The sequence below is a fragment of the Phodopus roborovskii genome, unplaced genomic scaffold (assembly GCF_943737965.1).
Source record: "Phodopus roborovskii unplaced genomic scaffold, PHOROB, whole genome shotgun sequence".
Taxonomy (NCBI): Eukaryota; Metazoa; Chordata; class Mammalia; order Rodentia; family Cricetidae; genus Phodopus; species Phodopus roborovskii.
In genome coordinates, this window is record NW_026126517.1 from 25,441,644 (window position 1) to 25,585,822 (window position 144,179).

General features: G+C 43.1%; 1 long non-coding RNA gene across 1 annotated transcript; it reads left to right on the forward strand.

The window, feature by feature from the left end:
• Nucleotides 1-12,429: 12,429 nt before the first annotated feature.
• LOC127231663 (uncharacterized) lies at nt 12,430-91,449 on the forward strand. The gene is made up of 2 exons (XR_007835294.1): nt 12,430-12,686; nt 90,937-91,449. It is a non-coding gene; the product is annotated as an uncharacterized LOC127231663 (long non-coding RNA).
• Nucleotides 91,450-144,179: the final 52,730 nt, after the last annotated feature.

The window sequence follows — 144,179 nt, forward strand, 5'->3', positions numbered from 1 at the left end:
GTTGAGCGGTGGTGTTTTGAATGTGAAATGTGCCCCCATAGGCTCATGTATTTGAACATACAAACCTTGCTGGTGGAGCTGTTTGGAAACAATGTGGAAACTCTAAGGGGCAGGGCCTCTCCAGAGGAAGTGAGTCACTGGGGGAGGGCCTTGAGACTTTACAACCCAGCCCTACTTCCTGTTCTCTCCTTTTCAGTGCGGATGCTTACTGCTCCTGCTGCTTTGTTCCCTGACATAATGGAGTGTATCCCTCTGGGTAATAAGTAAACCCTTTCTCCCTCAAGTTACTTTTGTCGGGTATTTTATCTCAGCCATGAGAAAGTAACGAAGATGGTTGTCTGCTCTCACATTCTCCAGCTTCCTCCATTCCCTGCATATCCCACTCCAGTTTGGCTCTTCTCCCAACACTGTCCCAAGCTTCTTATAGGATTACTCCGACCTTAACAGACATTTCTCATGACTCACACTGTTTGACCTTGTTATTGATACAAGAAATCCCTGTTGATGCAAGTTTCTGTCCTGCCCCATCCCGCCCCAAATAAACACACAGAGGCTTATATCAATTATAAACTGTTTACCGATGGCTCAGGCTCTTATTGCCTAGCTCTTTCTTAATTATTAACCCATTCCTATTAACTTGTGAATCTCCACATGGTCTTGGCTTACCGGTAATGCCTGGACCTCTTGCTTTCTTGGTAGCTACATGGCGGCATCCCTCTGGCGACTTACTCTCCGAGTTCCTCTCTACCAATTCTCCTAGTCTAGTAGCCCCACCTGCCTGTCCATTGGCAGAAATAGCTTTATTCATCATAAAAGAAACATATGTTCACAGCCTACAGAAGGACATACCCCATCAGATCCCTACCCTTGAAATCCTCTCTCCACCTGGCCTCTAGATGACCATAGTCACTAGTTTTCCATTAAGCTTTCTATTTTTTTGTCTAATGTTGTTTTTGCTGACTCTTTTTCTTTTCTTTTTTCTCTCTTTCTTTCTTCCTTTTTCTTTTCTTTTTCTTTTTCTTTTCTTTCTTTCTTTCTTTTTTTTTTTAAGACAGGGTTTTTCTATATAACAGCTCTGGCTGTTCTGGAAATTGCTTTTTAGACCAAGTTGGCCTCCAACTCACAGAGATCCACCTGCCTCCCAAGTGCTGGGACTAAAGGTATGTGCCACCACTGCCCAGCCAACTCCTCTTCCTATACCCAACCTCTGAACACCGGCACACACCAGGAGCCCAGCTTTGGAGTTCTTTCTTCTCCCACCTATGCACTCCTTGCCTTGAGGGACAAGCTTACCCATGTCTGCAGCTTTAAATGCCATCCCTCAAGTAGTCTTCCCACTCCGCTCCACATCTGTATATTCGTAGGTGCCTAAGTGACATCCCACATCTGTGACAGGCATCAGGAAGATGGTCTAAGCACAGGTCCTGACCATTCCTGCCAAAACAGCCTTTCCTAGACCCCCACCCCTCAGTTTATGGTAACTGCACTCTGCCAGTTGTTCTGACTCAAAATCTCAGTGCTGCCCGTGACTCTGCCTTTCTGTTATTCATCATAGCTACCTGGCCTGTCAGAAATGTCCTCAAAATACACTTCCAAAATGCATTCAGAATCCAGCCCCTTCTTGCAGACTCCACTGCCGTATTGTGCTCCCAGCCACATCTCTGGCCTTAATTCTACAAGATTCCTGATCTTTCCCCCTAACTCTCTGCTCTTGGCCATTATGTTCTTCTGTCTTCAGCACATCAGTCTAGCAGATCCGGTTCAAGATCTTGGTCCCTCAGGCAAGGGCCCAACTTGTCAGTGTCCCAGAAGCTATGACTGACCCGGCTCCCCATTTCCATTGTGGCCTGATTTTCTGCTGTCTACTTATTAATTTTGCTCCAGCCACACTGTTCTCATAAATATTTCAAGAGCATTGCTGCTCCAGGGCCTTTGCACATGCTTTCCTTTCTTTGTTATACTTCTTCCCCAAGGAGTCCATATGTCACTTTAGTCAGTAAGCCGCCTTTTTCAGACCAGTGTCTCTAATTTAGCCCCAATCCCTATACTTTTCAAACTATTCCATTTATACCTTTTTTTTTTTTTAAGAAATACCTTACCAGCACCCCATACTGTATATTTAACTTGGTCTTTACTATATATTTATTTATCTTGTTTATGGGCACCTCTGGACAGACAGTAAACAACAGGAAGGTAGGGGCCTCTGTGGTTCTATTTAATCTTAGAGCTTCGGCACTTGGAAGAATAGCTTATATATCACATATGCTCAGAAAGCATCAGATGAGTCTATTGAATGTTGAGATGGAGGAGAAACCTAAAGAGAGAAATTTCCTACCTAACAGCATTACAAAAGATGCTCGAGGAATACCAAAGAAAATAAAAAGCTCAAACCCTAACACTGCAAAGCAACTAAATGCTGGCTTCTATACCTCTGAATCTTGTCCTTAAAGTGCTTAATAAAGTAAAATATTTGCTATTCTCTTCTGGGGACCAGAAGAGGAAAATTGCACATACTGCAGAAGTATCAGGTGAAACCAATGATAAATCAACTAGGACATTGCTTATCGTGCTTTAATATCAGCAATAATAAGACACAGTGTGAGCCATGACTCAAGCATCATTATGGGCTTTCATCAAGCTGAGATTTTTTCCTCAGATATTTTGGGTCTGCTTCCCGGTCCATGAACATGTGCTTGGTGTGCAGGTGCTAAATGCTTCTTAGCAACTCACACAGAAAGTCTGCTGAGGAAGTGCATGCTGGACAGGGGAGGTGAGCAACCATGAGGTTGCACCCAGTGTGGGATGTGATCTCTCTGGAGAGCAAGATTCACACCAAACATTGTGTCCACTTGTGAGCAGAGCTGAGACATGGGTGTTAATTGTAGGGGCTTACTGGGTCAGCAGCAGCAAGAGGGATCTCCCAGTGGGAGGTAGGAGTATAGATGGAGAGAGAAATAAACCTGAAAAAAATAGGTAAATACTTCAAGGAACAAAGGGGCCCTAACCAAAAACAGCTGGATTTTTTTCTTTAAGCCATCCCTACTCATGTGCATACTTTGTAACTGACAGTCACAAAAAGCATGTTGATTCTTGTGGGTCCCTTGGCAGCCATTGCTGTACCTCTTATGTCTTGGTACCAGCAGTTCCTAGTTCTTACCTCCTGCCTTCAATCTTGACTTGTATTTGCTGATTACCCTTGGTTTCCCTATTCCTACCTCCATGCTGCTTGAGGATGCAGCATTAGCCTCTCTAACTTGATCTCCCCACTTTTTGTTCCTTGAATACAGGGTACCCTACCCTTTATATCTTCAGTTCCAGAGCCAGAATCCCCATAAAGTGAGAGGAGAAGTATCCTCTCACTTTACAGTGAGTATCCATCAGGGTTCCAGATATGCACCTGGCATATGGAAATAGGGCAGACAGAGTCACAGCATCTTATCAGAATCTCCTTGTTCTTTGTTTAATTCAACAAACTCCATGGCAACACAAGGCCTGCTCAGCTCCTCTGACCCCTCTCTGATCTCTCTATTAGCAACTCTGTCACTTAGCTGAGCATATGTGAGTCTCTTCCCCTCTCTATAGCCTCCTTTGATGTCAACATCATAGCACAGAAGTGGGGTAGCCTCTCCCCACACATGGAGCAATTTGGAGGGGGGACAAAAGAGGGAGATGTTCAAGGCTGTGGGGTGGGGAACAGGGAGCTCTGCAAGGTCACACAGTTCCTTGAAGACAGCGCCTGGCTGCTAACACTTGCGTTCAATTAGATGCCATGCATGTTCTAAGGACCATTTTAGGGAAGCTAACACAAGGGATCATCATTTATGTCACTCAGGATCCCTAACAGCTTGGTATGAGTATTCTTTGTCCTCCTGATCAAGAACCCAGAAGGGCTTTTAACACGTGGGTTTGCATACTTCTCTGTCCATCAAAGTAGGCTTTCCTGTGCATGACATGTACTAAGAATGCATTGGAAAGTGACTATCAATCATTTTACTGGTCCACTGATGTATCTTGATCTTTTTATAATGATCCTTTTGCTATGATGAGGATTCTTTTTGTTGTTTTGCTTTTCGTTTTATGCGTGTAGAGTGGTAGACAGTTTGTGAAGCATGGTCCTATACCAAGCCATTTGACTCACAGCATCTTATAAGGAAGACAGGAAAAGTGTTTTCCATGGAGTGCCCTTCTGGAGAAAGTCACACCCAAGGCCCAAGGGTCATGAGAACCGTGTGTGTGCTAGGAAGTGATCCAAAGTTCTCTGGTCCCAAGTCCAAGGCTTTCACTGCAGACCATTCTGTCTCTTTATGATCACACCTAGGAAGGTGCAACCTGCAGAACATGTGAGCACGTGCAGGAAGGGGACTTGATAACAGGGTGCCATGTTGCTGCTGTCTAAGATATGTAATTGTTGTCAAGGACTATTGGTGTCACCTCATCCCAACAGTTTTCTCTCAGGCCATCTTCCTTAAACAGAATCAATCTCTCCGCCTCTGTTCCCCTGCACCATGATATTCAAAGGTGCTAGGAAATCACTTATAAGATTGTACTACAGATGGGGGGAAAGGTGGCCTGGCTGAAACTAGAATATGACAACTGTGAGGTTAAGCAGCGCCCCTCTGGAGGCCTTCTCTGTGCTCTGGGCAGAGAAAAATCACTCTGACTGTCAGGAAATGTTCAGGGACTCTGTTACAGGTGTCAAGCACATCCCATGATTTCCCCAGAGCCCAGAAGTTCCATGGAAAACAATCGGAAGCTTTACTCTGTTTTGAGTGCAGAGCTTTGTGGACATACCTGATGGACTAAAGACAGAAGCGCCCATAGAAAAGAGGCGATAATGGAAAACCTATAAAAAGAAGTGTCCACATGAAGAACAACCATGGCAGGGTAAGCTGGGCTCAGCCACATGGTCTGAGGGGATCAGGACAGGGGACCCTCACTCTGGGTGGTATCTGAAAGCCCACTGCACCACATCAACCCTCCACTCTCTAGAGAATCTGTGCGCCTGTGGTTGAGAAAGGAGGAGACAGGCGCCTGGTATGGTATTATGCCCCAGCCCCTCTTCTATTGGCCCCTGGGCAGGGACTAGGCCCTAAAAGAGTATTGTTTCCCCACCAGCTGCACCATAATCAGTAGTTTGGCAGCTAGAAACATTCAGGAAATTCTTAACTACACTGCTGGAGAGAATGCATACGCATACACACAAGATGGATGCTGGCGAATCACACTTCAGAGGCATCCAAGTTCCAGAGACCTATGGAGACATAAAGGAAATTCTGCAGGAACCAATAATCATTAACATGGCTGTGTGTGATATGCTCTAGCTCTTTAGGGGCCCAGAGGAAGGAAGGCTGAGACTGTAGTAGACACAAAGAAAATTCATGGAATAATTGAACTGAGGATTTCCAAAACAAAGTGATATTTTTATGGGGTTGCCTCTTCTAATCTCTCAGGCTCCTCATAGTGGGGCAATCTTAGTGATGATAATAGATGTTGTGTCCATGGACTTCCTGGTCCATGTGTGTAAAATTTGCCTTCTGCCTTGGTATTAAATGTATGTTATAGAAAACCTAATATTTTTTGCTATCCTGAGAGTCTATTTCAAAGGCACAAAGCACACTCTCATCCCTGTGTAACCATCCCCACCCCATCTACCTGCAGATAGTTTTCGTCTTCTCAAATTGAGACACTAACTGCCTATGCTCCCCTCTCCAACCCCTGGAAACTACCGTCCTGCTTTCTGTCTCTAAGAATATACCTTCTCTGGGTTCTGCATCTAAGTGGAGCTAGGGAGAATCTGTTCTTTGGTGCCTGGCTTATTTGCACCAAACACAATGTCTTCAAGGTCATTGCCTGGTGTAGTATGTACCAGAGTTCCCATCCATTCCACTGGGTGACATGCCATGATGTGTGTACATAGACTTTTGTTGGACTAATCATCTGTCAGTAGGACTGTGATTTGTCTTGAAGAAAATATTTTCTGTTATTGTGAATAGTACTGTAATATGGATACATGAATACCTTCCCCTGTATTGTTTCTCATGTTACTTCTCCCTACCCCATCCCATAATCCTCTCCTCTCTCTTTAACTGCTGTCCATGTCTCCGATTTCATCTTTAAATTTCTTCTTCCAGGAAGCCTTCCTTGACCCTACAGACCAATGTAGCTTCCTCTACTATGTACATCCCTCACTCCTGCTCTTTGTAACAAAGATCACTCTCATTGCTTACTTGTGTTTCCAAATCACCCGTGAACTTCTTATCAAGGGAGCCTTATCTGTCTAGCTCATTTTTTGATACCGAAGACCTATTAAAGTATCCATAGAAAGCCTAAAACAGTTCATGGGTGTAAGATCGTACTTGCTAATCCACGTAATAATGGAGTGGCGAGTACAAAGGCAGGAGTGAAGGCTTTTGTGATACTGTTTCTCATTTAACCATGGCCCCTTCTTTTTAATCTTTTAAAATGTTTGCATGTGTTGGCGAGGATGTGTGTTTGTGTGTGCATGTGAAAGCCAGAGGTCAATGCTGGTTGTCTTCTTCCATTAATCTCAGTCTCTTTTGAGACAAGGTCTCTCACTGAGCCCAGAGCTCACTTACTGGCTAATGTCCCTGGCCAGCAAGTGCCAGGGATTCTCCTGTCTCCATCCCAGGCCACTGCAAGTGCTAGGTTTGCAGACACTTGCGATTGTGCCAGACTCTAGTCCTTTCTTCTCTACAAATTGTCCTGTGCTATGCTAAACCTCCAGGATGTGCAAACGCTCTATGTCCTGTGTTCCTGGAGCATCCAAATCAGTGAGAAGGCAAGCTCTCTAGCCATGGCACACTGGGGGGCAGAACGTGAGGCAGTAGTAAAGGGGGTGAGTGCATATTCAGTGACAGGAGCATGCAAAGCTGTGCTGGCTAAACTGAAAGCCAACATAGACCTACTAACTTAAAACAATTCAGATTTCTCCTCTCCCGCGTTGTTTAGGTATCAGAAATCCAAAAACCCAAGGTATTGGTAAGTCTGCATTTCTTCTGGAGGCTTCCTGGGAAAATCATGTTCTTATCTTTATATAGCATCTGGAAACTTCTGCATTTGTTAGCTCAAGGTCTTTCCCTTCTAAAGCACATTTAAGCACTGATTGTCTTGTCATATCTCTTGTGTGCATGTGCCTCCATGAATGTGTGTGTGTGTGTGTGTGTGTGTGTTGTGCACTTGAGTAAGTTGATGTGTGTATGTGCATATGTATATGCAGGTACCCATGCCATGTGTGTGGAGCTCAGCCTCCAGCCTCTTCCTCTATCACTCTCTACCTTTTGATGTAGGCTACCTTACTGAACTGAGAGTTGATCTAATCAGCTAGACGGATTAGCCAGTGGTCCTCCTGGGACCCTCCTGTCTCCTCCTCCCCAGAACTCAGATGATAGGTATATATCATCATCCCCAGAGTTTATGTGGCTACTGAGAATAGAACTTGGATATTTTTTTGATTCTTTATCATATCCATTTTTTAATTTTACATAATGATCCCAGTTCCCTCTCCCTCCCATGCCCCCACCACCACTCTCCCCATCCCACCCCCCCTTCTCCACAGGGAGGGTGAGGCCTTCCAGGAAGGATCAACAAAATCTGTCAAGTCATTTGCAGTAGGGACTGGGCCCCTCCCTCCTGTCTCTAGGCTAAGGGAGTGTCCCTCCATGGGGAATGTGCTCCCAAAGTCCTTTTGTGCACCAGGGATACTTCCTGGCTCCACTGTCACAGGTCCCATAGACTGCCCAGGCCTTCTAACTGAGACCCATGATCAGGGGGTCTGAGTCAGTTAGAACATGGATTTTTGTGATTGCACAGGAAACCCATACTGACTGAGCTATCTCCCCTGCCTTCTCGTCACTTCTCGTTTTCCTGACTCCTGCCATCTTATAAGGGTACTTATGATAAACTGGACCTAGCCAGGTGGCCCAGATAATCTTCCACTCCACTTTATTTCAGCTGTGGTTCTCTTTTGTCAGGAAAGATGCCATAGGACGTGGACCTGTTGGGGGGGGGCTGTTATTCTGACTACTGCGGAGATCTGAGGCCAACTGGTGAGAGCAGACTCAGAGGGACAGCCTTGAGCGTCCACCTCAAGAGTCAGGAAGTTGAGTAGAAAGATGCTTCAGATGCAGAGGGCTCTGATGTAAGTCTTGGGGGGCATGGGGCATTGTGACCTGGTGGGCTGAGAGAAGAGGTTTTGGCAAAAGAAATGTGAGCTGAATTGGGAGGTACTGGGTATGCTGGTCTAGATTTCTGTGGGTTCTGATGCCAAGTAGGGCTAGCTAGCCACTCTCAGGGTCGTAAATATGTCTGAGCCATTTCTTTGGAGGAGGTTTGTGCCCTCCTCGAGGTCTGCCTTGGATCACCTCCCAGAATCCCCCTTTTACATGCTTTTTAACGAGCACTAAGATAGAAAGGGAATAAATCACACCGATCCTCGTGTGAGCAATTTCATTGTCATCCCCTGCAGCTGTCAGTAACAGGGAGTGCGTAAAAGTGACACCTAGGAGCTGGAGGGCCTTGATTCATAGGGATGCTCAGCCCTGGAGTTTGGTGGCCAACACGGGCCCTACTTCTGCAAGTAAACTGCACAGCCAGCTGTTTCTAGAGAACCCAAGAGACGACAGAAGGTGTGCTAAGTCCCCAAGGGTATACCTTTTGGTTCCTGTCCCCATCAGCATGTTGGAGAACAGGGCCTAGCTGGGGCAGGGTGGGGGAGCAGGATCTTCTTTCCTATGGTTTCCCTCCTCCTTGTCTTACACTGGCAGATAGGGCCGATGGGGATACAGCAGCTGTTAGCTCTGTTACGAAGGTCTCAGCGCTTTTTGTTGCCAGAAGCCCAGGCCCTGTACCACCTGGTTTGGGGCTTTGGGGAGTGTGTGAAGTGGGGGCAATCTAGGCCTTGACTAAGCAGTCATGGTGCCCTCTAGTGCCCCCCTTCCCCCTCCTCACCTCTCTCTATGCAGCAGCTCAGCTTCCCTGAGCACCCTCAAGTCTTTCATCGACCCGTACCCTGAAAATAGGCAGTTAGTTAACTAATCCTAGGCCTGAGCATCCCCACCAAAGTCAATGCAGCTATTTGGTCTAGGAGTCTTCTCTTAATCACTCTCACTTCTTCTATCCCTGCTCCTTTCCAGTTGGTTCTCCCATGGCACAATTAAAACCTGTATCAGAGCATATCCTGTTTGTGCAGACACCTAGCAGTTCTGCTTTTCCTGTAGAACGGGATCCACCTTTCTCACGGTAGTCAGCTAGGCTCTGCCCCATCCACTCCTTAAGTCTCACCTCCTCCTACCCTTTCATACCCCTTCCAAGTGTCCGTTGGCATTCATTCTTGTTCCCTCTTCTGCTGGCAATAGCCTTCCCATAAATCTCAAATGGGTCCACTCCCTCATTCACTCAGGTCTCCGGTCAAATATGTTGCCCCACACACATTGAAGTTGCCCTTCATTTATCTTCAGACACCTATAGTGTTATATCTGTGCTGCTCCCTGCAACTCCCTCCCCCAAGAAGGTCAAGTCCATGGAGGCTGATATTCTGTTTCATCTACCTTTATGCCCATAGTTCCTGGTCCAGGATAGCTAGTTCATAAAATTTGCTGAATGACTAGATGAAGGAATAGTTTACATCTCAGACAATGATTAAGGCTATTGTTACATGACAGGAACTGATATGTAGATAATTCTTATTCCTTGCCCCTAGGAACTCACAGCCTCCTGAACAAAGATAAGGAAATACATATAACTTTAGCAGACTGTGATAAATGCTATAAATGAGGTATGCATAAAGCAGCATGGGAATGCAAGTGGTAAGACAGTTAATTTTTCCTCAAGGTCTAAGGAACTATAAACAAACAGAGATGAATTTGAACTTGAGTTGAGTTGCCTGTTCATCAGTTGAATGTCTCTAAATTGCCCTTAGTGCTAATTGCTTGCTGATACATGCTCAATATTGACTGTTACCACCATGAATAAATCTGCCTGGATTTTCAAGGATGCCCACAATTCAAAAGGCTCGTGGAAAGGTGTCAGAGTCTAATATTAGGTTCCAGAAACCATCAACTTCCCCATTCCTAAACAGGACCCAGGATAGGCAGCTATTGTTCCAAGGGCCTTATCAGAGAAGACCTCTCAAAGAGCATTCATTTGTAGTTCCTCTAAGTATTTATGTGGTAGCTGATGTGGTAGCTCAGGATTCTGGCCTCTGGATACAAAGACTTGTCCAGCTCTACCAGCATGAATGCAGAGGCTGGAATGAAGGGTGCCAGAGAAGACTCTCTTGGCTGCAACTGGCTCTATTAGACTTCTCTAGGTCATGCCATGTCTCTTTTGAGTTGGTTCAGTTCAAACATGTTGGAACAAGAACGTAGGTGGTATTAGTTCTCCAGCATCAAAGACATCCCTAACAGGAAGCACTTTGACAGCTCCCTTGGAAGCATTGATGCTGCAGGGAGATGCCTATGCTGAGGTCCATAAACAAAAGGCATTAGGTAAAGCACCCTAGCTGTGCCTGTCTAGGAGCAAGGCTGTGTCTGTGTGGTCCTGCCTACCAAGGATGGACTCTGAAAACAGCACCAGCTCCAAACATAGACAGATGCACTCACATTTATGCCTTCCATTTCCCAGGGGTTTTCACACACGTTATTTAATTTGGTTCTCACAGCGGTCCTATGAGGTGGAACAGTCTTGTATTTTATTGTTTTTATTAGTATTTTTCCCATTACAGTTTATTATAGAAATTCTGGAACGCATCAGAAGGCACAATGAACACAATAAAGATCACGTGTAATCATATCCTGTGAAATATCTATGGTGATGTATCTTTCTGCCCATCCCCCCAAGGCAAAAACACATAAACAATCTATATAGCATTCTGTTCTGTGGGTGGAAGCTAAAATTGGCTCCAATTTCTATACTATTGCCCATGCAAGTATATCTGAAAATTTCTAGATGAGCCCATAGACTCCTTTCTATTCCATAAAGTTCCTGAGTTGCAGACCAAAGAGACTCAGGCTAAAACTGAAGCTGTTGGGAAACATGGGCTATATCACATTGAACTGAGCAAAATGAGAACATACAACCTCTCAAAAGACAGATGCCTAAGTATCACAAACCGCCATCAGTGGAGAGCCTACTGTCACTTCTATAAACCAATGCTTCAGGCTTCTTCAGTCCATTCAAGATCCAAACCCCAGGGAGAACACCTCATCGCTCTAGAGTATCTTACCTGTTTACAGCTTGGCCATGGATGGCAGAGCACCCAGATTGACAATGCAAGTACCATATTCATGGCAGACAATGCCCTTCTGGAAGTCAAATTGGATTTCAGTGCACTTCCCATAACAAGGAGAACAGAAATTTAACTTCAGGTTCACATATTTATCTTTGTAACCACTAATCTGTGGTGGGGCATGTTTTAGTACATGCCTTTCTTTCCATGGATTATACTAATTCCTAAGTTCACCTGACTTGGAAAACTCCCACAACTCCCACTGACTGTTTTGCTATCAGATCTTAGCTTGTATTTTTTTTTATACTGTAAGGCATGTTCTGTGACTACCAATCACAACAGTGCTTGTTCCCTTTATTTTGTTCGAAAGACAGAAAGATGTCCTGTCATCTCACATAAGCAGAAAATCCCCCGAGATCCTGACTATCCTTGAAGTGTTTGTCCCAGCATAGGAGAGAATTTGCCCGAAGAAGAGCTAAAGGAGGACCAGAACTGGCACCTGAAGTCAGGTGTTGGAAATGAGGTGAGAATGGAGGTACAGAAATGGGCATGTGCCACACACACCTACAAGCCCCTGCCTCAGAGCCATCAGATGAAACACCTGCAAACAGTGTGCCTTGGCCAATATCTATACAATGACTTCACGAAACTGTCTAAACTGCAAGCCTATGCATTCAAGGAAGCTAGGCTATCCTGCAACCCTTAGCAAGCATGTTCGGCATCCTGTCAGAAGGCAGGAAGTGGATCGTTGCCTTCATTTTTCAGTCACCTGAAAAAAAACAAAATCCAGGAATGTGGAACACAAAGATGCATGCATGGACTCTGCCAATAAATACCCTGTACCAAAAATAACAGAGCTCCACCCAATGAGGTTGTTGAATTGAACTGGATACTTTATGCCCATGGCACTCCTGAAACTGTGTAACAATCACCAGCAGAGCTTACATGACAGGTCTTCTAGGTAAAATGACAAGGGATAACATTTCTACATGCCTCCTATGTAATAGGCACTGTGTAAGGCACTTTACATAATCAGTCTCAGTTAACGACTAAGCAGCATACTGTGGCCTGTCGTGGTCAATGGCGATTGCACCCCCTCCAGGATTACTTCCTATCCTGCAGTGGCTGGTTTAAAAACTACACTTCCCAGAATGCCTTGCAGCTTATAGTCCTCGTGTGATTTTGATTCATCCATTTGGAAGTCAGAACCGGAACTCCTCACTGAGCTAAGTAGGGTGATAAGGAGTTTGAAGTGTGCTATTCGGTTTTCTGATGCATACCCAGATGGTCTAACAGTTTGACTCTGGAGTCAGCGGTGGTAATGACAGATTCCAAATCTCTTCGTTTCCGGTGTTCTTGGACTACTTCTGTGATGATGTGATCCTGCGTTCAGAAGTTTGGACAGTGGCCTCCTGTTTCCCCCGCTTTCTGACTGGCAGATGTAAGTGTCCTCTTAGCTGGCTGTAAAGTGATGGCATTTTGAAACTTCTTAATATTGGCTGAGGCTACAGTCTGCTCCTTCGTGTCTTTCAACAATTTTATAAGTACCTGGCCCCCTATATTCTATCCTTTTCTGCTTAAGGAACCCTAAGTGTTCATGTTTATCTCCAGTGAAGACCGATGCAGTCATTTTATAGGTGAGAAAACTAAGGCAAAGAATAATTACGTGCATCATCTAAGATCGTGGAAGCAGTGGGTATGGAAATTTGCGCCCTGAAAGTTTGCTGGCTTTGCTGGTATTTGACGCCACACCCTCCATACTTTCATCCTAACTTCGAATTGAAACTTTCTATGTGTTATAAAATATGTTAAATTACACAGATATGGAAGTTATAAACAAAGCAGAGAACTTTCTTCTAGCTCTCCTGATAGTTGTAAGTGCCTTTAAATTGCAGTGTACCCTGTTACTGGTTTGCATTGGAAAGGGGCATGTAGCGTTTGAAAGCACACAGTGTATGCACATCGAAAGCAGGTTGTGAAAGAGCTGGCAGCTAAAGGGATTCATTTCAAAGTTGATTGGCATATAATTCAGTGGAGATATTGGTAAGAACAAATGGAGAAAGCTAGGAAGAATGGAAGGAAAGAGTGAGTATATAGGCCGACACCCTTCCCTTCCATGGAACTCTTTGATGGGTCTCCAGGCTACCCCCCACAGTCCCCGGACCAGCAGCTTTAATGACTTTGTCACATCTGTTCCCATTTGGGACTCTAAAGAAAAAGGTAAGCCATGAGTAGGGAACTTGAAAGGAGTGAGCTGCCCCACTGGAAATCCCTTTCTAGTGCTGAGCAGGGAGGACTTGGTGGCTGGGTCATATGACACATCTGATCACTGCTGACTGAGGAAGAAAGCTCTGGAGAAATGACTGATATTCCCAATAGTGGTGTAATCTGCTGTTGGCACAGGAAATACTCCAGGGATGTGAGCTTCTGATAAAGCTACAGAAGGAGTGGGGCCAGGACTATGCCCCAGGAAGGAATTTCAACTGCAAGTTTCAAACCTGAGAGTGACTTGAAAGAAATACCCTCAAAGTTAGGGATAAAACCGGGGCTTGACAGTCAATAATAATGAATAATTATAGAGACATACCCAAAGTTCCCTGAGGGATAAAGTTTTATTTTCTTTAGAGATTTACACTTCCATGCTACAGATATTTCTCTTTGCCATATATTTATTTAAAGAATCACCTTCAACAAACTAGATCTACTTGGTGCCCAGATTCACAGGCTACATACATGTTTTCCCCTGAGGTAATGCAAAAGCATCATGTCCTAATTGCTGTCAAGAGGAAATTAATCATTTGGGCCTTGGATTTGTGGATCTATAGATAAAACTGGTATCAACACCACAAATTCTACAGAAAACCAACAAGAAAAATGAATAGGAAATCATTTTTAAAATTTGATTACATTGTATTTTGTTTATTTTGCTTGCATGGGTGTATGCATCTCAGAAGGTTGCACACATGCCTCAATACATGTGTGGAAGTTAGAAGACACAACTTTTGAGAGTTGGTTTTCTTCTTCTGTCATGGGAGTCCTGGGGATCAAAACTAGGGTAGTTAGGATTGGCGATGGGCATATTTACCCACTGAGCCATCCTGCTGAGCCATCATGCCAAACTATCTAATAGGAAATCTTGAGGCAAAGGTAATTTATTAGTTAGGGTTCTCTAGAGGAACAGAACAAATAGAATGAATCTCTTTATAAATATAAAAAAAGGCAATTTGTTAGTGTGTCTTGTAGGCTGTGGTCCAGCTAGTCCAACAGTGGTTGTCTATCAACAGAGAGTCCTAAGAATCCAGTAGTTGGATGTCTCAGCTGGTCTTCAGTATATGCTGTAGTCTCAAAGAAGTAGGCTAATGCCAGTGAAGGAATGCACTGGCCAGTGAGAGGAAAAGCAAGCAGGCAAAGAGAGAGCAAGCTTCCTTGTCCTTTATATAGCCTGCCAGCACAAGGCATGGCCCAGATTAAAGATGGGTCTTTCCACCTCAGAAGATTCAGATCAAAGGTGTGTACTCCCACTTAAAATTATTTAATTAAGAAAACAAAACAAAACAAAAACCCCAAACCCCTCACAGTTGTACCCAGTTGATGGGAGATGTCATTCTGTATATGTTTTTCATACTGGTTAATAAATAAAGCACTGTTGGCCAATAGGAAAGGAAGATAGGAGGGACTAGGAGACAAGGAGGAAGAGAAAGGAGTAAGGAGGAGCCAACATGGAGAGTCTGGAGAGAATAGAACCGCCAGCCGCCTCTCACTGGTAAGACCATGTGGAAATACATAGAAATGGGTTAATACTTAAGACAGAGCTAGCCTATAAGAAACAAGTAACTGGGCCAACAGAATTATATCTAATACAGAGTCTCAGTGTGTTAATTGGGGCTGGCGCGGCGGTGGGACCTTACGCGTTACAGATGGCAACCAAGAAGAGCCATAACAGATGGACTTCAAAGATGCTCAGGTGAAACACATGTCACGGGTGGATGGCTTTATTTGTTTTAAGAAGCAGGGATCTGTGGTCCTTTGCTGTCAGTTTATCAGTTGACATTTCCAGACAATTGCCATGTATCAATGAACAGTTTCTCCTTCAATCACTCAACTCTATTCAAAATATAGAGACATGATTAACACCCACTATCCATCCATATAATATGCATACACTTTCAACTATATACTGGGTTCTCAGGGCCTCTAAGACATGCCAATCCTATAACTGCAACAGTAAACCAAACATAAATGAAGCACTTACAACTGTTTCTTCCCCTCCCCATTCGAGAGTAGAATTGCTTCTTCTTTGTTCCAGTGTAGTTAGACTCTACAGTGTGGCTGTGTGACTGGCCAATGAAGTGTGAGGGGAAGTGACAGGTGTCATTCCCTGCAGAAGCTCTGAGGGCCAATTCTTGCTTTAGAACGGTCTCACTTCCCTTTTATAGTGTGACTGGCAATGTTACAGTACCAGCTCCTTTGTTAGCCTGGTTCCTGGAGCCAAGCAATATAGAATCAATTCCCTGAGACTTTTAGCAAGAGTGAGAAATACCCCTATGCTTCTGTCAAGACTATAGCTGAGGTTGCTTCTTATTGTAGCATAACTTAGCCTAATCTGACTTATACAAGGCAGTCCTATAAAACTAACATTTATTGAATGCTTACTATATTCTGAGCATTGTGCTTAGGGCTTTATATGCATTATCTCATTGAAGTCTTGTAAAAGCACCATAAGATGTATGTATATGATATTACTTCTGTTTTATAGATGTTGAACTGAGTCCCAGAGCTAAGTTCAACCCGTGCTGTCATTTAAAGCTAAAATGGAATTTTAGAATCTAGTTTGCCTGGATATAGAATCTATGGACTTAACTACTGACTAGGTCTATTATGTGTTTCTGTAACCAGCTATCTGACACTGGGTCATGTCTAAAATTCTAGTGGCTGAAAAATGTGAACAATGGGGTGCTATGAGACCAAATCCAGCCTGGAGATTAGCATTAATCCCATCAGTGGGGTGGTCATGTCTATGTTACCACAAGTCCTACTTAGCTTTGATTGTCAACTTGGCACAGCCTAGGGTCACCTGAGGTGGAGGATCTCAATTGAGGGATTGCCCAGATGATATTGTCCTATGGACATGTCTATGTGAGATTGTCTTTCTTTATTATTGTCAGAGGAGGGCCTAGCCCACTGTGGGCAGCACCATCCCCACACTGTATAGGAAAGCAAGCCAGGCAGCAGCATTCCTCCATGGTTTTTGCTTCAGTCCCTACCCTGGCTTCTCTCAATGATGGACTGTGACCTGGAAGTATAAGCTGAATTAACCCTCTCCTCCACTAAGCTGTTTTTGCCAGAATATTTTTTTTTTTTTATCACAGCAACAGGAGGAAAACTAGATTGCCTCACTGTAGGTCCTGCCTTTTTAAAAAAAGGTGCCCAACCTCAATATTACTGCACTGGGAACCCAGCCTCTCCACATATGAATCCTCGTGAAAAACAAAAACAAACAAAGAAACAAACAAAACACATAGAAGCCATTGGGCCATATAATTTTTAGTCAAAAAAATTTGAAATAGGCTGTAAGTGCTCTGAGTGTTTTAAAAGAGGAGTGTTCAGTACACATTAGAACTTCTTGGGAAGAGATTAATGGAAAAAGTGAGAATTGCAACATGGATAACTGTTAGAGAGGAAAAATAGAAGCTGTAATGTTCTCTGGCCTTTTTAAAATGGGAAGGGGGAGGGAATAGGCCTCATCTGTCTGGGTGAAATAAGGCAATACAATGGCTGTGCCAAATCTGGAAATTGGTTTAGTCTACCCGTAAGAGCAGCGCAGTCAGAAAGGGGTGATAAGGTATTTACCCAAATTACTATCATAAGTCAGGCAAGCTGGAATCCTCTGTAATGGTGTTAAGATGTACCAAAGCAAGATAAAGCAGAAACCTCCTCACCATGGCAGGTGTGGAACAAGAAGCCGGTAGCAGGAGAGGCAGCACAATGACCCAGATGCTGAGCACACAGCTGTCTCTGTCCTACTCCAGAAGGTGTTGGTAGAGAAATAACCCAACTGGATTAGTGCAAGTCGGCAAGAGAAATACGTCTTCTGTTGCCAATGCCAATGACCAGAAGAGCTAGTGGGGTAACAAAGCCACCCGCTACATTTTATCTCTGTGACATAGGATCCATCATAGAATGACACTACAGCTTCTTAGTGTCCTCAGAGGGGTCCACACATGGGACAGAGTCTCAGAGTCTCCCTCATCAGTTTCCCAGATTCTGCGCTTGGTGGTCTGGAGTGTACCAAGAGTCTTGTTCTATTGCCCAGGTCCCATGTGCTTTCAACACTAATAATCTTTGAAAATTAATTAGAAACCCATTCCACAATAACATCAAAGAAAATGTATCTCTGGAAGTTAAGGAAAGCTTACAATAAAAATAACAGAAATGTAGGAAATAATGTAATGGTTTTTCTAAAATATATTCATATTCCTTTAAGAATTTAATGATGAAAAAGTAACTCCAAGATGGGCAAAAGAAAATTGAAATGAGATAGTCCATGGACCTCTAAAATTATACCTGAACGTGTTGGTTCATTTGTATCTTTGTTGGAGAAATCCAAATTTTCATTAGGTTTCTCAAAGAAGCTGTGATTCAAAATATTTAGTATCTTGAAGCGCCACTGATGTTGGGCTTTTAAGGGCAGTGTGAGTGACACAGGAAGAGGGAACACATCAGAAAAGCTTGTGGTACTGTGAGTTTCAGTGGAGTGTGCAATACCTACAGAGCAATGGTAGAAAACAGTGTCAGTAAAGGTCAAGATCACACAAGGCCTTGAATGCCAGTTATTTGTAATATAATAAGAAGCCATTGGAGGTTTGGAGGAAGAAAAATAATGTGTGGAGTCTGCTTCTGGAAGATAAAACTGTGTGCAGGAGTGATGGGAGAGGAGACAGAACACTAGAGACAGCCAGCAGCAGGTCCTAACAGGAAGGTGAATAAGTAGAAAGCTGTAAACAGAAGCAAGGCATACTACACTTGACCCCTCCACGTCTTCCACACTCACAGGATCAATCAAACATGGACCTGAATAAAATCGTACTAGTATTGAACAGGGGCTGGACTTACATTTTTCTTGTGATTATTAGGCAATCCCATAAAGCAACCACTTACATAACATTTATATTGTCGTGGGTATTTAATAAGTCATCTAGAGATTACTCATGCAAATTTCCTATCATTTAATGTAAGTGGACTAGGCATCCTTGAATTCTTACATCTACAGGGGTCTAGACCTAATGCCCCATGTAGTGGAGGCCTGACTTTAGTTGACAGCAAGATGGAGTCAGGATGAAAACCTGAGATTGATTGACAGAGAAAAGGATTTGTCATTTTCAGGAAAAGTTGTTAGGTGTAATAGCAACTAATATTTATTGAACAAAACTATGACCCAGGCAGTGACAATGTGACTTCAGTGCATTACTCCTAAAACCTGCTCAAAACCTCTACAAAGCAGCTAATTTTATTTTCCTCTGCTGTAGATGAGGAGATATGGACACAAAGATGCATGTCCAAAGACCAAACAGCCAAGTCAGAGAGGAGTGGAACCTGGAACTAGAGCCTATAAAAGCATGAAAAGCCATTTTTAACCATCATTATTTTTTTTTCAATAGAAGTCAGCATGAGTTCAAATTTAGGCTTATTTCAGTACACCATTTGAATGTCCATGGGGTGATGTCTACAGCGCATTTGGAAAAGTAGAACTGGAGTTTGAAACAGCGATCAGAAAGGGGATAGATAGTACAGCATCAGGGGTGGTTTAAAGGGCAGTAAAGTCCAAAGGTGGGACCCAGTGACCTCTGTTGGGGGAGAGAAGGGAGGAAAGGTCACTAACATGCAAGCTGGAGAGAGCAATGGCAGTGAGTGGTGGATGGTAGAAGCAGAGAGGTCACCAAAGAGGAGGAACTGAGAAGGAGCCTTTGAAGTTGTCAATTAAGAACACTCAGCAGAGAGTAATTTGAGTTGATTATTTAACAGGAGTCCGAAGGAAAATGTTCCAGGGTGACCGGGTAGAGATGAGAGACAGAGACTGCATTTGCAGTGGTTGGGAAGCAACATGAAGGTAGGTAGTTCAAGGATGTAGCAGAGTTACAAAAGATTTTCATTTGCTTTGACATGTGATACTTGAGCAGGTGGAGGCTGTGGGGTAGAGGCAGGGCAGGGGAGTTGTTAACTGCGCAAGGGAAAGTAGGAAGAGAGGATGGCATGACCCGATGAAGTACTGGGGAATGACTCGCCATGGGCGGGTAGCAAAATGTTCTGTTTTCTAATAGAAGAGAAACTGTAGATAGATGAATCTGAGGAATTAGAGGTAGAGAGAAAGAAGGGTGTGGCAGTCATGACTGATGGCTGTTTTTCTGAGGAAAAGGGACAGAAAAGAGTGGCCACGTTTGGCAGGAACATCGATAAGAAGACAGCCCAGCAGAGCCTGCAAAGTTAATGTAATACACTTGTCCCTGGGTGCTAAGACTTCTCTGGTACTGGGAAGATAAATTATATTAGTTTTGTAAAGCTGTCACCATGCTGGACATGGTGACACACACCTGTAACCCCAATACTTGGGAGGTGGAGACAGGAAGGTCAAGGGTTCAAAATCATCCTCTGGTTACCTAGTAAATTGCAGGATAGCCTGGGATATACTACACCTTGTCTCAAAAATGAATGAATGACTGAATATAAAACTGCTATTAATATTACCATCACTGTTGATAGGGCTGTAATAATAGTCTGGATGTACAAATAGAATTTCCATGATTAATCTAGGCATATAACCAATACCCTCCACCCCACTCCCAGAAACACTCTTAACCCATTCTTCTGAGAATACATGCTTTTTGTTGGGCCCTGTACCCGCTAGCATCTTTGGCTAGAGAAGTCACTGAGGAGTGATTGAGGACTCAAGATGTCCCAAATACCTCAGAAATCTGAATGACAGAGTTGCCACTTGGGTTTTTCAAGGGGTAGCTTTGTTACACGCTTGTAGTACAAGTCTTATTAAGTCTTATTAAGTTCAGGTGAACAGAGAGGCTAATTATCTCTCACTGGGGCCAATTAAATGGGGCTGGACAGATTTCTTGTAATCTTTGCCGTCGATGAACTCTAATGTCAAAGAGGTTAAGAGGGTCATCCAAAGTCACATAGCAGGTTGCTGAGTTGGACTGTAGACCCAGATCTCTACAACCAATGCTTCTTTGTCTAGGCCTTAAAGAGTGGCTTGTGTACAGAATGTCACTAGGAAGTTTCTTCCTACAAAGACCTTCCATAGTCTTTTCAAATACCCTTGGGTTTCCTCCTGAGTGGAGTGTAAATGCTCTCAGTGGTTTGGCGTCCAGGTCCAGGTGCTGTGATGGTCCCCGTTCCTGTCAGCAAGATTGAGGAGTGCCTGGGTAGATGGTAAAATATACCACCAAGTGTGTTTCAAGGGTACATTTGGAAAGAATGAAGCAAGGCAAGAAGACTCATCTTGAGTACTGCCATCCATGGGGAGTCAGGATGGAATCAAAGGAGGGAAAGGAGAAAGCCTGGAATGTGCCCCAGGGTATGATTTATTTAGTTCTGCCACACCCTCCCCACTGTGATGGGCTATGACTTCTGAGTGTGTCAGAACTTGTCCCTTCACTTGTTTCCTTTGTAGTCTTAAAAACTCTACATTTTATGTGGTGTGTACATGTATACAGCCGTGTGAGGACAGCTTGAGAGAACTGCTTCTCTCTGCATCGTGGATTCTAGGGATTGATGGCAGTTGGCAGACCAGTACCAAGCATCTTTACCCACTGAACCCTGTCTCCAGCCTTAATTTGCTTTGCTTAGGTATGTGTTCATGGAGTTAGAAAAGCCTGGCAAACTCTGACACACAAATGTTTCTTGATGTTTTTATCATGTAGCAGGCATTAGTTTCCTATTGTTTCTCCAGTGTGGTACCACAAATGCAATGGCTGAAAGCATCACACATGTATTATTCCCATAGGGTCCCAGGCACTGGAACTCTGAAATGACATTTGTTGGGCTTCCACCAAGAAGTTAGTAGGTATGGTTCTTAGACAAGCTCAAAGAAAGAATTTGTGTTCCGTTTCTATTGGTGACCTTGCTAGCTACACCTCTCTTCCATTTTCAAAGCCAGTAGCTGAGACTCTTTAAAACTCTTTTTGTCTCTGTGTCTATCTTCTGTGTCACCCTGGCTTCTCAGTCTTCACTCCTGTAAGGACACCCTGGGATTTCAGGGTGGCCACCCTAAGTAACCCAGGATCATCTCATCTCTAGATCTGTTACTTAACCACATTGGCAGTGTCTCTATTGGATATGAGGAAATTCTTCTTTTCAATAGCAAATAACCCCCTTCCCCCAAGATGTCTGTACTTCCATCTTGTGGAAAGGCCATTAGTCAGCCTATCACAAGATAAGGAACCAACAGACATTGCTGTGGCTATTTTTCAATTAATCGATGAGCAAGTATTTGTTGGGCATACTATGTAGTCCAGCCCTGACATAAGAAGGGTGGGAAATATACACCACATGAGACATGCTCTCTTCCCTCAAGAATCTCCTGCTCAAAAACAATTAGACTTTAAACTCTGTGGTACTTGCTGTAAGTGCCGCAGGGCTACACAAAACACTCTCTGGTGTTGTACAGATTGGAGCAATCTATGAAATTTTCATGGGGAAAATCCAAAGGCTTAAAATAAATGTGTAGCATATAGATGGAGTGGGAAGGGGAGAAGCAATTGAAATGGGTTGGGTTATGGAAGTCAAAATGAGGCCACAGGAACGGAACAAGGCTAAGAAACAGATTGCCTGGGATCAGGGGTCACGAGCCAAATCCAGCCTTCCGTCTCTTTTTATAAATAAAAGTTTTTATTAGAACAGCCATGCTTACTTGAAATATGACTTCTTTTATGCTTTAATGACAGAGATGGACAATTCTAACTGAAATCAAATAGCCTGGAAAGCTTAAATATTTTACTTCTGGCCCTTTATGGAAAAAATTGGCAACCCCTACCCTACATGAAGAATGCTCACCAAGGCCCTTTGCAAGAAAGGCACAAGAGAAGACTTAGAGCCAAGTACACCAATAAGGGGTCTGGTCCACCTCACTCCCCTTTTGTTTGGGTTAGCACAGTTTCTTATTCTTAGTACTTCCACTGAACACTGGAGTTTCAGACTCTTCAAAGCTTGCAATAGTTGTCTCATTTTGGGGTTACTAGTGTTGACAAAACAGCTCTCACATCAAAGGAATAAAAGACATGACTTATTCTGGAGCCAAATATGAGTGACCATTGACTAGGGACACTGACAGATCTCCCCAAATACCATGTTCTGATGAGGTAGCACTGAACTTTTTATAGTGACAGAACAAAGAACCATACATCAAGACCCTTTTCAGATACATTGGTAGTGACATCAGGTAGGCCATATGGGGAGAGCTCTGCTATAGGCCTTGGATGCAGTCCGACAACACTCTTAGATCTTTGATTGGTGGGAAATTGGCATTTTGTTATGTTAAAACACTCCAAAAGTCTTTATCTCTTTGGCAGGATGGTAGTTCCGACACGGATGGAGGCAAGGAATGGCTATTCAGTAAACTAAAGATTGCCACAAATCAATTATAATTTGGCCCAGAAACTGCAGTGTTTCAACCCCTCTGCATAACCAGTCAGTTTTTACAGTTAGCTTCTGTGCAGGACTACTCATCCACACTTGCTACTGAAGGTGTGCTCAGGCAAGAGCTATGGGGTGGCAGTGATAGCAAAACAGAGGTTTGGGTGGTTCATTCCTTGAGCTCATGAGCTAATCCTTACCGGTTCCAAACTTTTCTGTCTCCTTACAGAATATACAAGGGGCCATCATAGCTCTTATCTGCAAGCTGGGGCACCTAAAACATCAGTCTAAGGAAGGACAGATGTTTTGGGTGCTCCTTAAAGGAAGCAGCCTGTCACTGCTCTCACACACTTGCATGACGATTTCAAGGGAACACATGGACCGTTGTCAGTGCCTGCCTCCTGAAGGCTCAGATTCAGACTTGCAGCTAGTTCACGCCATTCCATGCTTCTGAATGAAACTTCAGAGAGCCCCACCTTCCCTAAGTCTCTTCCACATCAAAAGGGGAGCGGACAAGAGGAAAGGCAGCTCCTAGGAGTCAAGTTTGTTTTGTGCATACACTACAGAGGAAACAAGGAAAACTTGTCTCTGCTATCCCAGGAGCTCAGAGCCAAGTAGAAGGCTCAGCATAGACATACTGTGTTAAATAAAGAGATGGCAGACCCTGATGAAGGGGTGGGGGAGAGAAATGGGAAGTGTGACAGGAGTTTCTGGAAAGGAGGAGATGGGCATGAGGTGCATACTCTGGGAGAAGTCTGGAGAGTGCCTTGGGAAACATGGTATTGAGTTTAGTCTTGAGCAGTCAGTCTCATTTATATCGGGAGAGTGGACAGGAAATATATACTAGGTGTAAGGGAGACGGCGGTAGAAGTTTGGCATTGCACTTATGAATGACAGTCCAGAAAAATAAGTAACTAAATATCTAGGAAGTTAGGACCCTGAGATGTACATCTGAATGAAGTATGCAAAACTTCACAGAGCCCATCATACCTGCTGTAGAGTCTCCCTATGCATGAGAGGCTAATTCATCAGTCTTCAAATACATATGAGATTAAGAGAAAAAGGTATGAGACGACAATGTATGATAATTGCCAAATGGGTATTATAGACAATAACTGTTGTGACTGGGTCCTTCCCAGTGGGGATGGCTCTCCTATGGAATGTTATTTTTTTTTAAGCCAGTTGTATTTTGACAGGGCATTACCAGATTTTGCGGATGATCACTTCTGCTTGCTCCCATTGAAGGATGAAAGAGATGAATACACTATGAGGGTGATATATTCTTGCTTTTTACAGCCCTGGGACCTTTCTTCCCACAAGTCTCTTCAGGGTTCTTTCTTGTCCCAACCACAGCCTCTGCTGGTATCTTCTATTCATCTGAAGGGTTTTACACTGACTAGCAGCTAAGTCATGCAAATGGCGAAAACAAGCAGAGTGATAAGTGCACAAGGCCATCCACTGTCACTCTTGACTAAGCAACACATACCCAGTGTAAAGTTGGCTTGGCAGTGCTCCAGGTTGTAGAAACATGTGATGGTAGACTCGCTGTCTACTGGATCCCTGGCTATAGTTCTCTTGTGTCAGGATTTTGCCAATGACCATGTTTCCTAGGCCTAATAACTAGGCTCTGAGACTTAATGCTTTTCTTAATAGAACCCTCTAGCTTCTCCGTGTACATCTGCATGGAAGAGCTTAAGACTCATTCTGTTTGCTTCAGGCTTTCTATGGAGATTTGTAGACTTGGCCTGTTGATGCAAGCTACCTGCAATACCACATCCATCCTGATATTCAGAGAGTAAGTCATGGAGGTGTGAAAATTCTCTATGGAGAAGTCACAGAGAGACCAGGGTGAGACACCTCGCCGATGCAGTGTTGAGACTGTCCTAGTCGGAAGCCATCCTTCTCAGGAGTTTCCTCAGCTCTGGGTTGTCTTTGCAGTCTCATGGGAGGCTATTTGCTTTAGCCTTTCTACATTCTGTTTTCCAAAGATGAGTACAATGAGGCTTTCTTAGCTGCTCTTCAATACAAGCTGATGGGACATTGTGGCACTGCCATCAAGAAGTGACCAGGAAAAAGCAATGACATCGAGGTCAGGAAAGGTCAGCAGCATCTACATGCTTCTCTTGAAAAGCTTATCTGGGGGACAGTAGCTCTTGAATCCCAGTTGCCACTCTATGAGAAACCCAAACCACATAGAAAGGCTAGGGGCAGTGCTTAGATTAACAGTGTCAGCTGATACTGCCCAGCAGATGTGCTATTATGCAACCTGTTGATTCCAGGCTGCAGGCAGGGCTTTCAAACACTTTTCTCCAACAGCAGAGTGAAGACCAAGGCATGTTGAATCATACACATGCCCAATGGCCCTGCTCAAACTCCAGCATCATGGAACCTGTTAAAATAAAATGTTACACTCTCTAACACTAAGTCCAGGGTGGTTTGTCATGCAATTAATAGTAACTGGAATGCTGACCCAGCCTTAGCTTTCAGATAAAAGTACAATCCCCGTGCTGCTTCACTGTTCACATCTGTCTGAAGTCTAGTTTACTGTGTTTCCAGCATTCTCCTGGAATAGTTTCTAGAATCATTTTTCCTCTTTACCAGTTTTCCCTCTTCTCTCTCTCTCTGTGTGTGTGTGTGTGTGTGTGTGTGTGTGTGTGTGTGTGTGTGTGTGTGTGATTTTACTTAGTGTTAAAATTCTTACACTCTGATGAAGACACTAGTAGGTGTGTGTGTGTGTGTGTTAGCACATGCACGCGTGTGTGCTGATACTTAGTGTCCAAGAGGCCAGATGAGGGCACCAGATCCCCTGAAACTGGAGTTAATGGCCTTAAACCACTGCGTGGGTGCTGGGAGCCACACTCAAGTGCTCTGCAAGAGCACCACATGCTCATAACTAATGAGCCATCTCTCCAGCCCCATCTTAGTCTTTTTTAAACATTCTATTCTCTTTTCATTAACAACAGCAGCTAATATTTATTGGATACTTCATTTGTGCCCCACTCTGTACTAATGTCTTCTCATTTACTTAAGAATTCTCTTGCATTAGCTTCCATCACTATCCACATTTTCTAGAAGGGGGAATGGAGGCTGTGAGACCATGGTTGGTTGGCTTACAGCCATCTCAATAGTAATTGGGATACAGCCTCAAGTCAAGACCTGTTGACTGAAAGTCTGATAGAGATATGTGATTGCTGATTAATATATATTTATATTGTTATCTTTCCAAAGTTGTGTTTATATTAACGTCATAATTGGGTGGGATATATGCATTAATCAAGAGATTCACAGTTGTCGCTTCTTGAGAAGGGATGTTTTCTCTTCAACATTTGCAATGCATAGAGCTCATGGTAACTGTGGACTGGAAGCACACTGCCTTAGAGGGGTGACTGAGAAAGAGTCTCAAATTTGCAGAATGAGTTTGTTTTCAAAATATTTTTGTTTCCACTCAACACATACAAGTTGCCCTTGTATTCAGCTGAAAAGAAAAGTCGCAGATGATCAGAGGGTAACTCCTTATATATGGTTAGTAAACTGTCAGTGAATTTTTATTGTTATTGTTTAAACATTAATTCTTAAGTTAGTTTTGCATCCCAGAGGACACATAGCAATGTCTGAAGACATTTGGACTGGGGAGGTGCTTGCATATATGGAAGAGAGGCCCGGGGCAGCATGTTGTGCATTCTGCCATGCTAAAGACATTCCAATATAACCACAAAAGATGGCCTGACCCCAGATGTCAATAATGCTGAGGTTGGAAGTCTTAACAGTGGGGAAAGGTGTTCCTTAGAGATCCCATTGCTGAATGCAGGTTCTCACTGTTGCTCTCCAAGCTAACCTCAGGCCACTTGATCATCACGATAATTATTTGGGGTAATGGATAATATAAATCAAGCACTTGCTATGTACCAAGCACTGTTCTAAGTACCTTGCAGTGACTCTGGTGACTCTTAGTAAAGTGTCATTACCATCCTCACTGTATAAGTGAGAAACCTGTCTAAGACTTCAAAAGCCAGAGGGGACTCCATCAAAGGGCAATCACCCTTGCCTCCATTCTCCAGCAGTAGGCCTGAGAATCCACCTTGAGTATTTCCTGAGTGTTCACCTTGAGGAAGAATGCAGTGAGTGGGAATACGGCTCCATTTAACAGATGGGGAGTTAAAGACGTTAGTGGCAGAAGGAAGCTGGCACACTGCCATGGTCATTAAGCAAAACCACTGTCGTGAAATATTCAGTCTGTGGTCTTTTGTGGTTTATAATGCTGAGTGTGGATTTCTTTCCCGTTTTTAGTTGATTAACTAGTTATTTCAAACAAAGACTGCTAGGTGAATAGACGGATAAGTAAAATGGCTGATCAAATACCAAGATGCCTCCAGGAATGGCACATGAGGGAACATATGCTTCCTTTCTATGACTCAAATGTGACAGCAAAACTAAGAGACAACTGATTTGGAAGACCCAGAGTTGAGGCATGTGATTAGTCTCAGCCCAAGTACATGCAGAACCTGTAACTGAATGTTGAAAGGGACTCTCCCATTAATGTATTTTAATGTATTTATATTTTGGTTTTCCTCCTGGGCCAAGTTTTTCTTTTAGGGCTTCTCAACTAACCTCACTATGAACATATGAACATATAGTTCTGTTTGGGAGCATTTTTCTTAATGTATTGTAAAATATTTAACAGTCTCCTTGGCCTATGCCCAAAAATTCTGGTGGCATGCCACCCAATCCAAGACAATCAGCAATGCCTCCAGACACTGTCAGATGTTCCTGGAAAATCAAAACTATCCCTAATTGATAAAAATATTCTCTGTTTTGTTTTGTTGTGTATCTCAGGTTAGCCTTGGACTCTCTGTGTCATTTAGGCAGGCCTCAAACTCATAGCAATCCTCCTGCTTCCGCTTCCTAAGCACAGAATTCATAAGGGTGAGCCACTACACCCAGCAGTCATTCTAGGCTGAGTCCCTGGGGTCAGAAATTGAGTGTCCTCAGCTCATTGTTCAAGGCAGAACTTGCATGGGAAGGAAAGTACTTGAATGTCTATGGATTAAAGATTCACTCATCTCTTTTGGTAATAGAAAATAGAATTTCAGGGACGATTCAGGAGAGACAAAATAGAGAAGGGAAGGGGGAATGGAGAGAAAGGAGAGCAAGAAGAGGAGGAGGTTGCTCCTAGATCCCAGTGACACCCTCTGTGGCCACCCTGGGCTGGAGACTCAGCAGCAGGTGTGAGGACTTTCAAGCCCAGCAAGGAGCTTCAGATGACTTTACCTCTCTTTGAACCAGAAAACCCACACTGTTTTTGCATTTGTGCTCTTTAGAGGGGACCAGGGTTATCTTTGTGTGCATGAATGTGTGTGCGCGCATGTGTGTGAGCATAATTACCCATCACTGATTAATCTTCAGACTGAGTCAAGCATTCATTGCAAATCCTTGAAACAAACAAGTCTATTTATATTTTAATTTTTTGGGGGGATTTCAGGTTGATTTGTCTTTCTTTTGCATATTTATGAAGTTGTTGATCCCATGGTAACCTTTTTCTTACCTCTTGTGGATCTGAAGGAAGAGAGAGGGAGATAGAAACTGGCTCTGTCCCTTCCCTTCCCCAGATGCCACAGCACTCCCTGTAGTTCTAGAGGACAGTGAGGACAATACAAGAACAGAGGCAGCTTTTTTCAATTAAGGTGTAATTAATTAATTGGACCCCCTGCCCATGGCTGTCATTCTTATTTAAGGTGACCTCAGCTCTTGTTGAAATCTGACTTTGGTCCTGGATTCCTTTTGCCTCCTTGTTATCACCACCTTCAATCTTACTTTGTCGTTATTAGACCTGTATTTCTCCCAAAGGCCCTAATTTCTTCTTAAGTAGTCGAGACCTTTCTATAAAATTGATCAATGCATTTGAGTTATTGGAGAAACGCTGCGGTTTTCTTTGCTTGAGTATGTAGTTCACAGATGGGGAAAACAGCAAATATGAGGTCAAGGGTAACTTGCCAGGTTGGCAAGAAGATCTATAGCCCCGCCCCCATGTCTGTCCATTATTAGCATGCATCAAAATGCAGACATATTTAAGCAACTGGATCTTGTAGCTTGGGTCTGTACCAGACACTGCTCAGCTAATGCTTTGATCAATAACAGAATTTTTTTTTCAACAAATACTGTCATCAACTGACCTTCATGCAGGAATATGTAGGGTTGAATTTGGCTATGTGACTGTTTGATTTGCCTTGGTCTTGAGGTAAAAGAATGCTTTTTTGTTTCTTGCTGTGGCAAATGGACTACATACAGTTGTGATGCATGTCTATGCTAGGCATGCCTGGCTCTCACCATGAAAAGCACATGCTTTGGGAAACTGCTCATCTAAGAAACATGACTTCCTCTAAGAGCCAGACCTACAACTTGCAGCCCAACTCAAACCAGTCTATCCTAGATCAACAGAGTCCTAGCTGACCGTCAGACCTGTAAGCAAAAGAATGAATGTTTGTGTCTTTATGAAAGAATATTAGGCTTATAGATTCCAGACTTGGTGGCCTTAATGCACCCAACTTCACCAAAAAATGGCTTTAAGACATGTATCTTGCTATTGGGGGCACTAACTTTCGTATTTCCACAGCAACCACATGCCAGCTTCCTGAGGTCCATTGCATTAGTATATAATGACTATTGTTATGACTGTGGACTGTTTGATTAAGTCCCTATGGCAGTCAAAGAAATTTGATATGTTTGCTTGCCTTATACATTAAGACTATCAAGTGATATGTCCAATACATTTTACAGTGAGAAGACTGGGCCTGAGTGCAATGATGGGTAAGATGACAGGAGTGGAAGGAAATTCTTGGATCTAATTCAAATCTTGTGTCACACTGTGGTGATACCTTGTTTGTATGAATAAAGTGGGAAGATCAGAGGGTGGAGCTTGCCACTAGCTGACAGACAGACGGGAAGTGAGATGGCTGGGCGGAGAAAGGATTATAGGTGGGAGGAAACAGGAATTCAATCTCCTTTCAGCTGGGAACTTGGAGAGGTAAGGTGTGGCTGTGGCTTGCTCCTTCATCTCTCTGATCTTCAGACACACTTTATTTGTACAAACAAGATATCACCACATCACACTGAATTGTCAGAAAAGACAACTAGGCCCCAACCTTGCTCCTGTGTCCTACCCCCCATTATCCCTGTGGCATGAGGCAGATACACACATTTCCTCTATCCTCTCAATACTTAATCCCAAGTTAAGTAGATAGAAGTGCAACATCTGTCCTCCTGACATGACAGCTGTCCCCCAACATGTGCTTTTCTTGACTAAGGGTCTTGGAACATTGTGCAGACGGGGAGCTCTGTTCTAGAACACTAGTTCTACTCAAGGATCTTTCTCTTTTATTCTTTGAAAATTTCATACCCATTTAAAGTGGATCTCGATCCTCGATCATATCTACCCTCACCTCCTCTCTAACTCCCCACTACATCTCCTTCTAAACTTTCTCCTCCTCCCTGCACCCAGTGTGTGTGTGTGTGTGTGTGTGTGTGTGTGTGTGTGTGTGTAAAACCCAGGGAGTCCAGCTAATGCTGCCTTTATGAACTCTGTATGTATGGGAATAGGAATGTGGGAAAATCACGAGTAGCCACCTCCCCCCTAAAATGCCATCCTTCCTTCCCAGTAGCCATCAACAACCACCAATAGCTTCCTCAGTTAGGGGCGAGACCTTATATAGTGCTTTCAGAGAAAATGGCCCCCAAAGGTCGAAGAGACTGGAACACAAATTATAACACAATGCCTGTACCTGCTTTGAGGTTACATCCTGTGGTGAGGCCATGAGAAAGCTTTTCCTGTCTTCCTGCCTTCTTCCCCACTGTTAGGAGGCATGGCTTTGTTGGAGTAGGTGTGTCCTTGCAGGAGGAAGTATGTCATTATGTGGGTGGGCTTTGCGGTCTCCTCTGCTCAAGCTTCGCTCAGGGGGGAAGACAGTTCAGTTCTCACTGCCTGTGGATCAAGATGTAGAACTCTCAGCTCCTTCTCCAGCACCATGCCTGCCTGCATGCCACCATGATGATTAATGGACTAAACCTCTGAAACTGTAAGCCAATCAAATGAAATGTTTTTCCTTTACAAAAGTTACTGCGGTCATGGTGTCTCTACACAGCAACTGAAACCTTAACTAGGACATCTTGTGAACACCTGGATGAATACTGAGTGGTGTGGTCTTGTGCAGGCAGCCAGAGCTGTTGGAATTTCTGGAGGCAACATCCCTGCCAGGTGCAGAAGACCCTGCTTTTCAGCAACCCCCCCTTCCCCTCTGCCCTGTCATTCTTAGGATGCTTCTACCCCTTCTTCTGAGATGTTCTGAGTCTACTCATCTTAGGAGATGGCAGCAGAAGTTAGCAAGCTTTCTCTGTGGCAGGCCACCTGCTACATTTTTAGGCTTGGAATGCCACAGCTACTCAAACACAGGGTGGTGGAGAAGCAGTTACAGACACCACGAGCGTTTCAGCCAACAAAACTTTCTTCATGAAAACAGATGGTGGGTAGGGTTTAGCTGCTGGCTACAGTATGCCCACCCCTGGTTTATAGACTGACGGCGGCGAAGAGACTGGAACACAAATTACAACACAATGCCTGTACCTGCTTTGAGGTTACATCCTTTGGTGAGGCCATGAGAAAGCTTTTCCTTTCTCCTGCCTTCTTCCTCACCCCACCTCCCAATCGAGTCTTTCCTCTTTTTTTTTTTTTTTGGAGACAGGGCTTCTCTGTAGTTTTGGAGGCTGTCTTGAAACTCCCTCAGTCCACCAGGCTGGCCTCGAGCTCACAGAGATCTGCCTATCTCTGCCTCCTGAGTACTGGGATTAAAGGTGAGCACCACCACCACCCAGCAAGTCTTGCTTCCTTTATTAAGGAAAGAAATTTATTATTTTTATTTATGTATATGTATATACATAAATGTATATACACATATGTATATGTGTGCGTGTGGGCATCCAGAGAAGCCAGGAGAGGGCATTGGCACCCTTGCACCTGAGTTATAGGCAATAAGCTTTCCAGTATGGGTGCTGGGACCTGAGCTAGGGTCCTCTGGAAGAGCAGCAAGTGCTTCTTAACATGGAGTCATCTCTCCAGCACCTTGCCTCCTTAAAACGAAACAAAACAAACAAAACCAAAAAACCCAACTATTTCTTTCTTGCTCTCTCTGCAGTCTAACCAGCAAAACCCAATGCTTACTGAGCATCTACTTTGTGCCAGGGAGCAGGCATATGAAGGCTCTGCCTTCTTTTCCACTGATCCCTCTTTGCAAGCTCCAGGTGCCCTGGGAAAGGGTGGGGCGGTATGATATGCTGACAAAGGGTGTCGTTGTGCATGCTGAGCCCCTCCACAGGAGGCAGAAAGGTACAGGACTCCAGTGCCAGGCTCCATTTCAGCACCTCTTTCATCTGGAGCAAGACTCTTTAATTTGTAAACATTAATAACCATTATTATTATTAAAAAGGAAAGAAAGTGAGTAGCCCTGTAACTAATTACTTTAAGTGTTCTCAACAAGGCACAGTTCAGCTCCTTTATAAAGCCTCCTGCTGTGCGGACCAGATTGTCATTATGATCGGCTCCTTCCTTAGACCTATTAATTTTACCCAGAATAACAGCAGAGCAGATGCAAGAAGAAGGCTAGTCTGATTAACATAATTCTTTTCAAAGACCATTTCCTCCCTCAGGGCCACCGTAGCGAGTCTTCTATCTTGTCTCAGATCTAATTACATTCAGGAGAATTCAGACACTGACGGGCGATCTCGGCAGATGTCACTTCTCAGATTTGAAGCACACTTCAGGATATGAAACCTTATCAGAAAATCAATTGAAATTAACAATCCCCCCCATTCCCATCACTTCCCTAGCTAACTCTCTCTCTCCTTTCCTCCCTCCCTCCCTTTCCCTCTCTCTCTCTCTTTCTTCTTTGGTCAGATAAAAGTTGTTTCCAAACACTAACCTTTCTTAGGAGGAGAGACAGCATTTCTTGGAATTCAATAAACCTGTAACTTCAAGTCTGTGCCTAGCTTTTGAAGTGGTTGACTGCTTCCCCCTGCCTCAGCATAATGAGGGTGTGTATGTGTGTGTGTGTGTACCAGGAGCAGTTCCTGAAGGGTTCTATAAGGTATAAAAATAAGATAGAACTAGGAGAAACCAGAGTGGGGCTTCCTGCCACTTATAGAAAGGACACACACTGAAAAGCCCCTCTCAAGTGTCTGGTCTCTGATTGAAACCAGAGCTGATTTGGATCCCTGCGTCTGATCTTTGATGGGCAAGAGCCGTGGGCTTACAATGGAGTCTCTTGCTGCTTTTAATGAAGTATTTGACATTTCTCCTGCTGCTTTCAGTCGAGCTGTGGGGTCATTGGCTAGCTGCTCCTGGGAGAGCAGCGAATAACTGCAGATGGGGTTTTGGTACCCACTCCTAGGTCAAGACAGGGCTCCTGCTACACCAGCATCCCTGCTCCTTCTTCAGCCTCATCCTGGGCTCCAGTGCCATTTGTTAAGGAGGTCTCAGAATGTAAAGAATTGGGCTTGAAGACCAATTACCTGAAAACCAAGAGACATGCCTGTTCTGCCATGCACAGACTCCTCTATGGCATTCAAGGTGTCAACTCTACCAGGAAATAGCCATGGGCAGGAGGATTTGAGGATGTGATTGTAGGCGGAAAGCATGCACCAGCTATCTATTTTACATACCTTGGGAGGACAACGAAGGAGTTAGAAAGCCATGGCACACATGTCTGCATTATGCATTGGGCTTTTTTTTTTTTTTTCTTTTCTTTCTTTCTTTCTTTTTTTTTTTTTTTTTTTTTTTTTTTTTTTTTTTGTGGGTTGCAGATGCTGTTTGGTGCCTTGCTGACACGAAGCTCAAAGCGGCCTCTGCTCCCTGAAGCGCCATTGCAACAGCTGGCCTCGGCTTGACTAGGCCTGGCTTTGTGTCTCTGTGGTGGCGTTCCTCAGGATGGCCAGCTGGGTGTTCTCCCCAGATAGCCTGTGGTGTTGGCAAGGTCCTCTGAGAAGCTGCCAAGGGGAGGAACATTGGAGCAGAATTGGTACCAGGCACCTCTCTGCAGGAACTCTGAGAAGTCTCTTGCTGTACACCGCTGAGGTTGCAGCTGGCAGAAGAAACTCCAGAAGGGGAGAAGAAGTAGAGAGAGTTATGGACCCTGGGACGTGTTTGTCATTTTCTGATTTGTGTTGTATATCTTGCTTACTACCCCATTGAGAGCCTGGGTGAATTTGACTTTTAAATAGTTGTCTATGCTATATGGCCTTCCCATGTTCTGGTCTTGAGAATCACACCAGTGTGTACATAATTAACAAGAGAGGGGCCCAGTAACTCCAGAGAAGTGGCTCTATCTCAGGCTTTACACTCAGGAATTTCTAAGAAGGTTTAGACTTATGTCGTAGTTAAGACAATAAAACAAGAGGAAAGCAACCTCTGCTCTCTTCCAGAATCTTCTGAGTGAAATATCATCATTATGGTTCGTTCCTGGGGGAGAAAGAGGAGGCTCATTATGGGGGAAGGCAGGCCCATGCTGTGTCTGGGTGTCATGAGCAGGGGGAGTTCTCCAGACCATCTGGGCTGTCACAAAGCCTGGAGGCAAACAAATACATTATGGCTGATACCGCTGCAGCCTGACTGAGACATTAGGTTTCCCCACTATGCTCGGCTTTCCATCCAGCTTCTCTGAGTGCTGTGGCTTGCTTCAGGGTGCCCTCTTGGCCCACATATAAAAGCTTACATACCTTGGGGTGGCACTGTTGCAAAGTGGGATCCCATAAAGGTCATCAAGTGACCCCGTGAGCTCTCCTGAGTGTTGCAGAAGGAGCAAACAGCCCGTGCATCCCCCCCACCCTGACCTCCCCTACCCCCACCCCCACCCCTGTTCTGGGTCACAATACAACTGTTTGTGTCTATACATGCTTCCAACCCTGACAGGTTGCTGCACCAGGTGTATAGTACATCCCCAACCCAAACACCTCACATGGAGGACTTTTTTTAGCTCGAGGTTTCAGCCCGTAGTCTCTCGACTCCGGACTGAGGTAGAGCATTGTGGTGAGGAATGGGTAGAAGGACAACGATCTGGTGGGGAGGACACGGGAGGAGGAGCAGTCAAAGAAAGGGAGCTGAGGGAAGAAGAGGAAAAAGAGGGAGAAGGTAAAGAAAGAGGAGAAAGGAGATAGAGGTGGAGGGAGACTGGCTAAAGTCTCCATGTACCTTTAAAAGACATACTCTTGGATAACCTACTTCCACCAACTAGACTCAGCCTCCAAAGTTTCCCAGCAAACCTATGCCCCCGCACTGCTTCTAGCTGGGGATGAAGAATTTGGCACATTAGCTTTTAAGGAATGTTCTCAATCGAAGCTATAACAGTTATACCTATAGCTCACAGAGGCCAAACAATGGGGATGCTTGCTTGATCTTAGACTTCGACCATCTGAAAACAGGAACTAACTAGGACTCTTTTGCTTCATAAATACTGACCTGGCATTTCCCTACAGTGACAGGCAGCTGACTAACACAATGTGGTACTTTGAATGTAGCTGATCCCCATAAGCTCATAGAGAATGGCACTCTTAGGAGGTGTGGCCTTGTTGGAGGAAGTGTGTCACTGTGGGGGTGGGCTTTAAGGTCTCCTATGCTCAGGATATCACCCGATTTCTCAATTAACTTCCTGTTGCCTGCAAGACATAGGACTGTCAGCTACCTCACCAGCACCAAATCACCATGCTCCCTGCCATGACAACAATGAACTGAACCTCTGAGCTGTAAGCCATGCCAATTAAATGCTTTCCTATTTAAGAGTGGTCTAGATTGTGGCATCTCACAGTAATGGAAACCCTAACTAAGACACACACACAGTTTACTAAGGAAAGGTAAGGTTTGTTCACCATTGCTTTGGATAGTCTGAGTGGGGAAAGATGGTGGTTTGTGATTATACCATAGTTGGATCTTCTGATCCAAGATTCAGAAAGAATATAATTATTGTGCATCCTCATCACATAGAGACTTTCATTTGCTCAGCATTTCTCCAGCAGTGACTGTGTGCAGAGCAATGTGACAGACAGGAGGGAGAAGTCACAACAAATACACCAGAAAGGGCTTACAGTGTAGGAGACACAGACACACACAAATAATATACACAAAACAAAAACAGAAAGCTTTCTATTTCCGAAAATACATATTTTTAGCAGTGCTAGGGATCAAAGCCAGAGCCTCACATAAGCTAGGAAAGTACTCTACCACAGAGTGATGGCCCCAATGTAAAAGAACGTCTAAGTTACATAGTGTGCAGAGGCTTCATTTATTATTATTTCTAGTTTATTATTGTTGTGATTGGTGTGTGTGTGTGTGTGTGTGTGTTGTGCCTGTGTGTGATGTGTCTATATGAACACTTGTGCCCCAGTGTCCGTGTGAAGGTCAGAGAATAATTTCCTGGAGCTGGTTCTCCCCTTCTATCTTAACTTGGGTTCTGGGGATTTGATTTATATGGTAAGCTCCTTTGCCCAGTGAGCCATCTGGCCAGCCTTACTTTATTTTTAAATAACTTTTTTTTTTCTATAAAACGAAAGTATATTGGAGCTGGAGAGATGGTTCAGTGGTTAAGAGCACTGACTGCTTTTCCAGAGGACCTGGGTCCAATTCCCAGCACCCACATGATAGCTCACAACTATTTATAACTCTAGTCCCAAGGAATCTGACACCCTCTTCTGGTCTCTGTGAGTACCAGGCACACAGGTGATGCACAGACATATATGCAGGAGACACACACATACTTGCATACATCAATACACATAAAATAAAATTTTAAAATGTAAAGACAAAAACACATGCTTAGTAGTGAAAATGTAAGACAGAAGTTTATCTTAATCGCACCATCTAACCATTATTAATTGTTATACTTGGGTATCATAGATAATTCTCAAGCATTAAAAAAATTATGTCTGGGCTCTAAACTTTACACACAGAGAGATATACAGATATATATACAAACACATATATATGAAACACACACACCATCCTGGACCAAACCAGTGTTATCTACCATATATCTGGTACTTCTACCCATGGCAACATCGACCATATAAATATTTAAGACAGAAAGTAGGGGTCACTCTAGATTACGCCCCCCCCTTTTCCTCCAGCATATAATTATCTCAGTTCCTTTTATCTAATCTTGAAAACACAGCTTATGTCTTTCCTTGTTCTCTGTCACACTGTAGCCCAGCTACCTTCTCACCCAGATTACCTGACAGCCATTCATCACAATCCTGACTTCATTCTTGCCTCATCCACCCCATTATTCCTATTATATACTAACCTTTAAGAAAAATTGAAAAGCCACTAGTTGTGGTGGCCCATGCCTGTAATCCCTGCACTCAGAAAGCAGAGGACAGAGGGCCATCACACGTTCAGGGTTAGCCTGGTCTACTTAGTAAGATGCAGGGCAGCCAGAACTAAGTAGCAAAGAGAGAAAGACACACACACATGCACAATACACACACACACACACACAGAGAGAGAGAGAGAGAGAGGTACAAATTGGATCATGTTACTCTTTTGCCCAATACCCTTAGTGGCTCCCAACTGCCTTTAGAATTGACTTCTCATACTAAGATCAGCTCAGTTCTTTGAAAAACCTTGTGCTGACAACAACTAGAAGTGAATAGTATTTTTAAAATTTTTCATTTAAAAACACTGAATTACCAATTATAGGATAAAGAACCTCCAAATCAAAAGGTAAGGGAAGTTAAGAATCCAGGAAGTTAAATAGTGAGTTTGAGCCCTTCAGCATATCTTGAAATGGGTAGACTAACCACTGACTCATGAGACAATGGAGACATGAACCAAATCCCCAAGATGCCCTGAGGTGGGGTATGTAATAAGATAGCCCATCTCCCATAGAAAGCTGGGGGGGGGGGAGAGAAACCAAAGGGAAGGTGTTAGATGGCCATCTCAGGTGTTTAAAAGTGTCCTTAGCCCTATGAAGATCAGGGCATCAGAAAATCATCTCTCCCCTAGAAACTGTTAGCTCAAACAGTCATCTAATGTATGAGATAAAATCTTTTGATCTGAAATGCCATCAATTGCTGTGAAATTTGGTTTGTTGTGGCCGAACTCTGCAAGTACACATGAGAGACTCTAAACCCAACTTGTCTTTTTAGAAAATGCTTCTAGGTTTCAGAGATGTCTCAGAAGAATGTTCAAGGGCAGTGGAAAATACCCAGGTACTAAGTGAGAATCAGCAGTGGGAATTCATTCTCAACAACAGACACCAAAAGTAGACCCATCCAACTCCATACTGTTAACAGAATCGTTGCAGAATGCATGTGTTTACTCAAAGATAAAAAACCATGTTAAAATATCTTTACAGGAGCTTACAAAGGAACAACCTGGAATATTTGAGAGAGAACTAAATGAGATTTCTAGAAATGAAAACTAGAGTTATGGTGGCTGAGCTGAAGGGTTTAACAGCAGGCAGAGTTAATAGAGCTTACTCAGCATCTGGAACATGCAACAAGAGACGGAAGTATCACAGGGATTGAAAGTTCAGAAATGAGATCTGGCCTTTCCTTAAGTTCTACATGTAGTTCAAGATCTACACGGATAGGAGAATGAGCCCGAAACAATACATAAAGTGACAGTGGCTAGGAATTTTCCAGAAATGTTTTAAGAGAGATACAAGAGTCCTTTCAATCCAAACAAAGTAAGAAGAAAAGAAATCCACTCATGGATGTGGCATAGTGAACTTTCAGACACCACAGATGGCGGAAGTAGAAGTAGAGAGAAGATAAACATGTTAGTTTCGAGGAGACATGGATACAGTGATGGCTGAACTCTCAAAAACTCTGCATGAGAATAAAATCTGAGGTCCTCTCAGTGGCCTGAAGTCCTGTGTGCTCCGTGTCTGGCCTCCCTTCCCCATCACTTGCTCTGTGTTCAGTGGCTTCCCTTCCTTTCCATGGCAGATCTCATCCACGGTTCCATCTGCAGGTCCTCATCCATCACCCATCTCTGGGTAGCCTGCTCACTGGTCCATCTGCAGGTACTCATCTACCTCTGTGTGACCCATTCCTTGGCATCTTTCAGGTCTTAGTATTTTCTTCAGGAATGCTTGCTCCAACCAACTCTTGCCATTCTTTCTCATTTATTGTATCCCCTTTCTTCATTTGGGATCTCTTCTGCTGGACTTTACTCAATGTAAGTAAGAGGACCATAATATTTTGTACACGCCACTGCACCTAGCATCCTGAAGAACTCAACTACAAGAACTCAGGATATATTTGTGACAAAAATATTTTTTGTTCAGATACTTCTTGTCCCTTCCTAAGTATATTACCTTATTTAGCTACATATCATTTTATGTTTTTCTGTACACAAATATAAAAACATTCCATTTTCTAGGTTATGTTTTAAATTATCCATATAGCATAAACTACTTACTGTGTGTATAAGCACCCTTCCATAACTTCATTTCTGATGGCTTCATGATAGTCTATTATGAAAGATCATAATTTATTTACCCAAACCACTGAAGCTAGCTGTTTAGTTTGGTCCTCTAAATCTTGATGGGAATGAATCATCTTTCCTTGTGCCTTAGCAACTGTACCTAAGTAAAAATGCAAAGGAGGAGACATGTATGTATTTGCTGAAAACGTCCTTCTGATATTCCTGTGTCCCAGCCATTTAGCTTCCCTACCTAAGTATGGTATTATCTTGTTTAATTGCTGTGACTGTTTGATGTACAAAAATTGCCATTTTACATATAAAAATTCCTCCCCCACAAATTTTACTCTAATAAAACTGATATCTCCATACTAGAATGCTTAGTGAGAGTATGTGTATAAGTACCTGTGCATTAGTGTGTAGGGGGATATATGTGAGTGGGTGTACATGTGTGTGTGGAATTCAGAGGTCAATGTCTACTTTCCATCTTATTTTGGGAAGGACCGAGCATCTCACTGATTGAGCAGAGTGGCTGGCCAGTAAGCACTTCCTGCCTCTCCAGCATGGCTGTACCCAGCTTTTCATGTGGGTGCTGAAGAGCTGGACTCATGGTCATTGTTTGTTCCTTTAGTTGGTTTTTGTTTTGTTAACTGACTTTTAGTATTGCTTTATATCAGTTAATAAAGAGAACTCACATTCTTTTAGGTGCTGTACAATATTTCAAGTTATGTTTACATTATGACACATTTAACTACTGCCCTATCATTAGGAAGGTCTAAAATAAGCTCCTAAATATGGAACTGAATTTTCAAAGATAGGGTCTCGTATGTTCAGGCTGGCTTCTAACTTACTGTGCAGCCAAAAAGAACATATACTACTGCACCTGGTTTTATATGTGGCTAGAAATTGAACCCAAGACTTTGTATATTCCCAACAAGCATACTGTTAATTGAGTTACATGCCCAGGCCTGCTGGAACTTGTATACTTTTTATAGACCTTCATGCTTTAGTTACTTTTCTGGCATTGTGATAAGACACCATGCCCAAGGCAACTTATGGAAGAAAGAATTTAGTTGGGCTTGCCATTCCAGGCAGGGACAGTGTGGCAGCAGGTGGCAGGCATGGTAGTTGGATCAGCAAGCTGTTAGCTCACATCTTGACTCAGAAGCAGAGAGAAGAGATGGGACTAAGAGCTGGCTCAAGTCTTTAAACTCTGAAATCCTGACCCCAGTGACCACTTCCTTCAGCAAGGCCACAACCTTAGACCTCCCCAAATAGTGCCATCAACTGGAGAGCGAGTGTTCAAATGGCCAATGCTCTGGCGGACATTCTCGTTCAAACCTCCACACTTGGTAAACAGCTCACCTCAGGAGTTGTAGATGTTCTAACCAACAACACCTGAAAGCATGGCTTTCCCTAACCCTTCAACATCAGCGTCTTGTTCATAAATTCAATAGTAAACTCATGGAGTCTAGAACTTGACATGAACTAATATGAGTTTTCAGTCCATCTCACTTGGTGCAGCTACTGACCCATTTGCTGCTGCAGTTGCAAAGGTTTCAGTTCTAGAATACCGCCCCAGATGTTACTGGAAGAGTTTTGCAATATACAATACATTCACAGTATGCTATTTCCAAAAACAAAATTAAAAACCCAGTGATCTCCGATTCTTTAAAAATTGGGAAACATTGAGAAAAATTATTTTGCTTTTTTCCCCCATATTACTACTTTCCACATATTCAGAGGCTGAAGCCCAGGAAAGAGGGGATGCAAAGGTTCTTTTATTACAATGTCCAGTCTGTTTTGTGCCAGGGGATCATCATCTGTCTGTGTCTGGGTGTGTTTCCCCGTGGGAAGTGTTGTAAAAGACATCATAGAATCACAAAACGTCTTCCTTGCAGACACAAAGTCGGCAAATGAATCTGCTTACGGAAGTATTAGTCACAGCTATCACCAGCTTGGGCTGTATTTCACATGATAATATTTCTCTGGCTGCTTAGCACCTAATAAATCTTATATTTATGGAAACAAAATTGAAGACATCTCTGGAGAAAGGCTTTCCTCACCCTGAGATTATAATGGATTACCCACCCTGCTTTCTCACAGTGCCTTTACAGATTCCTTTGTCCCGTTTGCTTATTTGACCCACCTGGAATTGGTATAAGTGACCAGACAGGGATCCAAATGAATGACTACCCAGTTGTCCCAACTACATCCATTGATCATTTATCCATATGTCATTAATTTGAAATGTCATTGTCATCAAACACTAAACGTTTATGTTTTATGAATTCGTCTTTGGCTCTTCTCATCTTTTGCATTGAGTCAGTTGTTTCATACTATGATAGTACATCTTAAAGAGGAAAGGTTCTTCCTCTTTATACCCCATGAGCAGAGTATGGGTGTGTTGCCTTGGCTGGCATCCTTGGAAAGATTTTGTTCATGTTTTTAAGTCCTTTTCATTTTGCAAAATAGTGGATACAGTAAGAGGTTTTACCTGCATGTTTACTATAGTCAACCTGACGTTTGTTTCTGTAAATGTTTATCTGGTTTATTGAGCACTTTATTTTTCTTGTGCTATACATTAGATATTGGTGCCCTTCTCCCATATGTCTAAGGGGACACTTAACTGATTCTCAGTGCTAAGGGCATCCTTTAAGAATCTTTTCCAGGGGATTGGTTGATATCAGGAATATCAGAATAGGCTGGGTGAAGGCATCATTCTAAAATACTCCCTAAGAGCATGTCTACAGGCAGAGAGTCCTGCACATGGGGAGATGAGATGGAGGAGACACATAACAGTATCTGGTTTGATCTGAATGGTTTTGCCTCCCCAAATTTTGTGTTGAAATCAAATACCAGAAGTGATGGTATTTGAAGTTAGGACATTAGAAGTAATTATGTCATGAGAGGCGAGTCTTAGAAGAAAAAACACAACCTTGCTGGTTACTTCCCTTTTATCTCTCCTACATGCAAGAGGAAAACTGCCTGTTGACTATGAAGACACTGTTCTACAGAACCCAGCCATTTGGGAACCTTGACCTTGAGTGTCAAGCTTCCTGAAACATGTGAAGCCTGTTTTAAGCCATCATCTACCTGTATGTACTATTACATCACAGCAGCCCTACATATCTAAGACAGTATCTAACATTGGCTAACTACCTGTGGGCTGGTACTTCTTAAGTTTCTATTCATTGCATAATCAAAATAATTTTTTGAATTATCATCACTGCCTTTTCTGAGATAATGGAATTCTAGCTTGGTGGTTAAATGATGATTTGGTACACAGATAGGATATTACAGAAACACAATTAAAATCTAGCTCTCATTTGGACATATTGGTGCACACCTATGACCTTAGTCTCTAGAGACAGAAGCAAGAAGATTGCAAGTTTAAGGGTAAGCTGGGCCTCATAGTGAATTCAGGATCAGCCTGAGCTACATAAAAAGATGTTGTATCTAAAATAAAATACAATAAAATAAAAATAAAATAAAGTTTAAAATCTCAAATGCCTGACACTTCAACTTCAGTCTTTTTTCTTTTCTTTTTTTTCCTTCCTTCCTTCCTTCCTTCCTTTCTTTTTTTTTTTTTTTTTTAAATAGGGTCTCTCTATATAGACCTGACTGTCCTGAAACTCGATCTGTAGACTGAGCTGGGCTTGAACTCACAGAGATCTACCTGTCTTTCTCCTGGGATTAAAGGCATATACCACCACTGCCCGCTAACACTGGTATTAATGTCTCTGTATTGAAACTCTATTCTCCCACAACTCCCAACTAATGGAAAAGTTGTATTCATATACAAAACTGTGAGGTAGACAGTTTGTCTTCGACTTACTGGGTTCTGTGCCTGTCATTCAGATGGACAGGTGTCCTATGGACTTTGCTACCTCATCCCCATCGGTGCCATGTCCTGCTGCTACCTCTGGTGATCAGAGATCTTGTCCAGGGCACCCACTAGTGCTGACCTCTGTTGGCACTGCCCTCAGCTCTGGACATGTCCTTGAACCTTTCCCTTTTGTCTTCCCCAAAGTGTCCCTGGCCTTAGAACTAGAAGCCACGGTTTCTGCTAATTTATTCAACTAAATTGGACATTTGTTAATAAATGCTAATTAATTAATACCTTATTCCCACAGAAGCAAGGAAGTAGACCAGTGAAGTGAAAACTGAGCAAAGTTTTGCAACCAAGTGACAAATAATAAATTGGGGTTTCCAGGTAGAATGGGATCACCTTCCCCAGGAATCCTCCTGAGGAGAAAAGAAAGCATTAGTCCCAGGCTGAGCAGAAAGGGAAAGACAATGTGGGAGGACTAGCTGAACCTCGGCTGCTATGGACACTGAGTCTCCCTGGTCCAGTTCCACAGCAGACCTTGGCCTCCTAGCCACAGCATCCACAGAGCCACATCAAGAGCTCTGAGAACCTACTGGTAATGGTAGTAAGATGGGGACAGTCCCTGGTGAAGTAGACCTCCCAAGGGGACAGTACTCCAAAGAGCAAAGTAGAGTGCACTCAAATTAGACCTGGAGAAGCTTCTATAGTCCCTCAGTTTCTGCTAGCTGATCCAGGCAATGGCAAGAGAGGAAGGTTTCTTTTTAGACTTATATCACACCAGAAACCTCACATGGTCTCAAGCTGCAAGGCAATTCCTGCCCATTGTAGAGCTAGATTGAACCCGCAGTGTTGCAATGAAAAACTCAGAAGAGGCTGGATGCAGGAGGAGCATCCTTATGCATCCGTTGCAGATTGCAGGAACCATTCTTATAGGCTGGAGAGATGGCTCATTGGTTCAGCGCACAGACTACTCTTGTAGAGAACCCAAGTATAGTTCCTGGTTCCCACGCTGGGCATTATAACCACTACCAAGTCCAACTCCAGGGCTCCGGATACCTTTTTCTGAACACTACCGGCACCTGCACTTACGTACACATGCCCACACACAGTCACACACATATCCTCAATTAAAAATAAAATAAATCTTAAAAAATATTATTTTGTTGGAGGACAGGAGGTGAGCAAACAGGAGATTGTATATAAAATTAATAATTACCACCAATAATACAGTATTTTCAGGAATCATTGCTTGAGGCTACAAGTTTTCTCCATTCAGACTTCCTTTGATAATGGCAGATGCAAATGAGGGACACAAGAGATGAAGGCCTGAATCCATCATAGCCACAGAGAGGAGGGGAGGCTCTGAATGAGACAAGCCCTGGGATCCCCTCCAGCCAGATGTTTTAGCGACTGTGTCTGGCTTTATCTGATGCGATGAACTGCTCTAAGAATGAAGAATGAGAAAGGATTCATTACCCAACTAAATAAAACCTTTCTGGAGTGGAACCTCTTCCATGTCACTCCTCCCTATGCCTCTTTACTCTCCTGAGGAGTTGTGGTATTCTGGAGCCATCATGAGGTTAAAATAATTTTACCATGAGCAAACACCTTGAGGCAGATGAGAAACATGCCCTCTTCTCATTGTAGCGTAGGTCTGGGGATGTCCACTTCCCTCTGTGCCAGCGAAGCTGTTCCTAGTATCCATGCCGCCAGTCCCCATAAGACTCAGTGGGCTGAGTATGGGGGCCCTTCCCTCCTAAGCCTCATTGCATTGGGTAGGTGCATTAAAATCCTCCTAGGGAAAACAAATCCTGGCATCGACAGGTAGCTTTTCCATTAATAAAGCAAAACTATAAATCCTTTTGGTGAGTCTAGATCAGGACTCGCCCCCTCCTTACCCACCCCCACAGGAATCCACAAACACATTTTTAAATAACAAAAGAAAATTGAGTACCCGATGCAGTTAGCAGTGGCCCCATGGGGGCCAAAGAGGCCAGAAAAGAAGTCTATTATTTTGCACCTGTCCTGCCCAATAGCTCATTGTGCAGCAGTATTTACTTAAAAAGCAGAGAAGGAAATCATTATTTGCTCTTAGTCCTGCGATTCCCGTGGCTATGCTCTTTGGAAGAAGTGTTTTATTTTATTTCTTTTTTCCCCCTCCTCTTTTCCTGTGTTTGAGTTGCAAGAGGTAAAAATGGCAGTGCCTGGTGCATACGATATGGAGAATGAGCACGGGGGCCAGGATGGAGCCTAGCAGATGTCTGCACTGCCTCCTTTCATGTCTGGACCGCGATGAAAGGAAATGAGCTCAAAGGGAGAGTTTCTCTTTCCTCTTTTTCTCTTGCCACATATAAAAGCTGCATGCATACTGTCCATGCACACTATCCATGCATGCACACAGTAAGTATACAAACATGTGTGGGCATAGACAGCATGTTATCTCAGCATATTTTTATTATGCTATGTAATGGAACACACATGATTATAACCCACCTGCCTCCTCAAAACCAGAAGACTTAATGAATGCTGGGGATGTTGGGGGTATGGGGTGGGGGGTGGCAGCACGACACACAACCTGGTTGAAAAGGAGACAGAAAAGGAGTCTGCCCTCTTTTAAATGCTCTAAGAATCTTCCGATTTCTAACGCCTTTCCCTCTCTAAATGGCTGTGTTTGCGCCACTAGATTGGCAGCAATCAGCCTTACAAGTGTTGGGGAAAGATTTGTTTGAACAGATGAAAGAAAATTATTCCCTCCTAAATGCTGGCGTCCACCACAGATGATGTGGCTTTCTCCTGCTTGGCAGAAGGACAGTGCTTTTTGAAGAAGCTTGTTTTCTTGGAAAATATAGTCGTTGGGCCAGGAGGACAAAATCACAACCAGGCTGATAAAAATGCGACTGTTGGAAATCATGAGGTGTTAGAGACGGCACTTTCAAAGTGAGGAACTTTTGATACGCTCTAAGAGCAGATGGACAGAGGGATATGTGATATTGGGGTAGAGAGTAGCTTGACAGGACTGGCTGCGTGTGTTAGGCAGATGATGTGCCATCTTTAGTCCAGGAGAAAGTCAGTACTAAAAGGGTGCATGCTGTCATCTTATCCCACCCCTGCAGCCCTTACCCCAAAGAGGAGGAAAAATGAGTTTATCTATGTCACACTGTTGTAACAGGTGTACTTTGGCTGGCCATCACACCCTTCAGCTGTGAGCACTTGGTATTCCTTTAATAAATTCATTTACTTCCAAGTCTGAGGACCTCAGTCCAATCCCTAGAACCCACATCATGGGAGGAACACACTGACTCCCAAAAGTTAATTGTCTTCTAACTTCCATAAGTACATCACAGGACATGTATGCCAGACAGACATACAGACACAGTCAGATAGATAGATACATAGATAGATAGACAGAAAGACAGGTGATAGATAGATGATAGATAAATAGGTGATGGATAGATAGATAGATAGATAGATAGATAGATAGATAGATAGATAGATAGATAGATAGATAGATAGAAAGAAAAAAAATTTAAGGAAAAGAATGACAAATAGCAACGCGATAGGTCAGGTTACAGTTTGGATAAGATGGCCAAGGAATGCCATCTAGAGAAAATAACACTGGAGAGAGATCTGAGGCCTTTAAGGAAGTGAGCCATGCATGTATGTTGGCATTGCATTTCAGGTAAAGGTAACAGCGAATGCAGGGGCTGCAGGAGGGGTTATCCTTGGCATGTTTGAAAAATAACAAAATGGGAGTATAGATGAAGGAGAACAAACAGGTATTGGTGCCACAAAGATAACGGAGGTGGAAAGGGGGTAACACATGCAACCCAGCCTACACCTGTCAGCCACTGTTAGGAACGGTGGAAGAAGATGGGAGATTAGATGTTGCTTTGTTGTGACAAGGAAAGAGAAGAGTGAAGATAACAGAGCATGGACTCTCTTCCAAAAAGTAAGATTGGAAAAGCGTTGGAGATCACAGAAGGGATGACGGCCAGCTGGGTAGTGTAGAGAAACAAAAGGGCGATGGCTAAGAGAACAGGAGGCACACTCAGCTCCAACAGTGGCTCCTGACCAGTGGGAATAAAATCAGAAGCTTTATGTAACAGCCCACCATGGTAAGAACAAAAGGGGGGTCCCACCCACAGGGTAAGCTCACAGTTCTAGCAAGCCTCAAATCCAGTTGTTGTTGTTAATACAGTGAGTGACTCCTCTGACATGACTGGCCAACACTGGAGAAGCCATCTATTTTGTTATTCCCCCAAGTTGCCACGTTTCTTCATGTCGTGCCTTCCCCCCCTCCTTCATGTCATTCTTATCCATCGTTCCTTTATCCCTGCCTCTATCTGTCTATCTACCATGTTTCTCCTTTCCTTTCTCTCCTTTTCATGATTCTGTCCATTATTTAATTCATTTGCTTCTTTTTAAATGTACCCTAAATAAATTCAACTTTATAATACAATCTGCTTCATTTTTGCCATTTTCTATCCTGTGGCCACTGGTGTTATAGTAATAATTTTAATGTATTATAACCATATTTCTGTATCTTGTTGTCACATACAGTAGTTTGTTTTCTCCCTGAGTGGTACTAAGCATTGAGCCCTCAAAAAGAGGATCCTTGCTGAGAAAATCCTAAAATAAAACTATGGAGAGATGACAAACTACAACATATAAACATAAGAAACATAAAAAAGAAAAGTTCCCCCTGAACATAGGTGTCAGTTAGGTGGCCTGGGCAGTATGTGGGGTCTCTGGCAATAGAACCAGCATTTATCCCTAGTGCATGAATGGATTTGGGGAGCCCATTCCACATGAAAGGATACTAGAGGAGGGCCTAGGTCCTCTCCAAGTGACATGACAGAGTTTGATGATCCCCATGGAATGCCTCACCCTCCCTGGGGAGTGGATGGGGGTAACATGGGGAGGTTAGTGGAGGGCATGGGAGGATGGGAGGGAGAGAGAACTTGGATTGATATGTAAAAGAAGATTGTTTCTAATTTAAATAAAAATTTATATAAAAAATGTAAAGCACTCCCCAAAGACTATAAGTAACCCCCTACCTAAAGATTCCAGAGATATTCAAATGGTTGAAACATCCGGAAAAAATAAAAGTTATTCTAAAAATAGCCAGTGAGGCAAAGAAGAAGCAAGCAAACAAACAAAAAACAAAACAAACAAACCCCCCCCCAAAACAGAAGAATGAAGGGAGGAAAATAATTCAGGACACAGTTATAAGCAATGTGGAGGAGAATGTCCATGCCATGGATAAGAAGTTCAGCAAGGAAACTAAGATCTTTGTGGGGGGGGGTAGAAGAATAAGTGTTGGGAACAAAAACCTCAGTCAAATAAAAGGCATAGTCATAAACATCACCAATAAGGGGCTGGCTTAGTAGTTAATGAAGCATTACACTCAGAGGACCGGAGTCTGGTTACCAGCACCAGTCAAGGGCAGCTCACGACTACCTGTAATTCCAGCTCTAGGGGATCTGATGCCCCCTTCTTGCTTCTGTGAACACCTGCGCTCACATACAATACATAGTTTAAAAATAATATGAAAATCTTTAAATCACCAATAAGTCTACAGCCAGCCAGAAAAGAGTGGTAGTAATGGAAGAAAAGGCTAAGGAAATATTACAGCCAGACATCAATGAAGAAAAACAAATAAGCATGACCATACACTGAAAGAATTAAGAGGTCTGTTCAAGAGACCAAACCTAAGAATCCATGGGGTAGAAGAAGAAACCAAGACAAGAAACTAAAGGCATAGAAAAATCCAATGAAATTATAGGGGGATTTACAAAACCAGGGGAAGAAATGAATATCCAAAAAACAAGGTATTTAGAACCACAAATAGACATGACCAGAGAATAACCCTGTCACAACACACTGTAGTCAAAATTCTAAGAGTATAAAACAAAGAAACAGCATTAAAAGACTCAAGAGAGAATGCCAACTCCCTTACAAAGGCAAACTCATCACAATAACATTAGACATTTCAGCAGAAACCCTTACAGCTAAGAAAGCAAAGAATGATGTATTTCAAGCCTTGGAAGTAAGTAACTGCCAACAGGAGTTATTATATTCAGAAAAGTTATCTTTTTAAAACAAAATAGAAATAAAGACATTTCAAGCAATTCATGTCCACCAAACTAGTGTTACATCCAATTCCTAGCAGAATCCTGCACACACAGGAGAAGAAAGGTAATCTTAATTGTGAGTGCCAAAAGAGGAATAAGTGAACAAAGGAGAACTAAGAAACAATCAATTGTTTCCAACTCAGTATAAACCTAATGGAAATGTGGGGATAATAGAAAAGAGCCAACAGGGGTGGCAAGATGCCATGCAAGTCTCACAGTCCAAGTTTGATCCTCAGGACCCAGGACCCCTGTTTGAGGGGAAAAAACCCCAAAAGTTATCATCTGATCTCCACATACACACACCTGTCCTGGCACACATGTACCCAAACTCAAACACCGATTTCAACAAGTAATAGTTGAACCAACGTGGAAAACAACTAAATAATAGGCATCAGCTGACCCTCCCCAAATTTACAAAACAGACATTATAGGACATGAAGGAATACATAGGTACAGGTATAATAATGTAGGTCACTTAAATAACCAACTCTCAGGAGTAGCTGCATCATCTGAACAGACTTCAGAATTAATCTCTACTTTCAGTCAAATAGACTTAATGGGATATTTTACCTGATACCTTGGAAATACACATTCTTAGAGGCCAATAAAACTTTCCCCCAAATAGATCACATTTTAGGCCTCAAGGCAAGTCCTAACTAGCAGAAAAGGATCAAGATGATTTCTTATATTTGATCATATTGTAGTGGAACAAAATTAGAAACCAATAACAAGAGAAACGGCATAACTGTATAGATGCTGAGTAAAACACTCTTGAATAACCATTGGGTCATTGATGGGAGGGATGCTTAAGTATCCCTAGAGTCAAATGAAGAGGAAAGCACAATTTACCAGGACCTCTGGGATACAAAAAAAGGTGGATTGAAGAAGCCATGAGAGCTTACAGAAAATGGAGCTCAAAAGAACAATACATAGAACCATCAAAGAAGGAATGAAAACAGACAACCCCCTAGCCCAACTAACCAAAAGAAAGAGAAGACGTAAATTAACAAAATTGGAGATGGGAAGATACCAGTAACCACAGATTCTTATGAAACGCAGAAGATCAGTAGGGAATACTTTGAAAATTTATATTTAAATTAAAAAAAAAACAAAGTCTAGAAGAAATGACTATATTCCTAAATACATATGACCTACAAAAATTAAATCAAGAAGATATGAAGAACTTAAATAGATCCATAACAAGCAATGAAATTGGAGCAGCAATGAAAAGTCCCCCACAGAGGAAAACACAGAACTAGACAGATTGATGGATACTTTCCAACTTTAACCAAATGCTACCACCAATGTTCCTCAAGCTGCCTAAAAGAGAAAGGACTATTGAACCAACTAACCTGTGATGGCTGTATTGCCTTGACACCAACTCTGTTAAGGACACAACAACCACTGTGAATTTCTCTGTTGAGCAAAGGGGCAAAACATCTCAATTAAATCTACACAAGCTGAATTCAAGAAAACAAGTTAGTTTCTTTCCAAGGATCCAGGGACTGTTTGACATATGAATGCCAGTAAATTAAAATGTAGCATAGCAGCAAGTCCAACTCAAGCAGAAATCACAAGGTCATCTCAACAAAAGAAAGGCCTTTCACAAAGTTCACATCCCTTCATGAGAAAGTTCTGAAGAACTGAAGATACAGTGAGAATAGCCATTCTGAAGCTGTGGGGTTTCACAATGGATTTTACACTTTCTTGGTCTAATATATTCTTGTGCACTTACTCGTCACCCAAAAGCAGAAACGCCATGACAGAGTTAGAACAAGAGAACACTTAGCTTTATGTCGTCATGCATGACTCAAGTATTCATTACCTGTACACAGTCCTTCCTCACCCCTAATGTCTAACCTTTCACAGTCTCTACTTTGTGTACTGTTTAAGTTCTTTGGGATGTGTAGACTTTGGATCTGGTTAATTTTTGTATGTTATGTTCTTCATTTGCAAGTTCTTCAGAATAAGGTTTCAATTGGAAAAAGAACTGAGACTTGGAGGGATACAATGCAGCACAATAAAGGTGGACAAGGACATTATACTGTAATGAGGAAAACCTGAAACATTTTCTCTACAAGCAGGAGCCACACACGTGTTCAAAGTTGCCACTCTTATTTAATATGGCTTGAAGTTCTAGAGCTATGAGGCAAGAGAATGAATTTAAAGAGATACAAATAGAATAGAAGAAGTAAAATTATCCCCCATCTGCACCAGAAAATGCTTAGATGTAAATCTGTTTTTTGGTATGCTAACTAAAATAAACAAATAAGTAAACAAACAAATAGAGTAACAAGACAGAAGCAGTGGGTTTCTCTCTACAGTGGAAGCCTGATGAGGGCTTACACAGAAGATTGGCATCTGGTTTACATTTTAGTCAAACACTGCATATGATTGTGTGGAGAACAGGCCATAGAGAATTAAAGGCAGAAGCACGGGGGTGGGGTAGAGGAGCAGCTTATGGCAACAATCTAGGTGAGGAATGTCACTGCTTTGAATCCAGAATACAATAGGGAGTATGTTGAAAAGCAATACTAGGATTAAGGAGTAAAAATATGAGATACCCATATGAGGTACTGTTGACTTAATAAATTAGTTGATTATTTAATCAGTGATCATACCAAAGCCAAAGGATTGTGTTTAGGGGAGGGGGTGATAGAAGGTGACAAATTCTAAAACACTGAAGTCTAAGCAGGGGATGTTGCAAGTGCAGTAAAGAAATCACCACAAACAGAGGGTAAACCTGGAGCAATATTCTCTCTACAAGCTACCTGTTGTCACCTTCAGGATTAATCATGCCTTTCCCCTCACATCATCATCTAAATGTGTTTCCAGGTATCTCCTCAACATAGGCAATTGCTTTCCTTACATGTTGTGTCTCCACCATTCTCTAAGACTCCGAGTCCTTGTCTGCATCCTCTCTGTACTCTTCACTTACTTCAAAGGTTTGAAATCCTTGTTGTTTTCATAGTTCTGCAGCTGGGCAGTGTGCCCTGCATGATACTGGTGAGCACACTGACGCTTCCATCACTGCCTCTCCAACTCACTAGGCATTCCATGTCCTCCTTCACTCACACCCCTTCTCCACTGACTTGCCAAGACTCTTTTCTAATTCACAATGCAGACTTTGTGGGTTCTTCAGGTTCCCAGGAAGAACTTGAAGCTTCCCTTCCCAACTTCCCTTTGCCATCTTGTCCCCAGCACTCTCATGTGCTTGCTTCCTTAGGCCTTTGTGGGCACACCAGGCTCGTTCTTCCCCTCTGCTTCCAGAAGGACTTTGCCCTCTGATTGGGGAGAACGTCTTCCCTCTGCTGAATGAGACCCAGTCATCCAACCAGGCGCTATGACATCTTCCCACTTCATAGTCCTTTGCTGCATCTGTGCCGTGCAAAACAACTTCAGCCACCAAATGTGGTTCTGGGGTGGCTGAGATGTGTTGAGTGCCACATGTTAGAATGGCAAATGTTTGTACTTATTAAGTAACATTAAGTATTAAAATGAATTAACCAATTTCATTTGACCTTTTAAAAACATAGCTATAAGAGCTGATGAGGTGTTTAGTTGGTAGAGGTGTTTGCACACAGGCCTGGCAGCCTGAGTTTGATCCCCAGATTGCGCCTGAGAGTTGTTTCTGATGTACACACACACACACACACACACACACACTTCTCTGCCTCCCCACCACTGGGATTACAAGTCTTTTTTTTTTTTTAACATGGGTACTGAGGCTGGGACTTAGATGCTCATTCAAGACATGCAGGTGTTTTACTGAATAAAGTGTTTAGCCCAAACTACTAGGTTTACAACTGTACTTGTGACACATCAATGTATTTCCAGGCAATACTGTATATGGCACTTTACATACTTATATGTAATTCTTCAAATGTATGCATATCTGTCCCCTCTACTTCCTACCATGATGGACAATGAACTGTGAGCCAAAAATCCTTCCTGCCTTATGTTGGTTCTCTTGTATTTGGTGGCAATCATGAGAAAATTAATCAATATATTAGAGAATATGAAGCATTCAGATTTCCTCCTAGTTCAGGGCCATGAAAAGGGAGCTGAGGAGGTCTGTGATGGGCCGACTGTGAGGTCTTGCCCACTACCAAAATTAAGAGTCTTCTATGAACTGGAAGTCATAGATTGAGCAGGAAGCAGCTGCCATCACCAGTGAGACCAGTGGTCTCAAATAACAGTAACTATCACGCTGTCATACTGTTTGTCATCTTGAATTGTTTACAGCTATGCATTTATTTTTATTTTTCATACAAATGCCCCAATTTTGGAATCCCCAGAGCAATCCCTGCTGTTTTGTTTGTTTGTTTGTTGTTGTTTTGTTTTGTTTTCATTTTCTGTCTCAAATCCCGAAGCTCAAACTGCTCACAGGGGAGGGAGGAAACCTAACCCTTTTGAGAACCTTCCCAGTTTACATTTGCTTTTTGTCCACAAGAGGTGACTGGACAAATCCTAGAGAACGGGGCTGAGGCCTTCCAGAGTTCATCCAAACTGTGGCCTGAAAGCTTTCATCTCTTTGAACATACCTCTGGAAACAAGCAAGGAGTTGGCCACGGCACCCAGCTCCAAGCTTTAATCTGAGACTCCTGGGTCCTTTGATGAGTGTGAACTAGAGCCAGCCCTTCGGGATAATTAAGTCTTTTTTTTTTGCTTAATAAGGTCCCTTTGGTTCCTTAATTACACTATGAGCCCCCTAGGTTGATGGATCAAAATTCGTGTACTTATCAGCAGATGAAAGCAGGGAACCACAACAACTCAAAAGCAAGTCTTCTTGAGGCCCCTGTGGAGCCTCAGAGACCCGGAGTCTACACTGGAAGGTATTTCAGATGGTTAGGTTATTCTGTTATTCTGAAAGCAGGAAGCCTCAGATCCACAGACAAGTGGTTTTCATAGGACTTGCCTTTCACTGTATCAGGTATCAAGATTCCCAGACTCTTGGCAGAATTATGACATAATAGTAGTTTTTATTTGCTTATTATTTGATTCATTTATTCATTTTGATACAGGATCTTGCTATGTAGCTCAAACTTGCCTTCAGCTCACTGCGTAGCTCTGGCTAGCCTTGAACTCCCAGTCTTCCAGCCTCAGCCTCTAGACTGTGGGGGTTATAGGTAGGTACCACCATTCATGGTGGCTGCTTGGCATTTTAAATAGCTTCTTCTATCCTGTCTGACATGTGTTCTCATTACAATCTCCTGGGCTAAATGAAGCAGTACTAAGAGTCATGATCTCAGAGTAGTTCCATGTTTCCCTTCAGTATCAATGTGTGGTAGAGCTGAGAAATACTGGCAAGTCTGTGTTCTTTCCATTTCATGTCTCAGCTTTTTCATGCTCCCATTCATTCATTCATTCATTCATTCATACATTCATTCATCAAGCTAGGTTGAGAACTCAGGGCTAGACTTGGCATAAAGTCATTTTCTTTGCAATCTCTAGTGTCTCAACTCCAGATCTTAGCTACCTTCTCATGGGCTCATTAGCTTTTAGACATAAGCCAACCATGATCTGGTTTGAGTTGTAGGATAATGTCTTTTGTGGGAATGCAGGACCATTTCAAGAAATAGGAAGGAAGCCTTGAGAAAGGGTCCAATGTAGAGTGTGATTGCTGAGAGGAAAGGCACAGTAATAAAACCTTGGAGGTTTTGTAGTTTAGTGGCCAGGGAAATCCTAACAGTGTCAACTGTAAAAGAGGCAAAGAGCCTAAGTGTCCATGAGTCATTGAGAGAGAAATGCATCACAGTTTGTTATGTTCCTCTGGAGTCCAGGAGAGCAAGGGGCTGAGGTCAGCAGAGTATTGCCTATGAAGCATTTGACACTGCAGGAAGGCAGGGACAGCCAGGAGATGGCTTGGGGTGGCATGTCAGTAAGCTTTTCATCTTGGTAGTGAATCACCTGACATAGGCTATGTATGAATTGGGAGAGGCTTATTTAACTCAGTTTGGGGGTTCAAGAGTATGGCACTTGCATTGTTTCAGTTCTCAGCTGCGTCACCTCCTGGTAGATAGCCATAGTGGGATCATGTAAATGGGAGCAAGCCACCGATCACTTCTTGAACCAGCAGCAAAGAGAAAGCCTTGAAAGTCAGAAGTCCCCTGCAAAGGCGTGTCCCAATGACCTTACACCTCCTAAGCAAAATTCCCCAAACCATCACCCCAAGGACCAAGGTACCCATCACAGTGGAGTCAAATCATAGCAGTTGAGTTCTAGGGTTCATCACTTCATGCCATAAAAGACAACTAGAATCTATGGATTCTATGTCAACATAGACTATGATCAAGACCCTGTTTGTAACAGAGTCATCTGGGCTGAGTCATTATCCTCCTCAGTTCAGCAAGCTCATCTCTAGAAGCCAGAGCAGAGGCTTCAATTGCTACCTTCAAAGTCTGCAATCCATGGTGCCTGTGGTTTCTAGGCACAACCATGGAAGGATATTGTAAGCATATCTCTGACACCTCCCACCTGGGGGTAAGGGGACCCTGGTGGCCCCCATAAAGCCACATGGCACAGTGCCTTTTGCTTTTATTGGCTTCTTGCATACCTGTGCGAAGCATGTTGTCAGGTAAAGTCTCCCCTGCTGCTCAGAGACCAGGAAACAGCCACTCCCCAGCCTCTACTTCTCAGTATAGCTCTGTCCTCTGCCCTGGGTTTTATTACTCAGTGAGTGATGTTTGCCTGGAAACACTTTCTTTATGACTTATTAATAAAAAAGCGAGAAGGGAGAGATGGAAGAAACACAAGGTAAGAGAGCGGGATTGTATCTAAGTAAAACACTTTTCAAAGTGTCAAAAGGTCTTTGGGGAAATAGGAAAAATAAATGAGTCAAGGTGTGAAGTGAGGGAGAGGCAGGAAACTGGCTTCAGGAAATAAGTCCTCGGCAGCAGCAATTTGAACTAAAACAAAACAGAACAGAATAAAACCTGACAAAACGAAAACTAATAATAATCATTGCCGCCTCCCTCATTGGTGACACCCTCAGCACAATGCCCGGTGTTGACATATTGTTTTGAGACTGGATTGATCTGAAAAATGACCAAGTCATAAGAGGAATAAAACAAGGTCGATGAAAGTGGCAGAAGGATCCAGGGAAAAAACAGAGCCGGGGCCTAGCCCAGCCCATTCCTGTGTTCTTACAGATGATGGCTTTCAATCCCAGGGGTCTGTCAGATGTCTCCAGATGGAGCAGGAAGTACCTTGGATTAGACTTTGTTTCAGAATAGGGGGCTTTCGTGCCTCCTCCTGAGTGTCTGTGTACTGAAGAGGAGGCAGTAACTAAGGAGACTACAAATCCATGGTAAATGCAGCAAGAGGAATAAGGCTCACACTAGTGAAACTCTGAGGTACTTTGTAAATGTCATAGGGATGCCTCCCAGAGACCCTGTAAAGATAGCCACCCTATAATGGTGATTCCCAGGGCAGAGCAGAGAGAGAGTTAGTTTATATGTGTGAGTATGAGTGATAGCCATAGGCTGGTACTTTTTCAGTGGGTTTTCTGCCTTACTTTTTGAGTCAGGATCTCTCACTGAACCAGTATCTCACTGATTCAGCTAAATGGGCTATCCAGCAAGCCCCAGGCACCCGCCTCTCCACTTCCAAAATTATAGGTATGTAAAGCATTGTCTGTATTTTCTGTGGGTGCTAGGGACTGAACTTGGGTCTTTATGCTTGCAAGAGCAAGTGCTTTACTGGTTGAACCCTCTCCCTAGCCCCCTAAAACTTCCAAGGAGACTTTTGTGGAACAGAAAAATGACAAAAACACTGCCTTTACCCTTATTTCTGGAAGTGCCCAATTCTAGGAGTTTTCCATGTCATCCATTGGCCTACTGCCCCTACATCAAGGACACAAGCCAGCCTTCGGGGAATTTGTTTTACTTTGCTCTATGATCACCATTCTCATGGCCCTCCCCACCTTGATCCTAATTCCTCCCACTCCCTGCCTTGAAATCACACCTATCTCTAAAAAGCACAGTCTATGGCTTCCAAATGGGAACCATTTCATGTACTTTGCACTGCTTTTTATTGGGCACATCATAGTCATGCATATTTTATGAATATTTCTACACATTCAGGATGCATCTTTCCTGCTGGAGCACAAACTCTAGGACCTTGCCTTATTTATCTGAATGATGTTGGGCACAGGGAGCCTTTGCTTGCCTTTCAGGTAGGCCCGTAGTTCAGCCCAGAACTCAGTGGCTTGTTTTGTGCTTTTTTTTTTAATTTTTATTACTTTATATGTATGATATTTTGCCTGTATGTGTGTATGTGTATCACATGCTTTTAGTGGATCCTTAGGGACTAAAGTTATAGTCAGTCAAGAGCTGGGAACTGAACCTGGATCCTCTGGAAGAGTAGAAAGCACTCTTAACCACTGAGCCATCTCTCTAGCCCCTGCCACCTTGTTCTGAAAGCCTTACTTCACACTTTTATTTGGAAGCATGCTCTCTTCCCAGATTTCCTGTGGAGAACATTAATGCTGGTCAACAGACATCTCCAGCACTCCTCTGGACAAACGGCCAGAGTGTATTTCCCCAACCTTGGTAGTTTATCAGGGTCACGTGATGACTTGTGTCACAGTATACACGTTAAGAACAAGTACAGGGTTCATTGTCCTCTCATTCTCCTGCCTAACAACGGTGGGAGCCCAGAGAGGGAGCCTCCCTCAGGCTGCAGTCCTTAGGTGAGGTTGCTGTAGAATACATAATATCTGCACTTCTCTGAGAGCCATGGGGTAGGAGCGAGAAATAAACCTTTGTTTTTTTATGAGCTGCTGACTTGGGATTTGGGAGCTGATCGTTACTGCAGCATAATATAGCCTATCCTGTCTGATATGCACACCATAACACTTCCTAATATTGTATTAATTGTGCAAATGCCATCTCCCTAATAAGTTGAGCGATTCTCCATCTGTACATTCATTTATGCGGTCTTCTACTTCCCCAACATTTATAGAGCACAGCCATATGTTAGGTGCTCCATGCACCTGTGCAACCTGCGCCTGAGACAACATAATAAGCAAAGGGAGGTATCTGCCCTTCCACGGGCTTTCATGTGGGGCAAGAGAATGGCTACTGACCAGCTAGTGTTAGTGAAGCTACTGGGGACTTTCCCATCTAAGCAGAGACTTGCAACAAACAGGAAATTTTCTAATGAAGAGAAGGGAAGAGGACAGAAATGTGGCCAGAAAAGGGGAAGGGAGTGTGGCCAAGAGATGCACTTTGGGGCACATGTGATGCTCATGCTGATGCGTGTATAGGCCAGGAACCGATGTTGGGATAGAATCTTTCACCGAACTTGGAGCTCACTGTTTTGAGACTCGGCCAGCCCAAGAGCCTCTGGGTTTCACCTTTGTCAGCCTTCGGGATTGGAATAACAGACTCACTCGGTATTTACATGGGTACTGGGGATCTAACCTGGGATCTTCGTGTATGGGCAGCATACCTACCCATTGAGCCATCTCTCTAGCCCTAAGAACAGCATTTGTAAGAGGAAAATGGACAAGAAAAGGTAGAAAAGGCCAAAAGAACTACAGTTTCTGCAGGATGTGGGAGCCCAGAGTCTGAGACAAGGTAGGAGCAGGAGGGTGGGGCTGGCTAGGGATGCTGAATTCATGCGTGGGAGAGCCCCACATATCAAACCAGAGACTCTGGATTTTAATATAAAGGTGCTAGAGAGCCACTGAAATCAAAAGGAGAGACATAGAGACATAACTGTGCACGCGTCTTGGATTTTCGAGGTCTTTGTCTCATGGTAGGAGTGGGGGGGAGGGGGACTGAAGTTTGGCTGCCACAGGAGCCCTTGAGGGCGGAGTCTAGATCCAACTGGCTCTGCTGGCCCTCCTCCTTCCCTCACACCAAGCCCCCAGAACTGCCTCAGCATTTCAGAAACAATAATTGGGTAGTAGATGACAACAGGCATGCAAGCCCTCAGCCCTGTCAGCAACACCTCGGGGCTCTGAGCAGTCACTCTTAGACGGCAGCAACAAGGACTGAAGAGATGGAGGCTGGAGATGCCAGCTTTCTGACAGAAGCAAACCTAATCAGGCCCAGTAATATCTCAACAATAGCGAGCCTGCGCTGGACAGTGGCAAGTGCCTCTTCCCCAAGGGGACAGACAACATCCATCCAGCAACTGCCAGAAGGAAACTGGTCACCACACAATGATGGTTGGTGGGGGATGGGCTCTAAGTCACTACACTGGTCTTCCACACACCCATTCCAATCTGGCTGCCAGTTCTACTGACTCTGTGCTTTCACAGGGCCCCCAGACTTTGGAGGCAGGTGGGACAAACCGAGGCTCAACTTTTTCCAGGCTGTGGTGGGGTGGAGAGACCCAGAAGTGCCATCCTGTTTTTTCAGGCAGCAGAGTTGTACTTTTTGTTTTTTTTTTTTTCTTCCCCTGGAAGCTGGGCTAGGGCCGAGCCAGGTGCTTCAGAGCAGGAGGGCTGCTCATGCTGCAAGAGCCAGGCCGGCAACTCCAGAAGGCAAAACTTCAGTGTATTCCAATTTTCCAAAATAGAAAAAATAAAACAAGTCAGAGCAGATGTTCCAACATGTAATTATCAACTAATCAGTCCGGACTTTTTTTTTTTCAAAAAGGGAAATTTCAAAATAGCTCCCAGATTTCATCAAGGCAGCTCTGGTGGGAAGCTGGCTGGGTTGGAAGGAAGTGGCTGCTTCACAGAGCTCCAGGTGCCCAGGTGGCAGGGAGTGGGAGGGGCGGACGCTCTAAGGGCCTATGTGCTGCTCCTGCTGCTGCTACTGCTTCAGAGTGTAGCAATTGGGGAGCCGCTCCCGGCTGCAGGTGCCAGGTTGAGGCAGCTGAGCCTCAAGACAAGCCGTTTCCCCCACAGGAACATTCTAGCTGGGATGGGTCAGCTCTGCTTCCTCTTGCCCTAGATCCTATCCCTGGCAGACCACGTGAATGGCGTAGTCATGTGGACTGGCTCACATGGCCGAACAGGAGTTGACTGATATTGGAAATTCCAGTGCCTCAGCCACCCCAGTCTACTTTACCCCACTCCCAGACCTGCTCTCTGGTCTTTGAAGCCAGTGACATACAGGGAAAACATAACATCAGGTTTAGGGTCAGTGGTAACCCCGAGTCTATTGGTTCAGTTCTACACTTGGTTTTGAAATCTCTCGTTGCTAAATTTTCCCTCTGAATGCTACAGAGGGACTAGCGAGCTGGCTCAGTGGATAAAGGTGCTGGCCACCAAAACTGTGAATCTGAGCTCAATTCCTGGAAACTACACTTCTGCAAATTGTTCCTGACCTTCCTCCTCCTTGCAAGCATGCACGCGCGCGCATACACACACACACACACACACACACAGAGAGAGAGAGAGAGAGAGAGAGAGAGAGAGAGAAATAAACATGATAAAAGATAATGTGTTCAAGGCTGCTTGGACCTTCAGTGGCTTCCTAGGAGCTTCCAGTGAGAGGGACACAACAGAGAACAAAGAGGGAAGGGGGGAGGAAGAGGAAAGAAAGGGAGTGGCTGACGGGAGGGAGAAGACTTGGAAGGAGAAAGGGGGGAGACTCCATTGATCTTAATAGAATGCTGAGATTTGAAACATTGCTTTGGAATGAGCAGTCTCGGTGCTGTCGGTGTATCTGTATGTGTCCATAGAGCTGCACAGATGGTCGGCACCTTAAGCGCTTTGGATTGATGGAACAAGCATTCTTAAGTCCCTGGAAACTTCTAGGAACCAAGTGTTATTAGCACACAGTCCGATTTCATGGCTTCCTGCCTGGGTGCTGGACCCTGCTTATTCTAGCCCAGTCGGCAGCCGGCAGCCTGTGTCCCTTCCTTAACAGTCTTTAGTTCCTACCCTCTTCTTAGGTGAGGAACAAATGAAGCAGTCCCCCTAAGCCAGTTTCCAGAGACCCCTCTGCTGGTAAAAGGCAGTTTTCCCTAGTGGGATGGGCTTCCTTGACAGGCTGCCTGAGGTCCAACCCCGTCCCCATCCCCCCACTCCCCACCCCCCACCCTCCACCCCATGGCATTCCTTATGGCCTGTACGTCTTTGATAAGCTGTTTAACCTTCATGACTTCTATCTCATCTGACAAATGAGGGAAATGATCGTGATTATTGCATAAAGTGGTCATGAGGCTCACAGGAAGTATGCAGGCAAACACTCTGTGTTCTAGGAGAGTGCCAGCACCCAAGCCGGCCCCCATTGTTCTGCTGGGGAAAACTGAAACTGAATGGATGCTCAACTGGGGAAAAATGGAAACAGTCTTTAGTCCTGTGTGTCTGGAAGGGATTCCCTGTCCATTTTTCCTTCTTTTTGATTCTGGGAATGCTGTTTTCAATCCTTTCCATTTCTGCATAGCCAAAATATATTGATTCTTTTTTTTTTTTTTCCAAGACAGGGTTTCTCTGTAGCTTTGGGGACTGTCCTGGATGCTCTGTAGTCCAGGCTGGCTTCAAACTCACAGAGATCTTCCTGCCTCTGCCTCCTGAGTATTGGGATTAAAGACGTGTGCCACCACCGCTCTTAAGGCCCAACTCCATGCTCGCCTCTTGCCTGAAGCCCTCCTAGGGGGTCCACCCCAGAGCTGGGTCCTGCCTTGCACTCTTTCAACATATTTCTTGGGGTACAGTTATTTATGTACTTGTCTGAGCCTTCTATGAGCTCTCCAAAGAAAGAGTTCCTGCTGGCTCCCCTGTGCCTAGTACAGGGTCTGCCTGCCTGCTGCATGCATCACGGATGCTAATTGCTGGTCATCAGTACAAGCATATAAGCAACTAACTCCGGCTAAAGGCTGAATTGCCAACAGTACAATGGGGAAACTGCACAGAGACCAGGCCTGTGATTCAAGCTGAGGCAAGCAAGGTCTCAGGAGAGCCACAAGATGGCCTCTTTGCTTTTATAGTTCAGGGATTTGATGTATTGGAAAGAGAATGTCATGTTTCACCTTTTGGTAGGAATAATTGCATAGACTTTGTTCATTCTCTTATTAATTTATTATTGAGAGGTAGCTTAGCAAGAGTGGTTAAAAATAAGCTCTAGATGGGTTGGAGAGATGGCTCAAAGGTTAAGCAGAAGATCCAGGTCCCATTGTTAGTACTCACATGGTGGCTCACAACCATCCAGTTCCAGGGAATCTGTTGTCCCTTCTGACCTTCAAGGGCTCCTGCATGCCTGTGGTGCAGACATTCACTTGTACAAACTCACAGGCACAGAAAGGAACTATATTCTTAAGAAAAGCACTAGAGGACAACATGGTGTCTCTTAGGAAACAAATGGGGGATCAACTATTAGAGGCCAACTTTGACTACACAGGAAGTTCAAGTCCATCCTGTACTAACCAGACTCTGCCTCAAGCACAAGCAAGCAAACAAAAACCAAACTACTTGGACCAGGTTACCATTCATCTGCTGTGTAAATATGTAGATTTCTTTTTTTTTTTTTTTAAGGTAAAATAGTGATATCTATCTCTTGAGGCTATAGTAAAGATTACCTGAGGAAACATTTGCAAAAGTCCTTGGCACATGTTGACAGTAAGCAAGTGACCAAGCCCAGGAACCTATTTTATGAGACATCAGGGCTAAGAGAAGAAAGGCAGCTTCGGATGCTAGTCTTTACCTTCAAGTCCTGCAACTGTAATACAGGTTCTCAACTGCCCTAAGCACCGTGCCTTGAGTTTTACATCTGTAACATAACAGTCGAATTTGTTGACTTCTCAAAGCTGTATTTAAGCTCCATTTTAACAAATGGTTTTGAAGGTTTTGAAGAATAGTCACAAACAAGTATTAAACATATTTCAATGGTAACCTTGCACGCACACACACACACACACACACACACACACCACTTCTGTCTCTTGTTCTTTTCATCTCCTGTCCTCTGTCCTCTTCAACCTTCCTCATATGAACTCTGGTCTTTAATCTCTTCTCTTTCTCATGTGTGCTTATAGACATGTAAACACACACACACAATGAGAGCTGATTTTTGTTTTGTAACTTTTGGTTGCTTCTTCTAAATCTCTTCTCAAGCACTGCCTGGGCATGGCCCTGTGTTTCTCCTGAGAGCTCAGGATTATTGGGGCCCAGGCAGGGTAGAGGTGGGAAGGGCCTTGCCCACTGTTCTCTGGGTTACCTGCAAAGCCTAGGCACTGGCAGGGGATTAGCCTTTATTAGATAGATCTGTGTCCTGGCTTTCCTTGGGCTGAGCTGGCCCCGAAGCATCCAGAACTCTGTGGGCTTGACAGGTAGTCAGGGCATTGGAGGAGAAATGAAAAAGGATTTTGTTTTTACTTTTTTAATAAATGATAAAGTAGGAAGAGGGAGTGAATGCAGTTCAGACCCCTCCCTTCCTCCTCACCAGCCACAGCCTGTGCACCTATGAGGAGGGACTACTGTGTCCCCAGTGGGAGGCTGCAGTGTGGTCTCTGCTATCTATCCCAGAGCTAGTTTCTGACTCACCAGCTGGGGATGGATTGGGGGAATCACACTATCTGTCATGGATGACTACATCTTTCTGTCTCTTTCTTACTCTGTCTCTCTCACCCCTTAATGCTAATTCTCTCTCTCTCTCTCTTCTCTCTTCTCCCCCCGACTCATCCCTTCTCCCCCCAGCCTTCACAGAGTGGGCTTCAATTAAAAGAGATACGACAGTTTGGCTACTGAGCTGACATCTCCATTGCTGGGGAAGCTTTCACTCTTGGCAGAAATCCTTGGCTTTCCTGCCTCATGTGCTGTGGAGAAGAAGAAAAGGAGAAATTCCTTTCCCTCCCCCTATCCCATCTTCCCTTTCCCCAGGTTCTTCCCCAATCTAAGACCAAGTGGTCTTAGGTATCCCTACAGTACCCCACTACTGAGATGGATGCACCACCCATGCCCCCATGCAACACTTCAATTAGTCTGAAGGAAGCTACAGAGGTGCCTGCCCTGACCTCTCACCTGCTGGCAGGCCTCCATGCTATTGGGAACTGATGGGCTTTTGTGGTGCGGTGTTCTCCAACATTGTTCACCAACCATTACATCTTGTGAACATTGCCCAGCAGGGCTAGAGCTGAGCAGGCCCACCTGCCTACCTCCACCTGAAGCCCTGACATCTCCACCTCTTTCAGAGAGGCGGCACCAGGCTAAGCCATCACTTCCTTGTTGTCCCAGTCAACCCTGCTGCCAGCTACAGCTTGGCTTCCAACTGTCTGTGACAGCAGCTCCAGGCTCCTCACTCCAGTATGTCCAAGGGTGAGGTCCTTAACAGCATATCCCTCCCCCGCACCTGTTCTTCCTCCAAAGTAAACATGTCACCCTCCTCTCGGTAGGCGAGATTAGTTGTAAGTCACATTGAGCCACAAGATTTGTTCTCCTTGCCTCAGATGCTGGGACCTCTTTAGCCACTCTTCCTGTGTCTAGGATTTTTACTCTGTTACCGAGTTTATGTCTACTCCACGAACTTGCAGTGGCTTCCTGTTGCTTTTGGATTTGACTCCTAAGTCTTCTTCCTTCTTCGATCTTACTTTACCACTGCATCCCCTGCACCCAGACTCACCACCCTCTTCCCATCTGTCACCATGATGTGTCCCCAACCTGGAGTTCTCTTTCCCCCACTGTGTCACTGGGTCTTGTCTAACAATTTATGCTAATAGGCCATCATGCCTCACTAAAGGCCTATGGTAAATACGCCTTTAGTGACTGGCTGATTCAGATTTTAAAATGTGAAAGTTACTGGTGAGCTGAGATAATGTGTGGTAGGCACCTACTGCGACTCTAGTGCTGAGCTTGATAGAACCTGGGATCTACAAGTCATGGTCCCCTCCTGGGATGTGACGCTGGTGCTGAGCTAGACCCTAGGATCTACAAGTCACAGCCCCCACCTGGGATCTGCTCAGTCTAAAAGAGCGATAGAAATGACAGGAGAAGAATTGGAGTGCAACATTGATTTCATAAGGAAATCACTACCAAGTGTCTATTATGTGGTGAGAATCAGGCTAGACACAGTATGCCATGGATGAGCAAATGAAAATTAAGTGATTTGGCCAAGGTTAATTGTTCTTAATAAAGGAGGGAGCCTGGATGGGCATGGTTTTTTGCCCCAAAGCTTATGTGTTTTTCCAGAATGATGAATCAAATGCAGGAAAACTAGGCTAGATTCCCAGGATGTTTTCCCTCTTTATAAAACCATGAAAACAAATGCTCTGGAAAGTGGGGGATGGGTGGACATGACTCAGCTCTTGCTTACGTCTCACTTCATCTTATTCAGATAGCTCAGGGTTGGCAGGAACAAGAAAAATTAACATTAAAGGTGGTCCCTGGGGTGAGGCTCAGGGAGAGGGCAGGTCACCCATAAATGAATGTACTTGCTTCTGCTATAGGTTGGGTGTGGATAGAGTATGGGGTGGAATGGGAGTCAGGAATAAGGTTCGGGCCTCTTCACCCATCTTCCTTAATAATAGTGCAGGCCACAAGCTTTACATTAAATTTCTGAAATGTCCACATCAAAAATAAATAGCCCGATCAGAATGGCTTTGTGGAAATTTTACCCCCGTCAACACCTGTTTCCCAGATTTCCCTTCTTGTGAAGGTAAATTTACATGTAAGTTTCCCACCTTAAAGGAGTTTGTCTTTGCATATCAGTTCAAGAAACTATGGTGGCAAAAAGCCACCTTCTAAGATGAACCTTGTTTATTGAAACATGCCCATCGTTTGACAGATAATCAGGCACCACCCCAGCAAGACCCACTGTGCCGCAGCCCACATGGGTGCTTGCTCGCAGATGTACACACACAGGTGAGGAAGCCTCTAAGCCTGTGCACAGAGCCTTGGCTTGAGCTGCAGATCACAGATGTCATCAGATGATGGGCCTGTTTCCAAGGAGGCAGGCATTTGGAGGTTCCCAAGCTTCTGTTTACAAACCCAGTCTGGCCCAATCCCTCCTCCTTCCCCCTGGGAATACAGGCAGAGATGAACTGCCTGATTTACTGGAGGAAGCTGGGAGTGGCTACCGGGAAGGCACCCTAGAAAAACAACTCCTTGAATGAGGGCAATGCCAGAGGGCCATCTCCAGGCAGCCCCAGGATGGACTCTGTGATTTCACATTTTTATTCTAACCACTGGGTAGGTGCAGCAGCCTGGCCTATGGAGTTATTCTTACAGCAGGATCTCCTGTGATGAACACAGCAATTATAGTGGATGAGGGCATACACTGAAGATGTTCTGCTGCCTTGGGGGCTGGCATTAATAAGGATGAAGGAGGAAGGTGGCCCTGACTCCCAGACCTCCACCAGGCACCTCTCTGCCAGTCCCTCTCACTAGGGCACAGCTATAAGGCCTGGAGTTTGGCTATCTATAGTTAGGCTCTGCTATCTTACAGATTACCTTTCAGATTTCAAGTGTGCAATCTAATTTTATGAAAATAGACAGTGCATGCTAATTGCAGATATACCATATTGCACCTGTTTTTCTTGTCGCCTCTCACCCCACTCCGATCCAACACTGCTACCGAAGGGCCACCATCTCTATTAACTCCTAGGAAAGGCAATTCTCCCAAGACATTGGAGTCTACCCGACTGGCTTCCCTTCTTGAGACACTGCTGGAGAGATGTTCAGAAGCTAGCAGAATTTCAATGAAGCGTGATAACTTGCCATTTCTGCCTTTGAGGGTGCCTTGCAGGTCAGCCAGTCCAGTCTCCCATGAGGGGCCTCCCTTGTCATAACTCTGGATCCATCCTGTGCTAGGCCACTTCTAGACAAGGTAGCTTGCCCCTTTCTGATGCCAGCTATTCTGTATTTAAAGTAATGCTCCTTATTTTGAAATGGAATCAGTCTTTTTAGGAAGTGTCTTCACAGATAAAATTGCCACATGTGGTACTACAACTCACCCAGGTTCCCAGCCTCTGCATCCTTCATCCCTGTCTGGGGCTACTTGCTCCTTTCCTGCTAGACTCAGTTCAGCTCAGGGTGCTAGGACTAATCCTGGCCTGGGGCAAGAAGGATTGAAGGAGCTCAAAACCAACTGTATGGGATTAGAAATCAATTTTCCTTCAATGCTAATCTGACTGATACTTTTTTTTTTTTCTTGGTTAGGTCTTTTCTCTGATTAAACTGGCTGCGACTTGTTTTTATGATCACGGCTTATCATGTTTTTAGTATCTCTCATGTCCCGGACACTGAGCTGAGCATGTTACAGCGTAATTCTATCAGCAATTTTCTGAAGTGGACATCACTCTCTTAGTTTACAGAAGAAGCGGCAGCCCGGGAAGTCAGTGACTTTCTCAAGATTATGACACCCATAAATGGAGTCAAGGATGCTGTGGTGTAATGTTGCCTTCTGTACTGGCTCTGTTGGTTACTTTCCTTGTTGCTATGATGATATACCTGACAAAAGCAACTCAAGGAAGCAAAAGTTTGTCTGGTTGACAGTTCAAGGATACAGGTGAGGTGTAGCAGCATAAGCATGAAGCTCAAATCGCACTCCTAGTGGGGGAACCAGAGAATGGTGAACACTTGCTCGGCCATAAAAAGTTCAGCCATCGAAAAGTGCTCAGTCAAAAACTTTATCCAACTGCCTCCACTTTCCCAGTAGGCTTCTACTCAATTTTGTGAGCAGCCCATTTGATGATGTTATCTTTATATGTTGCTATTTGCTCTTTAACTTGGAAGCCTCTCTCAAGGGAACTCTGCTCTGTCTAAGAGTCATTTGGAAACTCCAGCTGCCTCAAAGGGGCTTCCCAAGTCAATTTCAGTGGGCTGTTTTTAAGCTCCCAATTTGATGATATTTCCTTCCTGTCTGTCTTTCTCTCTATCCATCCATCCATCCATCCATCCATCCATCCATCATGTATTCATTTCTTACTATTTATTTTATTTTGGCTCGCAATATACTTAATTAACTCACTCATTCAAAAACTATGGTTATCACAGCTTACCCTCTATATAATACCAAACACAGGTATTGGCATTGCAGTGGTACTTTACTTTTATCCCAGAGATAGGGCTCTGCCACCTGAGTAGAGACCTTCCCATCAGTGCCTATCTACTTGTTCTATCCATCTTGCATAGCTGGAATTATTTTTCATCATTCTGTCCCACTGCCTGGTTATAGCATTTTGTATTTGCATACTTCCCTCCCCTTTTTTTCCAACTCCCTAGAGTCCCCTGAAGCAACCCAAGGTTGTGTGTTATCCTTCAAGAGGTATCTGTGAGAATCACATTGGGTCATTCACCTTAGTTATCTTATTCTTACAGAGAGCTATCTCTGGATGTGCCTGGTTCAACTAATCCTTAGTCTCTGCAAGAAAGATGTGTTGCTTGGCCCCCACCTCCACTGTGTGCTCCAGAGAAAGAGGTACAAGCATGTACTAAAAAGGGAACACTTCTAGAGTCTAGGGGTTTTTTTTGGGGGGGGGATCCCACACTTCTGGAACACTCCCAGCATCCAGAGATCTGATCCATTTGATCTAAGGACAAGTGTGGTGTAAGAAGATTGCCCAGCTGTGGTTCTGCCCACATAAGCCCTCATTTGGGTTTTCCTCTTCATTCACATCCCCAGTATAATGCATTGTCTTACAAGGACACACAGTATCACACTCTTTATGCCTAAAAGAAGAGCAGCCCAGAAACTCACTCTGCTGCAATTACCTTGGCCTCATTCTGAGTAGGCCCTATTCTTCATTGTTGTAATCTACTATGCAGACAATTTTTTTAAGACAAAATATTTTAAGCGGTAAACAAAAAGTAAACATGTTATCTAAAAGAAGCAAAAGAAACTGCATCAACAAAATGAACAAAACCAGCCCTTGGAGGCATCACAAACATAACTCTGTTATGATGAACACCAAGCCAACAATGAGAAGCAACCTGACAGTCCTATTGATGCTTGCCTTCTTTAACTTCATGGTGAAGAAAGGTTCCACCCATGCTCCTTTCAAAGTTCTTGGTAGCAGGACCCTTCTGCTGATGACACTGGAAGTTTATAAAAGAGCAAAACTTTAGACCATGAAAATTTCAGAGTCTCAGAAACTGCAGATTACGATAGTGGTGTTGCAGGAACAGCTTTGAGAATCTTCTTCAGACTGCCCTTTTGTCTAGCAGCTATCAAGTCTTCTGTGGCTTGAAGCTCGTTGTCCTGTCATAGCTCACTTGTTGAATTCTAATCTCCAGTGTCATTGTTTTAAGCAATTGGACCTTTGGGGGCTAACTAAGCACGATAAAGGAGTTATCTGAGTGGGGTTAGTGCCCATATGAAAGTGCTCTGGGTGAGCCTGTGCGTTTCTTGTGAGGATTTAGCTATAGGGTGTGAGTGTTGAATGCATCAATCTCAACGTCAGATAAGAGCAAATTATTTATTTACATTTAAAAGACATAAAACTGCCATGTCACACTGTGCTTGCAGGTGTGGACAAACACATTCATATATGATTAGGAAGGTAGACCCAAACTCAAAGGATGACTTGGCGACTCTATCAGCAACTGCTGATGGGAAAAGAATTCAACCTAGATGTCCCCATGATGTATGTGACCAGCCTTGGCCAATCAATTCCTTCACACTGTTCTCTTTGCCTGGGATTGGCTCTGAAAATTGTCCTAAGGTCCAAGGTAGGATAATTCAAGAGTCTTCCTTAGGACATTTCAAACTCCAGCGGAGACAAGACTGACTTTTCTCTTGCATTGTTCACATGAAATTCAGAGCTGCCCATGGCTATGTTTCCTTCAAACAGGAAAAAAAAAAACCCTGAAGTAAAGACCACAGATAAAAATAGGTTTGGTTAAAAGATTGATGGGGAGGGAGTGGGTGAGAACCAGAGTCGGGGAGGAAGACAGACATAGCCCTGAAGGCACTGTAGGCCTAGAGTCCTGTTGTGCCCCAGGTCAGCCTCATTCTTTCCCAAACCGGGTTGTTTATTGGCCTAATGAATTTCCTTTTATTAGATTGTCTTCCTTTAATTGACTTCTAAATCTTGGCATCCCCAAAGTTCAGACTCAAACCATTTTCTTGTCTTTATCTGTTCACTGTCTTGGTGATCTCATCTTGTCCCACAGTTTTAAATACCATCTATGCTGGATGTGTCGTAAATTTAGAGCTCTAGCCCTGACTTCCACACCATATATCTGGCTGCCTGTTCAGCCATGCCTCATAATTGTCTGGTAGGCATTCAGATCAGACACGTACCATAAAACACCTACCCCTTACATTAGGTGTAGAGTAACAAAACCAATAGAATGGATATACATATATATCTGGGTTTATTAGACTAGAGGCCGGATAGTTTAACAGTGGCCATCTATATGCTTGGGAGCCAGAGAAGGTACCTGATAGCTCATCAGTCCAAAAAATCAGAAGTCATGAAGTGTGGACCAGTGATGTGGCTCTAGCCTGAAGCTAAAGGCTGGAAACTCCCTGAAGAGTGGCTGATGTGAGTGTGAGCTGAAAGGCTCAAGAAGCCAGAATCTGGGGTCCCTGGTGAAGACAATTAGCAATGACACATTTGCCCAGGAATAGCAGATGTGCACACGCTGGTTGATTTCTTCCTTTTTCTGCTTTTGTTCCACTGGGTCCCAGTCTATTGGATAGTGCTGCCAAATTCAGGGAGATCCTAACCCCATCAGTCACTGTCTTCCATTGGTCATCTCTGGAGACACAGACATATTCAGAAGTGTCATTTATTAACTTCCTATCTTATAGTTCCATCAAGTAGACAATTAACATTAACCATCAACCTCCCCTCACCTGGTTGACCCCTCACTGTTCCACCTCTGTTTTAGCAAGTGTGTCACCAATGTCTGTCTGTCTGCTTCTCCCTCTCCCTCCTTTTCTGTCTTCCTCTCTTTCTCCCTCCCTCCCCCTCCCTCTCTCCTCTCTTTTTAGATAGCATCTCACTGTGTAGTCCTGGATAGGCTGGCCTGGAACTTACAGAAAGTAGCCTGCCTCTGCCTCCTAAGTGCTGGGAGTAATACCTGGCACATTTTTGAGTTATTTACCAGAAACCAAGGCTAACCCGGGAACTTCTTAGTGTTGCCATCCTGGGCATCCCACCCATCCCCAAATGCTGCTTCTTCGATCCCTGTGTTTGGTCTTTTCTCTCCATCTCCTCTTTCTCCACCTAAGCGACCACACAGCCTCCTAACTACTTTCCCACTAATATTCCTAAACTTCTAAAGTATACTCCCCATCTTTGCATGCCACATTTTTGGAATCTGAGTGAGACAGTATCACTGCTGTGCTTAATTTCACACAATTGCTTCCCCAATAATTAATCAAATCCAGACTTTCTCATCATGGTCCATAAGACTTCATGATCTGGCTCCTGTCCACCTTGCCAGCTCGTCTTCCTTAATTAAGTCTTCTTTCCTCAAAACTGTCAGCCTTATTCTCTGCCTCAGGCCTCTACATCCGCTCGTCTGCCCAGAGACCTTGCATGGCTGCCTTCTTTTCATCATCTGAATGCCTCAGAAAAGCCTGCCTTGTCCCACAAATCCAAGTTATCTCTGATTCCTTAATAACATTCTGAATAGTATGTTGTTTAATTTCTTATCACAAGCCGATATTTTCTTGTTATTATCCTTTATTTTTCTGTCTCTCTGTGTAAGAATGTAGTACCCTAAACTTGGCACCAAGCCCTTTCAGTACCACAACCTCAGTGCACAGCCAGACACACACACACACACACACACACACACACACACACACACACACAGAGAGAGAGAGAGAAACACAGAACACACAGAGACACATACACAGACACACATATACACATACAGAAATGCACACAGAAACACAACACACACACGCACACACACACAGAGAGAGAGTGAGAGAGAGAGGAGAGAAACACAGGACACAGAGACACATACACAGACACACATATACACATACAGAAATGCACACAGAAACACAACACGTGCATGCATGCATGCGCGCGCGCACACACACACAGAGAGAGAGAGAGAGAGAGAGAGAGAGAGAGAGAGAAACACAGGACACACAGAGACACAGACATACATATACACATACAGAAATGCACTTAGAAACACAACACACGAACATATACATGTAGACATACAGTTTCCAACATATCCTCAATATATGTTTGCTAACTGAATAAAAAGCTCTTCAGTTGGACTCCTCTCACTTGCCAATAAAGGAGATCCCAAGAGATGATTTCTCATAATTCTACATAAGGATCGATGATAATAAGTTTGGTCCTTAGATAAGTGACTAAGTTACAGAGCTGCATCAAACAGCACAATAACATGGCAGCAACAGCTGTGACTGTGTTTCTTACGATGTATTATTTGCTATAGCCCAGACAGCAGATCTTACACATTTAATCTCCACAGAAACCCAGTGAGGTGGATGCCCTACTCTTTTTTTTTTTTTTTTTTTTTTTTTTTTTTTTTTTTTAAGAGTTTTGGAAACTCAAGCCCTGGGAGATTATATAACATATCCAAGAGTACACAGCAAGTGACATAGGTGGGCCTTGGACAGTAAGTTGAGAGTTATGAAATGTGTGTCAGTCTTTACTCATGAGACCACACTACTTCCATACAAGAAACATAATTTTTTAACAGTACAAAAGGTAAAGATTTGACAGAGTCAACTTTAAACCAAGCATGAGGTTTTTAAAAGCTTATGTTACTAGATAGAAACTGCACTACCATAAACAACAGTGCACAATATATAGCCAAGAAAGCCCTTTGCGGGGAGACCTAAGGAAAGCAGGTGAGCAAAAGGTTTGAATAATGAGAGGCTGTCACGATCCTAAAGTTCATTACAGAGTCACATTTTAATACGGTGCAGCCTTACCAGAGATAAAGTATCTACCCAGGCATTTCATTGCTATATTGAAACTTTATGAAAGTTGTGAATGAGAAATATTATATTACGGTCTTATGAGGGTTTTGTTGTTGTTTTTTTTTTTTTTTTTTTTTTTTTTTTGTTTGGATTGTTTGATGCTTTATTCTGAAGGACAGACATTAGATCATGCAAGGAGACCACAGTCTCCTTGGGTAAAGATGCTATTTGCTCTGTGCTGCAAAGAGATAGGGCATGGCTCCTCTTTGAAGGACTAGTCTACAAACACAGAGAAGTGTGCTTGATCTAAGTATCCAGAAGTCACAGACAAGAACTCTGCTGTCTTTGGTTTTTGAGAGAATGAGAGAGTGAGTTAGGATGGGAGGAAGAACAAAACAAAGATAGGAGTGAGGTGGAAGCTATCGACTTTGTTTGCAATGGACCAGCACCCCAGATCCTCTGTCTTCTCGGCATTTACAGATGCTCTGTATAGCCACCAATCCCACTGCCTAACTCTGGAATTCTGTGCCGGCTTAAAGTCCCATAATGCTGTTTACTGGGACACAGCCTGCACAGTTCTCTACCTTGAGTCCGGAAGCAGTAGAAATTCGCATTGGCTGACTTCCTTCCCACCCATGGAGTTCCATTATGGGACATAGCTTCATCATGACTCCATATGTCTGCTTTCTCCTGGGCTCCACCACCCCTCAAAGTACCATCGATTTACATTTGTTGTGTGTCATCATCATCTTGTTCATCCATGAGCCTGACTCCTTAAGAATATGCTATCCCCTGATGTGTTTGATGAAGCCCTTGTTCTTTAACTTTTCTCCAAATTATAATTCAGTCGGTATTTTTGCCAACTGTGTCTTTCCCCAACAGTCTTTATTAATGCAGCCAGGTTTTTCCCCTCCATGCCTTCTCGTCTCCATCACTAGGACAGATGTTTCCTTCTTATTAATTATCACAAATACCCAAATAAAACCTAAATACAGAGTGACTTATTTTATCTTCTCCATCAGTGGGAAGTAAAACACGCCTATCTATTCCTTCCCATTACTAAGAAAATCCCCGGGAAGAAAAATAGAAATAAAAAACACCGAAATTACCCATTTATTTAATTACAAGGTACTTCCTTTCATAAGCCACATTTTCACTGCTGAGAAGATTCCGATTTGGCAACAAAAGGCAAAAGCTGTTTCTACTGAGAGCGGCAAGGAGTCTGCGTTTGCAACACACTGGTGTGGAGAAGCCATGCCGGGTATCTTTCATGGCTGTCCACCTTGGAGGGAGGAGCAGCCGGGAGGTGGGGACACACATAGAAGGTACAGATATACAGAGATGAATAAAGGCAAGGCAGGAAGATCAAGGGATGGAACAAAATGATATGAAAGGACAGAGCAACACAAAGAAACATGCAGAGGTAGAGACAGGCTGGAGGGCCAAGTAACAGATGTAGAGAGTAAACTATGGCAAGCCGTGAGGGACTGAAAAAGCAAGAGCACTAAAGCGACAAAAAAGGTGAAGGTCGCAAGGCAAGATCGTTAAAAGTCAGTCAGAGTTTCCAGGAATGGTGACTGGAATTAGGTCATTGTCACCTGCCAGTAATGATCACTTTAGTTTTAGAAGGTACCATCTATCACTAAGGCTCACAGAGATCAGACTGTTGCTGAGTGAGTTTTCAATGAGACTAAATCTTACTAAAATGGGAATGTATATCAGAACAACATCCTCAGAAGAAAAGCAAGAGGGATAACACAAACAGGAACAAGATTTAAAGAGGAAAGTGTACAGTTGCCATCTGATGCCGATTTTACTCCACTTTGGTCATGCCATGGTTTCTGTGTCCGTGGTCAAAACATTGTCTTTTCAATGATTTAATATCAGGTCTAGCCTAAAGTGACCTGTCTGGTTCTGACATGTCAGAACTTACAGTGGTATCTGGTTGTTTGGTATGGAAACCTTGAATCAGTGTTATCCATAATAAAGCTCAAGAATATAGGCTGATCAAGTTGCTGGAAGGAGATCTCTTCTCCCATCTCGTGCTCACTGGAAAGCCCATCATCTGCACGTGGCTCTTCGGAACAAGCAGAGCCCATCTCATAAGCAAATTATGCTTAACGGGAAGTGTGTCCTAGAAGCATGTCTGCTTAGACAGGTGTGTTGAGAGGAAGTGCAAGCTTAGAAAAAGTGGTACCCAGGCTGTTGAGCCCTGTGCACCTTGAACAAAGGAGGGAGTGATGAAAAAATACCTGCTGGGAACCAACTGGGAATGTCAAGACCAAACAGAGGATGCCTTACTAGCCCTTCTTCCAGAATCTTCTTAAGAAGCCTGAGGTAGTTTTTTTCTTTCCAGGACCCAGAAGGAATAAGGATTGAGGTGTGCTCCCTGCTATAAGAGACAGAGAAGACACATCCTGACTTCCACTAAGTCCTTATTTCACCTTCCCAATTTCATGCCAGTTTATCCCATGAGCCATGGCAGAAGGTACAGAAGAAGGGGCAATAAGTTTTGTTCATTTCCATTGACACTAATATAGTGCCTACTCTACACCAGGCACTTGGGATACAGTGATTAATAGGACATTCTCCAGCTCTCATGGAGCTCTCAGCCTAGTGAGTGGGCAGGGAGATCAGTCAAATCAAGAGTTATGCTAATACATTGTGAGTCATACAGCGGTGAATGCCAGTCTCCTACATAAAACCTTTCTGTGACCCACTGCTTCCTGCCTAAAGGTCTTAATGTGACACGCAGGCCGTTAACATAGTCTATTCACCTCTCCAACTTCCCATCACATTCTGTGCTTAGTCTGCACTAGTTTGTTTTCAATTTCTCAAACTAATTATATTCCAATCCCCCTCCATATTCTCTCTAGACTCTTCAGTCAGCTTGGACCACTCTGTATCTCCTTCCCCACCCTTTACCTTACTGATGCTCAAGAGAGCCTTCCCCTAGCAAGTCTTATCTAACCTGACTTGTGTGGACTAAGTAGTCTCTGACGGGTCCTATATCACATGACCCTTGGCTCATCTGAGCACTTGGATCACTGGGTCAGAATGGATATACCACCTGTATGTTTTGCCTGATGGATCATTTGCTCCATGAGGTCAGAAATAAACGTTCTCCACATCCTTAGCCAGCAGAAGGAAGACTGACGCAAATTAGATTCTTATGGGTTATCATAAGCCAACAGAAGTTATATACAAATGGGTAGCTAACTGTGGCTTTTATTTACTCTCATTCTGCAAGTAAGCCAACAGAAGTTTTGTGCAAGTGGGTAATAGTTCACTGTGGCTTTGATTTAATATTGTTAGATGTGGACACAGAAAGGACTCATAAGGAACTTTTGTGTTACTCTCAGGAAAAGGTTAACCACTTCTTCATGCTAGGAACTTCTGAATTTTTCCAAGACTATCACTTTAGATCTTCCTCCAATGCTTGTTTTCTGATTCTGAGCCACAAGGTATTAACTTATATGCGTAAAATTTTACCCCTCCTTTGAGAATTCTAAATGAAAACTTGGTTCTGGAAGGTAAAAGTCTCCCAGGACTGAATTAATGAAGACCAACAAAAATGAGCATGTGAACATAGCTTTGGGGCTTTCGAGAAGCCTTTCATGTTATTTTTAATTGACAATATCTGTACTTCTTCATGGGTCATGGTATTATAATTCAACATGTATACAGAAGATGTAATGATGAAATTGAGGTAATCAGCGTTTCCGTATCTTCAAGTACTATTATTTGTGTTGGTTAGGGACCTGCAGATTCACCTCCTCTAGTTATTTGAGATGTGTAATTAACTGTTGTAGACAACAACTACCTTCCTGACTACAGAACATTACCACTACTTCCCCTTTGGTTTCTACAAGAAATCAAGGCCTAGAAAGCCTTCCAGTCTGCCCAGGGTCACCAAAACAAAAGGAAGGAGCCAAGAATAAAAGATGTGGATCTTTTGAATCCAAATCCTATATTCTGTGTTTTACATCACTATGACTCTTTATGAGGCAGAACACGGATGTATTAAGAAAGCCATTTTAAAACATTCCAAATCATGCCATGGAAGCATCTTTCTTTTCTGCCTGCCCTGAGGCTGTGATAGGCAGGAGGCCTGGCAATGAACCCTCTTGAAAACCTATTGGAGAGAATCATCCTGGGTGCAGTCCTCAGCTTGCTGAGTGGGTTATTCACTATCATACTCTAATCCAGAGCAAACACGTGCAAGAGTACATGGTAGCAAGAGATTAAGCAGCTTACATGTCAAGGTACCAACTGAACTCAAAAAGACTGGTTTTACTAAGGGACTATGTTGAATGCCAGTGGAGGTGAACACACATCCTGGCAGGATGGAGACATTACTAGGCATCACAGTCCTGCAAAAGCCAAGACAGAGCTACAGAGGTAGAGAGAGGTATGAAGAATTACCCGGAAGTAGGAAGCCAGCTATCCTCCAAATCTAGGAGACATACAGAAACCAGAGCCAGTAAGTGACAAGGCATGAAGAATTACATATGGAAATCAAACAGAGTTATATATGGGACTGATTCTCCTGGGTTTTGATTCTTCTAGAAAATATACACCCCATAACCCCGAAAAGGGTCTTCTTTGAGTAGAGCTTTAGACAGGTGATTGGGAAACCAGCTGAAGACTCAGGAAGATGGGTACAGTGGGAAAATAGCCATCTCCACTAACAAACAAAGCCCACCTCTACAGTTTCTAGAGTCGTTCCCCTGTGTTCACCCGCAAAGCATTGACTCAGCCTTCTTCTACTTCCATTTACAAATATGGAAGACTTTCTGTTCATTCCTTTGACTACTACGATGGGTAACACACTGCAGCTCACTATTGTAATCTGTCACTCAGCCTCCCACTACCTTCAGGCAAAAATTGCCATTGATCACAGACTTACCAAATTAAAGCTTTAGGACACTTAAGCGAGCAATTATTATCAGCTACCGAATGCTGGAAACCGTTGTTAGATATCATCTTGCTATATATTCTGCCAACTTCCTACCACACTCTCCCTCACTGCTCTGAGTCAGGAGGGTGGTACATTCTGGTGCACTCATATTCACTTCCTAGATTTTCAGGATCCATGGCTGAGGAGTCGCTCTTTGGAATTCTTAATGGTCAATTCATACATTCCCCCTCCCTCAAGGAAGACTTTAGTCATGTCAATTAAGAAGTCAGAGGACTGGGGGTGGGGGTGTAGATAATAGATTCCCTAATTTAAGGGCTCTCCGTAAATGAGAATTGTGGGAGCTTTTGGAGTCCAGCTCCATCCTGCAGTGGTGAAATACAGAGGGAACAGATTTTTATTTATTAGCTGGCCTCTTTCTTTAGTTCTCGGAGCCAAATATCTGTGTTTCCTTTGATTCCTACTTACTTTTCAGGCATTTTCTCTAGCGTGATGGCTTTCCAATGGACATAAGATCACTTCATTCCTTTCTATTGCCTTTTTGACCAGTGTGGTAGGTGCATATCTACAAAGGGCATGTTCATGAAATGGCCCAAGATCATCTAACTCAGCATGGGTAGATCAAGAAAGTGTCCCTAGAAACCACATCAAGCATCATCCTAAAGGATATTATTGCTAGGAAAAGTACTGGGGGGGGGCTAGGTATTCCATGTAGAATGAGCACTAAATGCAAGGGGCAAGAGACTATGATATAATTCAACAACCACGCACACAGAGGAAATGGCTAGAAATGAGGATGTGGGGATTCTCTTGCAGACAATGTGGAGCATTTGGAAAGACACCGAACAGAAAGAGCTAACTTATTTGTGCTGCTGTGTCTGGCAGGAGCATGTGCTACACTGGGACAGGAGGCAGGCAGGTATCTTAGAGCATGATCCAGGCAGGCGAGGAGGAGGCTCACTGTAGAATCTCAGCCCTTGCCAGGTAAGGTGGGATTCGGGCAAAATAAAGAAAGGGGCTAGGATTGAATTCAACAGAAACAGAAAATTCAGCTGGGAACAAATAGGAATGGTAATAGAAATTGGCTTAGGTGCCCTGCAGAGAAACCCTGGGCCTGCAAAAGTGAGATACATGAAAGGCTAGACTGTAGGAAATGCCCTTAAAATAACCCATCTCTCTCGCTGATTCCAGGATCACACACACAGGAATCCTTCAACCCTACAGTCAAGAATTCTCTGCCTCCACCCTAATCCCCATCTTTCGCTCTTCCTTCCTCCTCATGGGCCAGGCCGCTGTGCAGAGCCATGCCACTCTTGGCTTTCAGCACACACCTGTGATTTATCCTGCAGTTTGCCATCCAGATCCCTCTGTTCTGCTTCTCCCAGGGCTTCCCACTGCCAAAGCCCAGGTTAAGCCACGAGCCTTCCCAAAGCCTCCCCTGATGGCTCCTGACAACTTCACTCCTTTTAACTGGATTTTCTATCATAGCTACAGTCAGCTCCATCCAATAAACAGTACACTGGATGTATTACCTTGCAGTTTCTCATCCAAGAAGAAATGAGGAATTTTCCCTTGTGGGCAAGGACCTTGTCTTATAAGTCTTTTGATTAGCTAATGAAGTTTATCATGAAAGAGAATAAAACTATAGGAATTCGTAAAACACAGTATAATAATATGAATTTACAATACAATTTTGAGGCCCTGGTGCATTAGAATGGAAGGCGCACTGTATAATCAGGTATTGTCTAGAGAAGACATATGAGGAAAAGTTGAAGTTGGGGATATTTTGCAAATTTCAAGAGAAATGTGTGTGAGAAGGAATTAAGGCTTGCACTAGCTTACTACGTTGTAAACCAACACAGTGGGTAAAGATGAGGAGGAGAGGGTTGTCAGTTCAGCCTCACCAGAGTCTTTCTTGAAGCCAGGACTCCAAAAGTAAATAGAATGACTTCCTAGTTATGGACAGCATCCCTGTAGAAGCTTGAAGGCCTATGTAAGGAGTGTAGTGTGGAGTTAGGACAAAGAGGGCTGGCTTTGTTTCTAAACTGTAAAGTGATAGCAACAGTATGTACCTCACAGAACTGGGGATTGGGAGCCAATGAGGTGATACCTGTGAAGTGTTTAGCAGGATGAATTGATGGCAAGTGTCTTATTTTGCAATCATTGATATAACTGGATTTGCATACTGAATAGGAGAAACATCGGATTCAGTAATCTTGACAGGTCTCCCAAACCCAAATGTCTAGGAGGATAAGATGAGTGCCTCCTGGTGAACTTGGACTCTCGGAGATGAACTATCATCCAGAGAAGGCTGGGTACCACACAGCTGCTGCTTCTCCTGTGAAGGGCAGTGACTCCCTTGGACCCACGGAGATAGTAAGAAACGCACAACCAGAATAATCCTGGGTCAAAAAGAACTAGTTTAATGGCATTGGTGGCACACAGCCTTAATCCCAGCACTCTGGAGAAGGCAGAGGCAGGTGGATCTCTGTGAGTTTGAGGCCATCCTGATCCACAGAGCAAGTTCCAGGACAGCCAAGGCTACATAGAGAAACCCAGTCTCAGAGAAGAGGAGGAGGAAAAAAACCTTGTTTGTTGCCTAAAAAATTATTAAGAGACTTATGCAGGAAAAAAAATTCAACAAAGTAAATACCAAGTCAATAACCCAAAGACAGGAGTAGATAAGGAGGCAGAATCTAAGCTGGTAAGAAGCATATTATAGAGCCTCTTAGAAATGTGAATTTGCAGGAAGCCAAATGTTAAAAGCAAGCAGACAGGTCCAATAGTGTCAGCAGTGACCATTAGGATACAGATTCCAGTGTGAGGCCGGGCTGCTTCTGTGGGGCTCAGAGGCATCCCTGACAAGTCTTGTTCCACATCGCCCTGCTCCTCACAATGGTCTCAGCTCAACCTTCATACAACCGCACCCATTCTCTCATCCATACAATCTTTGATAAACGTGATGACCCCTCTTCAGTGTCTGTCTTGAACCTTTCCACTCCCTTTTCAGTACTGCATCTTGAACCAACATAGCCTACCACTCTGCCTGGGTGACCAGCCAGGGTGGTGGTGGGCTGCAGAGAGCTGGAGAGGTACTATGCCATCATCTCAGGAGTCAGAAGTGAGCTGGAAGGGAGGTCCCCACACCCTTGCATTTTATTGGCACTCCATACTTCTTGGGCAGCCTGAGTGACTCAAGGCAGCTTCCCTTGAGGAGTCTCTTTTCAGCTGGAAAAGTTGGGCATTTGCTGACCATGGACCTTTCTCTCACCACAGCTTCACACAGCAAAACATTTGGAAGACCACATAAGAATATATGGGAACCTGTCTTCACTTGGTGAAATGGGAACCGCGTTAATAGCCCAAGGTTTAATTCCCGGCTTCTTTCACCCTTCTTAGAATTGAAATCATTCTGTTGTCAACGCTGGGGAGGGTTAGCTGTGTTTGACTGAAGTGGTAATTTGACAAGATGTGTCTTCGCTGTCATTCAAAGTGTAGAATAGAGCTCTTAGCATATTCAGGGTTTGTTCTCTCTGCCACCTCCATCTCCTCCTTGTGAAACTCTGCCTTCCCTTCAGAGATACGCCTCCTTAAAGATCAGGAAGAAAAAAAAATAACATGCAGTGCTAGGGGTCAGGAGGGCATGTGCTAAAATCCACAATGAGTCCGTTCTCTAGATTCGGTGGAGGCTCTTCCCAGACAAGAAGGGGATTTAGGGGTCTTTTGGCAAGAGGTTCCTTATTACCCCCATAAATCAACCCCAATCAGTTAATCCCTCACAGAGAATGATGAATGAAAGGCTCTGAGAACTGCCTGGCATGCGATTTGGTTGGTGAGGGGCCAACATGCCTGATTTGTCCCAGTGGTTGCAGAGCAGGGTATCAAAAATGGAGAAGACTCCCATGTGCACTTCTGGTCCTGCTGCACAGAGACTCTAGATTCACTCCCAGATGCTCTAGGGAACTGAAGCCACCATCTGGATTTGATACTGCTAATATTCAGTGATTAAGACAATTGTTTGTTTGTTTGTTTGTTTGGGGCTGGAGAGATGGTTCAGTGGTTAAGAGCACACACTGTTCTTGCAGAGAGCCTGGGTTCCATTGCCAGTACTCACATAACAACACATAACCATTTGTGCCTGCCTTCACATGCACACATCCCCACACTGATACACACACACATAATCAAAAATAAACCTTTAAAGATTAAAATGGTCAAATTTTAGAATAACATACACAGAGAATGTCAGCTTCTCAACTTGGATGAAGGATATGACTTCCTCATCTGTAAAAGGGGTATGAATGCCTAGTGGAGTACTCAGCAAATGGTAGCTATTAATGAATATACCATTCATCTTCTTGAGGGATGATCTGTATAATCTGGAATAACATCAGGGTATGATGATCAAACACTGACAATGGAAAAGAGACTGACCAGGGCTTGCTAGTGTAATGGCTTTTAGATCTTGCCCTCCTTCTTTTTTGAACCAGTCCTTTTGGGTCCTCTGTTTCTGGATCATGCTGCATGCATAAGTCCCCTACTGAGGGCTGCTGAGCCTATTTCCACCAGAATGTGAGGAATCTTTTGAGTTGCTGTTGCAATTCTTTGCATGTTTATCTCCAAGTGCTCCCATCAAAAAACATTTGAACACAACCTCGGACCAGGTATCAGTCTGGACAGGGGGATACAATGAGAAGGTGAGGCCTCTGCCCTTGAGAAACTTAGGTAGAGAAATGAAGGGGAACAGACCAGGAAATCAATAACACGGTTGCAGCATATAGAAGGCTATAATAGAGGTAAACAGAGATGGGGGTGGGGGAGTACAGAAAAAGGAGACAGACACCTGACCACAAGAACCCTTCATCAACCAACCAGGATTCTTTTTCCATTCCACCACACCAGCCATCTTTTAATATTGGTTTTGTTTCTCTCATGTTTATCCTGCTCTTCTAAATCAGAATTCAATGAAAACTAAACTGAAGGATATCACATAGTGGATGTTCACTAAGTGCTAGATTCATTTTATTTTTTACCTCTTAAGGGTAGTATCTCTGTCCAACTTGAGCTGAACCATATGGAATTGCCATTTCTGTAAAACCTTACAAAAATGTCATTTCTGTAACTCTAAAGGTGTTGGTTATTAATGATTTCTTATGGTTTGTGCCAATATTACATATATGTGTGCTTTATGTTTTAGTTGATAAAACTATAATTTTTGACATGTTACTTTGATATATGCATAGATTTTGTGGAATAGCTAACTCGGGCTAATTAAGATATATATTATAGCAATTACTTTTGAGAAAATTTAAAATCTAAAGTATTGACAGTCTTTAAATTCATGATTTACTGTCCTGAACTGAAGTCATTATGATGTACAATAAGATTTTTTGAATTATCTCTTCTGTTGAGTTAATATTTTGTTCATTGACCTACATCGATTGACAGATTAACTGATTTTAGCTTAGAAGGAAAGTGTTTATTGGCAATGACTAAGGGAAGGTGTGAGGCTTTGTTCCACATTTCCAGTATGTTTAGAACATCAGTTGCTTGAAGCATGAACCACACAGAACACGGGGTATAGAAAACAGAAGGTCCGCCTGAAACAGAGTACCAGGTGATCCTACATTCAAAACAGCTGGACAAAGCAGCCTTACAGACTACAGCCAGGATTTCTGCAACTTCTTAGAATCCCCCATGGCAGCGACCCTTACCAGCAGGAAGTAGTTTGGAAAGAACGACGCCCAAATTCCCAAATATTGTCTATAAATGTTTGTTTTCATTTAAATGGACTTGGATATATATATAAAACCCAGAAGGTCCCTACTGGCAAGAGTTCAAAAACCAAGGAAGAGGTGGACAAGAGAATCTCTGATTCATTGTTATAATTAGTGGAGCAAGAGGCCACACACTATTCAATGACACAGGAAGGGGCAATGAGTAAGATCCAAAGAAACCAAGGCCACACTTGACATACAGGTGGCCTTGGGAATGAACCAGAAGGTGGCAGAGATACCAATCACAAAGCCAAGCCACTAGACAAATGGAACAACAGAGTCAGAAAGATGTGCGAACGGCAGAGAGAGGCTTTCAGGAACCCTTGAGCCACTGCTTTTTAGAACAAATGGGCAATTGTGACTCAAGTACAATGGTAAAATGTCACTTACCAAGGGGGCGGGTGTTGTCAGACTTGCACCATTAGGATTTTGTAATTGTGAGAAGAACATAGAGTATGCTTTCTCAAACCAAGATGACTGCATGACCACTACATGACAGATACACTCTGGACTTTGGTTTACAATAGTGGTCCTGCCCTTCAGTGGGCTTGGGCTTTGGTTTATGGCAGTGGCCCTGCCCTTTGGTGGGCTTTGGTTTACAGTAGTGACCTTACTCTTTGGTGGGCTTTGGTTTACAGCAGTGGCCCTGTCTTTCAGTGTTTTTCAGCCTTCTGTAGGGATGGTCCCCCCCCCCCCCAACCCGGTCCTATCAAGTACAAGCAGAAAGCTCTGCTCTGACAGAAAGAGGCTGTTCTTTGTCCTTCCTGTGATGGCACTGCAAGGCCCAAGTGGGGGCAGCTGTTTTATTGATGTTATTGATGCTTCTATGGGCAGGGGAGGTAGGGGGTTGATGTTGCTGTGTCAGACACGTGTGCTGGCTGAAGCACTCAATATTGTTCTCAGCTTCTGTCCTCTCCTCGTCTCACCCCCACCTCCAAGTCCCTGACTGTCATATGAGAGTCTGACTTCGCACTTTGAATATCTTGTGGTCAGGACACTTCCTGGGCAGAGACTGAAGAGCCTTAGGAAGTTCCAGGAAAACCAGGGATGGTGAGACAGTGGAGAGTGGGAAAGAGTGGGAGGGAATGCCAAGAAGAAAGGTGCCAAGCAACCGCTGAAGAATAGTGACTAATGACACCAAATAACTGTGTTAAGAGTCAGGCCATTTTGCCAGTTCCTTCTGTTTAGATGACTCTCGGAAGTTTTTCATTTTACTAAATTTTATCATTTAATTTTTATTCAGTCAGCAACTTACTATGTGGCTCTAACTAACCTCAAACTCACAATCTCTCCGCCTTAGCCTCCTGAGTGCTGGGATTATAGTCATGTGCCACCATGGCTGGTCAGTTCCTGAAATTATGTGACACACTGGATTAAGATAGACAACAGATGGCAAAAATAGGTGGGTAGATAATACATAGATAGGTAGATAGATAGATAGATAGATAAATTATAGATAGACAACAGGTATATATGTAGATAGAAAAGTAGATAATAACAAGATGATGGTAAGTGATGGATAGATAGATGATAGATAGATAGATAGATAGATAGATAGATAGATAGGTAGATAGATAGATAGTTAGATAGATTTATTCCTATTGTAATAGCATGGTAGTTCTATTTCCCTAAATTTACTTTGTCGGAGGAGTTTTATAAAAACCCTGGGCAGCCCAGTGTGTCCAGCCCCTCCTTTCCCCTCCTTCCCATCTCAGATTAATATTTCAGCAGGGTGCCTATACTCTCAGTAAATGCACCAGGATCAGTTGTTTGCTCAAATCCGTCTTAGTCGGTAATATTTTAAAGTTGATTGGATCTTAAAACTGTAAGAGGTCTCGGGTGTCGTGACTTTGCTGGCATTATCAGCTCAGCCATTTTCTTACCAAGCAAACTCCTACTGAAGCAAGCATGAGGTCCCCCCCCATCCTGGAGCAAGCAGGGGGGAGCTGCATCCTGTGCCCTTGGGGGAGGCTCACTGAAGAATCAAGGATGGTAAAGAATGAGGATGCCTCTCCCAGCTTGCCCACATGACCTTGGGAGTGTTCTACATATCCTTGAAGCATCACAGGAGGCTCCCCAGCCTTCTCTCCTCCCTTTTTTTAATATGCCCATTGACAGTGTCATCTCTCAACTTGATAAACTTGTCAGAGAGTGCTCTGGGAAAGTGTGACACAGAGTTTGGAGTGATTGCTGAGTGTGCCAAGAGAAGGGGCCAGGGAGTTGTGGGAGGCACCAAGACGTTAGCCTGGGGGCAGGCAGATGTTCTGGGGTGTTTGTGACTCATGGGCACCATGCATCACCTCCACAGTGCAATTTTAGCAGATCAGGACTGCAGAGGAAGAATCCAAGTGTCATGGGCATCAGTGTGATGAGCGTTAAGGGACATGTGGGTTGACCGAGGCAGTGAGGGGAAGATACGGGTATGCATGAGCATTATATAACCTGGTAAATGACACGTTGGGCTCCCCCTACAGCAGGCCACATGAAGCTGGGTGGGCAGAGAACTGGGCATGAAGGTAGAGGGCTCTTGAAATAGTAAAGCATTCCGGAAACTGTGATCTGGGCATCTCTTTCTGAATTCTTCCTTGTTTTGACTTAGTTGCTTTTCTGAAATCCAGAATGACAGGAACTAAGATTAAGCTTCTCCTTTGATGTGGACATGATGATGCAAACCTGGACTCCCAGCACTTAGGAGGTAGAAACAGGAGGACCAGGAATTCAAAGTCATCCTGGGCTAATTCAGCATATGTGAGGTCAGCACGGGTTACATAAGATTCTGCTCTATCATAAGAAAAATAGATCTGGGCTATGGCTCTCTTGGAAATCCCTGCCATCCATCCAAGTACAAAGACCTGAATTTAGTCCCTGGGATCCAAATAAAAAGGCAGTGCTCCTTGGTGAGGCCCTGTAATCCCAGGCCTGGGGAAGTGGAGACGGGGTTCCCTGGGCTTGCTGGGTGCCCAGTCTTGCTGAATCAGTACCTTCCAGATTCACTGAGAGATCCTGTCTCAAAAACTGAGGTATAGAACCACTGAAGACAAGTGACATTGACCTCTGGTTTCTCAGCACAAATGCATACACATGTGCATACTTCCACACACCTGGGCACGGATACCTACACCACACACATATGTAAGTAAATACATGGAGGGGGAGACAAACAAAAACATCTCCTTTGAGCACACCTCATTTTAGCACACTGGTTAGGTGACTTAGCAATTGTTATACCCTTAAACAGGACAAGGTGCTGTATGCTTCCTTACCAGTCTATGACTGCCAAGAACACAAATATTGCATCAGTGAATGAACCCAGAACCCGTTTTCCTCCAATCTGATTGGCTGGGACTGTGGGGGAAATATACCTTAAGTGGACAGATTTGGGTAGAAGAATCTGAATTGGAAAGCCTGCTTTGCCCCCTGCCCCCATCTTTTCTTTTCCTCCATTTCCTCATCTCTGTAATGGGCTGCCTGAAATGTACTGCAGATGACCTCGTTCAAAGTTCCAGCTTCTAGAGAGAAATTCAAAATGCGTGTCACAGGGATAAGACGTTTGGAAATGGCCAAGCACAGCACAACCTCAGGACTGTCCTGATGTAGAGGGGACACATCCCTTGCTGAGGGGTCTCCCACTCAAGTATTTCCCCTCTCCTATACTTACAACCAGCCCCACCTTCACTTTTCCGTCTAGAGGGAAGGGCTTTGGCAGTCTGCCAGTAGAACAGGTGTCCTCCCCCCCTCCCCTGTCCATCTAATAGTATAATAATCTTCTGCCCCAGCGTCTCCGAGTGATTAGGGCACATCTCATGTCCTAGCTTCTCATCAAGAGGCGAAGCCAAGAAATCCACCTCACCTGGGAAGTGCAATAATTGCTTAATGGTGTCCTGCCTAGAGTGTGATATTTATATTATAAGATGGGATTTAAGTCTAAAAATAAAGGAAGTTGTCAGAGCTCAGGATTATTGATAGCGAGTATAAATGACAGTACTGACAGCTAACATGACGAGCTCTGGTTGGGTCCAGGTCTCTAAACTGGGAGGGAGGTAAAATTAATAATTAGGTCACTGACAATCTCCAGCCAAGGAGGGAGGAAACCACCTTCCCAGCTCACTGCTCACCCTTTTGGCCTTCACATAAAGAAAGCTACGTGTTGGAAGCACTGTGTAACTACAGATGCACTAAACCCAGAGGGATGAAACTACTAATAGAATTAACATCTTACAAAGCCACCAGCAGCTCAGTGCAATCAAATAGCACAGCAAATAAAAGTAACTTGATAGCCAGGTGTAATGGTGCACACCTTTGACTCAGCACTCTGGAGGCAGAGGCAGGAGGATCTCCTGTGAGTTCAAGGCCAGTCTGGTCTAAATATCGAGTTCCAGCCTACACAGTGAGACCCTGTCTCCACCCCCAACCCCAAATAAAAATAAAAAGTGACTTAGTTATTTTCCACAGACTATTCATGCTTAATTAGAGTCAGCGTGATATCCGTGTCACCCTAGAGAACAGCTGTGCAAATCTGGAACTTTGGGGTTGGAGTCATTTTCTCAGTTCTGTATCAACCATCCTCATGACTTCTGGGCCTCAGTTACCTCATCTGCAAAAGCAGGGCTTTGGACAAGAAGGCTTCTGAGGTCCGACATGGAGAGCAATTTCCTGGTTCTTGTTTATGTAGAAGCAGCATTGGACCCCTAGAGTGCCCAGGTCACCATTTTGAACATCAGTGGCCTTTGTCCAGAAGAGAGGCCTGATTAATCGACCACAGCACAGCGGAGGAGGTTTACTGTGACCACTTTCTTCTTCACTCCCCAGCTCTTCTCTCCTTGGAGAGTTAAGTACGACTGGTCAGTTTTGCTTTCTTTCTTTTTTTTTCTTTTCTGCTTTTTATCTCCACCCCCAGCTGAGATTTTTTTTTTTCATTTCCTCTCACTGCAGGTTTCAATCTTCCCCACTCCCCCAAAACAATATCCTCTACCCCATTGCACAAAATAAAAGAAAAGCTCCAAATTGGCTCTGCCTCCTTAAGCTTTTGGGAAACTGTTTTACTGTGCTTGTCTGTACAAATCTAAATTTGGGGCCTGTGCTATTTGGCAGTGTCTCTTTACCTCAGAGGAATCTTCTAGCCTCTCTCCATTTCAAAGCACTTGGGTCCACACAAAATGCTCTCGAAGAGAGAGAGCTTTCCACCCCCCCCCCTTAGTAAAAATTCAGGTCTGTCACCAGGAAAGAAGAGGTTCTCTGTGGAAATCATCCTCGTGCTGGTTATAAAAGCCACTCACATCTCAGTATGAACTCTGCTAACGTGCTTCGTTGTCTTTGTTAGAGAGAAGCGAAATCCACACAAAGGTATAAAGAGTTGATCCATATAAAGATTGCTCTCTGGATTCCACTGGGCCTCGGCTTTCTGATGACCGAATCTTTGCCGGGGACAGCTGTGCAATTGAGACCACAGCAGGACTCCAGATGTGCTGAGGCCTTGCCAGGCAACAGACTTAGAAGTTTGGCCAAATCAGCCCCAGATAATCACCAGAGAAGAAGAGGGAATTGGGTGGGGGTGAGGGGAATGGGGAATGTACAGGGCTGGTCCAAGGCTTTGTGTAACTCAGAAGCTGGGGCTAAGCTCAGGACAGGGGGAGCAAGGAACGGAAGGTCTTCCAGTCTTCTCAACCCGTGAGTACCCTTTCCTCCACTCTAAGAAGAAAGGCTAAGAGCAATGACCTAGGAGGTAATATCACATAATGACTGGTTGTCTGGGCCCATGAACCCAGTAGGAATCTTGGCCCAGCCTCTAACTAGCTGTGTGACCTTGAAGATACTTTGTAAGACTTAGGCTGCCAAAGCCCTGAGAACGTGCTTGACATGCACCCATCATAACGGCTGAATTAAACAGGAGAAATTAAACAAGCAGCTAAGACACTAACTAGATGAAGATCAAACAGCTAGGAGATAGTAGAGATTAGTGCAAATACCAGCTCACAGTTCCTTCCACTACACTCAATGTATCTCATTATAACAGTCACTTGGCTGAGCAGCTCTTGAGCAGAACCTAGAATCCAAATATTAATACAATATCCCAAGTGACATGGGACATGGTGAATCATACCTGTAATGTCACACTTAGGAGGCTTACTGAGAGTCTGAGGTAAGCCTGAGCTACATAGTAAGACCCTGTCTCTAACATACGTACATAGGTACACACATACATAACAAACATGTAGAAGTCTGAAGACAATCTTGTGGGGGTCAGTCCTTGTCTTCCACCCTGCTCAGGACACGGTCTCTTTGCCTTTTGCCACTGCATGCACAAGAGTAGCTGACTGGAGAACTTCTAGGCATTTCCCTGCCTCTGCATCTCTTCTCAGGGTAGGGACCCAAAGATTGCTGGCACATGCTTTCCATTTTTTGGGGATTCAATCTTGGGTCCTCTGTTGTGTGGCAAGTGCTTTACCCATTGAGCAATCTTGCCAGCCCCCAGTGATACTCTTTGATTGAACAAACTAACCAACTTTTCACAAAACTTGAGACAAGGATACTAAATTTCCATATGCTGTCTTTAATAGTGATGGTTGAGAAGACCCAAAGTATTCTTCTATGGGGCATGTTTTAGCAAGATCGGTCTGCTTGGGGTTGTGTGGTTCTTCCTTAGTTGTTGCTAGGAATCAGGGAGTTCTTTGGGGCTGGTATCATGTAGGCATACATGGGGGATGCAGAAAAAACATGCCTCAGGTGGGAGCAGAAGAGAAACAGATGATTAGAAATTTCTCACAGTGTCTCTTGAACATGCTCACCCAGGAAACTTTGCTTTTAATGGTTACTTTGGGTAACCACAAAGGATAGTGTGGCTGTGGTTGCAGCTATGCTGGGAGAGAGAAGTGTGTGTCCTAAAGCATTTAGGTACAAAGGCAGGTGGCTTCAGATCGACTGCAGGTTACGAAATGGAAAAGCCCATTGTCGTTTTGGACTTCTCAGGGAGCCAAGAGTAAATAATACTTCTCATATGGCTTTAGCCTAGTGCTATCTTAATTGCAATCTCTGGTGAGATTTGGAGTTATGCGTTTTTAACAAGCAAACCATAAAATAAGGTTTAATCTCCCCAGAGCCCTGGAGTTAATTTATCTGTCCACAGGCTAAGATCTTTTTAAAGGTTAAGAATGCTTGGGTTTTCTTTCTAGGTCTCTGGATTGGCTAGAACACCTGCAGGTGTCTCCTATGGCTGGCGGCTGGAATCTGGCTTTCATCAGTGCTAAAGACCCAACCTCAGGAAGCCCTGCAAAAAGAATCAGGTGTTGGAGTCTAGCAGTCATGAACCCTATTTTGTTCAGATGGCGAGGAGCTGGTATTACCAAGAATGGCATCTGTAGCAGCTGGTGTGTCCAATTTAGCCTCAGAAGGAAAAGGGTTGACTTTCTTCCACCATTGAGAGGTGCAGAGGTTTGGGGAAGATGAGCTAACCTCTCTTGAGTTTCACCATCTGTAAAATGAGGATGAATGAATTTGCCTTGGGCCAGTGAGATGGCTCAGTGAGTAAAAGCCCTTGCAGCTAAGCCTGAAGACCTGAATTCCATCCCTAAGAACTGACTCATGCAAATTGTCCTCTGACCTCCAAATGTGCATCGTGAGGCTCATGTGCACTCAAGCACACACTAAATAAGTAAATAAACAAACAAATGTTGTAACAAAAGTAATCTATGCTGGAGACTTCATTATCCTTCATTGTTCAGGAATCTCAATGTTCTTTGAACATTATTAGGTGGTACATAGCTGGCTCTTGTTTTAATAGTAAAACAGCACGGTTATTAAGCTGACTTTCTTATCTAGGTGTTCACCCAAGTGAAATTTGCCTCATCAGAGTACAAGGACATATTCAGGTATTCAGAACACATCTAAAACTCAATCTCAACTCTTGTAACTGGCCATCATAGGTTCATTGCTGAAGCACAAAGAGTGCAGGATATCACACACGCCGTGCTTGCAAAATATCTGTGCACATGTGACCTCTATCAGTTTGGCAGGGTCACTTCCTTGCCAGAGCATCTTTTCTGCCTCTGTCAAGTTCAGAGGGTGTCATAACTACTTCACCATCTACTGACTAAGAGACAGCTCTCATTTCCATCCTGTAGGGATGCACCCCTAGGAAGAAGAATAAGAGGAGCCCACATACACTATAGGTAGAGAAGATGGAGGAAGAGCCCTTTATTTAGACACCATGCTCCAATCTTCCATCACTGGAGTTCATAGCCCCATTGACTAGCCTCTATTCTTCAAGTTCTGTTAGAGCCTGCTTGTCTCTCCCTCCTCACCAATACAATGGTCTCTCCCCATTGCTGGACTTGATGGATTCTCCCCATACTGCCTGACTCCCCGTGTCCTGCCAAATCATTTTACTATTGTCCATGAATCATGACCACAAGGCCACCAACATGTAAGAAAACTATCCCTGATTAACCTTGTATCTTGCTAGCATTCCCCATGCTTTTCCATCAACACCTCTCCCACTATTGATATATTTAAAAAGGTTATAATAACCCCTCGTCTCAAGAAAAACCATAAGGGACAAAGATGATCCTTGAGAATTAAAATTTTGTGTCCTGTGCTTTGCTCTCTGAGAGGTCTGCAGAAAAACTATTCTGAGCAGCTACAAACAAGCAAAGGCCAAGTTCAGCAGGAGTAGGAAGTAAGGCTGGTGTTGAGGCTCACGATTCTTACTAAGGTACATGCTGAAGTGTGTTTAAACGTTCTTTGTTTGGGGGATTGTAAGTCATGATAAAGAATTAGGGAGTATATGTCAGAGGGAACAGAATTGTTCCTCTAAAGTATCAATCCACACCTCATAAGTCTTCCTTGGCTCCCCATGACACAAGAGAGAAAACCCACACTTGGCCAGGGAAACAAGTGTGTATACAAGTTACCACCCATCACCACCCCACCCCCACATACACCCCTTTATGCCTTAGCAGTGCCTTCCCCATCCCAGTCAGGTGCACCAGGCTCCGCTCCTCATCAGCACCACTCAACTCTTGTCCCTCTGCCTGGAACATTCTTCTTTGCTCTTCCCTATCCCATTGTAACCTAAGCCATAGAAATCACACCATCTCCTTGGATTTTTATCAGGTCACCCTAGTCAGGGACAAACAAGTCTGTCTTCCTGATACTCCTAGGACAGTGCAACCCTTCATACAGTTCCTCACACTGGGGTGGCCCCCAACCGCAACATGACTTTTGTTGCTACTTCATAACTGTTATTTTGCTGCAGTTACGGATCGTAATGTAAATATTTGATACAAAGATGGTCTTAGGTGACCCCTGTGAAAGGGTCGTTTGATTTCCCCCCTCCCACCCCTGCAGAGTTGTATCACATAGTTTGAGAAGCACTGTCTTAGAGTGTGGGCTTGCTTCTTGTCACCTCCAGGGACTGCATTCTTCTCTTTCTTTCTTTCCTTCCTTGCCAGCCTCTCAGCCAGCAATTGGGTCCTCGAAGGTCCCATATGGAGTTGAGTTGAGTTGAAGTTACTGAATTCAGCCTGCAGGGTTTCTTTCTTCCTTCCTTCCGCAACACCCCACGTTTCCTGTCCTTCTCCCATTTCCTCCAAGACAGGTAGCATGCTCACTGTCAGGACATCCAAGGAAATAAGAAACCTTGTTGTGGCCCCTGTGCCTGCCCTGCCTCCCTCCCCTGAGACTGCAGACCTTACTGCTAAAGGGACACTGGGAAAGAAATGATGCTGCTCCCTTCCCCCACCTCTGCCACCTCCCATGCTTCCCTGAGAGCTTAGTCTCTCCCAACCTTCATCTTGAGACAGGTGGAAAAGCAGCAATAATCCAATTAAAGTGTCTGACACAATGGCCAGGTGGCGCCATGCTGGGGAGGAGGTGGGCACACAGGGGCTGTTAGCTGTCTACCTACAGGGAGAACATTTGCCATAAGATTCACAGATTAAAAATCAGTGGCCTCTGCTTCCTCTCCAGAGTGTCTTTGTAAGAAATTGGTTTGGGGCAGAAGGGGACAAGGTCCTTTCTCTTTCTTTTCCCACCTTGATGGCATTTAGAGGAGGCAGGAAGAAGAAATGTTGGAGGGAGGAAAAGAATAAATCAGAGGCGCTGGCAGAGTCAGAAAAGCCAGGCGTGTCTCCAGCCGAACAAGCCTGCTCAGGAGAGGGGTGGCCACTCTCCTGCCTTAGACTCTTCCCTCTGCCGCCCTTGGTGCATGCCCTCACTTTCTCTCTTTTCTCATCAGATGATTGCCACTGCCCCAGCTCTGGGACTCCCACAGGAGCTCTGAGTCCACACAAAGCCCAGGGGCCATCCCTGGGAAGTTGGAAGGAAGGAAGGACAAACCATCCACACTCTACCTTCCACTGAGGACAGATACCGGCTCACAGCAAAGAGCCAGCCGATGGAGAGGAACCCTTACAGGTGTGGGTGCTGCTGTGCCCCCAGTCCTCCTATACAAGTATCCCAGCACCCCGGTTACCGGTTCCAACTCACCCGGATACCTCCCTGCCCACAGACCCATGTCCATCCAAATCTGACTCCCACACTGTTTATGACTGGCCAAGCAGGCTTCCCATACCCTGGCTGACTGGACTGGACCAAGTTAAAGGCTCGTCCCTTCATTATCCCAAAGAGAGTTTTTTATTCTGACTGAAGCAAACACTACACCACATTGGCAGAGAATGAAATATATATATATATATATATATATATATCCACAGAGTAGCACTTCAAAGTGTCCAGTGGAAAGGTTCCACTTTAATTAGGGGGAAGAAATTACCACGTACCTTAATTAGTATCAAATTAACCCCCCCCAATACAAGACAGAAAGATGACAGGAGAAAGGGTGGCAATGGAGCTATTGACACAGTCTATCTGGTTTGGTCATGGACAGACAGTGAGAAATTTGTTTTCTAGATGAGGCCTTGGGTCAGAAAAGAACTCAAATGCCACAAGGTGATCTTTGCCACAGTAAAGGTCTTCTTCTACCATCCCTGATGCTCTGACCATTGTGCAAAATAAAGTGAAGACCTAAGGTAGTTATCTGGACATTTCAAAAGAGAAATGCAGAAATCTTATTTCATAAGAAGTGTTTGCAGAAAGTGTTTTTGGAGAGCCTGTCACTTGCTCTTTGTGTGTGTGTGTGTGTGTGTGTGTGTGTGTGTGTGTGTGTGTGTGTGTGTGTGTGGTATGTTGTGTGTGTGTTCTCATGCTACAAGTATACATGTTTCATGTGTGTAGGTGCATGTATTGACTAATGAATGGTGCCGGGTGACATTCCTGAGGAGCTGTGCATCTTATTTTGGGCTTGTCATGTTTTGGTGGTTTAGTTTTGTTGTTCTTGTCAGTGTAGTTAGATTGGCCAGGTTTTTCCTTTGGTTTTGGTTTGGTTTTTTTTTTTTTTTTTTTTTTTTTTTTTTTTTTGGAGACTTGTCTCTCTGTCTTGGATCCAGGGCTCACCAATTCAGCCGGGTCACCTGACTAGCAAGCCTCAGGAATCTGCTCCCCCCTTCCTGTCCCCAACACACGCAACACACGCACCCAGTGATACACTCAGCATTCCTTTTTAAACCTGTTGTTGAGATGAAAGTCAAGCACTACCCACTGAACTCTCTCTCCCATTTCCTACCTAGTAATTTTACTAGAAACCACCCATACTTCCTTCTGCTCAGTGCTCTAGCAGACATCTGGGTATCTGCCTGGTTTCTCCTTCTCTCTAGATAACCAGTCCATACCAGCAGTTCTAGCTGCCAGTTCTCAAGCCTGCCTTCTTCTTCCTTTCCCAGCTTCCAAGCAGGAGCCTACCAAAGTCTTTGTTTTTCTCACCTGTTCTCAGGAGTGCAGTTTCCAGCTGGCAGCCAGGATGGTTGCTGTTTGTCTGTTTATTTTTTTAAAGTGTTGTTGTTGTTTAGACAGTCTCACTATAATAGTTCTGGCAGGCCTGGAACTCACAGATATCCTCCTGCCTCCCCCCCCCCCCAGCCAAGTGCTGAAATTAAAGGTGTATGCCACCAGGTACTGTGATCTTTAAATGAATGAGCTCATGTCATTCCTCTGCTCAAAAAGCCATCTGTGGCTTCCCACCATCCCTGGATGATCTTGTCCCCCTACCCTGTTCTGGGCACTAATCAAACCATTGGGATCTCCCCCACAAGATTTCTTCTTTTCAGGACAATGTCTGCTGGGTCTTGGCTGCCCTCACTTTTACTCATCCTTAGAGATCTGATTTAAATGTTTCTGCTCTGGGAATAATTCTAAGGTATCCAGCAAGAAATTCCTATATATGTGTATAGTTGAAACACACACCAGAATAGAACCTGTTAAGTGTCTGGCTGAATACCTGCTTGATGTAGACCTCTTTCCGGGGACTATAAGCCAAGCAGAAGCAGAACCTATGAATGTTTCATCACATCTGTTTGCGGTATTGTTTACTCAGAATCACAACATTCTGATTCACATACGGCTGGATTTCAATCTCACCACAGCCATTATTTTACTAAACTCACTTTACAGAGGTAGAATCCGAAGTACTGAAGCCAGATGTTGTCCAAGGTCACACACATGGTGGGTAGAGGGCCTGGCCTAGCCTCTCCATTCCACTCATACTGCGGATGCACAATACCCATTTGCTAGGGAAAGAACGACCCTGGGTTAATGGATGTGGAAATAGTTGGAATAGAAGTGACCAGAGGGTACTACGTATGGCTCTCCAGCCCGGTCTTTTGAAGGTGTTTTCTATGGTTTTCTATGGTTGTTATGATAAGAAGCAAATACCATCCCAAAGTCAATGTAAAATAGAAGGCAAAGAGAGAGTGTCCAACATTTGAAAATTATATAGTGCCCAGCAGGTACACACAGCCCATTGGTAAGGATGATTATTTGAGAAATATAAATAATATCTTATCTTTCAGTTTATATTTTTGAATGCCCTCTAACTTGTTTGAATGGTGATATTTATGGAATTATTTACCCAGGATTATTTCCACAAATAATTTATGGAATTGTTCATGTCCTTATTTGTATACAAGCACATCTGTGTGTGTTTGTATGGAGATCAGCAAGGGTATAGGATATCATCCCCCATTGCTGTCTACCTTATTTTTTTTTTTTTTTTTTTTTTTTTTTGAGACAAAGTCTGTCTGTCAAATTGGAGTTCTTCTATTTGACTCCAGGTTGGCCCGCAGGCCCCAGTGGCCCCTGTCTCCATCTCCTCAGCATTGAGGTAAAAGGAATACATCATCATCCCAGGCTTTTAGGTTGGTTCTCGGGGATTCAACTCAGATCCCCGTGCTTTCCCAGTCATATAAACTTTCCCATTTTATTTACTGAGATATCTCTCAAACCCCCAGAAACGTAAAAAAGAAAAAAGAGAAAGACAGACGGGAAGGAAAGAAAGAAAGGAAGGGAGGGAGAGAGAGAGAGAGGAAGAGGAGAGAGAGAGGAGAGAGACTGTCAGGTCTTTGAGCCTCTCTTGGCACCAGACTCCCACACAGAACAATGCCCCCAGCTTGTGTGACATGCTCATCTGACAGACACACCGAGCCCCAGGGTTTGAAGGACAGGTTTGTAATTGACGGTATCTGCTGCCCTCCTAGTGCAGTGCCTTGAGCCAAAGGTCTCTCCAAAACAGGGAAGCAAAGCCTCTTAGCTCCCCAGTTCACACAGGGTCATGTGTTATCAGCCACAGATGTGAGCCTAGCAGGTGGACAAAATGCCCAAGATGACAAGTACTCTAAAGTTAGCAGCCCCACAGGTTGCTGGAACACCGACTGTGAACCCTATTTTTTTTTTCTTTCTTTTTCTTCTTCTTTTTTTTTTTTTTTTTTTTTTTTTAGCTCCACCAGGCCTCTGGAGTGGGCTGTGAGGCAAGAGGTCTTAGGATGCTCGCCCCATCAGTAACACTACTGTCCAGGTGCCTCACTCTTCAAAGGCCTCTGCGGAAACAGACTGACTACAGGATCTCCTAAGCTGCCTCTTGTCCTCCCGTAGAGACAGGGAGATGCTTTGGGTTCCTGCAGACATGTGTCTGCCTCCACTTACTATTTACTATATGTGGGTGGGGTCAGTTGCATGCCAGACAAAATCAGCTTTCTCACCAGTAGCAAAAGGGTCACAGACTCAGCCGGGGGTGTGCTCAGGCTGCCCTGCCCATCCCAACAGGTTATAAGTGAAATGAGAGCATGAAATGAAGCTCTGTGGTGTACAGGTCAATCCATGTAAATTCAGTCTTACAGAAGTCACCTAGCACATTCTCTGGCCCATTCTCCCATCCTTCTTTCTCTCCTTGCCACATCTTGAGGCCCCTGAGTCTGTCTAGTAGATGAAGGCCTGTGCTGTCTGAGAGTGTCCAGCCCGGATCTGTGCCCAGCTTGGGCTACATCCCGGGGGGGGGGGGGAAGGGGAGGAGGATAGCGACAGATGCCAGATGCAGGCAGTTCTCTGCTAGGCAGCCCCCCCCCCCAACCCCTTGGGAAGGTTTGCAGCTTCGCAGCCTCCTGGAGTAGACCTTACCAGCAACACGCCTTCTCTCATTCAAGCCACAGATGTCTGCCACATCCTCATCCCTCAGCTGTAGGACTTACTATAATTTCATACAGTTCTGTAGGCAGATATTGAAAAGGCATCTGGGAAAATTGATAGCATATCAAGGCAAAGATTTCATAAAAGTCATTTTTTTTTTTTAAATGTCCAGCCATCGGTACCCGCTCACAATCCTCTCGAATACGCACGCGGTTCCCCAAGGCCCCTTTTCTGATCTTAGAGCGCCCCCTGTGGAGTAGAGTCTCCTACTGCCTCTGGGAGTGCCTGTGTCTTTCTGAGCCTTGGAGAATGAGGGCACAGAAAAAGAGACCTGAAAAGAGTAAAGGCAGGAGGAGACTGGGCTGACCTTCAGACAACTTCTTCCCATGTGAGGAGAACTGGGCCCCACCCCCATACCTGTCACCCCACTAAGTCCTCGCAAATAAGTCTTGGGCCCCAGTTTGTTAACAAAACCCAAGATTTCAAGGGACCATCTCTAAAGACTCACAGGCCCCACTGCCAACCCACTGTTCTCTCCGGTAACGGATACTGGAAGTCCGTTTTCTCATCTTGCTCTGCCAAGCTTTCCCAGTTCCCCACAGAAATAATTTGGAGGAGCCGCTGTGCCCAGGAAGATTCCAGGGCTCCGGCTGGGAAGGACTGGATGCTTGTCATCATACCAAGGGACCTTTAACAGTCCTCCCTCCCCGCATTTCCATTGGGCTTTGCTTCCTTCTTGTTTTGGTAACCCTGAATGGTTCCATTGGGCTTTGCTTCCTTCTTGTTTTGGTAACCCTGAATGGTTAGCAGGACAAGAAAAGAGCCCAATGCAACCAGAAACACACTGGCGCACAAGAGCTTGACCTCAACAGGGTCTGGCCCATGAGGGAGAAAACTGCTGGACTTTCTGGGTTCGATCAGGACAGTTTTAAGGGCAGCTGAGACAGGGCTTGGTGTAATAGGGTATTCCAGAGACGTGGGACCAGTAAGGAACATTATATTATAAGGACTCGACTCATACAATTATGGAGGCTGAGAATTCTTATGGCCCAAGTTCTAAGCAGAGATTCGGGGAAGCTGGTATTGTAGTTCAGCCTCAATCCCAAGGTCTAAGAACCACAGAGCCAAGGCTGTAAACCTCAGCCGCAGGCAGAAGAGAATGAAAGATATCCTGGTTCAAGTGATCAAGCAGAGGGAACAAGTTTTCCCTCCTTCTAAATGTTGCTTCATGCAGACTCCTATCCAATTAGATGACACCTTGGTGAGGACAACTTATTCAAATGCTAATGTCATCCATAAACTTGGCCACAGACATGCCCCATGTCTTGTTCAGTTAAATATCTGGGTATCTGATATCCCAGGCAAACAGACATATACAAAGAGCCATGACACCTGGTGATTTCACAGAGATGAGTGGAGAATTTACCCTCAAGTGCAGAGGAAAAGCTAGGATCCTGGGAAGGAGCCCTGTCAGGATCCAGGCAAAGATCAAGTTTTGGCGCTAAGACCACAGGAAGGAATTAGGACCACTCTTTAGAAGGACCCTTGAAGGATGTCTGTGTTGAGTCAAGGGCAAAGAGAAGCTCTTGACTAGGCATGTCTTAAACACGCAGCTGTATGAGTGGATCTGTGGCTGCAGAAACCCAGCAGAAGGGCTTGGGGTGTTCAGGATAGACTGGGGTGCACAGAGTATGAACTTGACCAGGAATCCAAGACACTCTGCAGGGCAGGGCAATTTTTTGTAGGAGTATGGGACAAGAATAGAAGTGTTCATCTCCACTCAGGAAATGTTCTCGGGAAGTATGCTTCCCTCGGGGTGGGGATGGGAAGCTGTGTTGAGTAGAAGCCTGGCTCCCTTTCTTCTCTGGGATTAGTAAACTAAGGCTTCCTCTCCACTTCCTCTGCCCCCATTCTCCAATGGTATGTTTTACTGTGGAAGGTCTAGGAGAATGTCTCCATGCGTAACTTCTGAAATAAAACCCCACAGTGCCAATTGAAAAGGGATTAAAAGCAAGGGCTGGATCAATACAGCTCTGAGGAAAGGACAGGATTACACTGAGTTGATTCTCTAGGGATACCCATGCTTCTCTAAGGGGAAAGCCCTGTGTCCAGTGACTGATGTGAAGCCAACCACATCAGCAGGGACAGGGCAGGGCAGGTGAGGGAACAAGGGTTAAAGGAGTCTACAGCTTTCCTCTCCTCCCAGATTGACGCTGACAGGTTAAGTTGGCCTGAGTACTATCCTGATAATGGCTAATGCTGTGGTCATAATTTGAACCTTGTATAGGCAAAGTAACCCTTTAGAAATGGAAGTATGCTTCCCATGCCCCAGATACCCAGCATCTAGCCTATCAGATATAAGAAAGAAGGCTTAAACAATCCTGTTGACAACATTGTCTTCACTAAACATGTCCGATGCAAGCACCACAGGAGAAATTCCTTTCGGAACTTACAGGCAGAATTTTCTTCCATCCCTTAAGAGTAGAAGACGAAAGAAAGTGAATTTGGCCCCTTAAAATATTTACAGCTATGGTAATATGCTATGTTGCTCTTTTTGCCTTAACTACTAGGAAGCTCCAATCAGATTTTATGTTAATTAGAATAAATATTTTCAGCAGTATTTTGGATAAATGTATGTTATCTTCTTTTTGGCTCAAGTTCTATTTTCCTTTTTATTGCTACTCATACACATCCTCTATTTAATCTCTTAAAACCACCTTTGGAAAAGGATATTTCTAGAAGGAAACAACAGACTATTTACTGTACATTCGTGGTCACAGCTGGAAAAGCCACATGAAGGGTACATTTTCCTGGCAGGAGCCCACATGACATCAACTGTGCTTTCAGAGATAAAGGGCAGTCTTCTGTGTTCCTCCCCTGCATCTTCCCAAGCCACCATCCTCACAAGGACAAAGTGTCGGGGGCATTCTTTAATCTCCTCTATTTTAATTGGTGAGAGAAAGTGGTGGCACTCATCAGTGCTCTAAGTTGGATGGATTTAATTAGATCTAATGACCAGATAAATGGAGAATTCTGAATAAGGACCTTTGGGGACTGAGTGGTATGAAGAGGATTATGTTGTTATATTTCCCAGCGTTTGTCACCATGATGGGGAGAGAAGCAGAGTGCTAACAAGGGTCACTCATGGATGCTGTTGCATGGAAGGGGTTGAAGAGAAGACCTAGGGTCATCCTTGGGGCCACAGCAGAGAAGATACTCAGAGCAAGAATGAAGGAGTGCACACTTGTGGGCATCAAGAGTTTGGAGTCTACTGACTGAGTCACCCCTACTTCCGGTTGACCCTCCTTCTTAGTTCACCTGTTTCTCAGGCATTTATCTCCCTATGACCCTGGTATCTTTGTCACATTTGCAGAAAGCCATAGGCTAGTCCTGGAATGGATAAGGCAGTCGGTTCACTTGTCAACCTTCCCTGGAGCCGATGCTGAAGACAATCTGTCCCCCTTTGACAAGTTGCCTTCATCTAGTATGAGCAAGATCATTTTGAATATCCTTGGGCTGTCACTTAGGGCCAGGAGTGTCACAGACTTCTCTCCCCTCAAAGATCATCTGTCAGAGTTAGTAGGGTATTCTAGTCCCAAAAGCCCCGAGGGAAGAGTGCTGGGGTATGGGGGTAGACAGGAATACAGGCAATAAAGTCAGTCAGCAAATTCTCCAGCTTCAATTCATTCCTAAAGTGGAAGAGGCAGAGTCAACCTGGAGAAAGGTCAGCCAAAGATGCAAGTCCTGAGAGGAGAGAGAACCTTTATTGGGCATCTACCACCTGTCTAGCATTTGGTTAACACTGCAATACAGCTTAATCTTTACTGTCTTAGATTCTGGTGCATAATGGGTCTTCAGTATGCATTTTTAAAAAGATGAATAATTAATTATTATGGAAGTTATCATAGCCCTCATTGCACAGAGAAGAAACAAAGATTTAGAGTAAATAAACTGTGTGCCAAAAAGGAGCTAGGATTTGAACCTATATCTTCCTTCCTTCCTTCCTTCCTTTCTTTCTTTTTAGTACTAAAAACTCATCTTTTTTCCAGTTTGACCTGAGGACCAGACAATCGTCAGGTTCCCCCTATACCTCTTCAGTTTCTTTCTCTAACTAGGCTGGTATTCAGTTTGATCTCATTGCACCTCAGTTTGCTCACCTGTAAAATGGACTAATTAGAGGAACACTCCATGATGAGGGAAGCAGCTGCTAGTTTTTCTCAGAGAGCATTTACATGGAGATATGGCCCACCTTTTGTCTATATCTCAGCCCTGAACTGGGGTGCGTTGGAACATTTATGAGAAGGTAATTCTGTGTCTCTATCTGTTCCAGGAGATGGATTTGCAAAAATGGCTGAAGATGTGTCAGCCATACTACTTGTGATGTGCTGTTTCTTCATCTCTGGATGCAGAATAGCAGCTCAGGCCATTAATAAGGTAGCATGCACATTCGCACACATATATACACACACGCATGCACACACATGCACTTCAACTACTCTGACAGCACAATACAGTGGGAGGCAGGAGTGCATGAAGGACCTATTTCATAAACATAAATGGTCACCAACCATTTGTTCCAACTTTGTGAAGTTCTCACAAGTCCCTCTCATCCCCACCTTACTCAAAAGAGTTTACATAAGAGGAGTCCAGGCACAGATGATCTAAAATGCTGTCTGCCTCCTCTGCTTCTGTTTACCAATGAAAGACCTTTGACAGGCTCGAATCAGACACCTGGCTAGTCTGTGAACTCCACTGAGACAGCCCACATGACTCCTAAACACATCACCATTCCTCCTTAGGACAATTATTAACTTCCCATAAACAAATTATTATGCTGCAGCATTAACATGGAAGACTAACAATTCGTGACTCTACTGGGCTCCCACAACTCTAAATTTTTGCTGTGATTATACCCATTTCACAGATAGAACATTGAAGCTTAAGAGTTTAAAAACCTACTCAGATCTACCAAGGCAGTTGATAATTAGCAGAAGGGAGATGCAAACCTGAGCCTTCCTGAACTGTGACCTCTAGTCTGGACTGTAGATGTCAATGATGTGTGTGTTTCTAAGGATACTAGGCTGTTAAGAAAGAAGGAGATGGATAACAGATGTTTAAGAGAAAGGAGCTTGGCAAATTTTCTTTCACTTTGTACAATGAAGCATGCTGAGTACACAGTCTGCTTCAAGTCTCTTTTCTCTGAGATGAGGACAGATCAAACCACAATCTTCCCCCTTGACTCATTCATGACTTTAGGTAGACATATCCCATATCCGGGGCTGTTCAGTGACAATACAAGAATAAATAAGACCTGGTTTCTACACTCATTAAGTTCACCATCTGATGAGGGGGAAGGACTTAGACTCCATATAATAAATGCTCCCTGGTGGATGGAAAACCTGTGAGTCAAGCGGATGCTGTGACTCAAGGGGACAAGGGGAAGAACATCTAAAAAACAAACAAACAAACAAACAAACAAACAAAACCTGAAGCAACAGAAAGAGCTTGGAACCAACTCTAAAAGACAACAAAACAACTGGATGTGATTCTTATCTCTGTGACCTTGAACCAGTTGAAATGCTTTGAGCTGTACTGTTTTGTGCAGGAAAATAGCATCAATTGGATAGTGTGATCAACCCTGAAAGAACTGCACAAGGGATTAAATGGGTTAACATAAGCGAAAACATTGCTATTCGTCAGCAAAATGGGCCAAGCTGGAAAATACAGATGAGCCAAGTGTGTAGAGGCAGAAAGGCAATGCAAAGATTTCTATAATATGGGATTATGTAGCAGTGTAATAATATAGATGTGGCTGCTACAGAAAATGGGCTGTCTTGGGACTTTGAAATCACCAGCCATGCTTCAAGGGAACAAATCTCTCCATATGGTTTTGAGGAAAACAAAAAAATTTTTTTCAAGCAACTTTCAGATATAATTCCTCCTTAGGTAGGAGGGGGAGAAAGGATAACTATCAGATCCCAGCAAAATCAATTAACTTGCGTGTGTCTGCTGATCCAGCCATGTGCCCATCACTATGTTTGTTTCTATGCAAAACTTCACATGAGGTAGCTGAGGAAGAAAGAACCATGTGCACTGAATAATTAACAGCTAAATGGTTTGTGACCCACTGGTCTTGGCGAGCCAAGGGAAATGCCAGTGTAAACCTGAGCAAGAGAGATGCCTTCATGGAGGAGGTGGCACGACCTTAAAGGAGGGCTAAGATTTAAAGGAGAGGGTGAAAAGAGGAATGACGGGGAAAGGAGGAGCAGGGGGTGATGAAGACAATGAAGGGAAGGTGGAAAGGGAGAAGGGAGAAGAGGAACCACACATAGAGAGAAGGGAGGGCTACATAGAGGCCAAACATCCGGAGAAAGCCAAAGTATTATCTAAATGGAGGAATCTGGGTCTGATGCTTGTGTGAGTTGGTCAGTGACAGGGTATTCTCATGAAAGAGTGCGGTCTGACTGACAGTTGGGGGAACAACAAACAGGAAATAGTTTTGATCAGAATATGCCGTCTAAATAAGCTGAAGAAGTTGTTTATGTCGAGAACAATTGGCTTATCTTTGGGAAAATACTAAGACTCAGATGTCAGAAGTGACGATGGAGAGCAAAAAGGGAGAAGTCAAAGATTCCTAAGGTACTGGACTGGGTTAGGAACCTAGACATAAAAGGAGGCCCTTAAGGAGGAAAAATTAAATATCAGACATGAGGAAGTTAGAGCGTGCGTTCCTTGGAGGCAGTGACAATCCCCTCAAGTGGGAATGTCTTAGAAACAGGATGATCAAGCTGAATAGCAGAGGTAGGATCATGGCTGGAAAAGTTTGAGTGAAAGCTGTAGTAGAAATCACAGGGAAAGTGGTTGGAGGGAGGAAGGGATGCAAATGCAGAAGGGTCCCTTGAGGGGGTCTCACGAGTAGGCTAACAGGAGAGAAATGATACATTGAAGGAGGAACAGCAGTCTTAGAGGATAGGAAGAGAACCCCAACAATTAGCCACAGAAAGATCAGAGCGAGAGAGAATGTAAGGGGTGGGGGCATGGTCCTCAGCATCTCACTGGGGAGGTCAGGACCAATAGAATGGAGAACTAAAATGGCTACTCGTTTTTCAAGAAGATGTGTCAGGGTAATTGGGGAGCAAATGTCAGCTTGTGTGAAAACTGAGATTGGCATGTCAGGAAATGTAGAGAGATGTCAGCGAAAGGAAAGAAGAGGAGCAGGAACTTAGCAGGTTTAACAGAATCAAACAGAGGATCTTCCTAAGACAGAGAAACTAAAATACATGGAGAGAAGAGAGCTAGAAACATAGAGAAGGAGGAACTAGACACACATTGTGGGAACAAAATCCCAGAGGAGATAGGGGCCCAGAGTTCATGCGAAGCAGTTATCTTTAAATAAGAGGAAAGAAACCTCTTCCTTTGAAAAATAAAGGGGGGATCCACTTCATACGCATGGCACCTTAAGAGGTGAGAATGAGGGTACTTGAGATGCTCACAAAGATGGCTTTTATCTCCTACTGATCTGAAATGGACACATAGCATGAGTGGAGAGAAGCCTTTGATGGTTTAAGTTCCTGGGATTTTCAGATTGTCACTGCAGCGTAACCTGGCCCATCCTGATTGAATACAAGGAGAAAGCCGCCTCCTGGTATTTGGACAGCAGGGATGAATCAAGGTTTAAGGAAAGAAAAGGAATGAAATAATAACACGATAGCATCCAAGTGGTTCAAAAGAGGCTTTTTCTCTAGGCATGTTTTGAAAAGTTTGAAAGCTGCAGAAATGCTGGAAGCCAGGATAATGACCACCCAGAGACCTTTCACCCAGATTCATTAATTGCTGGCATCTTACCACATTATCTCTGTGTGTAATGTAGAGGGACACACACACACACACACACACACACACACACACACACACACACACACACAGAGTGTGCACACGCCTGAAAGCAAGCTGCAGAAAGCACTGGCTTCGTAAATGTGAAGTTTCCCTTGTGAATTATAACCTTGTTATTACAGACAGACAAATTAATAGTTTGGGTTGTTTAAGATTGTGCAGATCTAAGGTATATGGCACTGATATCCCTGCACTTAGTGAGGTAAGTACTACAGCCAAGAAAATTAACATAGCTGTCATCTTACATATCTTTTTGTTGTTAAAGAAATATTGAAAATTTACCCAGTAAATTCCCAGTGTGCAATGTGATATTCTTAACTATAGTTTTCATGCTGCACATTAGATCTCTAGGTGTAGTCATCCTACATAAATGTAAACTTCATATCCAAACTTAGTATTAATGTAATGCTCTTGTCTAGCATAGAGTCTACATGATTCAAATTTTCCTAGTCATTCTTAATAATGAAGTAAACAGTCATTTACTTCAGACTGTTCCCCCACCTCTGCTTGTGAGACCATAAAGAACTGTATACTGTGTTTTGGAGAGAGGGAGAAAAAAAGGGAGAGTGGGGGAGAAAGGGGAAGAGACAGAGAAAAGAGAGAGGGTGGTATTAATTGATTAACTGGGAAGAATTTGGTTCCCGTATTCTTTAACAAGCCAGTCTTGCATTGTGGAGAAAAGGGTTTATCAAATGCATGGGGACAGCTTGGTTGGAGACTATAGTCCTTTACCTGAGATGAATGATTACCATATTCAGAAGAGGAGGAGGAGGGAAGAGGGTGAATGGTATATAACATCAAAGGAAAATGACAATGTTTTGGGTAACAAATGAGCCAAAAGGAAAAAGAGAAATTGGAAATACAATTTGGCAATGTAAAAATTAATACTAATTAGACTCTTTATACCCTCCCCCAAATGTTTAATTACCATGCATTAAATAATCAATCATTAAATCTATGTGAAATTAATTTGTTCTGAGATCTTTACACATATATGCTCAATTTGCAAGTGGCATGGTGAACTCCTCCTAACTTTAATTAATTAGAGCTGGCATTGGAGATGGAATATTTATTTATGGACCAGGTGCAATTAAAGAAGAAGGCTTTGTTCACTCTAGAGAATGCCAAGAGGACTATGGGATGTGAGTGTTGGAGAAACTTAGGATCTCAGAGCAGGTGTAATCCCAAGCGTCACTTCTTCAGACTATCACAGGGAATCTAGGACAGCTTCAATGTCTAGCTATGTGCTTTTCTCAGTACTCCCAAGTAGCTAACAGAGACCATAGACTTCGTCTTGATAAGGCTGCACGGGCTAGATAAACTATCTGTATGTTGTTTTGCCTTTGGCTGGGATTATGTTCATTCTTTATGATAATGTTGGTTATCTTCTCCTGACCAGATGCCCCAATTATCAGTCAGCTCTGTCTTTCATGAAAAGAAGAAAATGATTTTATTTTAACCATCGAGTTTATTTGGTTCAAGAGATTTCTCGGAAACAAAGGGAAAGGGCGGGGTGCTGAGGAGATTGACAGTGAAAATCCTCCGCACAGCAAGATGGAAAACCACCATTCTTGTCCCAAACCTAGCAAAGAGGAGATTGCCCAAGTGATAACTTATTAAAAGCAATTAACAGAAGCCTTTCTGGTTCATCAAAGGTTACTTGAGGAATACATTTTGTGAGTTAAAAGTGGAAGATCCCTGGAGACACTAAGTCTCAAGCAAGAAAGTCAGTCAGGAGGCTGGTGTGGTAGCTGGTGTCTGTCAGGGATGGATGGAGGCATCTGCAGCAGGCACACCTTCATCAAGTCTCAATGGCTGAGGGGATACTGGCTTACTCCCCGCCTGTGGTAGGCAAGATCAGAAACGACCTTCAGGTTTTTGAGTGACAGTTGAGAGGTGCGGTTTGGTGAAGCAAACAGCCGAAGAGAAATAGTGCCGACATAAATATTAGGAAATCGCCCCAGAGAACCTGGGACGGCTGAGAATCTTAGAGTTACTTCTGCCCCAAGGGTCTCCCAGGTTTTTATAATGCCAAGGACAGAAAAGGACAAGGGAGTGGTACTCCGGTCCCAGCCCCAGGCATAGTGCCTGCGGTGGAGGTCTCTGCCCAAGGCAGACGCCAGGGGTCAGTGCAGGCCCAGCTTCCCCAGCTGGAGCATCGCTGAGGTCTCCCGCCTTCAGCTAGTGTTCATTACGGAAAGAATTTAAGAGAACTCTAAACGGCAGATTCGTTTATGATAGCAGCATTTACAGGCAGTTGTAATTATAGTGTATGGAAAACAATTATTCCCTCCTAAAATTGCTCTTTTAATTTTCTCTTATTTGTCCCACAGTGAATGTTAAGTAAGCCTCATTGCTTTGCAGACAGCCTCCTATATGTGCACAGAGAGACGCTCCTAAGCACACACCACACTGTAACCTGCACACACGCGCACGCATTCCTAGTACACACAACAGGCAAGCTCTGAGAAGCACATGGGTCCAGATGATAGCTTCCTACCACAGCCCCATCCCAAGCACAGCTCAGAGATGCCATATGGGAACTCCTCCCCATCTATCAAAACACTCACTAGATGGTCCTCAGGATCCACGACTCGTGAAACCTTCCTCACTCTCCAGAGTCTTTAGACAAGTCTTGTGGCTCCAAACTGCATTGCACCATGTTCCTGGGGCCAACATTTTCACTTCACAAACTTTCATCAATTCCTTTGTCTACACACCCCTCTTTACATATAAGATCCACAAAGTCCTTGGCATTTTTATTTATTTATTTATTTTTAAATCATCAGTCTCCAACATTTGGCCAGTGGGAAAGCTTGTTCCACGTCCCTGTCTCTGACTATGGCTCAGGATAGTGCTCTCCCAAGGGAGGTCACAAATTAAATACCTTCCCAAAATGTTAGTTTGCAAAGAGCTGTGTTTCCACATTCCAACCTCTACCAAGGAGAGTGGAAAGCCAGTCAAGGTCCAGGGCTGAATGCATCAGTGTAGAGACTTCAGCCACATTTTAGCACCCTGACCAAAATGTGTTGCATTTCCAAGTGTCTAGGATCTTAGTGAGGTTCCAAAGACCTGGGGCTCAACAGATGTTTCCAATTGTCCTTGATGAGAAAACTAATGTATTTAGACTCAGAGTGTGAGACAGATGTGTGGGAATGGGGAGCAAAACATATCTTCACTGCCCAGGACCAATTGACCCTTAATAAAGGGATCAGGTGGTGACATTACATGGGTTCTTAGGCCATCTTAGGGTGATTAATGTTGGTGGATGGAGACCAAACTCTATTAAGGAAGAAATGTGGAAGGTTAAAAAGTTTGCATTGGAGGGGGGTTGTTTGCAATTTTGGGGAAGTGTTATTGTTAATTGGTTGTCTTGGCCTTGAAATGGCCTTGATTGTTAAGTAACTCTCTCTTTTCACACTAGGAAAGAGAGAGAGCAGGAGGAAGGAAATTCATGTGAGGGACAGAAAAAAATGAAAATGATACTGATGCCAAGTCTGTTGGATGTTTGATGTTGGCAGGCTGGACTCCTCTCTATTCATCCATGTTCTCTCAGTCTTGGCTCGAATGCTTAAGGGACTTCTGAATCTCTTTGTTTCCTGTTTTTACCACAAATGTATAAAATAGTCCCACTAAGTTTTTTTCTTCTTCTTGTTTGTGCTGCTATAACAAAGTGTCATACACTGAGAAGCTTACACACAATAAAAAGTTTATTTCTCACAGTTCTGGAAGCTGAGATTTCTGAGATCAACTACCACATTAATTGTCTGGCTCCTTAGAGCTGCTGCTTTTCCCTTGTTCTCACAGGCAGAGACCAGCAAGCTTCTGGCACCTTGTTTAGAAGGGTACTGTCGACTTTCATCAACCTGTGCAAATCTGTCTGTGAGTGCTGGGATTTGAGGATCTTAAACAATGGGGTATAGACAACTTTATGTCAGTTTCAGAGTATGCCTATACACAAATGTAACAAAGAAAGCAATGATCCAGGGAAGACAATTTGAGTTTAGAAAAATATGTAAGCAAACGTCAGTAATCCCATGCTAAATATTAACAGAGCAGCTCTTCCCAGAACTTTCTCCGGAGAGACCAATTTAAACACAATGCCTGGCATATGCCTCTAACTTTCCTACCTTGGGCTGACCTTGAACTTGTGATCCTCATGCCTCAGCTTCCTGGAGGAGAAAGCTTTTTAATGGTCGACATTGCTTACCACCCAGGGCAATCAAACAAAACTGGCCTGTGAGAATTTTACCATCATCATTGCTGGTAATTTTTAATAAAGAAAACTATCCTCATCTTTCCCCAGTGAGTCCTGGCCTCCATCCACCCACATTAATCACTTCAAAATACCCTGAGAATTCATTTAATGTCACTGCTTAAGCACTTTATTAAATGCCACTGCTCCTTCCCTGTGAGTGTTTGCTCTTAGCTCATCTCTGACATCCATGGGTGCCTAAGAACTCCAACCCCCCTTTAAAAGAGTGGGAGTTTCATGCTGTGCCTGCCACTGGTACCCTTTGTCAGAAAGACCAACTGACTTGAAATCCTCTTATAGAAAGTCATCGTTAGAGTTAAGTGTAGCTGTCTCCTAGTCCCTTTCCACAAGGCTATTTTATTCTGTAATCTTATGTTTTTAAATATTATTCTCAAGAGAAAAAAAAGCCATAAACATGTTAGAAACTTCAGGAGGGAGAGGTAACTGAGAGAGGGAAAATTGTTAACGGACTGGAAGAAGACTCTCTGTCACCAACAGAAATGGTTTTTGCCCCACTGACTAAAACCAAGAGTTTTAGCAAGGGAAAGTGGCATGTATCAGTCATTTCAGCACTCAGGAGGGTGAGGCATGGGAATCATGAGGTCAAGGTCAGGCTGGGCTGCATAGCAAGATCTATCAAAAGAAGAAAGGGGGGAAAGTAACAAAAAAAATTGACCAAGATGTTGTGATACTACTGAAGTAAGAGTTGTCTTGCCCAACCTCACTGGCAAAAGATGTGGGTCTGGGAGGATGGCAAAGATACAGACAAAGCAGGAAGAACCTTCTCTGGATGAAGACAGTATGTAATTAAATTGAAAGCATCTTAGACAGTAAAAATAAAGTTAAGAGCCACTGAGTGCTTTCTGTATGCTATGAATAAATTCTCTGGGGCTTTTTAGCTATTTATTTTTACTAATTTTAATCATGTGTATGTGTATTGTTTCTGTGTGTGAGTGTAGGTGTCCATGGAGGCTGGAGGCATTAGGCATCTTGGAGTTAGTTACAGGTAGCTGTGAACTATCCACTGTGTTGGTTCTCTTTAAGAGCAGTATGTTCTCTTGACTGCTAAACCATCTCTCCAGCTCCAAAAGGGATGTTTTTACCTCAACAATACAAAATTAAGTTGTATTTGCATATAATCACAAATTGACCCATAATGGTTAGTTGCAACACAGGCCAGAAAATAGTGCTGAGACCTTACCAGCTGGAAGGCAAGCCATGAAGAGTTCATGAAGTCTAGTGTGGACAGAGATGGGATAGGCATGACTGTTAGACTAGTCACTGTTCTACTGCTGTGAAGGTACACTATGATTGAGGCAACTTGTATGAAAGTATTTAATGAGGGGCTTGCTTCCATTTTCAAGGATTTAGTCCATTATCATTATGGCAGGGGACATGGCAACAGGCAGGAAAACAGGATCTGGAGCAGTAACTGAGAGCTATATCCTGATCTGTAGGCAGGTAGGCAGGGGGTGGAGGGATGGCTTGGGCTTTTGACACACCTTCCCCAACAAGACCACACATCCTAACCTTCTCAAACAGTTGCACTCCCTGATGACTAAACATTTAAAAAAATGGCCTATGGGGGCCATTTTTATTCAAAGCAACACACCTACTAACCCTGCATTGACAGCCTGGTTAATCTGCCAGAAGCTGCTATTTGAGAACCATAGAACAAGGTCCTTTTCCATGTCATTTAAGTCTTCAAAATTTCTTCCTTGAAGGGATCTAGGACTGACACTATTGGTTGCATTTGCTTAAAGGTGATCTTTATGCTCTCTGAATCCTACTTGCTGCTTCATGGAGAAGGAAACTAAAAATAACAGGAGTGACTGACTGTTCCAAAGGCACATTTCTACAAATAGAGTTATTTCACTGCCATTTATAGGGCACATAGCTGGGAAGGTCACCAGAAAATATATACTTGAGGTTGTTACACCTTCCTGTGGCATTCATTATGTTGGTAAAGGTGGCATTCCATTTGGAAAAAGGTACTGGCTACTGAACAATCACCCCCAAGCACCAGTAGTTAGAAATATAGGGAGGGGAGTTGTCACATTTTAGAAAGCCAAAGCTGTGATGCTGGGAATGAGTTAGAAACCTTTTGCTATGTGATGTAAATAAGACCCTTTAAAGACTAAGAATTTCACTTTTCCCCTTCATGTGATTCCCCATAACAGTACTACTAAGATGTACATGGGCTTGCCTCCCCCCTCCCCCGTCTTAAAGGAATCATGTCTCAATGAAGTAACCATTGGTGAGGCTGGGGTCTGTATCCAGGCCAGCATGACAGAAGTTTGTCCTCTTTTCCAAAAACCAGGCAGGCTTGTTAGTAGAGGTATAGGTAAACAGACATGGATGAGTAGATATAGAAAGGTGAAAGACAGACAACAGACAGATTGATGATAGATAAAGTAAGAGCTGTGTGTGATGGTGCACACCTTTAATCCCAGCACTCAGGAGGCAGAGACAGGTGGATCTCTGTGAATTTTGAGCAGCCTGGTTCAGAGCAAGTTCTAGGACAGCCAAGGTTGTTACACAGAGAAACCTTGTGTCAAAAAAATAATGAATAGATAGATAAATGGAAGATGATAGATGACAGACTAGATGGATGGCTAGAGCTATCTGCAAAAGTAGTATTAGAGAATGGCATTTGATTTTTCAGGCCGTGGCTTAAGATACTGAAATGTTGGTCTTCTGGCAGAGAAAGGAACACACATCCAGGATACACAGTCTACACCATTGGTACTTATTTATTTATCAAGTCCAGTTTATACTAAAAACAGAGGAGGAAGAGATATCAAAAAAATGAATCAAGATAGATAGCATCTATGGTAAGAGAAGAAAAATGATATTGTGAGGGATGTCTAGCATATTACAGAGAGCAATGGGAATAAAATCTGAAAAAATACACCCTTGGACAATCCCGCACAAGTTAGGGCTAAGGGGCAGAGGCAGGTTCCCTGAAGTAGCTCTCACTCACATGCAAAGCGCTGCTGTCTCTCCTATTTTAAGAAAATACCCTGATCCCCTATCTCCATCCTCATTTTGTATTTCTGTCCCTCTGTTGATGAAAACCGCTTAAGAAAGTCACCAGTTACACCCAGGCAGGCTCACAGCACCATCAGCTCATCAGAACACTGACAACCTCCATGTCACAGAAGTGCAGAAGTCAGATCTCAACCTACGTGAGCTTAGCAAGGAGCAAATACCAAGACACATGCAGCGCTACGTCCCTGCGGCTTATTTAAAACTTAACAGCGTTTATACATGGTCACATTTCTGAATCCTCCGAGAGCCTTCTCCAGCCACAGCCATTCCTTGAAGTCTGTTTCCCACCTCCACAGAATGTATAAATTAAAGAATTAATCAAGGCTGCTGCGGGTGGGCAGGGATATGCCCTCTCTCCAGAAAGCAGGCCAGTTTTCATTCTCATTGGTCACTGATGAATGAGTTCGCCCAATCCACTGGGAAGACACACCGGAAGAGCATGATCTAGTCTCTGTCAGGCACCACACACATCCCTAAAGATCCTTGTGGTACCCGCTTTAGAGGCTTCTCTGGTGTCCATGCTCCCAGAATGCCAGCAGACACATCGTGGCTCCTTTGAGCCAGCCTTAGATCCTGGTTCTAATAGGCCCTAGCCTGCGTAGCCTGGTGATGCTGGTATTCAAGTGAACACTGGTCCAAAGCTCTGATCCCAATGTCCACCTCAGTGGCCACATAGGACTGTAACCTCCTTTGACTTTGCCTCTGAGAGGCAGATAAAATGGGTAACAGTAGTCATGAATGGGCCCTTAGAGGCAGTTTTAGATCAGGGATTCTCAGTGTGTGAGTGACTGTCAAAAGCCGCCTCCATTTAACTGCATAGGCTCATTAAAACCTCCAAATATCCACCTTTCACATGAATTACCAGGAATGTTAATAATAAAAATGAGAACACTCAATATGTATTTTGCTCCCTGTTTGATAAAAGCAAAGTCATTAGAATACTGTAATTAGTCTCCTCCTCATCTTTACAGATAGCAACAATGGGGCACAGCTAAGGAATTTAAAATGTGAGTATTAGGAATGAGACTAAAACTAGTTAGTGTTCTTGACTACCATGGTACCCTGCCTCTTGCTTGGCCTGAAGGCTTATATCTACCAATTAAACATGACATTCCAAACTGACTTCCCTGATTTAGTTGATAATAAAGATTTTTTTAATATATAAAATCTCAGTAATATCAGAGCTCAAAGATTGGGAAAGATAGAACATTTTTAATGTAATTGCTCTGCAACAGGAGCTGATAGATTTTGGCACCCTGATAAGTACTACTGATGTAAATTTGACACCCCAAGTCATCAGTGACTATGAAGTTATCAGAGAATCTTTGCACATTTGATTTTGTTCTCTTTATCACTGCATAGCTTGGACAGGGCCATCATTTAAATATGGGTAATCCCCTCAGATAAGCAATTTCTAGAGATTAGTGAGTGATTTGACTGTTACTGCAAAGGTTAAATGAATCATGTGTGCTAAAGTGATGTCATATGACAGAACTGTGGTATAGCCTGTTGAGCACAATTAGAAAATAAAGGAGGTTGGAGTGTAGCTCAGTGGTAGAGCATGTGCTGAGTATGCATGAGGCTCTAGCTTCAATGCAAGTGGCAGGGAGGAAACCCCTTCATGTTATAGACTTAAACATTTTACTATGCTGATGGTCAGTATGTTGACTACCCCTTCATCTTTTCCTAGAACTGTACTCAACCTTAAAAGGTTTTCAATTAATGTCAATGCACCAGTCTCTTGTGCCCTTCCTAATTCACCACTGCACCCTATCTGTTTTTGTTTGTTTGTTTGTTTTGCTTTTGTTAGTTACTCTTCCTTTCCATGGTCTCCAAAGCCAGTGTGTTCCGGACTCAATATGGGACCTCTTTTCTTCATTATCTGAGCCTCCCTCGATCATTTCATCCAATATCATAGCTACAGTCCATGCACACACTGGGTACTAGAAAATGTGTATCTCTGGGCTTGCCTCTTCTTGGGCACAAAACTAGTGTTTCCACTTAGTTAACTTAAATTTATATTCAAGTTTTAAAAGTGTGTGTGTGCGCGTGCATGCGCCTGAATCTATGTATGTGTACCATATGAGTGCAGGAGCCTTTGAAGACCAGAAGAGGGTGTCAGATCTCCTGGAACTGAAGTTATAGATAGTTATGGGCTTGTCCTCTGCAAGAGTTCTTTTAACTACTGAGTCATCTCACCAGCTTCTATAACTAAATCTTTGCTCTTCTCCAGACTCACACAATCTTTCTCACCTTGGCAAATGATGCCCTATCCATCTGGCTATTCCAACCACAAATCTTCGAGCCATTCTCTATTCTTCTATCACATCTCATGTCCAGTGTATAAGGGAACCTCCTACAATCTGTTTTCAGACCAGAACTCAATCAACCCTGACCATTCTCACCATCTCATCATTTTCACAAGGAGAATTTTTAGTACCTACTTGATGTTCCCCTGCTCTGCATCACCGATTCTTAAATAGTGCTTTCTTTAAAATATGAAGTACACCAATATAATCTGCAAGGCAAAATGCTCCAGTGTCTACCATCAAACAGAGTCATCATGGCACCCTCAGCACCACAGCCCACACACTACCACCATCTGGCTGTGCCACTTCTCTCAATCTGCCCCCTAGAAGGTTCTCCATCCTTCGCTTGGCTTCAACTATGCTCACACCTTTTTGCCCGATATACATGAAAGACACCCTGCTGTCTCAGGGACTTTCATGCATTTCACCTGGCCAATGCTCCTCCCTCATATATCCACCTGATTCCTCCCCCACCCCCTTTTGCTCAAACCATACTTCTTCAGTTTCCCGTTGCTTTTGTAACAAGACAGCCAAAGCTTAGTGTCTTAAAATGATATGTATTATCTTATATTTCCATAGCTGAGGGATTTCAGAGGTCAAATATTAAAGAGGCCATTGCATTCCTTTGGTGATCACTAATTTGCCTTTCTAGAGGCCACTCATATTGCTTTGTCCCAGCTCCTTTGCTGTACTCTGAAAGCTGGTAGCATAATTTCTTCCAATTTTTTTTTCTTTATAAGATTCCATAGTCACACTGCAGTTTCTGAATCTGACTCTGTTGATATCTTATGTAACTATGTGGGGCTCACCTGATTGGCAGATAATCCCATCTCATGGACTTTAATCTGTTCAAAGGCTCATTTTTCATGTAAGGCAACATAGTATCTTAGTTAGGGTTTTTATAGCTGTAAAGAAACACCATGACCATGGCAACTCTTATAAAGGAAAATATTTAATTAGGGCTTCTTACAGTTTCAGCGGTTTAGTCCATTATCATCATGGTGAGAAGCATGACAGAAAGCAGACAGACATGGTGCTGGAGAAGAAGCTTAGAGTTCTACAGCTGGAGTGAATGTCACATGAGACCCGCTTGAGAATTTGAGACCTCAAAGCCTGCCCCCCCTAGTGACACACTTCCTCCAACAAAGTCACACCTACTCCAACAAGACCACATCTCCTAATAGTGCCACTCCCTATGAGCCTATGGGAGCCATTTTCTTTCAAACCACCACACATAGATGGTCACAGGTTCTAGGAATAAAGGCATGGGCATTTATGGGATTACCACTCTGCATACCACAGTAAACTAGTTAATAGGCATTATCAACTGAAATATTTAAGTTTATGAGTCCTATAACTTTGCCAGAATCATGTTGTTTCTGCCTTAATGTTCCCCTGTGGCATTTATCACCATCTCACACATTATATAGAATGTATCTGCTTAAGGCTTCTATTTTTTTTAATTTACTACCATGTATAATCTGTGGCTTATAGAAGACTATCTAGAACATAATAAGTACTCAATAAATGCCTGTTGAATAAGTAAGTAGAAAAGACACTTCATAAATAACAACATATGGTAGACTGAGCCTTACAGCTGGAATATGCTAATAAAATTTACATGGAGAATATTACTAGAACTTGTTCAAAATCTTGTCTCCATTATGGTGTATGAAAGACCATACTTTTAGTACCTTTGAAGTTAGTTGGGATCATAGAACTGATTCTAGACACTGAAATATGACAAAAAAAAAAAAAAAAAAAAAAAAAAGGTGCCTGTGTTACGTCTAGTCTGCAGCAATAAAAAGACATTTCTTTCTCTTCCAGTCTCTGCCCCATTCCAAAACAACCAGGGATTGGTGATTTCAGGTGACATGGTGGCAGATGGCAAAATTTATAAATACATATTTATTCATTTTATTTTATGTGTGAGTGCATATGTGTGCACCATGTGTGTGCTCTTCCTGCCTGTGGAAATCAGAAGAGAGTACAAGATCCCATGGAACTGGAGTTACTGTTGACTGTGAGTGACCATGTAGGTGCTGAGAACTGAACCTGGGTCACTACAAAAGCAACAAATACTCTTAACCATTGAGCCACCTCTCCAGTCTCAATGGCAACGCTTTCAACAGCCTGAGTCACTAAGAGGAGTGTCTATGTGAAGTAGAGCCTTCACTTCAGTCCCACCACCAGAGCAAGACATGTAATACAATCAATAAATCAACTTTTGTTGCAGTAAGGTGTTGAAACTGGGATGGAGATATATCTCAGTCAATAGAGTGCCTGCCTATATTACAGAGTCCGAGTTTGATACCAAGCACCACATAAACTAGGCAAGACAGTGCTTTCCTGTAATCATAGCACTCAAGAGATAGAGGCAAGGCAATGAAGAATACGATGTCTTCCTCAGCTACATAACAAGTTCAAGTCTTATAGCTTGAACATAGGCCAGTATGAACTAATGAGACACTTTCTCAGAAACAAAACAGTCAGTTGGCCAAATGAGAGATACAGATACCCGGATGGACTCAGACAGCTGTACTGCAAGAGTACAAGCTCCGCCTTTGGTTTTATTGTGCAGATTAAAAAATAAATTAAAAGACAATTTAAAACAAATGCTGGATTGTTTATTACAAGAACATAATTAGTCTATTTTGATTAATGCTGCTTGCGTTACTAAAAATTGGACACCCTTGCAAAACACAACCCAAAATACATGCTGCTAACTTTGCAGATGGCCATTGGCAAGGAAACTGATATCCGAGGCTAGAAAGGTCATGCATCATAGTGACCCAGTATTTAGCAAAACTGTCACTCATGTAACTTAGGAAGTAGATTGTTGTGTGAGTGAGACAAAAGCTCAAGGGGAAAACAGGATGTTAGAAGATTTGCTCTGTGATATTTGTCATGTTTGACTCAGTCTTAGAAGAAATAAGCCCAGGGAAGAATATCGCAATTTGAAAGCAGAAATGAAAGGAGGTAGAGATGTGTAAGGATTGACTCTTTGCGGGACTGAAAAAGGCAATTGCTTCTGTACCCCCAAATAGTAAAATTTAACTCTGAAAGCAATTTTAAGGCAGATGCCAATAAAATCTCTCAGCAGATTATATTACCTAAGGGCAGGGATCAAATTAAGGATATATTGCACAGTAAATCTTTTTCAATTGTATGAAATTACTCATGGCAGATATTAAGGGCAAAATTTGTCTGCAGAAGTGTGGTAGCCTGGAGAAAGAAACTGTGAGAGTGAAAATGCAAAGAAACATGCCAGATAGGAGAAATTTATCTCAAAAAAGAGCCACGAGCCTTCTCTCTTACTTTTCTCCCTTCCCTTTCCTGGAGAAAATGGGCATATGCCATGAGGCAGATAGAAGAAGGGGGACCTCTGCACCTAGTACAAGACTTGGGGAGCCTCTGTGTCCCCAGAGGAGGGAGATGGAATCTGAGCTGAATCAAGAGGGCTTCTGCATTAGACAGCCACCTATATCCATGCTTAAATGTCGGGAGGAGGTGGTCCATAGGAAGGATGCTGAGAAATCCCTGGGCAAGTGGTGTTAGAGCCTTGGGAGGGTGAAGAGAGAATCCTCATGAGTGGTTGAGCTTGTGGATGGTCAGACAAAATACACATGGAAAGCACAACCTAGGATGGAAAGTCAGAGCTCATGTGTACTGAGAAGAACATCTGCAGTGAAGTGGGATAGGATCTGGGCATGGGCTGACAAAGGCTGGGAAGCGAACCATGTGCAAGATGCCTTATCATAGAGTCTAGGAGGTGGACAGCAGTGGTGACAGCAACCAGGCAAGTGAGAAAGAGGTCCTCCATTGGGGGATCATGAGTATGAAGAGGAGAACATCCACCATCCAGGTGCAGACTACGGGGGAGTTTGCTTAAAAACAGTGAGGAGTTTGCTTAAAAACAGTAAGAAGAGGGGCTTGCCTTGCAAGCATAAGAGCCTAAATTCATTATCTCAGAAACAAAAGGTCTGCGTGGTAGAGCACACCTACAATCCCAGAGCTATGGAGGCAGAGGCAAACAGATCCCTGGGGCTTCCAGGCCAACCAGCATAGCCTAATCGGCAACTTCCTGGCCTGTGGGAGACTGTCTGAAAAAAATATCATGGTGGATATGGTTCCTGGGAAACAATACCTGGCCTCCACATGCATGCTCACTCACATATATCTGCACACAGATGGGATACACAACAAACACACATGGTGGTGAGTAGGGTGTTCATGATAACAGAGCCCTGTGGTGCATCTATGTGAACTTATGAATATACCTTCATCCTTTATATATGCATCTGTAAACTCCATACCCATACACACAATGCACACTGTTATATGACAAAGCCTGGTAACATCAGTATTCAAATAGTGGTGGGCATACCAGGCACCTAGATCATAGCTCCTAAATACATAATAGCTCCTAAATACATAATACTAAAGTTATATTACATGTGTGTGCATAAGTATGTGGAGACTACAGATCGGTATTGTTCTTGGTGTGTGTGTGTGTGTGTGTGTGTGTGTGTGTGTGCTTACATTTTTATCATCTTATTTTATGTGTACGGGTATTGTGCACTACTTGTGTACTTGGTGCCCCCAGAGACCAGAAGAGGGTGTCACATTACCTGGAACTGGAGTTACAAATTGTGAACTGCTGTGAGCTACTGAGAATCGAACCCTGGTCCTCTAGAAGAGCAGTCTTCCAAGCCCTTGCTTGTTTTAATTCAAGGTTCCAGGCATCAAACTCAGATCTCCCTGCTTGCACAGCAAGCACTTTACTGTCAGAGTCAACTCTCCAGCCCTATTACACACTTTTCATATCTAATTTTAGAGTTGTCTCTTTCCGTAATATCTAGAGGTCACAGAATTGACATTCTTAATTCATGGTTACAAGATGTGAAGGACTCCCCACATGACTGTGCAAAAGGAAAAGAAAAAAAAAGAAAGAAAAAAGAAGCAGCATGCCTTACATGGAACTGTATAATTAAAATTTAAATACATTCTTAAACCTTATTTAATTTAATGTACATAGAATAAATCTATAAATAATTATGGCACAGTAATTTCATTATTCTGCTTTAAATTCTTATGAATATTTATTTGTAGAGAAAGGGTAACTTCCTAAAGTTATCCACCTAACACAATTTCTCTTCGTTTTATGAAAATTGTTCATTTGTACTCATTTATTTAGCCATTTTGAACCTTTAAATTATTTTATGCATCAAGTGAACAGCTTTCATAATAATTGCTGTTCCTTTTTATAATTACAATAATAAATATTCCTTTGCATTTTTAATAGAAGAAGGAAGGTCTGAGAGCACAAGCCTTCAACCCTAGCACTCAGACTGAGGCAGAAAGATTGTGAGTTGGAGGCAGCTTGAGTTCATAGTGAGTTCTGAGCCAACCTGGACTGGGAGCCTCTGTCTCACAAACAAAACAACACAACACCATCAAAACCAACCAAATGTGCACATGCAAAGGGACCTGGGAACGAAAAGGGAAGCAGAAGCCACAGACAGAGAAGTGGGGAGAGGCACCCCTTTTCCTTGTTTTGCTAAACAAGGTTTATGCTTGCTGAATAGAAAGTTTGTCTAAAATATTTGCCCATGCAGCGGATTTTTAAAACTAATGGGGGACAGGTGAAGGGTCACCACTGAGACTCTTCTTACATCTGTTACTTATTGATTTCTTCTGCTTCAATCAAGACATATAACCCACCTGAGCCTCGTCCACAAAAGTGGGCAATATTGTGTACATTCATAAATGTATGAAGTGCATGGACATTTTGTAAATTCTTAAGGTCTGCACAGAGCAAATTGATTTAAAATACTCCTCTCGATTAACTTGTTACAATACTGCACCCTATTTTGATCACTTTCTCACCCCTCCAATTTGTTTGATACTATTTTGACCCCAATTACACATAGTATTATAAAAGCCAATGCTAATAGGCATGGTTGCAATCTCTGTTTCAGCATCAGAACACTGAAATTCACAGTCAAGAAAGGTCAGGGTTGAGTCTCCATATCTAAACTAACATAGTACACATACTAATAAGATATAATTTGAGAATCTACAACTTGAGGATTGTCTAGCTGCCCTCCCAACTCTCTCATTTATCAGACCTCGCCCCACCCTCCCTTGTTCTTTCTCTTCCCTCTTGCAGCTTCAGCCCATCCTCCAGATCCAAGGTAGCCTTGAACAGTAGATCACACAATATGGAACTCTCCTCTCCCCATTGGAAACCTGTAAGAGCTGTTTCCCCAGAACTGAATGGAACTGAGGATCTTTCTCTCCCTTCAGGACACAATCTAGCTCTAGCTATGTGTAATAATTCTTCTAATAAATCAAGGGACCAACAGGCAAGATATCTGTGTTCAGGATTCATTACACTGTGAGGTCAACAAGACTGTGGGATGAGACCTTTCGACTGTGGTGCTGTCACAAGAGCATCCATTTGATGATTCCATATAGACAAAAGCATATTTATGGGGAGTGTGGGAGGCTAGGCAAGAGCTCCAGGACACTGTTGGAGCAAAGGATCTGGGAAGGGACACATGAAAGAAGCTAGAGGTGGTTTGACTTCATCTGTCAGCTTTTTCCCAGACGGCACAGCCCCCTGAGCAACATTTTACTTTACCCTGGAGGTTTGGTCAGAAAAGTCCACTTCTTCCTCACCCTACATTGTCTACTGGAATGGAACACATATTTGAGACAGGCTGAGAGCAGGGGAGAGAGCTCACAGAGCTGGGAATCCCAGTCTGATGCTGCATTACACCATGTTCCCCAGACAATAGATAATTTCTATCCGTGTAAAAGGCTATGGGTTCCTAAATTACTTAGATTGAGTCTATTCTTTTTTTTTTCTCATTCAGAGAATGAAAATAAGGATAGAAACTGCTTCCTGGACTGTTTAGCATTAAGACAGGGACCACTCACAGAATGTTCTCACAACCCAAGTGTTGAGGTCTGGGCTAATCCAAGGCTTTCCTATGGCCCTGATATATGAAGAAGAAACAGCTCCTTCTCAGACCCAGGAATGTGCTTGACTGAGCCAGTAACAGCCTGGGGCCAGGGCCTTGGGAGCTTTCCCCTGAGGCTGTGATGGAGATAGAACACAGCTGCTTCTCAAAACCAGGTATATGCTTGGCTGTGCCAGTAATGGCCTGGAGCCAGGGCCTTGGAACTACGACTTCAGATTCTGAGAACCCAACCCTTCCCACCACATGGAGTAATGGTTATTAGTCCCAAGGCCACTGTGTGCTCAGTCTGTAATGCTCTTGAGAAAACTGAGTTTCCCCTGTGCAATGTTGTTTTATTAGCTTCTCACTGACATTGTCCCATTGTATGATCGTTTCTTTCTGACCTCATTCCCACTTCTCCCCTGGAAATGGTATAAGATGCTGTACTTCTTAGTAAGCTTGCTTGGCATAAGATATGGTTTATGCAGCACCTCCTGATCCCAAACTTATCTCCTTATCTTTGATCTCCTTGTCCTTTTCTTTTAAGACATCATTACTGAAGATTGACTGGCTGGTCCAGGTTGCCTAGAATTTTTCTAAGTTGTATTTTAAATTAACCTTAATGCCTTATTAAAACTACTTTAATTTTTGCTACAGAAATGTGTTGCAAAGTTTCTTTTTCAGTTTTCTTTAATCAATAATACCAGTTAACATCAGTCAATATTGAGGAAGACAGGCCTGAGCAGCAGATGATGCCAGTGGAGAAAGGACTGGGGTGTTACTGATACTAGTAGAGATGACTTTGAGGCATTAGCTGATATTAGTACTGAAAGAACTGGTTTAAAAGGAAAACAGAGCGCTAAGATTCTAGGGCAAAGATCGAAATTGGACAATTGTCAGGACACAGAAAATAAGAGAAATCCAATTGTATAGAGAAAGAAACAAGTTTTACAGTGTGTGTGTGTGTGTGTGTGTGTGTGTGTGTGTGTGTGTGTGCGTGTATGTATGTGTGTGTGTCCTAGGAAGGAGTGCAAAAGTCGGCGAAATCAATACCTTGTAAATTGCTAGCACTCAGAGGTTGGCAGGTTATCACTTCCAGATATAGGATTCTGTAAGCAGGTTTTAGAAGTCTTCTGTCCGGCAGCACCACAAATTGGACAATGGTGTCCATGTAGGAATGCTCAACTAAAGTTTCAGTAGATAGTTTCAGTAGCAGGCAAATACCTGCTAATTGTTTTTCCACTGTGTTGTGTAGAATATCTGTAGTTGTACATACAAATGATGATGATGATGAGATTAAGGATGATGACAATGATGAGGACAATAATAATGGTAATGGTGGTGATTGTGATAAGGAAGAAGTTAATGATGATGGTAATGTTATAATCAAAATGGTGATGGGGGTTATGTGATGATGGTCATAATGATAATCACTGTAATTACTGACATCCTTAGTATCTACTGATCCCCAAGTGTCAACCTTAGGCATATACAATTACCTCACTGCAGTCTTGTGTTACTGCTATGAAATAGATACAACCTGAGTGTCCATACTCCATACTTTGCCACCAAGGAACCCATGCTCAGAGAGATGATATGATCTGCCCACAGTCACAAAGCTACTAAGTAGGTGTGGGATATGTGAAGTTGACTTATGTGAGAGACAAGCAATTCATCAATAAGATATCAGAAATTCTTCAGCAAAAACATTGGAAGATGAAAACTATTAAGGTGTGGATTTGAGAAGAACCCAACATAAGGAGATAAATAAGATAAAGAAGATAAATCTTTTTGCTCTTAGAAATGCATATCAGATTTGAAGCACTTTCAGAAAGGATTATTTTGATCAAGCTGGAAAAACATTACCCCATATTCAGAAATACTAAGCAAAGGTCTCTAAACACACGAAGAGGGATGCTAGGGACTGCTAGCGACATGCTGGTAGGAACAGGTGTTTATTTGTCAGAGAGGCCACCAAACACACGGAATCAGCTAGATCATAAGGATACAAAAACAAACAAACAAACAAACAAACAAACAAAAAAACCCCCACAGGACAGCTATAACCAACTCTCCAAGCAAATTAGAGGTTGTTAACTCTTATTATCACCCATTAGTATCTATGGCTTTAAAGGTGAACAGCGTAAAAACTGGAATTGTAAATAGGTAAACAGTGCATGGAAAAGTGAATCATTAACTACACACCTAATGTTGGCAAAGCCTCTGGCTCTCTGCGCCATAACCAATGAATGACATTACCAGAGCAAGAAAGGAAGGATGGTGTACTGTTCAATAACAAAACCCAGAGAAGCAGAAAATCCATGCTCCCTAAAATGTCAATTACCTTGTTGAAGTGTAACTGGGATTTTAGTTTCTACAAACACTTGAGGCAGGATTGTCCCACTCCTTATCTCTTTATGAGCATTTAGAAAAATAGACTAGGAAAATTAAAGTAGAATAAAGACATCCTTACATAAAACAAATACATAATCAAGAAACACCTGACACTATGGAAATTCAATTTAAAGGAAAGGCAGCACTGAACTCAACAGATTACTTAGAAAAGAATTACAAGAAAAAGCAGAGAAATACTGGTTAGATAAGAAATGAGTAAATTATGTGGGCAATGCTGGCTAGAAAGGTCTAACTGATAGACTTCATGGTCAATGAATTAAACCAAAGTAGCAAGGCTAAGAATTTCTTGAAAGTGTAAAAAGAAAATTAACAGAAAAGGGGAAATTGATCTAGCTACTTAGAAATCTATCCAATGGGAGAATCATAAAAGTTACTTTTAGTTTTGTTGTTGTTTTTTTAACAGACTTAATTGACTTTTCTTGTATAAAAACCCTTACGTGGTGGCCATAGTGAGAGCCTGGATTCCATGTACAGAGACTCTGGTACAGGTTTTCACAGATGGTCTGTGAATTCCCCATAAGGAGACTTGGTGAACAGTCTTTTTTCAGAAGTGGAGGGTCCAGTAGCTGTGGGTCTTAGAGATGACATCAAAGGTGGCCTTGGTAAAGTTGCCCAGGGTGGCAGTGCAGCCCCTAGCTGATGTGCAGCAGTCATCAACACTGGCCAGCAGCAGCTCCTTGGGCACAGGAACAGAGATGATGCCAGTGCCTCTGGAGGCAGGGATGAGATGCACTGAGCCAAACAGCCTGTCACTTTGCATGAATAGTGTGGGGCTTGCCAATCTTGTTCCCTAGGGACAATGGAAAGCTTGGCCATGATGATGCCCCCTCGATGGCAGTGGCTACCTTCTTGGAGCACTTAACACCAAGACCAACATGACCATTGTAGTCCCCAGTAGCAACAAAAGCTTTGAAGCTGGTCTGCTGGCCAACCTGAGTCTGCTTCTTCACTGGTGTGATCTTTAGGGATGTGCCCAGGAAAGAGTCAATAATCTCAGATTCCTTAATGGGTAGGGAGATCACAAAGATCTCCTACAGGGATTTGATCTTCATGTCCTTAACCTGGCAGTCCACTCCTTGTCCTCAGCTTTACCTCCATGAGCCTCACAGCTTCGACTGTTGCCAGCCTCAATCATGTCCACAGCCCCTAAGACCACTGTGGAATCATCCTCAGAAGCTGCCCCTGCCTTCTAATCTTGCGCTGCTGGGTCCTCTGGTCCCTCCTACTGCACCAGCATCATCCATCACTTGGCGTTTTTCCCAAGAAAAAGAAGTCCTCTTAGGTTTTTAAGAGAATATTTGCATGATAGGAGAATGACTACTATTCAGATTGAGCTGGTACCATAGGTAACTTAGGTACCATAATCATAGATAGGATAAAAGATTGGGATGAATCAAAATGAACACCCTGGGAGTTAGTCAGCTTTCTGTTGCTGTGACAAAACACTGGGGGTGAGCAGCTTATAAGGATGAAAGACATATTTTGGCTCACAGTTTCCAAGGTTTTGGCCTGTGGCTGATTGGTCCATCAGCCAGGTATGAAGTGAAATAAATATTATGATTGGAAGTGTGTCATGGGGGAAAGCTGCTAACCTCATAGAAGCTGGGGTGGGAGGGAACAACATCCTTACACCTCCTCCACCTCCTCTGTAGATACAAGTTTTCCTATCCCTCAGCCTCTCTCAAATAAACACACTGAGGCTTATATTAATTATAAATGCTTGGCAGATAACTCAGGTCAGTTACTAGCTAACTCTTACATTTAAAGTAACCCATATTTCTATTTATGCTTTGCCACGTGGCTCATGGCTTGTTTGCTTGGCAGATGGCTGGCATCCTTCTCCTGACTTTGCCCTTCCTCCTCCCATCATTCTCTATGTCAGGCAATCTTGCCCAGTCTCTTTTTGTCCTGTTATCAGCCAATCAGTTTTCTATTAGCAATGAGCATAATCCACAGGACTCCTCCAAGGACACCCACACCCAGTAACCTAACCTCAGTCCACTAAGCCTTCAGCACAGGGAACCTTTGGGAGATACTTAATATCTATATCGTGAAACTAATGTGCTTGAAAATAAAACTACAGCACATCAGTGTTGTGGATTAGGTTTCCAAGGCAGCACATTCAGATGTAAGGTTTGCAAATAGAGGTTTATTGGGAGCTTCTCCTGGAGTTGACACCTGTAAGAAAGGAAGAGGGGGACTGGGCAGGAGAAGAGGCTGGTAGTGAAGGACTGCATGGTGCCCTTCAAAGATGGAATCACCATTTGCAAAATTCTGAAGCACATAAAAACTATGATACAAAGCTTATTTTTATTGCAAGGCCAGGGAACTGAAGCCAGTGGGAAATCCTGATTAATTGGGGGGGGGTGCTCACATGAAGATTATTAGTAATGCATTTGTTCACATGCATTTAATTATATAGTTTTAAAGTTATTACCTATATGTAAATTGTATCTAAATAAAGTTTGCATGAGAGAGGAACTCTGAAAAATAATAACAGGATAAACATTGCCGTATTGGTCTAGGAGACTCAGTCAGTTAACAAGTGTTTCAGGGAATTAAGAGACCACATTTTTATGTGCCTGGTATAGACCCATCTATCTTTTCACATGGTGTTGTGACAAATAATATCCCTTTATCTAGTTGTGATAATGTATTTTCTCACAGGCTCCTGACAGTGAGACAATATACTGACCTTAACTTCGTATTTGTCCAGTTTTACTTGTACGTGTTTGTGTGTGCACACATGTATGTCTTCAGTTTCATAAATTTTTATGTGTGATTGTTTGCATGTTTGCATATATACTAAAACAATCTCTTGTCTCAGGAGTGTTGCATAAATAAAACTATGTGTAAGATTTTAGATATTTTTTTTTCCCAATCTATGACATGCTCTGGAGATTTCCCCAAGTTTCTATGTAGTGATCGCTTGTCTGTTTTCATTACTGAGTTGTAACCTCTGGTTTGTATGTATAGCAATGTGTTTACCCCTCCACCCACTGAAGAGCATCTGTAATTCTTCCAGTTGGGAATTATTACCAATAAAGCTGATACGAACTTTCATATATAGAGTTTTGTGGGAATATAGTTTCCTTCTTCTGAGATGAATACCCTACTATACAATTGCTAGTTTGTATGCTTAACTGCATATTTGGCTGGAGAGATGATTCAGTCAGTATAGTGCCTGCTCCACAAGCCTTGAGGAAATGAGTTTGGATCTCAAGAACCTACATAAAAGGTAAAGCATGCTGGCATGCAAGGAGCAAGGAGTATAATGGGGAGGGGGCACAAAGAAAATGGATTGCTGAAGCTAACTGGCCAGGCAGCCTATCCAAATCAATGAGCTTTCTGATCCAATGAGAGACCTGTCTCAAAACTTAAAGGTGGAGAAGGATCATAGAAAGACATTAGACATCAACATCTGGCTTCCATAAATACACATGTTCATATACCAAGTACTAACAAGTACATACAATACACACACACACACACACACACACACACACACACACACGCACGCACGCACACACACAATGTCTTATTTTGTTTTCTTCTTTGTATGATACAAAAGTTTTATTATAAAGGTAATAATATTTTCATACATTCTAATTAAAGTATAATTACATAATTTCTCCCCTTCCCTCTCCCCCTTCCGAGCCTACCATGTCCCTTCTCTTCAGTCTATACAATGTGCCCTCCACTCTCAGATATATAGCCTCTTTTTCTTTGATTATAATTTTTGCATTTATTTAACACCTTGTCTCAAAACAAACAAACAAACAAAAAACCAGGCATGGAGAGTGATGAAGAAAAGAGCGGTATACAGTATATAAATACAACTTGCTAGTTCTGTTTTTGGTGCGTATGTGTAGTTCTGGTTCAGGACTGACCACTCTGCATTGAATAACCAGGCAGGGTGCTCATCCCTGGGAGAAGCTAATTATCCCTTTCTCAGAAGTTATTAGTTGACTGTAGTTCTTTGTCTAGAAGTGAGATCCTATGAGATTTTCCCCTTCCACATCAGTGTGTCTGTTGATATTCCCATTCTTCTGGTCTTGTTTATACAGATATTTCTAGGAGAGACCGTTTGACTAATGGCAGGCTTCCTGGTCCTCTGGTTCTTATAATATTTCTGCTTCTTTTTTCTCGATGTTCCTTAAGCCATATTCAGGAGCTGCATATAGATGTCTCTATTAGGGTTGGACTCCATAAGATATGTTGATCTCTGCATTGTGTCCAGTTGTGCTTCTCCTCAAAGGTGTTCATTCATTGCAAAGAGGTTTTTTGGATGAGATAGTCACAGATGTCTGTGTGTTCAAAGATGAGATTCAGGATTTAGTAGGGTGTTGGTGCTGGTCCAGCAAAGTGACAGTAGAGGTTCTCTTCTAAGATCCATGACCTTACTAGCCCCCAGACAGCTGTCTAGGCTTCTAATGCCAGGCATAATTTCCCTCTTGTTCAATGTGCAATGTGCAAAGTGCAATGATAGGATGAAGATAATGGAGATTTTTTGAACTTAAATATAAACTGATAGACATCAATAAAACTAGTAAAAAGAGCTTCAGAAGAGGAATAGAGAGTAAAGGAAAAAAATCATCAAAAACACAGCTTATTGAGATGGCTCAGTGGTTTAGAGCATGCAGTGCTCTTGCAGAGGACCACACTTCAGTTCCTAACACCCACAACAGACCACTCACAACTGCCAGAAACTCCAGCTCCAGAGGACCTGACAGTCCCTCTAGCTTCCATGAGCACCCTGTGCACATGCACTAACCTCCATAGAGACATGCATGTATGCAGATGGTTAATGATAAATAAATATCATAAATATCCTAGACACGGAGAAACTTCTGCATGTATAGATTTTGGAGCTTTTACAGAGACTCAGGGAGGATACATTTCCAGTAAACTTCTTGTGTATAGGGTAGTACCTCCTGAAAATGAGAAGGTGCTGGAAGCACTCAGAGACAACAGATAAAGGATGTAGCAAGTGAGCGTTGATTCAAATGCCAACTGATGTTTTCAAATATGGGAACTGAAAAGTAGAATACCAAGCAGTATCTTTCAAAATGTTCTTTTAAAAAATCTATTTCTTCCGAAAAGGTATCTGTGAATAAAGCTCTATACGCAGCTAAAATGCCTGTTGATGGAGGCAAAGCATTTTCAGATAAAAGCAGCTAGGGATTTGCTGTCAGTGGACCTGCCTTGCAAGAAACACTTGACTGTAATTTCTATTATTGCTTTCTTTCTAATCTGATCTTGAGGTCTCTGTATCCAGACTGACCACAAGTCAAGATATGGACTCATTTGGAGAGCCTGCTGGGGCAGGAGGAGGTTAACTGTGAGTATCAGGTGAGACCTAAGGAGGAGTTAAATGAAGAATTCATACAACTGGCTTGCTTACAGGTCACAGAGAGGAACCAGGTGCTGGTACACAGGTCACAGAGAGGAACCAGGTGCTGGTACACAGGTCACAGAGAGGAACCAGGTGCTGGTACACAGGTCACAGAGAGGGACCAGGTGCTGGTAGGAGACTGTAGGAAAGCACAGAGGCAACAGGAAGTTCCATCAGACAATGGGAGGCTGGAGGGAGAACATGTAGGACTATGGCTTTAAGGTCCACACATGTTACCCTTTGGGTCACCTGTTAAGGGTGTGAGTTTGTTGCTTTAACTAAAACATTTGTGATTGGAGAACCTACTTACGTGACCATGATGTTGAGCTTTATTTTTTCTCTCTCTCTCTCTCTTATTATTATTATTTCTTATTTTATGTTGCTATCCCAGTTCCCTCTCCCTCCCATCCTGTTCCCCACCCACTCCACAGGGAGGGTGAGGCCTTCCAAGAGAGATCATCAAAATCTGCCAAGTCATTTGGAGTAGCATCTAGGCCCTCCCTCCTGTCTGTAGGTTAAGGGAGTATCCCTCCATGGGGAATGTGCTCCCAAAGTCCTTTTGTGCACCAGGAATACATCCTGGTTCCACTGTCACAGGTCCTGTAGACTGCCCAAACCCTTTAACTGAGACCCATGTTCAGGGTTTTGTTTCATAATGGTTAACAGTTGTGTGGTGTGCTTGGTTTGGGATCAGTGAGATAAGGAACAAATAGGGAAATCATAACCCTACTGAAGGCGATGAAGTATGAATGAGGTTTTCAACATCTAAGGTTAAAAATGAATGTTGGGGTGATACACTTGTTGGAAAGCATTCTATATGATTATAAAGTATGCTTAAGTTTGAAAATCATGATTACCAAGAAACATAGTATCATTTTACAAAGTTAAAATAGATGTTTTGTGATCCCCCCAAATTCTACGATTGCATGAATGCATTGACTGCAATAAGGAAATCTAGCTGTCTGAGACAGATCTCAAATATAGTTAGTATATACAGTATCTGTCTATGAATCATGGGTTCAAGGGGTGTGCTACTCTGTTAAAATACAATAAAAGAGAACTACAGACCTTATGCTTCCAGCTTCTCCATGGAATTTAGCACTGTCAGGGAACCCTGAGGGCCATTAGCTTTGAGAGTACCAGGAAGGAAGAATTTCAGAAGGCAATATTACTCAAAGGATACAGTAAAGCTGTGGAAGCCACAGCAGTACTCCTCCAAACTGCTCTACAACCATCACTTGTCAGTAACCATTAACCAAAGACAAGGGTGGGAGAGACAGAGGGACATATGGCAGACAGCTGCACTCACTGGAGACAATCACAGACAACTTTTATTTAAGATCAGGTACAGCATTAGATGGAAGGTTTCTGACTAACACACTCGTGTTTGCTTAAACTATGGCAATGAGAGGAAAAGAAAACATCAGGTCTTCATTTGATATGGTCCAAGAGAGCTGGGCCTCTGTATATGGCAAGGAATTGCTCAAGTGGAGGGGGCAAAAGATGGTGGAAAAAATAATGGAAATCTGACAATGTCATGTTTGGAAACAAATACCAATAACATGGGCCAGGTGCATGGCTCAGTGGTTACAGGTGCTTGCCACCAAACCTAAGAACCCATGTTCCAACCCAGGCCCTGCATGGTAGAAGGAGAACTGACTCTTACAAATGATATGACATAGTGTTGTGCAGGCAGACACGGTGCTGGAGAAGCAGCCAAATGTCCTACATCTTGACTTGTAGGCAACAGGAAGTGGTCTAAGATACTAGGCACTGTCTTGAACATATATGAGACCGCAAAGCCCACCTACACAATGACACACTTCCTCCAACAAGAACACACCTACTCCAACGAGGCCACACCTCCTAATAGTCCTACTTCCTTTGGGGGCTATTTTCTTTTAAATCACCATACCATCTAAGGATTATAAAGGTAACAGAGGCACAAAACATAATAACATAACGTATTGAGAAGTTGTGTGATGGAGACACTTCATGTTTCCCAAAAGCCACTCAGTAGCTCCCTTCAGTGTCAGTATAATCAATAAGTAGATTAGGACATGGGCTTGAATTTAAAAATAAAACAAGAACAATTAACTCTTTGAAAGGATGGGACAGGACAAAGTATACCCTGAAGAGTATTATTCTATTGTGTTGGAGCTTACTTTTTGATGAGGATATACCATTTATTTTAAATAGAAACAATTTGTGACGTTTTTTCTAGTCATGAATTCATGAAACCTTAACACACTGCTAACTATCTGCCCCTGTTATCTATTACAGTTCTGTTGGGGATTCCTCCAGTGCCCCTCTGTGTGTGTGCATTTCTGACCTATAAGAAAGCAGCAAAGGTAGGAAGTGAATTTGTCCCATTTTCTTTTCTTCCTTCCTTCCTTCCTTCCTTCCTTCCTTCCTTCTTTCCTTCCTTCCTTCCTTCTTTTTTGCTTTTTTGTTTTGTTTTGTTTTACTTTGTAAGACAGAATTTCTCTGTGTAAGAGCCCTGGCTGACTTGGAACTTGCTCTGTAGACCAGGCTGGCCTCGAACTCACAGAGTTCCACCTGCCTCTGCCTCCCAAGTGCTGGGATTAAAGGCATGTGCCATAACTACCTGGCTTCTCGTTTTCTTATTCCATAAGAATCCCACTTCCTCACATACTTTCCAGTTCTTATTTTCTAATATTTTCAAGCATGTATATAACCAATAGGTAGTATGACATAATAAAACAAGGTATCTATTGTAACAACTACCATCTTGCCAAATTTCTCTACTTATTTCATTTTGACTAAAATATTTTAAAGAAAATGGTGCTTTATCTCCAAATGAATACATACATCTTTGTTTTAGAATTTTGTCATAAAACACCATAAATGAGGAAAGCCAAAAACAATGTTTTCCTATGGTTTCTTTGTATATTTTAATATTCTAGTAATTAAAACAATTTCCTTTTAGTGGATTCCTTCTTAAATCTTACATAAGGCAATATCATAAAATAGATGTTTACTATTGCCAAAGGAAAAAGTACCCAATGATCATTATACTAAGTCATACATGTTGAATAAGCTATTTCTCCCTCTAGGGGTGTGTGTGTGTGTGTGTGTGTGTGTGTGTGTGTGTGTGTGTGTGTGTGTGTGTGTGTTTGAGAAGCTCAGTGTTGGCTCTGGACACTGAACTTGGGTCCTCTAGAAGAGCAGTAAACCTTCTTAACCACTGTGCCATCTCTCCAGCCCTAACTCTTTTTAAAAAAATTATTCTTAGACAATGTCATTTGTGTGTATAGTATATTCTGGTCACACTCATCCCTCTACCACCTCCACTCATCCACTCATCCTGTTCCCATCTCCGCTTATTCCTTCCTTCTTTCCACTTTCATGACCACTTGCTTTTTTTTTTTTTTCCCCCGCCTTGGGACCCATTGGTTTTAAGCAGGGCCACTCCCCTGGGCATGGGTGTGAAGCTATCCACTGTAGCATTTGTACTCACCAGTGGCTACATCACTGAAGACAGTGACTTCCTCTTCCACAGCAGCCCTTGCCAGCCATTAGTTCCTTGAGTGGGTTAGGGTTTCATGAGCTCCTCTAGATCTGTAACCAAATGTTTATTGGCTTATAGTTCCTAAGCAAGAAACAACATCTGTTGTGAGTTCGGGAGTGCCATGGCCATGGTACAGCCAAAACAGCCTTCTTCTTTTCCACTCTCTTATATCCTTTCACCTCCTCTTCCACAGCTTCCAGTGCTTTGGTGAGGGTGATAGGAGTGTCCCAGTTAGTGGTGAACAATCAGTAATCACTTGCTCTCAGCACCTTGACCAGCACGAGCCTCCGCATTAACCACCATTTGCTGCTGTCCTTGAGATGCACAGAGAAGCCACTTCCCACAATAGATGGGAATTAACATAGAGACCCACAACTAAATAAAGTGCAGAGACTGAGAGACCGGTGGCAGCCAGTTCTAAATGGAATGTTTCCATCAAACCCCTCCCCTCAGGGGTCAATGCAGAAGCAGGGGCAGAAAGATAGTAGGAATCAGAGGCGATGTTATTAATAACCCTAAGGAAACAGTGACTTCCAGGCACAACAGGACGGATGCACATATGAACTCACAGAGACTGTGTTTGGCAGCACGCATAAGACTGCATAGGTTCAAGCTAGACAGGATCCCAACACTGAGACAGGGAAGTGGACACAGGCTCCCATCCCCAGCCAAGAAACTGTCTGCAATGGATACCTATTGGCAAAGACAAAATCAGTTTTCTCCTGTGGAGTCTCACTAGGTATATAAACCACACTTCATGTCAGGACTCATGCCCATGAGCAGTTGGCCACCACAAATCAAACTCAGTGATTATTTTTGTGGACTGTTGTTTCATTTTTCTTTTGGGGGGGCATTTTTTTTGTCTTATTGGCCTTTTGCTTGTTTGCAGTGATTTTCCTTTTTGTCTTTTTGTGGGGTGTTTGTTTGTTAGTTAGGTTTTGTTGTGGTTGCTTATTTGATTTGAGAGAGAGAGCATGCAATTAGGTGGACAGGGAGGTGGAGAGGATCTAGGAGAAATTGGAAGAGGGGAAATCATGATCAAAATATGTCATGAAAGAATTTTACACAATACCACACACACACACACACACACACACTTATTTATAATATTCAGGTTTTTCCAACTTTCTCCAAAACATCTTTTTCAAGTTCAAAGCAGGCCTTATTCCAGTAACTGGAAATAATATCTCAAGTACCTGTTTTTACAACTTTATTGGGTTATAACTTACATATATATATATACAAAACTGTCTATACTTAATGCTGCGTACCCATCACCACAGTTACAAGTATATCCCTCACCTCCAGAGGTTTCCTTGTGTGAGGCTGTTGTTCTTCAGAATATCCACATGCTTGGTTTTTCTTACTCCTTTATGGTATTGTACAGTGTTTTCCATTACCTTCTAAGTTTCCTGTAAAATAGAGATTTAATCTGAAAGTGGTCATATTCCAGTTCAAAAGTTTGGATGAAAGTACTTTACTCCAGAAGGTACACAGTGGCAAGACGGGCCCATTTCAGAGATGCCAAGAGGATCTATTAATAGGTGGTAGCAGCCTGACTTCCTTGTTATGTGGATACCCTTTCCTCTCATGGCCAGGAAGTAATCTGTAGTTAACAGCACTCTGTGGAACACATAATTACTTTAGCATCTATTAATGGTGATTATGTTGGGTTGACAACTCTGAGTTAAGGAGTTAAGATATGCTGTGCTTTTTCTCATTCTTTCCATGTTTGTTGCCTGCAATGTTGCTGTTAGAAGAGTTTACCTCTACTAGCAAAGTTTCATATTCCTGAGAAGCAATTAAAGAGAATGTTTACAGCCACATACACATCTCTATCCAGTAAGACTCCTAGCACAAAACTTAGGCCAGGTAATTCACAAGCCTGGAGTCTGGGCACTCCAGAATCAAGGTCAGGCTTGGTGTCTGCTGAGAGCTTTCTTTCTGACTCATATATGGTTGTCCTCTCTTGACCCTCCCAAGAACTTAAATCTGAGGGCTGTTCGACTCTGCTTCAACATTTTGGATGAAGGCCCACAGTGGCAAAATGGAGCTGAAAACCCACTCCTTCATAAGGATACAGATCCCATTCATGAGCCCTGATGTCATGACCAGCCATGTTCCAAAAGGCAACACATCTTAATACTGTCACCTTCAGGTTGGAGTTCATCTTGCCAAATTTGGAGGGGCACAAACATAAAGTGTCAATCCTAGCTGTCTGCAGTGATAAATAAGATGGTGATGGTGGTAACAGCTCTTGCTGCTGCTCAGTGCTTTTTGGGATTCTCAATTTGAAGGGAGTCTCTTAGTTCTTCACCCATAATCTCCCTTCACAAGAGAGGATTAAGCATTGCACATAAAAGCACCCACAGCTTACTGAAAGCTGGAAAACAATCAGAATGGCAGAAAATTAAGTGCTGCCTTGCGGGGGGTGCGGGTGGGGGAAGAAATGTTTATGGCATTATGGGCAGGCAAGGAGGAAAAGACTGCAATAAATGTCAACTAGGCACTGCAGGGATGGGAAGAGAATAAGGAAATCAAAAGCAAGCATAAAACAGCATCAGGACCATTTTTACAGCATGCACACAACTTAGGAGAGAGGGTGTATGCTGCATTTGGACACTTACAACTATTCCACATACTCTTTAAAAGAAAAGGGAGAAAAAACAGACAAACTGAGGAGGCAAATAGAGGGAGGGAAAGAGGAAGAGGGATGAAGGAATAGGAGGGGGAAACAAAGGAAGGAAGGAACGAACGAATGAATGAATAAATAAACTCTAAATTCGTGGTTTTTATGAAATGGCAGTCTTTGGCTTCATATGTACATTTTTATTAATGCTTTGTAAAAGGATTATTCTGCTTCTAGTGAAAATTTATATTCTCCAATGTTTCAATAATAGAAAAAAGCAATTCTCCTGTTGTGGACCACTGTCCTCCAGGCATAATGTGGCTATAACCATCTTAACAGGCACCTGTGGTTACATCCATAAGATGTGCTCTCAGAAGAAGGAGATGGGGAAAGCCATTAGACTCTTACCTGAGACCTCAACCATTCCCTTTCTCTTGAAGATTCCCCCCCAGCTCAAGAGGTGTTTGAACCTATAACAAGTGAAAGTCAAGTGATGTAGCTTCCAGGAGACTATTGCCATGTGGAGTGGGACTTTTTGATGATGCAGGTTTTGGGTGTCACCTAGGCTCATGTAAGTAACCCCTCACCTGGGCTCCTGTAACCCTTCACCCAGAATCCCATAAGCAAATCCAATAAACTAATTGGCTCACTAAACTTGGGTGGAACCTGTTTTTTTTCTGTATTATTGGTGCACTATCTGAAGTGAATGAACATTTGTTCCCGTCCCAGGAAAAGCAACACAATATTCCTCCAAGTCAAAAGCCACAGTCAGTCAACATTAGGTAGATTATGCAGTTGCTCATAGCTGTGGACTAATTTAAAAACAATAAAACTGCAAGTTGAAGACAAATTGAAACATTGTTGTTTAATTGTAAAAAGCAAAGCTTAATTACAGGGCTTTATGTCAAATGGTAAAACACTAGGAGTGTCAGAATAAGCCAATGTTTAAGGGTGGGGCAAAGGCTGGGGGCTCTGTGAGAGTGTCTGCTCCTCACTGCCACCTCTAGAAGGACTCAAAAAGACCACAGTCATAACACACACACTGAACACTCAACTCCATTCCTCTCTGCCTTCTCATGTGAGATAGAGACATCTAAGCATGGCATCCGTTACACAGATTAGCACTGGCTGTACATGGTTATGAGGCAAAGAACACTCCATGGGCAGGGCATGGCCATTTAGAATCTTCATTTCTCACTGTAATTCAGGCTGTCTGACTTCATTTCAGCCTTTGTTCCTTCAATCTGATGAGCATGAAAGTGCAGAAGATCCTGAGGATGATGGTGGACTAGAGACCAATCTAGCCTAAACATGGAGCCTTAGGTTCAGTGAGAGGTGAAGTCTCAAAAAGTAATGTGGAGAGAAACAGAGAATGATAAAAGAAGTCAGTCTTTGCCTCCACATGTGGATATAACACACATGTCAACATACACACATCACATACATAAACATATATACACACATATTCACATACATACACACATATTCACACACATTCATGTAGATATACGTATATACACAATCACACATATTAACATTTACATATACACACATTAATATACACACACACTAGCATACACATATACATACACATGTTCACATACATACACACTTATTCATACACACATACATATATACAGACACATTCATGACCACACATACAGAGTTGGTCTTGGGGGACAAATCAACAGGTGAGCAGATCATAACGCGAACACATAAGCAACATAACAATAAGAGGCTTTAGAAAACTTCTCTAAGATATCACCACTTCTCAACTATTGAACTCAACTCATAAATGCCAAAGTAGCTAAAATGCCAGATGGAGATTTTTAAAGTTTTCTGATAAATATCCTCAGTAATCTCAAACAACATACAAAAAAGTGGATGGATTCAACTCATGCTCAAGAGAAAAGTCATTACCATAAAAAAGTCAGCAAAATACATGAGGCAATCAGCAATATTGATTTAAAAAAAGTCAGCAGTGAAAGAAAAGGACTTGATGTTGAAAAATTTTATTTTGGACAGGAAAATAGAAATTAAATGAATTTAAAAAAAACCCACACACTTAAAGTGTCACCAAAAGAATTGGCCAAGCAAAAGAAATAGTACCAGAGATAGATTTAAAAAAAAAGCTAAGAAAATATTAAATTTGAACATGAAAGAGAAAAAAGAGCATGATTGCAATTTCTAAGAATTCTGGGATACAATCAAGAGATCAAGCCTAAAAATCCACGGGATAGAAGAACAAGGTATATTAAAAAAAAATAAGTACTAAAGGCATAGAGAGAACTTATTCAATGAAATTATAGCAGAAAAAGCCCCAAATGTAAGAAGAGACAAACACAAGAGGCATTTAGAGATTCAAACGAGCCTAGCCAAAAAAAGAACTTCCCTCTGACACAATAAAGATATCAAAACACAAAGCTTTGAAACAATATTAAACACTGAAGGGAGAGAACCATCAACTTACCTGCATGGGAAAAACCATTAGGATTGCTTCAGCTTACTTGTCATTAACCCTAAAATCCAGGAAAGTATGAAATGCTTTATCTCAATTGCTGGGATAAAAAAGAAAATAACTATGAATCAAGATAGTTACATCTAGAAGGCTATCTTTTGAATCTGCTGGGAACACAAGGACATTCAAAACAAGCACAAACTCCTGCAGTTAGATAACATTTGATACTATAGTATATTTTTCAACATTAATTCTGCCAATTTATAATCACGGGAGGCCTTTCAATCTTCTAGAATTTGTTAATCTTTTTTAATTCTTCTGTCAGCATTCTAAAGTTTTCATTGTGAAAGTCTTTTGTCTCCTTGGTTAGATTTATTCCAAGGCATTATTTTTGCTTTTATGAATGGGATTTCCCCCAACACACCAGTTTCTTTCTCAACAAGTTTATTTTTTGGCATATAGAATAGGGAAAGCGTGTATTAAGCAAAATAAGCCAGAATCAGAATTACAAATACATCCTGTTTTTCCCCAAAACCAAGGACTGTGTTTAAAAATAGCACGTGTGTCTATTTACTTATTATCTGAGGACATGAAATTAGAAAGAAGATCACGGGAGAGGAAGAAATTTTAAGTGTGGGAAAAGGGAGTAGATAGAGTACATAATAAGAAAGCAGAAGCTTCAGGGGCATTATGGGGAAGTCAGAGAGTAGGTTGAAGTGCAGTGGTCCCGGAACAGAAATAGGAAAGGAAAACAAATGAGAATAAAATACATCTCTCTCTCTCTCTCTCTCTCTCTCTCTCTCTCTCTCTCTCTCTCTCTCTCTCTGTGTGTGTGTGTGTGGGGGGGTGAAAATGCCATATGAATCTATTACTCTGTATGCTTGTCTTGGTACTTTTCTATTGCCATGACAAAACACCATGACCAAGGCAACTTACAAAAGAAAGCATTTAACTTGGGGGCTTATAGCTCCAGAGCATTGGAATCCATGGTCATCATGGTGGAGAGCATGGCAGCAGGCAGGCAGACTTGGCACTTGGCACTGGAGCAGTGGCTGAGCACTTACAACTGATCCACAAGCATGAGGCAGAGATCCAGAAAGTTAAGTGAGGATGGTCTGGGCTTTGGAAACCTCAAAGCCCACCCCCAGTGACACACCTCTTCCAGCAAGGCCACACCTACTAACCCAAGTAGTTCCATCAACTGAGGACCAAGTATTCAAATATAAGCGCCTATGGGGGCATGTCTGGGATATTTGTACACTGTGTGAAGATATATGGCTGTGATTGATTAAATACAGAGCTGAACAGCCAATAACTAGGTGCGAAGTATAGGAGACACAGAGAAAGTCAGACATACAGAACAGAGGAACAGTAAAAAGCCACATGGTAACAGAAAAGGGTTAATTTAAGTTGTAAGAGCTAGTTAGAAACGAGCCTAAGCTATAGGCCGAGCTTTCATAGTTAATAGTAATTCTCCATGTCATTATTTGGGAGCTGGATGGTGGGACAGAAAAAGACTCATTACATTTCATCCAAACCACCACAATGTTTATCTATAACTTTATTTAACTAAAGAACAGAAATAGTTCACTGTGCTGAATCTTGTATGTTAAAGCCAGGCATTCTTAGATGATAGAATGATACTTTTATGTTGTCATAGATTTCTTTTCTTGAAATGGTGGTTGGATTGATAGATTGCACTAAGAATGTGACATGCTAGACATTAATGAGTCCTTAATATTAATGTTGGCACTGGTGATAAAGACAATGATAGCATATGTTACAGAGTGCTTGTCTTTTGCAAGCTTTTTTGATTAGGTAGTTTAACTTTATCTTAAAAGGCAGGTGTTAGCCAAGAAAATAACCATAAAATGTATCCCTGAAAGTATATCTAATGAACATGTCCGTGGACAAGATTTATCTCCAGATCAAGCTATCCAGTTTCGTTTTCTCCCAACCTTGTCTTGCTTGTAAGTCCCTGGCTAACTTGCTCAGATCTGAAACTATTCCTGAGACCAAATGCTTCTGATGACCTCCCATTCTCCAGCACAGATCCAGTAGAAGTTCTACAGAGTACATCTGTAGTCCCAACAAATCTAGAGCTAGCTGCCTAGAAGACAGAGGCGGAAAATAAGAAGTTGCCTCCAGGGCCTGAGGATATGGTGGATGTGGTTCTTGTCTAATATGCATTAGGCCTGGGTTTGATTCCCGGCACCCTGTAATCTAGGTGTGGTGACATATACCTCTAATGCCAACTCCAGGGAGAAAGAGGCAGGAGAATTCTTTTTAAAGTTTAAGATCATCCTCAACATAATTAACATAGTAAAGTTTAAATCTAGCCTAGAAGATATGAAACATCTCAAAAACAATAAAATCTTACAGCTGGAGATGTGGCCCAGTGGTTAAGAGCACTTTTCTTTTTGGGCAGAAGATTCAAGTTAAAATCTCAGCACCCATATGGTGATTTACAACTGTCTATAACTTCAGTTTCAGGAAATCTAATTCTCCACTTATGATCTCCTGGGCCACCAGTCAAGCATGTGGTACACCAATATCCATGCAAGCAACACACACACACACACACACACACACACACACACACACACACACACACACACACACTTAATTGTTTAAAATAAAACTTTAAAATAAAGTTTCCTACACATACACTGGTACAGTGCCAGGGCAGGCAAAGCACGAAAGCCCCCTCTAGGACCTTTGTTATAAACGTATATCTAGGTTTATTGTTTCCAAACCTTTGTACTTCAAAGGCATGTGTCATTATCTTTGGAGTGACAAATGAGAAACCAAATTTATGGAAGTCAAGTGACTCGTGATCCCCAAATGCATTGAGTCATAAACATTGAATTTCAATCGAGGAAGGATTAAGTAGTTGACAATAATACCCTTCCCCCATGCCAGATGTCTCAAAACTATTAGCTGAGACAATGGTGTGCAGGAGAAGGCCAGCATCAGATCTGATCACATGCATGACTTCTTGAGTCTACATTCAGGATTTCATGTTGCAATCAGCCATAGAGTTTCCAAAGAAATTGGCAGAAGTTGGCGGTAGGACATTAAGCTAAGAGACGGAGGGGGCAATGTAAGTGGGGTTAGAGGTAACTCAGTAGCTGATCTTCATGGTGAAGTCAAAGGAGTTAGAGAAGAGTCCTCCAAAAGGGGGAGGACCATCCTAGGAGCACTTAGATTCACCAGCCTCAAAGAGTTCTGAACTCTCAGAAACATTCAGTTCTGAACATTCAGAAATGCTGCCCATGAGAGGGTTAATCCCTTGGGACTTGCCAATAAGATCCTTTTCTTCGTTTGATTTTTATGAAACTTTAAAAGGGGTTTAAATTTATCTTTGTCTCTGTCTTTTTAAGAACATGCTAACAGCCTAGATTTGGCCAGTAGCCACTAGTTACCTGAACCCTGGTGGCAACTAGCACCAAGAGATGAAAAACAGTACAAGAGAAACTGTTGATTCCATCTTTTACTAGTGAAGGCACTCTGTTGATTGGTGGAACACGTCAATCTAATGGTTTAAAGAAAGTGTGTGTGTGTGTGTGTGTGTGAGAGAGAGAGGGGGGGGAGGGAGAAAGAGAGAGAGAGAGAGAGCAGGGGGAGAGGGAGTCAGAAGGAATGCATGTAAGGGATGGAGAGGACTTGGGGGAAGAAGGATGAGACTGAAGAGAATATGAGCAGGATCTTATGCCAAATATGTTTGAAAATGCCATAGTGAAATCTATTATTTTGCACACTAACTTACAAATCAATTAAAATAACACTAGCTTATCTGATCATTGAGTATTCAAGCACATGAGGGAGGCTAACTCTGAAAATACCCTTCTGGGAACAAGACAAAGTTCTCAAGTATGGCCTCCAGTTGCTGATCACCTACTGGAGATGTCCGGCAGTCCTCAACAAAAACACTTGAACACTTTCTATAACTTTAATTATAATATTCCTTGATTTCTCTTTATTCCCCATAAAATTGCTTTCTAAAGGTGGCACATGAATCACAAAATATGTTTCTTTTATTAATCTTGACTAAAGTAGTATTGAACAATTTTGGTCTCCATAAATGTTCTTATACAATATTTTTTCTGTGTAAATTTGCATTGTATTAGTGACTATTATAATCTCACTAGTAAATAAAAACCTTAAGAGGGGGCTGTTGAATGTAAAAGCAGCTGGAAATGTTAATTCAACTCTTAACTTTGGTATGGAAAGAGTCTCTTTTCAAATTAAATATAAGTGTGGTGGTTTTGTGCAACTAAGAAAAATGAAAACACATAAAACAGCCACAAATCCCTGATAAATAAATCTTCTTGGACACTTAATCTACTTGCCCCTTGGGTATTGTTTTTGTAAAACTTTACCCAGTAGCTTGTACAGAAGATGAAAAAAAAATTGCATCTACATTCCTCCCTTCACTTTTGGCAGTTAAATCTGGCCACAGGGTATGCATATGGTCTAGGCTTGATAATCAAAATAATCCATCCCCCTGGCCAGTGGTCGTTGGTTTCAGCATGGACATGTGACCCAGACTGGGAAAGTCAGTTTTTCCCTATGACTTTTATCTATATTTAGGCATGATGAGAGAGTTCTGCCGCTTTGGAATCCCAAGTCATGGGGTTTGTGCAACCCTCTTTCTGCCACAAGCAACAAATCTTTATGAAAAGGGAAGCCAAGAAACAACTCCAGTGCTAAGACTTGGGGCAGGAAAAAGCCTGACAATGCCCTAAACATCAGCACACGTTGGCACACGGCAGCCCTGGACTTCTCTGTACCCTTGTTGATGAGCTAATTCAGGGCTTGCCATCGCCTTTCAGCTGGCAGGAGGCAGATCTGTTATCACTGTATAAAAGTCTTATCAACTACAGAGAACTAAAGCTATCAATGGTTTTTATATCATCCTTAGACAAACCACAGCCACTGCTCTGCGAAAGCAATTTGCCTTTCTCCAGAGCAAGGACAAGATATTGTCTGCTGGTAC